The sequence below is a fragment of the Nicotiana sylvestris genome, chromosome 10 (assembly GCF_000393655.2).
Source record: "Nicotiana sylvestris chromosome 10, ASM39365v2, whole genome shotgun sequence".
In the NCBI taxonomy this organism is placed as follows: Eukaryota; Viridiplantae; Streptophyta; class Magnoliopsida; order Solanales; family Solanaceae; genus Nicotiana; species Nicotiana sylvestris.
Genome location: NC_091066.1, coordinates 11,447,013 through 11,591,191, shown reverse-complemented (window position 1 = coordinate 11,591,191; position 144,179 = coordinate 11,447,013). Strand labels below are relative to the sequence as shown.

General features: G+C 37.4%; 7 protein-coding genes across 24 annotated transcripts; 4 read left to right on the top strand and 3 right to left on the bottom strand.

The window, feature by feature from the left end:
* Nucleotides 1-68,152: 68,152 nt before the first annotated feature.
* LOC104241028 (protein arginine methyltransferase NDUFAF7 homolog, mitochondrial-like) lies at nucleotides 68,153-75,464 on the bottom strand. The gene is made up of 14 exons (XM_009795930.2): nucleotides 75,348-75,464; nucleotides 75,177-75,253; nucleotides 74,633-74,744; nucleotides 74,257-74,339; nucleotides 73,757-73,822; nucleotides 73,493-73,593; nucleotides 71,724-71,842; nucleotides 71,611-71,651; nucleotides 71,200-71,285; nucleotides 70,560-70,737; nucleotides 70,327-70,443; nucleotides 69,214-69,258; nucleotides 68,682-68,813; nucleotides 68,153-68,591 (listed from the first exon to the last, which is right to left on the bottom strand). Exons 1-14 carry the CDS (start codon nucleotides 75,403-75,405, stop codon nucleotides 68,457-68,459), a joined length of 1,350 nt encoding a protein of 449 aa, XP_009794232.1. The 5' UTR covers nucleotides 75,406-75,464; the 3' UTR covers nucleotides 68,153-68,456.
* A 2,940-nt stretch (nucleotides 75,465-78,404) lies between these two features.
* On the top strand, nucleotides 78,405-79,157 carry LOC138879004 (uncharacterized). Its single transcript, XM_070158576.1, has one exon. It carries the CDS (start codon nucleotides 78,405-78,407, stop codon nucleotides 79,155-79,157), a length of 753 nt encoding a protein of 250 aa, XP_070014677.1.
* A 4,656-nt stretch (nucleotides 79,158-83,813) lies between these two features.
* LOC104241029 (protein PHR1-LIKE 3-like) lies at nucleotides 83,814-89,886 on the top strand. 4 transcript variants are annotated; one of them, XM_009795932.2, is made up of 6 exons: nucleotides 83,814-84,346; nucleotides 86,154-86,230; nucleotides 86,913-86,964; nucleotides 88,077-88,164; nucleotides 88,251-88,320; nucleotides 89,264-89,886. In XM_009795932.2, the coding sequence occupies exons 1-6, from the start codon at nucleotides 84,148-84,150 to the stop codon at nucleotides 89,672-89,674; spliced, it is 897 nt and encodes a 298-aa protein (XP_009794234.1). In that variant the 5' UTR covers nucleotides 83,814-84,147; the 3' UTR covers nucleotides 89,675-89,886. The 4 variants fall into 4 exon arrangements, with proteins under 4 accessions (XP_009794234.1, XP_009794236.1, XP_009794235.1 ...); XM_009795934.2 differs by having other exon boundaries at nucleotides 83,815-84,346; nucleotides 88,092-88,164; XM_009795933.2 differs by having other exon boundaries at nucleotides 83,815-84,346; nucleotides 88,092-88,164; nucleotides 88,248-88,320.
* Nucleotides 89,887-93,839: 3,953 nt separating this feature from the next.
* On the top strand, nucleotides 93,840-114,253 carry LOC104241030 (uncharacterized). Of its 7 annotated transcripts, XR_011402885.1 has the most exons (8): nucleotides 93,840-95,124; nucleotides 96,017-97,503; nucleotides 98,108-98,168; nucleotides 98,261-98,549; nucleotides 99,811-99,890; nucleotides 100,127-101,642; nucleotides 101,852-102,008; nucleotides 102,152-103,312. XR_011402885.1 is itself a non-coding variant. In XM_009795935.2 (4 exons), the coding sequence occupies exons 1-3, from the start codon at nucleotides 94,476-94,478 to the stop codon at nucleotides 98,165-98,167; spliced, it is 2,196 nt and encodes a 731-aa protein (XP_009794237.1). In that variant the 5' UTR covers nucleotides 93,840-94,475; the 3' UTR covers nucleotide 98,168; nucleotides 98,261-98,742. The 7 variants fall into 7 exon arrangements, 1 of the variants encoding a protein (XP_009794237.1); XR_011402883.1 differs by having other exon boundaries at nucleotides 100,127-100,348; nucleotides 101,643-103,312; XR_714610.2 differs by having other exon boundaries at nucleotides 101,852-103,312.
* Nucleotides 103,759-111,109, bottom strand: LOC104241032 (uncharacterized). 9 transcript variants are annotated; one of them, XM_070160116.1, is made up of 15 exons: nucleotides 110,431-111,109; nucleotides 110,164-110,313; nucleotides 109,911-110,066; nucleotides 109,603-109,650; nucleotides 109,379-109,423; nucleotides 109,192-109,227; nucleotides 108,671-108,715; nucleotides 108,492-108,527; nucleotides 108,156-108,200; nucleotides 107,108-107,143; nucleotides 106,769-106,813; nucleotides 106,222-106,323; nucleotides 105,418-105,717; nucleotides 104,882-105,219; nucleotides 103,759-104,794 (listed from the first exon to the last, which is right to left on the bottom strand). In XM_070160116.1, exons 1-15 carry the CDS (start codon nucleotides 111,068-111,070, stop codon nucleotides 104,129-104,131), a joined length of 2,688 nt encoding a protein of 895 aa, XP_070016217.1. In that variant the 5' UTR covers nucleotides 111,071-111,109; the 3' UTR covers nucleotides 103,759-104,128. The 9 variants fall into 9 exon arrangements, with proteins under 9 accessions (XP_070016217.1, XP_009794240.1, XP_070016219.1 ...); XM_009795938.2 differs by having other exon boundaries at nucleotides 104,882-105,207; XM_070160118.1 differs by lacking the exon at nucleotides 107,108-107,143.
* A 1,306-nt stretch (nucleotides 114,254-115,559) lies between the features above and the next one.
* LOC138879003 (uncharacterized) lies at nucleotides 115,560-116,640 on the top strand. Its single transcript, XM_070158575.1, has 2 exons — nucleotides 115,560-115,639; nucleotides 116,232-116,640. Exons 1-2 carry the CDS (start codon nucleotides 115,560-115,562, stop codon nucleotides 116,638-116,640), a joined length of 489 nt encoding a protein of 162 aa, XP_070014676.1.
* A 25,614-nt stretch (nucleotides 116,641-142,254) lies between these two features.
* LOC138879002 (uncharacterized) lies at nucleotides 142,255-142,899 on the bottom strand. The gene has a single exon (XM_070158574.1). The coding sequence runs from the start codon at nucleotides 142,897-142,899 to the stop codon at nucleotides 142,255-142,257; it is 645 nt and encodes a 214-aa protein (XP_070014675.1).
* Between the last annotated feature and the right edge of the window lie 1,280 nt (nucleotides 142,900-144,179).

Genomic DNA, 144,179 nt, shown 5'->3' with positions numbered 1-144,179 from the left:
CACAACTGGTAGTTGACATATTATATTCATGCCCTTTTTCCCGAGTGGGTTACTCTAGTGGTGATCACCCTCCACTACCAACCAAGAGGTTGTGAGTTCGAGTTACCCCAAGAGCAAGGTGTGGATTTCTTGGAGGGAGGGAGCCGAAGATCTATTAGAAATAGCCTCTCTACCCCAGGGTAGGTGTAAGGTCTGCGTACAAAATACCCTCCCCATACCTCACTAGTGGGATTATACTGGGTTGTTGTTGTTGTTTCCCGATCAATCCCAATCATATACTAGGCCACTAGGGTCATGTCCTCTCAAGATGCGATTATTCTTTTTGCTAGCACAAACTTCCTGCAATTCATGATATATCACGACAACAGTCAACGAGATTCCCGTCTTATCTTCTTTCAAGCAGTCATTAGCTCTTGGCAAAAAATATGATTCGTTATTGTATCATTCGATTTGAATCCATTTTATTTCATTTCTTATCTTTGCCCACATATTCATATGCAGAGGCAGCGACTCTTTCTTGGAAGCTCATCTAGTAGCTAGTGTTGTTACATACTCAAGCATTATGCTCAACACTCTCCTTCGTAAACCCCGCCTGGATGTCAATACATACAAACAATTTTCTCCTTACTTCAAGCTTTCACGCACGATCTAAAGTGAGAAGAAAGAAATGAAACAATCCTACAATGTCCATGCAGCCTTCCCGTTATGGGTGTGGTGCACAACACACCAATAAGGAGAACTCTACTAGACATGATTCTCCACACTTCCTAGGACTCGAATTAAATCTAGTGCTCTGATACCAATTTTTTCATGACCCAAAATCACGTGACTAGCATTCGGCACACTATCCAACCCGAGCAAACCAAACCGTACAAGAATGCTATATATATAAAAGTAAATACATGCGGCTTTTTTTTAAAACACAATCATTTTAAATGATTAAAACCATACATGAAACAAGATGTTTAAATCCATTATTTTTCAATAATTCAAAAATACAAAAGAATAACAATATTTTTTTCATGTATGACTTACGAATAACTCTCAATTACAACTCCAAAAGAATAACAATTATCTATGGAATCTCTAAGTGTGACGACCCGGCCGGTCGTCTTAAGAATTAATATGCCAATCCCTTATTAACTGCTTTCCTCGAGTTTATTTCTGCTATTTTGATTTACCGGGACGTTTGGTTTTGAGTTTCGGAGAGTTTTGGGACACTTAGTCCCTAAATGAGAGCTTAAGTGTTGGAAAGTTGACCGTAGTCAGAACAATATGAAAACGGACTCGGAATGGAAATCTGATGGTTCCGTTAGCTCCGTTGGGTGATTTCGGGCTTAGGGGCGTGTTTGGATTGTGTTTTGGAGGTCCGTAGCTATTTTAGGCTTGAAATGCCGAAAGTTAAAATTTTGAAGTTTCTGGTTCGATAGTAAGATTTTAATCCGAGGGTCGGAATACAATTCCGGAAGTTGGAGTAGCTTCATAGTGTTGAATGTGACGTGTGTGCAAAATTTTAGGTCATTCAGACGAGGTTTGATAAACTTTTTGATCAAAAGCGTATTTTTAGAGTTTTTGGGGTTCTTAGGCTTGAATCCGATGAAGAATAAGTGTTTTGATGTTGTTTTGAACATTTCAAAGGTTGGAAAAAGTTTGAATGAAGTTATGGGATATGTTGGCAGGTTTGGTTGAGGTCCCGAGGGCCTCGGGATGATTTTGGATGGTTGGCGGAAGGATTTTTGGAGTTTGGGAGTTGCAACTTCAGCTGGTTTCTATCATAACCATACCTGCGGTTTGGGTTCTGCAGGTGCGGTGTCACGACCCCAACCCCGGTCGTGATGGCACCCAACTCACTACTAGGCAAGCCCGACCATATAATAACCTTAACCCGTTTCTCACACAGTTCATGATTAATTAACATAGATAATTTACCAAGTCATAATACTTGAAGTCTGAAATAAGAGCTAAAACATGCGGAATCTCAATAATAATCCTACAACATAGCCCAAAAAGATCCGGTGTCACAAGTCTGAGCCTCTAATACAGGTTTATCAACCTAATACATGTCCATCTAGGAAAAACTAATTAATAACAAGGATAGAAGGGAGAGATCAGGGCTGCGGACACCATGCAGCTACCTTGATGCTCCCAGATATGAGTTGCTCAACTGAAATAATCCTCACTCAGCCTCAGATGCACCTGGATCTGCACGCAAGGTGCAGGGAGTAATGTGAGTACTCTGACCCAGTGAGTAATAAGCATAAATAATGACTGAGAATAAGAAATCATGGAAAACACAGAGTAATCTATACTGCGGCAGTGAAAACAGGTAATATGAAAACAATGAACTGATGGAAGCAAAATGTAGAAATACTATAGCAAATAAACAGTTAAGTGACAGACATATAAAGGAAAACAACACATAAAACGATACCCTATAGTACCCGCTGCGGCGTGCAGCCCAATCCATTTATTTATCGTCGACGGCACTCACTGGGGGTGTGCAGACTCCGGGAGGGGCCCCTTGCGGCCCAAATGCAATATCAAGCCATCTCGTGGCATCAAATCTAGGCCCTCGGCCTCATATCAATATCAGTATAACACTGCTGCAGCGCGCAGCCCGATCCCATAGTATCCTCACATCTGGCCCTTGGCCGTACTCACTCCAGAAATCATATAAGCCCCTCGGGCAATAGTAAAATAGTAGTTCTCAGCCTAAAACATCATCTAATATATCTTTTAGTTTCAAAGATTGAGTAAAAGTGGTTGAATTGTACAACAGTAGAAAACAGTACAACTGAGTTCAAGTAGTAAGTCAAACAGTGAGGAAATAGTAAATAAACTCTCCGGAGGGTTCAAATAATTGGCAAGAAGCACAAATATGACCATCAGTCCAAATAATGATGATAACAAATAAGCTTTAATCAAATACGCAGTACAAGCATCACTCGGGACGGACCAAGTCACCATCCCAAATAGTAAACGACCCTGCGCTCATCATCAATCGCGTATCTCACCTCAATATAGCACTACGATGTGCAAATTTGGGGCTTCAAACCCTCAGGACATCATTTACATTCATTACTCACCTCGAACCGGCGAAATCTCTAGCTCGTGATGCCTCTACCCCTCAAATCGGCCTCCACGCGCGTCGAATCTAACCAAAACCACAACGAATACGTCACAATAGGCGAAGGGAACATAACCCAATCGAAAAGACTCGAAAATATCAAAATTCATGAAAATTGCAAAACCCGAGCCCCGGGCCCACTTCTCAAAAGTTAGAAAATTTAGCATCAATGGATTCCTCATCTTCTCACGAGTTTATACATACCAAGAACTCTCAAATCCAAATTTGAAATATTAAAACTCAAGCCCTAGTTCTTCCTTTTTTTGCTAAATTTCCATGGATTCCAAGATCAATTTCACAATAAAAACGTGTTTTTAGTTCATAGGACTTACCTCCAATCGATCCCAGTTGAAACTCTCTTCGATCCCCGTCCAAAAGCTCTCAACAATGTCCAAAAATGGTGGAAAAAATGGGTTGAGTTCGCGGATGAAATGTTTTACATTCTGCCCAGATCACTGTAGCTCCTTCTATGCGATCGCATTAGAGCCCATGCGATCGCATAGCACAAATATTCTGCCCCCCAGATTTAACCCTATGCGATCGCATAGGCCTCCCTACGATCGCATAGCACAAGGTCTTTACCTTGTACGATCGCATCCTTCCACCGCGATCGCATAGCACAACCAAACAGCCCCTGAATTCCTTTTATGCGATCGCATGACACCCTCTGCGATCGCATTGAACAAAAGTACTCTGCAATTTTTCTGCTGCATTTTACAACTCCAAACTTCCCGTTAACCATACGGAATCACCCCGAGGCCCCCGAGACCTCAACCAAAAACACCAACACCTCCTAAAACATCATACAAACTTGTTCCAACCATCAAGACGCCTCAAACAATTCCAAAACCATCAAACTACATCGAATTCAAGCCCGAGTCCTTCTAAAACTTCCAAAACACGCATTCGATCAAAACCCCAACCAAAACACGTCCGAATGACCTGAAATTTTGCACACACATCAAAAATGAAATAACGAAGCTACAGAAACTCTCGGAATTCCATTCCGACCCTCAGATCAAAATCTCACCTATCAACCGGAATTCACCAAAATACTAACTTCGCCAGTTCAAGCCTAATTCTCCTCCGGACCTCCAAAATCAATTCCGATCACACTCCTAAGCCACATATCATCCCCCGAAGCTAACCGAAACACCGGAAATCACATTCAAGCCCTCTAACTCAATAGTCAACATCCGATTGACTTTTCCAAAACAAGCCTTCCTTAAAGAGACTAAGTGTCTCATTTCCTATCAAAATCAATCTGATTTAACTCTAACACATCGAATGCCGATAACGAAACATGAAGAAGCATAACATGGGGGAAACGGGGCGGTAACTCACGTGACGACGGGCCGGGTCGTCACATGCGGAGCCGCAGAAGCGGCGGAGTAACCGCAGAAGTGAAAAAGGAGGAAAGACAGCAAGGACCGCAAAAGCGGGGTCTTCACCGCAGAAGTGGCCCCGCATCTGCAAAAGGTTAGCCGCAGATGCGAAAATCGAGCCTTAAGTGAGAAGTTGCAGATGCGACCATGGTTCCGCAAAAGCGAGACCACAGAAGCGGTCCCAGGACCGCAGATGCGGTAACAGCTGGGAAGAAATATGAAATTTTGAGGGTTTAGTTTCAAAAGTTGGAAATTCGATTTGGAGCTCGGGAGAGGGTGATTTTGAGAGGAAATTGAAGAGGAGATCATTGGGTAACAATTCTTTAACCCTTTCTAGTTATATTCCATCAATTTATAGTTAGTTTCATCATTTAATTTCGGATTGGAGATGAAAATTGGGAAAAAGTTGGAAGAAAGTTCTTAGACCTAAAATTTGACGTTTGAGTGGGAATTTGACCTTAGATTTGGATAATTTTGATATGCATAAACTCGTGAGAGTGTGAGGATTCTAAAAATATAAATTTTACTCGATTCCGAGACGTGGGCCCGAGGAGCGTTTTGGTCATTTTACCTAATTTCACGTATTAGCTTAGAATTTCTTTGTAGAATCAGTTACTTGAAGTGTTATTTACAATATAAAAATTGAATTGAATAGATTTAGGCCATTTGGAATCGAGTATTCGTGGCAAGAGCATGGTTTCAGATTAATTATTGAGCCGGTTCGAGGTAAGTGGCTTGTCTAACCTTGTGGGGGGGGGGACCTTCCCCTTAGGATTTGGTATTATTGTTAATTGAAATGTCTTGTACGTTAGGTGATGAGTGCGTACTTGTGCTAATTGTTGAAAATCTGGTTTTCATGATGTAATTACTAGTATGTTTCATTTCCTGTTTATATTACTTGCACTTTGAGCCTGTTGTTAGCTTAGGAAAGCATGTCTAAGTGATTTAATTGCTTTATTTGCTCAAACTGTTTTACCTGAATTCTGTGCAGCATGCTAGACTAGAGTTACATGTTTGCCTTAATATGAAACTGACATTTGCTGAATATATTTCCATGTTGCTGCTGTTTATTTACATTTGGGACTACGGATGTGGGATTCCGGTAGATCCCCTTACCTGTTTATTTGGGACTACGGATGTGGGATTCTGGTAGATCCCCCTTATCTGTTTATTTGGGACTACAGATGTGGAATTCAGGTAGATCCCCCTGCATAGTTATATGGAACTACGGGACTGCACCCGGTAGATTCCCCTAGTACTGGGTATTTACATTGGGGACTGCGAAACGGGATTCCGGTAGATCTCCGGCGCATTATGAGTTGGGATACGGGACGACACCCGGGAGATCCACTGGTCATTTACATTTGGGGGCTACAGGACGGTATCCTGGTAGATCCCCGGTTGCTATCTCTGTGTTGAGCTGTATTCCCTCGGTGATTATTTTGCCTCTGTTCTAGTTGTTGTTGCTCTTTCTATTCTATGTTATTTCTTACTGTTGCACTTAATTATATTGTCTTGTTCTACACTGTTATACTTTGTAATTTATTTAACCTCAGTAAGGCCCTGACCTTCCTCGTCACTACCCGACCGAGATTAGGCTTGGCACTTACTGAGTACCGCTGTGGTATACTCATGCCCTTTCTGCGTGTGTTTTTCATGTGCAGATCTAGGTACTTTCACTCAGTCTTATCATCCTTGAGGCGAGGTGCTTCTATAGATACTTCGAGGTATGTCTGCCGCGTCCGCAGACCGAGGAGTCCTTTTCTATCTTTGTGTAATAGTATAGCCCTTCAGTATTTCCCTTTTGTTAGACAAACTCTAGACTTAGAGCTTTTTATGTATCTCTTAGCTTGTGATTCATGGGGTTTCGGGTTTTGGGAAAGATATATATTAGATTTGAGAGTTATATTTTGTATTGCCGAGTAGCACTTTTAAACGTTGTTTTATTATATTATTTCTGTTTTAAATTGTATTCTTCCGCAAATTGGTTTATCTTCCGTGTTTTAAATTGTGCCGTCACGATGGTTCACGGAGGGCGAACCGGGGTCGTGACATTAAGGCACAATGATGAAGTGAATACTTGGGACAAACCCAACCAAATGTAAGTAAAATCAACATGAAGACTACCACAGAATAGAAGTGGTGCCTTGCTATATGCTTCGGAAAGAGAGACATCTTATTGCCCCATCAGCTCATCATGTATCACATCTCATCCTGAAAACATGTAAAGTAAGTGAGACCCTGGAGAGGGGCCCTTGAGGGCTGAGTACACCACGACGGTACTCAATAAGTGTCATAGACTCTCTCTAACTCAGATTCCTGGGACAAGGCTTTACAAAAATAATGCAACCAACATTGATATAAAATGATAACAATTATATCAATTCATGTTCTTTATCATTTCAAATGAAAAGACTAGAAAAATGTAAATCATGATACAAACTTTTAAAACATTTATACCAACCCATGATTCTAATAAAAATTATGTAAAATCATTTCAACTAAGTCATTGAAATCACTTTCGGCTCTTTAGGCCTAAACATAACAAAATTAGCTTTTACCTTTTCATTGGGATTACTATACCGACACCGACATAAACAACTACTAGATGATCAACCTAGCAACAAGTATTTCACCCTACTTATCTGGGCGGCTTCTCGTAGTGCTGTACGAGTCGACTTAACCTCATTATTTTAAGTAATGATCATTTACCCTCTCAATGGGGGACTTTATCCCACAAACCTCGGCTTAGACAACTCTTCCAACTTAAAGCTTCCAAATTTAGAATTTTCTATCTGAATCAACTCTGAACTTCCCGAAATTCGATTATGACTACGCGTACAAGTCATAAACACATGTAGTGAAATTACTCAAGGCCTCAAAACGCCGACCGACGCGCTAAGGACCGGTCAGATCATTATATAGGAAGAGGGGAATAGAGATAGTACGAGAAAATATACTTTAAATTATCTTCATAGACAGAAAAAGATTGCAGTTAATTTGATAATGATCGAGTGACATTGCTTATTCGGCCCGAACCGAGGAATCCCTTAGTTATGATGCAAAACGGTTCTTGTTCTATCCTTGATTAGATATTTCTCTATGAAAAATATGAATCGGAGTTTGAAGGGGGGAGGGGGGAAGGAGCCCTTGACCCGCAGGAGAATTTACTCAATCACATAGTTTGGGCTCCTAGAATATGACGCGCTATATATGTTGCTCAATTGGCGTTTTATGTTGAGAATCAAAATGTGTAATGTATGTAGTTTGGATTCGAACAATTTCAAGCGATTCTCAAAAAGACAAAGTTCACGGGGCATGCAGTTTGATTCTATCAATTTTAGTGCAGCTCTAGTAATGTTATAAGGGAGTTAAATCAATCATCAATGTACAAAAAAGAGGAGGAACTAATGTCAAGATATACAACAATAAATTTTGTGGGGATAATATTTTTAAGTATGAAGCTACTTAAACATCAACTGAATAAAATGATACCGTACATGAAACTAATTATCCAACATTTTATTGCTTATCTTATATCTAGTTGTTTGAAAGCAATACGTCAAGTTTTAATTTTTTTTATTAATACTAAAAATGTCTATTATTAGATAGAAATGGGGAGCATGAATTTTTCTCTAAAAGCTCAGGTATGAACTATGACTTTTTAGTTTGTTGTTGATATTTATATTCTCACAAACTCTTTAAACTAATTGATTGAGCAGTTGTTGCAGTCGATATATACGTGCATGTAAACTAGAATAAAATAGATTTGAACATGTCACGACCCTAAACTCAGACCTGGTCGTGATGGAATCTCTCGTGAAGACAAGGTCAGCCGACACAACACCCAAATTAACCATTGATCAATAAGAATCATTTTAAGCCATTAATTAAACAAATGTTTCATAATGTAAGTCTACATGAATAGTGCGGAAATAATATACAAGCCCGATATCGGGGTGCACTAGTCATGAGCATCTACTACAACTGTCTAACCACATCATGATCAATATGGTTGGGAAAATCAGAAGAAATATATAAGGAAGAAGAAAGAGGGAGAAAGCAAAGCCGCGATCGCCGGGCAGCTACCTTGCTAACTCCGATGAAACTGCCACCAAGCTCAGAATTACCTGAATCTGCACACAAGGTGCAGAGAGTAATGTAAGTACTCCAACCCAATAAGTAATAAAGGTAAATAAAGACTGAGCAATAAGAAATCACGTAGACCACGTCATAGCACCACAGTGATTATAGCGTATTCCCAAAACAGGATACCATTTAAATCATTTCGTTAAACTTCCAACTTCGGCAAAAATCCTTTGGAAAATATCTTTCTAACCTTTTCAATAGAGGTTTAAGGAAATATATATATATATATAATTAAAGTGATGAAAATTATAATCGGCCCCTCGAGCAAAGCATAACTCGTATACAGCCCTTCGGCATAACAGAAATTCATAGCATTTCATAACTTAAAAAAACTTCAGTTTAAATGAAAGTTGTGTAAAGCACTTGTTCAACATTTTTAATAGAGGCTCGGTCTAAAGATGAGTGAAAAGCAGAAATTAAATCAACATATTCAATAGAACTCACTTTAAGGGGGAGTGAAAAACAGTAAGTCCATAAAGAGGCCCCTCAGGCAAAGCATCACTCATGTACATGTATATATATATAGCCCTTCGGGCAAGCCTCTCAGTCACTCATGACTCAACTCTTACCAATCAGCGCTCGCACTCAGCACTCACACTCAATAGGTACCATATAGTAACCGTTGCGGCGTGCAACCCGATCCATATATTGCTGCGACGTGCAGCTCGATCCATATATATAGTCGACTGTGCACACTGGGGGTGTGCAGACTCCGGAGGGGCTCCTACAGCCCAAGCACTATATTGTTGCGGCGTGCAGCCCGGTCCATATATATATATATATATATGTTGCGACGTGCAGCCTGATCCATAAATATATAATTCTCACAACCAGGCCCTCGGCCTCTCTCAGTCATTAGCCTTATAATCAGACCCTCGGTCTATCTCAGTTATCAACCTCACAATCACTCGGGCCATCAGCAAATCAGGGAACTCAACCCAAACAGTTTTCACATTTTTAAGAAGTAAAGTGATAAAACTAGATTTAAACAATAATCAGGTAAAACATGACTGAGGATATGCTATCAAAACAAAGGATATGATGCCGAAACAAATAGAGTGAGGAAAAACAGTGAAAATGCCCCTAAGGGTCTCAACAGGTCGGCACAAGGCCCCAAACATGGCATACAACCCAAAATATAATATCAATCTCTAAAATATGGAATATCATAAGATTTCAAATCAAATACGCGACTTAACAGTCGTACGGGACGGACCAAGTCACAATCTCCAACGGTGCACGACTTCACGCTCGTCATCTAGCGTGTGCCTTATCTCAAAGTAGCACAACGATGTAAAATTTGGGGTTTCAAACTCTCAGAACAGTATTTACAATCATTACTTACCTCGATCCGGTCCAAACTCTAGCCTGCGACGCCTTTGCATTCACGAATCGACCTCCGGATGCTCCAAATCTAGCCAAAATCAGTATATTATCATCAATATACGCTAAAGGAATGAATTCCCTATGAAAATTATCAAATTAGACCAAAAATTCCGAATTTGGCTCAAACCCGGCCCTCGGGCCCACGTTTCGGAATCCGGTGAAACTCACAAAATCCGACAACTCATTCAACCACGAGTCCAACCATACCAAAATTACTAAATTCCGATAACAATTTGGCCTCCAAATCTTCAAATCTTATTTTCAAATCCCTAGATCCAAATTCCCAATTTACACCTCAAAAACATGTAATCTAGTCGGATTATTCGATGATAATTCAATATTATGGAGTAGAAATGATCAAATGTGACTTACCTCAAGATTTCCCATGATTCTTGATCAAAAATCACCCCAATCCGTGTTTTTTCACCAAAAAATGTCAAAATGAGCAAAAAAATAGAACAACACTAATACACCCGATTCTGGCCGCGAAAAGCCATTTCTGGTCGCTAAAAGTGTCAAATCTGGTCGCTAAAGGTGCACACCAGATCCTGCTGCACCAGCAATATTTATTTTTACTAAAAAGGCTCTAACTCCACCATATGAACTCGGAATTCGATGATTCTTATTCCCATGAGTCATAAATAATAATACGAACATAGACCTTCAATCAAAACTCAATTTCGAGCTAATTTGCTCAGTGCGATACCAATTTTGCTCGTTAAACAATTAACTCATGTTTCGCGTCAAAAACTCAATCGCGACTTGATGAAATTAGACCAAACTTTTCAGATCACTCCTATAATTCATTATCAAAATTTTGGAAGTCTCGAAATCAAATTTTGATCTTTAGAACTAAAAATGGACCTTTGGATCATTACATGCTTATGCTCAAAACGACAAAAATCTTCCAAACACTCTTCCGAAACTTATCCGAGACTCATGGGACCCCGACCAAACATTCCAACACACCCCATAAAATCATTCAAACTTGTTCCAACCTTCGGAATTCTCAAAACAATATCAAACACCGAATCACCCTCGGATTCAAGCCTAAGAATTCCAAAACTTTCAAATTTCGAATCCGGGCAAAAATCCTATCAAACCTCTTCCGAATGACCTAAAATTTTGCACACACATCACAAATGACACAGCGGACCTACTCCAATTTCTGGAATTCCATTCCGACTCCTATATCAAAATCTCACCTATCAACCGGAAAACGCCAAAATCTCAATTTCGCCAATTCGAGCCTAAACCTTCCACGAATCTCCAAAATGCATTACGATCAAGCTCCTAAGTCCCAAATCACCTAACGGAGCTAACCAAATCATAAAAATTCTGATCCGAGATCATATACAAACAAGTCAAATCTTGGTCAAACATTTCAAATTCCAAGCTTCAAACTGAGAAATGTTCTTCCAAATTCATTCCAATTACCCTGAAAACCAAAACCAACGATTTACATAGATCATAATATATTATACGGGGCTAGTCAGGCGAGCAAAATGCAAAAGCTCAAAACGACCGATCAGGTCGTTACAGAACAAAGTGAAAATATAAAGAAATGTAATTACAGTATTTTGATTTGCGATTATCAAAGTGAAAGGTAAGTTAATTTAATTAAAAATTACCAGTCAAGCTGTAAGAACTCATAGTCTTTTAGGACATATGCATGGTAAAATAGAAATATTGAAAGTAGGATAAAAGTTTATTTAATGAAAAAATGTCAATGGTTACAAAATAAATAATACTCCCTCCGTTCCAAATTTCAATTTATGTGAACCTGTTTGATTGAGCACGGAGTTTAAGAAAAAGTGAAGACTTTTGAAATTTGTGGTCCTAAACAAGTCAAAAAGGGGCCCAGAGTATTTGTGTGGTTATAAAAGATTCTCATTAAGGTTAGAATTATAAGTTTAAGCTAAATTGTTTCCAAATTTAAAAAGGATTTATTCTTTTTGGAACGGACCAAAAAGGAAATAGGTTCACGTAAACTGGAACAGAGGGATTATTAAAATCATAACATTGAAGAGTTTTATTGAATATTCTTACATATAAATCGTGATCTCAATAGACCACTACGTCCCAATGATGTCATTTAAATTTTTAAAAGAAAACTGACTTTAATTGTGTGGTTAAAGTTGAGGTGGCATCAAAATTATTGAGCAAATTAGTCTATATGTTGATAACTCCAAAAAGTGAGGATAGGTTCGTTGTCAGTAAATCATCAAGTACGTATATATTAGTTTGTCTTTCAACATATAAATAGTGAATGTAATAAATTGTGTAACTTTAGGTTGATATAAGTTGAAGTTGTAAAAGGTACTTCTGTTGAAATAATAATAGAATACATTTTTTTTTTGTAATTTAAAATAAGATATTACTAAATATATTTTTATTAATTATTATTTCATATAGTATCATTTATTTTTAAATCATATTATATTTTTATTTGTATGTATCACCGACTATATGTGGAGGTATACTGTTTGAGTTTGTATAGTTATTCATATGATTTTTTAAATTTATAAAGTTTAACATAGTCACAAAATTATCCGCACATCGTGCAGATATAAATACTAGTTTACCATTACAACTGAAACTTACATATCAAGTAATAAAAGATTTCGTGAATGAAATATTTGCAACGTTAATTACCGTGAGTAAAAAGGACTAAAATCACTAACGGTGTTTAATTAAAGGTTAAAAGTAGGACATAGAATATCACAGGGACCAATACAGGAGCTAAAAGAAAAATCCTAAAAACCAACAATTCCTAAACCTTTCAGCTGACTTTCCTATATTCTCTCCTTTTTTTTCCGATGGCGAAGAAGTGGGCAGAGTTGTTCCCGCTGGAAGTCGACCGATAAACAGACCTTTCTATTAATTCTCCTTTTTCTTCACATGATCTCTGTATTTTTTCCGAACTAGAGTTGATTTTTCCTTCCACCGCTTGATTTCTAGGTTTTATCGGGTTTTAAATAGTTGTTTTCGTGATACACTAAATAAATTTAACTAAAAATTAATTAAAACTTCTCTCCGCTCTACTTTGTTTATTCCTATCACTTAGTATTGGCATGAAATCGGGACAGAATATAGGGAAATAATTACAGATGATTCATATAGACGATCTCAACTATTGTAGAATTATGTGTAATTGATTGATGATTATTTGTTAGTTGCATTTTTGGATGCAAGAGTTATTGTAACTGAGTTTTTAGGCAAAGACAGTTTTTTAGTAATTCTTTGATTAGTGTTTACTAGCTTTGCTGCTCGCTTTAGATTTTAAAAATATTATTTGAGGTCTTCATAATGCTTACTTTTACCATTACTTATCAAAAATGGTTTGTTGGTTACATATTTAAGATACAATGTTACATAGCGTTGAAACCTGCTATTGGAATTTACATAGGATTTTTCATAATCTTTAGAGAATCATAATGCACATAAAAATTGCTCATACCTAGTTTCGTCGTTACTTTTGAATGTGCGCACACTAATTTTTTTCTTTGTTGGAATGTCACGGTGAAGTTTGACAAAAAATGTGTAAGGACAAAACTAGTGCTATAAAGTATGATAGCTTTGCAACGACTGTTACCATGTATGATACATTGCATACTATTGTGAGGCAAGGGGCAAATATGTTGTGCAGCCTCTTGGTTATACCCAGCTTGGGATGATGGTTTTTTGTTTGTAGAGAGATTGTACACAAACTTAAAAGTTTTTACCCAGAAGGATCGTCTTTGGAATGAGCGGAAAGGCGTACGTATATGCTTTGAAGACAACTACATGAAAAAATTTAGGTAAGTACATTATGCTTCTCCTTTATCAAAACAGCTCACAAGTTCGTTTCTCTTAAATAGTTATGTAGTGCTTAATTGTTGTTTTGAATTATTTAGGCAAATACTTCTGGGACTTGAGCATATACATAAGTGTTGCACATACCATGGAAAGTTTCGGACGGGTGGTTGTATGGAAATGGCAGGAATATACTTCTTTTATAATTTACAAAAACAGGAGTTGCATACAAAAGAAGGTGATTTTAAAGTCAATAGATTCAGTAAATTATAGATACATACTCAACTCCTGCTTTTGTAAATTATAAAAAATATATTCCCGTCATTTCATACAATCACCCGTCTGAAAGCTTTCCATGATATGTGCCACACTTATGCAAGGGTGACTCTAGGGTAAGGCAAGTGAAGCTCTTGCTTTAGGCCCCCAAATACTTAAGGCCCCAAAAATATAAAGTACTACTATATCATTATATAATACATGTAATTTATATTTATACAATTATTAATTAAATATTTTAAATTCTGATATTTATTTAAATTTGGTAGATGTAAGATTGAATGAGTTAATAGGATAAAACCTTTCTCTCACAAAATTAAATAATATAGTTATCTTCTCATCAGTTCTATTTTTCTTTCTTTCTTTTTTCTTATTTTTTACTATTTTACTTTCTAATTTAAAATCTAATTCTCTAAATTAGCTATTCTTTTTTGTCACATTTGATAGATCCTCATATCAGTAATCAAGTTCTTTTGTGTCTCTTTTTTTTTAACTAAGAAATCCCAGAGACAATTATCGTAAGGTTCAAAACACGATCGATAGTAGGCTCAATCCTTTTATCATTTTCATTTAATGCTATATTCTTTTATAGGGAGTTCAATAGCATATGACTTACGCCTAACCCACATATTATACGTTGTTCTCTCATCACTTTTTTCTCTCAATATTGTATGGATATTATGAAAGAAATTTCGGGGTCTTTTAATATATTTTAGTTTTAAGCCACCAGTTCCGTTGAGCCGCCCTCATTAATGATCAACAATTATTTATAGACCACTGCCCATGAACGTGTTTTTCAACAGCTTCATCCACATTTGGTAACTAAATAACACATTTACTGATTGTTGTCTTATCTTAATTGAGACTGTATAAAATTTGATTGAGAATAGCATGGGGATGAACATGTGGCTCGATTAGGAGACTAGTAAAGCTTTAATTTAGGTCCCCAAAATTTTTTAATAATGAATTTTATGATTTTATTTCAAGTTAAACTATATTAAAGTTTGCAAAAGAAAAATACAATAAACCTTGGACAAAAGAAAGAAAGACGGACTATCTACTCTTTAACACTAAAAATATTTTAGAACTTTGCATTAAATTACTTAGATCTTCATATTAGTAAATATATTTTTTACAACAAAATCAAAGGTAACATATTGAAAATACATGTCTTACGTCCAATTTATTTAATAAATGATAATACTACTATGTGAAGTTAAAGGTTTCATCATTTAAGCATGTTATACTATAAATAATAAGTATAAAAAAATAGCAACACTATTTTTTTTTTTTTGTATAAGTGTGTGTATATATACTAATAAAAAAGTATAAGGCCTCTTATTAAATTTTGCTTTAGGCCACAAACTTTATGGAGCCGCCATTGCACTTATGTATATGCTCGAGTCCCAGAAATATTTGCCTAAATAATTCAAAACAACAATTAAGCATTACATAACTATTTAAGAGAAACAAACTGGTCAGCTGTTTTGATAAAGGAGAAGCATAATGTACTTACCTAAATTTTTTCATGTAGTTGTCTTCAAAGCATATATGCATACCTTTCCGCTCATTCCAAAGATAATCCTTATGGATAAAAACTTTTGAGTTTGTGTACAATCTCTCTACAAACAAAAAACCATCGTCCCCGAGTTGGGTATAACCAAGAGGCTGCGCAACATATTTACCCCCTCCCTCACAATAGTATGCAATGTATCATACATGTCAACAGCCGTTGCAAAGCTATCATACTTTATAGCACTATCTTTTGTCCCTACACTTGATTTTATGTCAAACTTCACTGTGGCATCCCAACGGTTTTCGGCAATCTCGTCCATGGAGATTTTGAACTCATTACTTCCAAAACCTAGATCCGAATTCTTGAGAATCGGTTCAGAACTACAAACAGAGATTAAAAAAATTAGTATGCCCACATTCAAAAGTAACGATGAAACTAGGTATGGAAAATTTTTATGTGCATTATGATTCTCTAAAGATTATGAAAAATCTTATGTAAACTTCAATAGCAGGTTTCAACGCTATGTAAAATTGTATCTTAAATATGTAACCAGCAAACCATTTTTGATAAGTAATGGTAAAAGTAAGTATTATGAAAACCTAAAATAGTATTTTTAAAATCTAAAGCGAGCAGCAAAGTTAGTAAACACCAATCAGAGGATTACTAAAAAATAAATACTCCCTCCGTTCCAATTTATGTGGACCTGTGTCACGACCCTAAATATTGATTGTGATGGAGCCTATCACATTACTAGGAAAGCCAACTCAAACATTAATCACAACCCCTTTTTCCTTATATAAGTCATTTTCTAACACGGGTTAATTATCAATTTTTCATAAGTAATATATAAAACAAATAAAAATGTGCGAAAATCAATAAAACATAAGACAACACAGCCTAAATATTTGGTGTCACGAGTCTAGAACCTCTAAATATATAACTGACTGTCTAATACATCGTAAATCTAAAAATGCAAAAAAGAACAAGATAGGAAGGAAGAAAGCAGGGCTGCGGATGTCATGCAACTACCTTGCAACCTCCGGCAAGCTCTGGATAAGTTGAGGACCCTCACTCTGCTGCTCGGGCACTTGGATCTGCACACAAGGTGCAGGGAGTAACGTGAGTACGCCAACTCAATAAGTAACTAAAGTAAATAAGGTCCGAAAGCAGTGACGAGCAGTTAAAATCATATATGTGACGACTCGGCCAGTCGTCTCATGAGTTACCGCTCTGTTTCCCCCATTTTTGATTCATATTGCTTTATCTATCGGTTCTATGTGTGATCGGGTTGGTTGGCTCGGGTTCGAAAAGGATTTGGTAAGGTTTGAGACACTTAGTCTCTTTTGAGAAAGCTTAAGTTGGAAAAGTCAACCGGATATTGACTTATGTGTTAGAGGGCTCGGATGTGAGTTCCGATGGTTCGGATAGCTTTGGGAGGCGATTTGGGACTTAGGAGCATGATCGGAATGAGTTTTGGAGGTTCGGAGTAGATTTAGGCTTGAATTGACGAAGTGGATATTTTGGTGATTTCCGGTTGGTAGGAGAGATTTTGATATAGGGGTCGGAATGGAACTCTGAGAGTTGAAGTAGTTCCATTATGTCAATTGGGATGTGTGTGCAAAATTTCAGCTCATTCGGACATGGTTGGGTTGGGTTTTTTATCAAAAGCGTAATTTGGAAGATTTTGGAAACTAAGGCTTGAATCAGATGTATTTTGGTTGATTTGATGTTGTTTGAGGTGTTTTGAAGATTGGTACAAGTTTGAATAAGGTTTTAGGATATGTTGGTGTTTTCGGTTGAGGTCCCGGGGGCCTCGGGGTGATTTCGGATGGTTGTTAGAGAGTTTGGAATTTTTGAAGAATGTTGTAGATTTTCTGCTTCTGGTATTTCCGCACCTGCGGATTGGGGACCGCAGGTACGATTCCACAGATGCGAGAAGGGAGGTCGCAGAAGCGGAAAATTCCTGGGAAGGCAGGAACCGCAGATGCGGTTGTGGGACCGCACATGCGAAGGCGTAAGTGCGGAATGTTCATCGCAGATGCGATTTTGGCCGGTTAAGTGAAGAACTGCAGAAGAGGTTCATTGGCCGTAAATGCGGTAACGTAGAAGCGGAAATTGGGCCGCAGATGCGAAATCCCTGGGCCAGAAGGTATAAATTGGTTCCTTCGTGATTTTGAGCTATTTCACCATTTTTGAGTCGGCTTTGGAGCTTTTTGGATGATTTTGAAGAGGGATTTCAAGGGAACTCCATTGAGGTAAGGATTTTGGACCTAAAACTCGTTCCTATGATATTATTTCACGGATTAGAGCTATAATTAATGGAATTTAAGGGTTAAAATTGGGAAACTAGAGCTTGGTATTGGAGACCTAGACTTGAGGATTTGAAGAACCTATTGTAGTCGGATTTTTGTACTTTTGATATGTATGAACTCGTGGGGAGATAAGGAATCCATTTATGTGAATTTTATCAAATTCTGAGATGTGGGCCCGGGGTTCGGGTTTTGTTAATTTCAGGATTTGTGTCGTATATTGATTATTTTTGCTTGGGCTTCGTTCCCTTAGCATATTTTGACGTCGTGATTCTGATTTTGGATAGATTCGACGCGAGTGGAGCCGATTCGAGGGGAAAAGGCGTCGCGGGCTAGAGATTTGACCAGATTGAGGTGAGTAATGATTGTAAATGATGTTCTGAGGGTATGAAACCCCAGATTGCACATCATTATGCTATATTGAGGTGACGCACACGCTTAATGACGAGCGTGGGGTCGTGCACTATTGGAGATTATAACTTAGTCCATCCCAAATGATTATTTTACCGTGTATTTGACTGAAATCTATTTGCTATCATCATTATTTGGGCTGAATGCCATATTTGGGCCTCGTGCCAACTATTTGAACCCTTCCGGGATTTTTATTGATATTTTCTCACTGTGTTGACTTTATACTTGAACTCAGTCATATTATATTTCACTATTTTCATACTCAGCCATGTTTACTATGTTTTAACACCTAAATGATCTTTTAAATGATAATTGGGCTGAGAATCATGTTTTACTACTGCCGAGTGGTTTGTGAGGATTTTTGACTGAGTAAAGCCGAGGGCCTATGTTGTGAGGAAACACTGATCATGATTTGAGGCCAAGGGCCTGAGATATGTACGCCACGAGGTTGCTTGTTGATATGAGGTCGAGAGCCTAGTGATGACGCCACAAGATGTCTTGATATTGCGCTTGGGCCGTAAGGGGCCCCTCCAGGAGTCTGCACAACCCTAGTGAGCACGGGTACCCATTGTGATGTGAGATATAGCCCGAGGGGCTGGTATTGTTGTGAGATATTGCCCGAGGGGCAGATTTGTTGATATTGTGCCCGAGGGGCGAACCTTTATGTGTTTATCTTTCTTAATTGCCTGTCATTATCTCTTTAATTGTTGAAAAGGTATTTCCCGAAGTTTAAACTGAACTTAAATGATTATTCGTATCTTTACTGATTCACTATTTTTAATGGTTTTACTGTTTCATTATAGCATGTATTGTGCCTTACGTGATTTCCTGCTTTCAGTCTTTATTTATGATTATTACTCACTGAGTTGGAGTACTCACTTTACTCCCTGCATCCCGTGTGTAGATTCAGGCGTTGTTGATCCTGCCAGTGCGAGTTGAGAGCTCCCGACAGACTTCGGAGTCCACGAGGTAGCTGCTTGGCGTCTGCAGTCCCGTGTTTCTCCCCCTTTATCATTTCTATCTCTTTATTAGACATTTTGTAATAGCTTATAGACTTTTCAGAGTTGTATTAGGATTGATAGGTGCTCATGACTAGTGATACCCCGGTATCGGGCTATGTTGAGTTGTATTCCACAAATTATGCTATTATCTGCTACTTTGAGATTCTATTTATCATGCTTTTAGACTTATTTCTTATGGTTTAGCTGTTAAAAATTGAAATGGAAAGTGTCGGTTGGCCTTGTCTTCATGAGAGGTGCCATCAAGACCGGGTCCAGGTTTAGGATCATGACAATATAAAGGAATAAACAACAGAATAACAGATCAAACTCCATAGTTTAAACCCAGTTTTATCATAAAATCTTCTGTTTTAGTTGGAATACTTGAAATCGTATACTTAGAAATTTTTCAACAAAGGCTTATTTTAAAAGAAGAGTGAAATTAGTGAAAATATCATAATTGGGCCCCTCGGGCAAGGTATCACTCAGAATATGGCCTCTCGGGCAGCCTCTTAGTCACTCATGACTCAACTCTCATCACTCAGTACTCACACTCAGCACTCAGGCTCAATAATACCTCATAATAGTAATAATCATAATAACCACTGTGGCGTGCAGCCCGATCCATAGTTTATAGTTGACTACGCTCACTGGGGGTGTACAGACTCCGGAGGGGCTCATACAGCCCAAGCGTCATATCGCTACGGTGCGCAGCCCGATCCAATATATATATTGCTGCGGCGTGCAGCCCGATCCATATAAGTATCGCTGCGGCGTGCAGCCCGATCCATAATTCATACATATATAAATATCCTTACCATTAGGTTCTCAACCTCTCTCAATCATTAACCTCACAGCCTCTCGGGAACAACAGTAGAAATTAGGAAATTCAGTCCAAACAGTCCTCACATTTTAAGAAGTAGAGTGGTAAAACCAGTTTTAAACAATAAACAGGTGAAACATGACTGAGGATATGCTTTCAAACAAGTAGAGTGAGGAAAAACAGTAAAAATACCCCTAAGGGTCTCAACAGGTCGGCACAAGGCCCTAAACATGGTATACAACCTACAATATAGTATAATGACTAAAGTACGGAATATCATAAGGTTTCAGATCAAATACGCGGCTTAATAGTCGCTATGGGACTGACCAAGTCACAATCCCTACCGGTGCACGCCCACACGCTCATCACCTAGCATGTGCATCACTGCATTTATCAAAATAATCCAAATACCGGGGTTTTGTACCCTCAGTTCCAGATTTACAATGGTTACTTACCTCAAACCGAATGAAAACACTACTCTGCGATGCCTTTGCCTCTCGCCTCGGCCTCAACTCGTGCCGAATCTACCAAAAATCAGAATCATAACATTAGAATAGGCTAAAGGGACGAAGCCCATGCGAAATAAATCAAATTATACCAAAAATCCCGAAATTAGCCAAACCCGACCCCCAAGCCCACGTCTTGAAACTCGATAAAAAATCACATCAACGGAATCCTTATCCCTCCACGAGTTCATACATATCCAAAGTACCAAAATCCGACCACAAATGGTCCCTCAAATCCTCAAGTCTAGGTCTCCAATACCAAGCCTTAGTTTCCCCAATTTTAACCCTTAAATTTCATTAATTATAGCTCTAATCCGTGAAATAATACCATAGGAACGAGTTTTAGGTCTAAAATCCTTACCTCAATGAAATTCCCTTGAAATCTTTCTTAAAAATCGTCCAAAAAGCTCCAAAGCCAACTTAAAAATGGTGGAATAGCTCAAAAATCGCGAAGGAAACAATTTATGCTTTCTGGCCCAGGGATTTCGCATCTGCGGTACAGCATTTCCGGTCAGCGAACCGCTTCTATGGTTTTCACTTAAGTTACCAATATCACATCTGTGATGCACCAGCCGCACCTGCGCCATCGCAGGTGCGGTTCAACAACTGCTTCTGCGGTTTCTGCCTCCCTAGCTCCTTTCCGCTTTTGCGGCCCCTTTCATCGCATCTGTGGCATTATACCTGCAGTCCCAAATCAGCAGGTGCGGAAATACCAGAAGCTGAAAAATCTGTAGCTTTATCAAAATTCCAATCTCTCTGTCAACCATCCGAAATCACCCCAAGGCCCCCGGGACCTCAACCAAAAGCACAAACATATCCCAAAACCTTATTCAAACTTATACCAATCTTCACAACACCTCAAACAACCCGAATCAACCAAAACACATCGGATTCAAGCCTAAGTTTCCAAAATCTTCTAAATTACACTTTTGATCAAAACCCAACCAAACCACGTCTGAATGACCTGAAGTTTTGCACACACATCCCAAATGACACCACGAAAATACTGCAACTCTCGGAATTCTATTCCGACCCCTATATCAAAATCTCACCTATCAACCGGAAATCTAAAAATGCAATTTTGCTAATTCAAGCCTAAATCTACTCCAGACCTCCAAAACTCATTTCGATCACACTCCTAAGTCTCAAATCATCTCCCGAAGATATCCGAAACATCGTAACTCACATCTGAGCCCTCTAATACATAAGTCAATAACCAGTTGACTTTTCCAACTTAAGCTTCCTCAAAAGAGACTAAGTGTCTCAAACCTTATCAAATCCTTTCCGAACCCGAGCCAACCAACCCGATCACATGTAGAACCGATAGACAAAGCAATAAGAAGCAGAAATGGGGGAACGATAAATTATGCCACCTTTCATTGCGTTACTGAGAGTTATTGTCATCCCTCCTATAATCGCCTAGTCTTAAGTGCAGCTAAGATCACCTTCCCTTAACTGAAATTACCGAATGTTCTTGTAACTTTCCAACCTTAAACGGAGTTTAGATGACCTATATCTTTGTCGACTTTCCTTTATTTGGGACTACTAGACTCGTGTTGTCTTCCTTGTACTGATTTTGTTTATTTTGGATTGTCACTACATGTTAATTTCCCCTTTCGTTGAACTGTCCCCTTTATGCCTTTTATTTTTCTTACTGTGGCTATTCTTGTGAACTGATTATACCAATTCCTTGTGATTTGAAGTTTTGGAGTGGATTCACTTACTATATTTTGTATTAATGTCACTGTTATTGTTGTGCGGGTTGTGTTGGTGCACGCGGTCTCTACCGTGCAGTTGTGGTTGTGTTGATGCACGAGGTCTCTGCCGTGTGGTTGTGGTTGTTGGTGCACGAGGTCTCTGCCATGCGGTTATGGTTGTGTTGTGCACGAGGTCTCTGCCGTGCGGTTGTTGTTGAGGGGTTGCACGAGGTCTTTGCCGTGCTATTGTTACTATTGATATATTGCACATGTGGCGTGACAAGGCGGGATATGTTTATATGCTTATATGTCAGTTGCGCATGTGGCGAGATAAGGTGGGAACATTATGATGCACGTGTGGTGAAACAAGGCGGGCACTTATTATGTTATTATTTGCACACGTGGCGAGACAAGGTGGGCTATGTCAGGGATTGATTGTGAGGATTTGTGATGGCCTGGGGGCATTCCTGTTTGTTTAATATTGTGATTGTGGTACGCTTACCTGTATGAGCTTTATCTCGTGGAAGTTGTGAGTGTAGACATGTGATTTTTTATCGTTCCCAAGATTTTTTCATATTTAGCACGTAAATATTTAATTTAGGCCTAATATAGCTACTTCAACTCATTTTTACTCTTTTACTTTTATTTTATTACAAGAAAACGAAAATTACAAAAAAATAGGTTCAGTATAAGTTTTGTAGTCATTTTTAATCTTGAAAAAATACCAAGAAATAGTTTTGTTTTAATGGTCAGTCTTATTTTAATAATTATTTTTACTTAAGTAGAGCTGATTAATATTTTTGATAATACTTTTAGTTGATTAAGCTAATTTTAAACATAGCTAGTCATAAAGGCCCAAGTTCCTAGCCCTTTCCTTAAGCTCAATATCCAATACCCGTTAAGCTAATCCTAGGGACCCTTCTAGACTCTTCTTTGGAACAAAAAGTAAATAAAAAGACCCTAAGGACCTAATGACCTAGGGACTAATGGGTAAAATACACCTAAACCTAGACTCTACCTATAAAGTAATGCTTAAAAATCTAAAAAAAAAGGAGAACATATATGCGCTGCAAAAGCTGAGCGCCGTGGTAATTCTGAGAACCCCTCCCGTCGGTTTTCTCCATTTTCAACAATAACAGACCTTAGGAAATCTATACACATAGAGATCCCCGCTTCCATGGCCTCTTCTTTAACAAAAATCAAACGACCTCCTGAAGGTTTTCTTCTTCAACCTTAGCATACGAAAAGCCTAACACCAAGAGGAGTGACCCCAACTCCTTCCTCTCAGATTCAAACGACCCCTTCCCTTCGCCAAACAACCAGCGACCACTGGTTACTATCGTCAGTCCAAAACGAGAGCCACATCAGTGATGAAAAGTTTCTACGTTCCCTTATCGTTCTTTGTTTATCGTTGAAGAAAAACAGAGGTAAAAAATGAACAGAGTGAGAGATTGATGGAGGAACGGACGCTCAGACCTGAGTGACGGGGTAGCGAGTCAGTTCGGTCAGAGCTCATGAGATTTTCGGCGAGATTTTCCGGCTTAGATTTTGTTCCCGGTCCTGTTCGTTTCGTCGATTAGCATTTCCAAATTGTAAGTCATTGAAATTTCAGGTTAATAGAGGTTTATCCCTCTTCTCCCTTTGTTTCATGTGTATTTCTTATGTGATTGGTTCCATGAAGAATTGGATTTTGTGGTCGTCTTCTTTGGGTTCGTCACTGCACCACACCTCAGTTTTCATTTGTGATTTCTTTTATTTGTTCATTGATCTGGTTTCTTAGTGCTCGTTTGGTTATAACGCTAAATCTGGTCCTGACTTTAAATCATTGGCTTAAAGTAATGTTAGTAGAGGATTTGAAAGTTAGGCGTGGTTGGTTTAAAGTTAGATCTGAAACTTGATTAATAATGGTAAGAATTCGAGTTTAAGAAAGTTTATATTATTTTTGTTTTCGTTCTCTTTTCTAATTACCCCCTAGTGAGCGCGGGTACCCATGGATCTGGAGAGTATGGAGGATCATCTGGCACTATGACCGGAGTTAGGGTAAGGGTAGCATCTAAGAAGCTAGGTGGTGGCGGGGGTGGTGCCTTCCCAGTCATCCAAGCCTGATACATGTCCGTCATGTGTTGTCTTAACATCTTTACCTCTTCAACCAACCCATTGTCCTGTTCAAACAACTGCTACCGGGCATCGGTATCAACCAACTCAGTTTTGTTGTTGTCTGCCATTGCCTTTTGACTTTATGTTGTGGAGAGGAGTTACTACTTCGAGAACCACAAACCAACCACCTTTCTGCTATGAAGATATCAAAAGGAACAAAATGGGGTCATCCCGTTAGCGGTAGGGCATTTAACAGCAAAAATATCACATTACGTGCAATGCACCTAGAAACAATTAATGGTTCTAGAATGACTTCGAGGGTCATAAGGTCACTTGGCATTATCCCAATTTGTCCATTTGAATCTTCTCTTTTCTTTTCTTTCCTCGCACTTCTTAGCTCGCTCATTTTCTTTCCCTTTTTTCTTTCTGATTATCGCTCTCTTTTTTTCTTCTCATTTCTCACATCCCATAATTTCACCATCTTTTTTCTTATTTTTTTTTCCTTTTTCCTTTTTTTCTTTTTCTTTTAATAATAAAAAAATAATTCGATCGAACCTTATGTAGGTTGCCTACGTATCATGATGCCCCATGAATCAGATCTTTGCGTAGTTCGGGAAGATCGAAAATAAAGTAAACAAACTAACGTTCTCATCTCTTTTTTTTTACCTTAATGACCACTCTGATGATAAAAGAAGCAAACCCTTTTTTTTTGAATTTTCTAGACTTAATGTTCTATAACCTATTCTAAACTCAATCTTAAACAATCATATATTTTTCTTTCTTTTTTTTTTCTTTTTGAAACAAATACTCTATGGGAAATTATCAAGGAAAAAAAACCTAGAATAAAAAAATATTTTTTGATTCTTTTTTTTGAAGGAAATCTAAAGAATAAACCAAAGAAAAATATTTTGAATTTTTATTTGATATCCTGATGCAGGATTTTGAAACAAGTAATGAAAAAGATAAAACAACATTTTTGGATTTCAATTTGATTGCCTGAAGGAAGAAACTTTAAACAAAAGATAAAGTATGTTCATTTTTCCTCTATGTACAATATCCTAAAGTTCTTGAAAGAATATTTTTTTTCCATTTTTCATTAATTTCCCAAAGAAGAACCTCAAAAGAAAATCTTTTTGGATTTTTGAGATTAATGCCTTAAAGAAAACTTTTAGAAAGGTACTAAAAGGAAGTTTTTTTTTTTGAATTTTGGTCCTAATATAGTAAAGAAAATATAAAAATAATTTGTATTTAAGTCCTAGATATTAATTGCCTAAAGGAAAAACCGTCTCCAAAATACTTTTTTTTTATTCCTACAATTAGTATTCTAAAGAAAATTCCTAACGGAAATATAAAACGTAATTTTTTTTTTTGGATTTTTGATTCATTACACACCCTTCCAAATGCAAAATAGAAAGTACAATAATAATAATAAAACTCGACATTGTTATACAAAACTAAAAGGTAAAAGACGACATAAAATATAAAAAAACAGACTCAAAACATAAAAAGAAAAGAAAATCTTCTTTTAATCCACTCCTGAATGAGCGATCCTGGCTAGATATCCTGGGGCTCTATCATACTCAAACTCCGATAAGTAAATCCACGCCTGTATGAGAAAATGAAAACCAAATAGGTTAAAGACCTAGAGTGCTATGTGAGACAATAATCTTTCATGTTGGAAACATGCAAGACATGATTTAGGCTATTTTTGAAAAATGACTTCTTTGGCTAAAAGATGGCTAGAAGTGCAAAATTTGGCTAAGACCCCGCAAAGCCAAGAACCTAAGATTTACTAGAAAGACCGGACCCTATGTGGGTTGCCAACGTGTCACGCCCCAAAAGACGAGAATCAGGTATGCGTAGTTCAGGCAGATTGGAACGGGCGAGAATAAAAAAAACACTAATTTATAGAAATCACTTTTTTTTTTGCTTTTTCTTGAAAAATGACGAAACATGCAAAATCTTTTTGGATTTTCTTTTTCTCTTTTTGTTTTGATTTTCTGATTTTCGACAAATGATGAAAAAGTGCAAAATCTTTTTTTGAATTTTCAAGCCTTTTTTTTAACAAAAATGTGACAAAAAGCATAATTGGGCCCCATTCGCTTTATACACAGTCCTCTTGGTTTTCAGGGGTAAATCAAAAATTCCATGCAAGTGGGTTGATACAATTCCCAAACAACCAATTGCATCCAGGGTTTCTATAACACTTCCAGCAATACATGTCCCTTTGGCCGTTTCTGTTCCTGGACATATTTCATCTATAAGTACAAGACTTCTTAAAGTGGCACCAGTAACCAGAGAACGAATTTCAGACATTTCAATCTGAAATGAACTTTTTCCATCAGCAGTACCATCATATGATTTCATATGCAGCATAATTGAATCAAAATGAGGAATGACAACTGATTCAGCTGGAACCATGAATCCACACATTCATAACAATGCAGCTGCACACAACGATCGCAGCAAGCTTGATTTGCCCCCACCATTTGGACCTGTCACAAGAAACATTGACTGCATCTCTACTGTATTCTGTACACCAGCACCTCACGTTGCATCAAACCAATAAGGGGATAGACCAATTATCTTCATTCCTATAGTTCCATCATCAAGTGCCTTTGTGTCCCAAAATTGCTGCAGCCACCGCAAGTTGAATTGCTCATTGCATAAAATTCACCAAAACTAGCTGTCTAAGAATACACATCTGATATACAATTTTTATACACCAACTTCAACTTTTCCACATCCTTGTATGCACTTCCCATTCGCTGCATTAATTTTGTGCTAAAATGACCCCATTTTGTTCCTTTTGATATCTTCATAGCAGAAAGGTGGTTGGTTTGTGGGTCTTGAAGTAGTAATCCTCTCCACAACATAAAGTCAAAAGGAAATGGCAGACAATAACAAAACTGAGTTGGTTGATACCGATGCCCGGAAGCACTTGTTTGAACAGGACAATGGGTTGGTTGAAGAGGTAAAGATGTTAAGACAACACATGGCGGACATGTATCAGGCTTGGATGACTGGGAAGGCACCACCCCCGCCACCACCTAGCTTCTTAGATGCTACCCTTACCCTAACTCCGGTAATAGTGCCAGATGATCCTCCATACTCTCCAGATCCATGGGTACCCGTGCTCACTGGGGGTAATTAGAAAAGAGAACGAAAACAAAAATAACATAAACTTTCTTAAACTCGAATTCTTACCATTATTAATCAAGTTTCAGATCTAACTTTAAACCGACCACGCCTAACTTCCAAATCCTCTACTAGCATTACTTTAAGCCAATGATTTAAAGTCAGGACCAGATTCAGCATTATAACCAAATGAGCACTAACAAACCAGATCAACGAACAAATAAAAGAAATCACAAATGAAAACTGAGGTGTGGTGCAGTGACGAACCCAAAGAAGACGACCACGAAATCCAATTCTTCATGGAACCAATCACATAAGAAATACACATGAAACAGAGGGAGAAGAAGGATAAACCTCTATTAATCTGAAATTTAAATGACTTACAATTTGAAAATGCTAATCGACGGAACGAACAGGACCAGGAACAAAATCTAAGCCGGAAAATCTCGCCTGAAATCTCATGAGCTCTGACCGGACTGACTCGCTACCCCGTCACTCAGGTCTGAGCGTCTGTTCCTCCATCAATCTCTGACTCTGTTCATTTTTTCCCTCTGTTTTTCTTCAACAATAAACAAAGAACGATAAGGGAACGCAAAAACTTTTCATCACTGATACGGCTCTCGTTTTGGACTGACGATAGTAACCAGTGGTCGCTGGTTGTTTGGCAAAGGGATGGGGTCGTTTGAATCTGAGAGGAATGAGTTGGGGTCGCTGCTCTTGGTGTTAGGCTTTTCGTATGCTAAGGTTGAAGAAGAAAACCTTCAGGAGGTCGTTTGATTTTTGTTCAAGAAGAGGCCATGGAAGCGGGGATCTCTATGTGTATAGATTTCCTAAGGTCTGTTATTGTTGAAAATGGAGAAAACCGACGGGAGGGGTTCTCAGAATTACCACGGCGCTCAGCTTTTGCAGCGTATATATGTTCTCCTTTTTTTTAGATTTTTTAAGCATTACTTTATAGGTAGAGTCTAGGTTTAGGTGTATTTTACCCATTAGTCCCTAGGTCATTAGGTCCTTAGGGTCTTTTTATTTACTTTTTGTTCCAAAGAAGAGTCTAGAAGGGTCCCTAGGATTAGCTTAACGGGTATTGGATATTGAGCTTAAGGAAAGGGCTAGGAACTTGGGCCTTTATGACTAGCTATGTTTAAAATTAGCTTAATCAACTAAAAGTATTATCAAAAATATTAATTAGCTCTACTTAAGTAAAAATAATTATTAAAATAAGACTGACCATTAAAACAAAACTATTTTTTGGTATTTTTTCAAGATTAAAAATCAGTACAAGGAATACAACACGAGTCTAGTAATCCCAAATAAAGTAAAGTCGACAAAGATATAGGTCATCTAAACTCCGTTTAAGGTTGGGAAGTTCCAAGAACATTCGGTAATTTCAGTTAAGCGAAGGTGATCTTAGCTGCACTTAAGACTAGGCGATTATAGGAGGGATGACAATAACTCTCAGTAACGCAATGAAAGGTAGCATGATTTATCGTCTCCATGGTGGCATGAGTTCGGCATCGGTTGTGGAAATTAGAAGTTTCAAGTTCTTTAGGTTTAAACTGGAGGGTGATTCGTGCTTTTAGCATTGTTTGATGCAATTTGAGGACTCGACTAAGCTCGTATGATATTTTAGGACTTGTTGGTATGTTTGGTTGAGGTCCCGGAGGCCTCGGGTTGATTTCGGGTGGTTAACGGACCTTTTGGACTTACAACTAAATTTTGCCGGAGAAGAAGTGCCGAGAAAAAGGGGCAAATAGCATCAAATTTGCAGGAGAAGAGGAACAAAATTAGAAACTTCGAGAAACTTGAAGTCCTTATTTGCAAAAACGGACTCTTTGTTCAATATAATTTCCGGCGCCGGTGAGAAACATAGAGTATGTACTTTCACTATTTTCAATCTCACACACACTAAATGTAATGACCCGGCCTGTCGTTTTGAGAGTTATAGTCCCGATCCCCTATTTACTGCTTCCCCGTATTTTTTTCTGGTTATGTGACTTGCCGGGAGGTTTCGTTTTAATTTTTTGGAGTATTTTGGGACACTTAGTCCCTAAACGGAGGCGTAAGTCTTAGGATTTGGATTGTAGTCGGAACTGTGTGAAGACGACTTCGGAATGAAGTTTTGTCGATTCTGTTAGCTCTGATAGGTGTTTTTGAACTTAGGAGCGTGTCCGGATTGTATTTTGGAGGTATGTAGCTGATTTAGACTTAAAATGGCAAAAGTCGAATTATTGGAGATTTTAATCGGTAGTGGACTTTTTTATATCGAGGTCGAAATCCGATTCTGCAAGTTGGATTAGGTCTGTAATGTTGAATATGACTTGTGTGCAAAATTTGAGTTGGGAATAGCTCAAATTTTGGAAGTTAGCATTTTTGGAAGAATTTCATAAGTTTGGGTTGAAGTGCATTTCAGTGTTATTAATGTCTGTTTGGGATTCTGAGTTTGGGAATAGCTCTGTATGGTGATTCTGGTATTGGGAGCGCGATCGGAAGTGAATTCGGAGGTCCGTGGGTCATTTTGGAATCATTTGGCTAAAGATAGAAATTTGAAGGTTTTTGAGGAGTTTGACCGGAAGTGGATTTTTTGATATCGGGGTCGGAATCTGATTCTGGAAGTTGGAGTAGGTCCGTAATGTCAAATATAACTTGTATGCAAAATTTGAGGTCAATCGAACATGATTTGATAGGTTTCGGCATCGAAAGTAGAAGTTTTAAATTCTAAAGTTCATTAAGCTTGAATTGGAGTGCGATTCATGGTTTTAGCATTGTTTGATGTGATTTGAGGCTTCAAGCAGGTCTGCGTTATGTTATGGTACTGATTTGTGCGATTGGATGGGGTCCCGGGGGCCTCGGGTGTGTTTCGGGGTGGTTTCGGATCGAATATGGATGAAAAGCTGATGTTGATTACTGGTGTCTGGTTTCCTTCTTCGCGAATGCGAAGGAAGTACCGCGTTCGTGAAGGGGAAATATTTGGGGTTGCTGGTTAAGCTTACGTGAACGCGATGCAGTGCTCTCGAACATGAAGAAGGAAGGGATGGGCCCGGAAGTGCTAAGCCTTCGCGAACGCGGCTGTGGGACCGTGAACGCGAAGGGGAAATTCTGAGGTGTGCAAGTTTGGCCTTCGCGAACGCGAGGGTATTTCTGTGTTCGCGAAGGAGGATTTCTGGGCGTAAGATTTTTGAGCTTCGCGAACGCGATCCCTGTTCGCGAAGAAGGGCAGTGTTGGGCAGTGTGATTTTTAAAGACGGGTCTTGGCCATTTTCTTTCATTTTTCTCTTAGCTTGGACGATTCTTGGAGGGTTTCAAGAGTGGGTTTTCATCATCAATGGCAAGGTAAGTTGTTCTCACTCATTATAAGTCAAATACATGGATTATATATGGATTTGAGCATGAAAATTAGTAAAAATTGTGGGTTTTTGGTGGGAGACCTAGAAATTAATATTTTGGATTTTTACTACGATTTTGGGCATGAAATTGAGAGAAAATTTTATATTTGAGTTTGTGAGGTTATGAGTAAACTTTTTCTTCGAAAATTTTTGGAATCCGGGCACGTGGGCCCGAGGGCGATTTTGTCAACTTTTCAAGTGGAGTTATGGTTTTATATAAATTGAATTGTTATGAGTATTAGGGTATATTTTCATTGGGTTGCCCATTATTTGGCTAGTTTTGGAGCGTCAGGGCATTTATTTGAGTTGATTGAAGGGCTTTGAAGCCGGTTATGTAACTCCGGAGCAAGGTAAGTCTCCTTTCTAACCTTGTAAGAGGGAATTGTCCCCATAGGTAAAATAATTAGTTATGTGCTTCTATTTGCGGGGGCTACGTACGCACGAGGTGATGAGAGTCCATGTGTAGCTACTATTGTGCTTATGTCCGGGTAGTCTAGGACCCAAAAGCATGCTACACTTGAAATATTTGTAACCTTGTTGTCAATTTAAATTTCTTAAATTATATCGAATTAGTAAATGAATTTCTAAAAAGTTAAACTTCGTTTTCTTAAACGTTAAAAGAGAAATGACTTTTCCTTGGATAAATGTTACCTGATGAATTCTTAATTGACTATTTGAATGTGTGTATCTCTGAGTATCTGCGTCGCACGTATGATTCGCGAGCAAGGTAACTCTATTATTTATATTTGACCGCGTCGCACGTATGATTCGCGAGCGGGGTAATAGATGCAGCTATGGTTCATGCCATTCGACCCTCTGGCAGTGCACATTTTATTATTATGTTGGATTGGGTCGTACGACCTCGGCATGATTTGCGCATGCTTGTATTGCTTGCCTTGAGATTTATGGATGTTGATATTTGCCTTCCTTAGCCTGAGATAAATTGATAAAAATGATGAAATATAAATCTTTAGAAATTTATTATGATTATAAAGGAATTGTCTACCTACTTTAGGATTTATTAGTTTACATTTGCCCTATAAAACCCATGATTATTCATATTATTAAAATATTATTATTGGACCACTAGTAAGTGTTGAAGTCAACCTCTCGTCACTACTTCTTCGAGGTTAGACGGGATACTTACTAGGTACACGTTATTTTTTGTACTCATACTACACTTGCTGTGCATTTTTGTTGCACAGGAATATGTATGTCTAGTGGCCTCGTTGGGCGCAACAGTATGGTTGATGCGGAGACTTAGGTGAGTTGCATCTCTCGAGACGACCCGCAACCAGCAGAGTCTCCTTCAGAGTATTGTACTGCATTTTCTCTTCTGTCCAAATTGTATTCCGGACAGTTGTTGTATTACCTTATTCTCTAAAAACTGCTCATGCACTTGTGACACCGGGTTCTGGGATGATTATGGGGTATTCTGTATTTACTTCTAAATACTCTTTTATTTATTTTGTAAAGATTATCTTTTACTAGTTGAATTGAAGGAAATCATAGTTTTCAAAATGATTAAAACAAGAATTAAATTAAGTATTTATGGTTGGCTTGCCTGACAGGGGTGTCCGGCGCCATCACGACTCTTGGTGGATTTTGGGTCGTGACAACATGGTATCATAGCACTAGGTTCCCTTAGGTCTCACGAGTCATGAGCGAGTCTAGTAGAGTCTTGTGGATCGGTACGGAGACGTCTATACTTATCTTCGAAAGGCTACAGTGCTGTTAGGAGCACTTCCCTTATTGATTCCTCATCGTGCGGTTTGATTCCTTTGAGGCTTATGCCGTTGTTTCCCTCCTACTCAATCTTATGCGACGCAAAGCACTTATTATAAATTGAGAATTGAGGAATTGTAGTGGTACTATAGATGTGGTGCGGGATGTTTCTCCTAGCATAGTTGGTTGGGCGATTATCGTCGCCTTGCGGAAGGATATCCTATCATTTCAGCTCGGTAGTTGCACTTCTGAGAGCTTTAGGTTATGCGTGGATTGCTATAATTGCTCATGATTGGTTATCGCACGGTATTGACGTGACGATAGGGTACTTGCCTATGTGTCGGGGTAGTGAATGACTTGAAAGGAGGTCTACTCAGTGTATGATGCAGAATTTCGGTATTTCATTGTCGGCGGAGAAAAGCAATTGGCTTATGAATGTCCAGATTTGGATCGATGGAGGGACGAGACTTGGTGATTCCAAGTGTGGTGGGATTTTCATCTGCGACGTGGTATCGTTGTCCTCGATTGGATGTGTTAAGTTTGCCGGTGTTATGATCTTCTATGATTCGCCTATGGGGCATGATGTTGTGAAATAGTATTGGAGAAGTGACTGTTAGAGATCGCGGGGTGCGGTGGTTTAGGATTGAATCAGTGTTTCTAATGTTGATGGCTCGAGAAAGATGATCTTCGGAAAGGTTTAGAGTTAGTAGGTATTTATCGACTCAAGTGCTACAGAGATGGATTTTGATTTAAGGCAACGACTGGGTAGCGAAGGATGAGGAATAACATGCGGGAAGTGACATGCGGTGGTTAAATTTTTAAGGAAGCCAGGTGTAAGAAGCAAATGTCAAATAATTGCTTGAAGAGAAGGGTTTGACCAAAGTGGAAGAGTGGAAGAGTAGCACGTGGATTCAGTGGCAGGATACTACACCCCTGGAGGAAAGTTTGGAGTGATTTGGGAATTTTAGTGGACGGTGATTGGGTCTACAAGCTTAATTTGAAATATTGGCTAGCATACGGCGGGAGATTGGATATGACGAAAATGAGTTGTTTGATATGAAGAAGGATACAACATAAATTCAGATAGGGAGATATTGTCTCACATTTAGTTGATGTCCACGAGGAGTGAATAGACTTGTGCAGCTAGCGGATGAGCACGTGCTCAAGTGGGTTATCTCGTGTGAGTAGGTCAGTGATCGCGTGATTGGTGTAGCTCCTACAAAGGATTTTACTGGCCATCCAGTGAGAGGTTGAATATGTGAATGTTGATAGAGAGAGTGTTCATGAAATGCTAATGGGGGGATTTTGAGGAATCTGGCGGTTTGATTGCGCAAGGTCATGTCAATAAGAGATAACGAATCTTGGTGGATTCCAGAGATGTGTAATAGTGGCTTCAAGCTAAGTGGGAGAGTCCCACCGCCTACGGTTGGATTGCATGGTCGTCTATTTGTGAGATTTCTGGTTATTAGCATATTGATGGGTTATTTCAGCTAAGGGAAAAGAACACAAGAGGTAATTTGAGCAAAGGAATTGTTAAAGGTGTGTTATGGTTGGCCTTATTGACTTATGTTCAGACTTGGGGAAGGATTCAGGATTTATGTCTTGTATAGATGCGGGTTTCAAGGAAAGTGATTCGGTCGGGTGCTTCGTCGAGAGGGCGTTCATGTGCTAGAAGATTCATGGAGTTGATTATATTCGGGACCAAGTAAGAGTAGGTGGATCTCAACAACGATCCTAGTGGATTCAAAAGTTAAAGTGTTGTGCCAAATGATTTCAAGCCCATAAGTATAGTTAAGAATCGAGCTTTTGCAACAGATTATGAAAAGAGACTTGGAATGTTCTATGATATCTTCGTCTTGTAGTGTAACATTTGGGGGAATGAGAGAAAACAACTTCGGATTCATAGAGGAATTATCAGAATGGATGTACCAGTTGAGATGCGAATATCCGCACAAAGAAGGTATGGGTGGTTCGTGGGATTCGAGACAGCATGGTCTTGTGTTACAAGGCCACTCGGGATGAGTGTGGGTTGAGTGCGTTATATGTTGAATGAAGTTATTATTATTCTAAGGCAATTAGGGATAAATTAGAAGAGGTTGGGATTGGTTAGCCATGGTTGAATTGGCATACTAATGGCAGTGATCAGTTCCTTCAGTGTGATTAAGTTATGCAAGTGATTTGTGATGGTATGTGTGAGGCTTGTCGGCTTCCGTAATTGATTTTATTCAGAAGTATTCTAGTATTATAGCCTGTTATGTGTAGACGGATCCCGGAAGGGCTATGGTGGCTTAGACCACTACTTGAAGATTTGCATATTCTACGGTTATGATAATTCACTTGTTTGTTGATATGGTTCTCCTGAAATGAGTTAAGTGAAAAGTTTCTATATGATGAAATATTAATCTATTAGAGGTTCCAGAGTTATGACGAAAATCTTGTACTATCACATATTGGCATGTTAGGTGCAGTAAGTGGTATGAAATTTGAAAGTGAGGATCAAGGTTTCGGTTCGGTGATTGACAAGGATGTCATAAGCTCGGATGAGCAAGAAGGGGATTTGAATGTTCAGAGTAAGCTGGCACTGTCTTCCACGTCACCTGAAATCGGTGTTTTATGAAAAAGGCTTTGCTCCTGGTTATGGATTCTTGATCCCTTTTCAGCGTTAGTGCGGCCGGTGGTATGGATGTGCAGACTTGTTATCTATTACGGAAGGTCATGGGAACTTGCCCCACGGGAAGATTGTATAAGTGTGGCATGTAGTCACTTGATTGATAAAAGAATTAAACCAAGCATGAGGATTGTGGTGATATCGTTAATTTGTGAATTTATGCCTAGAGGGCACTCGGTTTATTGGGTTGTGGACTGTGGAGGATTGTTCCGGTTATGATAGTTGTTCTTGTGTGTTATGGGAAAAGGGGATTATTATGGACCCAGGAAAGATTATTGGCCTAGTTCGGTATGATCAGAAGCGGCTTGAGGTCTGTGAATGGATTTAAATATGAATATGGGCTCTATATCAGGTCAGATGTGTTCATTTCAGCATAACGCTCCTTATGGAGGAGTATTCGGATGTTCGATGTTATTTCGTTGTCGGCTATTTTATGTAATGCTATATTGTGATGTGTGAGTTGCAAAATGGCTTGATAAATTTCTTATGTGTTGAGGTTCCGCGTAGTGATGGTGTTATGTGAGCAGGATGGCTCTTGAGATTCAGATCATATATCGCACTTCAGTTGTGCTTGAGTTTTGTAGCTTATGGTGTTATTTGTCTCTCCAGGGATGGTATTATGCACTTAGCGTGCTTGTGGCTGATATTCGGTATTATGTAGTAGTGAGAAATTCAGCTCGGTGTGTATCTTCTTATGTAAATTTTATGTGTGGATCGGGCGGCACGCCGCCATGGGTATGTTGTTTGGATCGGGTTGCACGCCGCAACAGTGTGATGTAGAGTACAGTTTCTGTATTCTATTTCTGTGTGTTTTGTTTCCCATTTTCTGAGAAAAGTTCATATTAGTTGCGTGAGTTGAGTAGTTCCTTCCAGAGTTCATTTTCCTTTTGTATCACGTTCGAGTTGGTTGCCTATTGGCACGTTGTGGCATCATATGAGACTTTTAGTCATGTTTGGGTGGCTTATTGCCTGAGCAGTTCGTACTGGGTGAGACAAGATTTTTGGATCTAGGATCAGTGCGATCGGATTTTATGAAGTATATCAAAGAGCAAAGATCATTATTTGGTTCAAAATGAGGTAATGGTTCTTGTCAGAAGTATAGACTCAAAAGAGTTGTTGACTCGGCAGTTGGTTATAAATTTCTACACATCTCTTCCATTGTTGTTGTATTGCGAGAGTTAGAACAAGACTTATATATATATATATCATGAGGTGCATTGTGAGCATCAGATTCGGGGAATGTTGGTTATTATGATTAGAGAATGTTATTGTGGTCCTGTGAATGATGTGGGGTATGGTTAAAATTCAACAAAAATATGCAGTCATGTTCTGGTATCTTGTATATTGATTGATACGATGTTCATATATTGGAAGCAGGCCTGGCAGATGATTTCGGATGTTGGAATTAGGCTCTAAGCTTATTTTCTTGAAAAAAAAGGGGGATATCTTAAGAGTTGATCGAGTTAATGTGCTCAACTGGGTTGTAGTAGCACGGGTAGGTGAACGTATGTTTACGTGGGAGAGAATGTAACGACCCGACCGGTCGTTTTGAGCTCTAATGTGTTGTTCAGCAGTTTGAGGTTTCACTTCAGGTATTATGACTTGTACGCATAGTCGGAATTGAATTCCTGGAAGTTCGGAATTCGTTTGGAAAGAGAATTCTCATTTCGGAAGCTTTAAGTTGGAAGAATTGACTACAATTGGATTTTTCAGTAAACGATCTCGAAATCGAGATTCGAAGGTTCCAGGAGGTTTGTATGATGATTTAGGACTTGGGCGTATGTCCGAATCGGGTTTTAGAAGACCCGGAAATGTTTCGGCACCTATTGTGAAAGTTAGCATTTTTGGAAGAATTTCATAAGTTTGGGTTGAAGTGCATTTCAGTGTTATTATTGTTGTTTGGGATTCCGAGTTTGGGAATAGCTCTGTATGGTGAATTTGGTGTTGGGAGCGTGATCGGAAGTGAATTCGGAGGTCCGTGGGTCATTTTGGAATCATTTGGCTAAAGATAGAAATTTGAAGGTTTTTGAGGAGTTTGACCAGAAGTGGATTTTTTGATATCGGGGTCGAAATTCGATTCTGGAAGTTGAAGTAGGTCCGTAATGTCAAATATGACTTGTGTGCAAAATTTGAGGTCAATCGAACATGATTTGATAGGTTTCGGCATCGAAAGTAGAAGTTTGAAATTCTAAAGTTCATTAAGCTTGAATTGGAGTGTGATTCATGGTTTTAGCATTGTTTGATGTGATTTAAGGCTTCGAGCAGGTCCGCATTATGTTATGGGACTGAGTTGTGTGATTGGACGGGGTCCCGAGGGCCTCAGGTGTGTTTCGGGGTGGTTTCGGATCGAATTTGGATGAAAAGCTGCTACTGATTGTGGGTGTCTAGTTTCCTTCTTCGCGAACGTGATTGTGGCACACCCTACACCACTACAAAGTGGCGAGAGCGGTCGAAGCAGCTTTTACCCGAGATGGTCGGGATCGAATCCACAGGGGTCTAGAAATGGGAATTGGATTCATATCTAAGCTAGAGATGTGTAGTGCTCTTAATTACTCTTCCATTCATCTTTTGGTTAGTGTTTACTTCTAATATTTATGCTTATAGTATGCTAAATTAAACTAAGAATGATTGCTTGTAGGGTATTCTAAATAGTTAAAGAGGCACTAGGGAAGTGACTTTCTCTTAGGTGAATACTTGACGGGATCAAAAGCCTAAGGCAAAGACGTTATGTTGGGGATTGTGATATAGACAATGCACGGTTTACTCACTCCATACCTCTCGGTAGCTTGAGTGACTTTGCCTTAATTGACTTTCTCAAGATCAATTGGGTATCAAAATTGTGCAAGCAATTTAAGCTCAAGTTGGGTATTACTATCTCTAGGTTTAACCCTTTAATTAGGGCTATCAATCTCTTAATTACACTCCAATTTCTTGTTGGACTGATTTTTCTAGACTTAAGTTCTCTTTCTTAAGAAGAACCCAAGTCAAATAGGCACAAATTAGTGTTTGCAACCACTAATTCATCATGAAAAATATAAATCAGTCCAAATATCAACTACCCATAAACATCTAAGCCTTAAATCAAAGGACCCATCAAATACCCACACTAGAGTTGAGCGACAACCCTAGCTAATGGATCTAGCTACTCATAATAATGAAAGAAAACAGAGAAATAGATGAAGAATAACCCATAAGATTTAATTACAAGCTAATAATTGAATATTCAATGATAAACCCACTATAAAATTACTCAAAATAGTCAAGTACAGCCGTTCATGAACTCTGCTGAAAAGTAGATTACAAAAGATGACCTAAAATGGGAAAAGAAAGTATTTATACTAGGCTGAATTTTATGGACAAAAATACCCCTGACGAGGTAGTGCGGTCCGCACAAAATGCATTGCGGACCACAAAGAGGCTTCTTGTCTTAATTGACTCTTCTCTGAATTTGGCCATCGCGGGCCGCATAAAATGCACCTGGCCGCGGTGGCATCAGTTACGGTCCGCACAAAAAGGACTGCGGACCGCATTGGCCTTCATCTTCAATCTCCTAACTCTCTGAACTCCCCTCTTTACGGACCGCACAAAATGGGTTGAGGCCGCAAAGAGGCCACTGCGATCGCACTAAATCCTCCGCGGTCCGTATTGCCTTAGGCTCCAAAAGTGCACCTCTCTGATTCCCCTCACTGCGGACCACACTAAATGGATTGCAGCCGCAGTGGATCTGTTTTAACTGTGCTTGGACTTGTTCTTGGTACTTGTGCATGTTTCACTCCTTTTTGAGCTGGTTTTGACTAATTGTTACCTTTTTGACCAAACCCTGTAACAAAGTATAACATGTAAGTCTTTGGGACTATTTTGTGTACATTTTTAATCAAAATTCAAGTAAAAAGGAGTGTAAACTGGGCTAGAATCCCTAGTTATCAACTCCTCCAAACTTAAGCTTTTGCTTGTCCTCAAGCAAACAAAATAAAACCCACCTCTTAAGAGTAAATCCAAGAAAATTCAGCTGCCCTAAAGTGACCTCATCTAGCATCAATTGGGACTAATAATAGCCCTCAATTCAAAACAATCATTAACAACATTCTACCTTCTAAACACCATGGATTTAGTGCGATACAAGAGCATCAAGAGTTGACTCAACCCATCAAAGAAACTCTTTCTACTACTTTGGTCATTATGGAACCCAAACTCATACCCCTCAACTCTCCCTAAGCAAACCTCACTTTTAGATTGTAGCACTCATAACGAGGTTAGTGGGAACACACTCATCTATCCCAAAGAAAGGTCACAAGTCCGACTCTAAGTACCATAAGCTTGCCCCTTATGTGAGTCACCACTAATGTAAGCTTCATTCAACTCAAGATCATATAGGGCTTTTGTGGAGATATAGTGAAGGCTTTTGGTTTAGGGTAGGAAATATTTGGTCTAGGTAGGTTCCATCTTCCCTTAAGCACTTTATTTGCTTCATTTTGGCATACATTCTCTTGACTTTTTGAGTCATTAAGTTCTTTCTGAGGGGTTAGAGAGACACATTATCACTCTTTCTTGCTCATTTCAAACCTTTTTCTCCTTTCTTAACTTTCCACACCTTTCATCTCTTTACTTTTTATTGGATCCCTTCATTTTTTTCTACATTGATCAATCTTTTTGTCTTTTTGATTTTATATCTTTTTCATTGCCTCTCCTCTTCTTCATTTTGTACTTTTTACCACTTTATTGCATTCATCGTCTCTCCCCCCAAACTTATGCTTTTGCCTTATGCTAAGGAAAGATAGGGTGCCAAGAGAGGGTCTTTTTAGAACGGGTAAAGGCTTGTATCATGGTTTTTGAAAGAAAAAGGTCTATGGCTCAAAAGGGTTGACTAGGGATATTATCATTGGTAGGCTAATGGAAGTTTTCAAGATATCAATCGGATCAAGGAGAGCCTATAATCACATCTCAAGTCAAACTACACTTAGGATTTCTCCTAGACAAACATTCAGGGAAAGTTCTAAACTAATGGTTCGGGACTTGGACTTGCAATTCAAACTCTCACCACACAAGCTATAGGATTGCTAAAGAGACGAAGTCAGGGGCCCACAACAACCTTAGTTAAGATTTGAGCAACACAATGGTCCCGAAAAACCACTTGATGATTATTGGCTAACACAAGAGTCTCAAGGTCACAACTTTCACCATCCTATACACAACGATTTGTTTTTGTCCATAGGATCAAAGGCAAATGTGTTAGGTCCAAGTAAAGCTTTGCTTGAGGCACTATTACTCACTAGCTGCTATTTACACAAAAAGCAAAAAGAAAACAGACTCAAACCCTTAAGAAGGTTGTCATGCCATCCATCATCGGAAAAAGCCACCCGGCTCACACAAATTCCACATTTGGAAAGAACCGTGGCATTAAGAAAATCAAAGGCTTATTGCGTGCAAAAACTCAAAATAAGAAGCTATAAAAATAAAATAAGAAGCTATGAAAGGAAAAATACGGAAAGTAAAATGAATATATACAAGAGGGGATTTAGTCGAATATACATAAGGGAGAATGAATATATACATTAGAATATAACTTTATATACAGACCAAAAGTAAAAGTACGAAAAGTGCAATAAAATGATAAAATTATGTATATACCAAAAGTAAAAAAAAGCATAAAAAAGAAAGTAATGTCATATATACAACCCAAATCATCCAAATAGGGATACCCCCTCAAATAAAAGCTAGCGTTGTCCGCAATGCTAACTAACCAAAATAAGCACAATAAAAGATAGAGAGTAAAAAGAAACTCCCTATTGGCTCTCCGTCTACATAGGATCATGAGTCTGGGTCCCTGGGTCCTCGGACTGCTCAGGAAACTGTGACTGGCTCCCTGTAACCTATGTCTCCACTGGGACCTGGGCCTGTGCTAGATCCTGGGCCTGTACTAGAATCTAGGGCTGGCTAGAGGAACCTCCCTACGGGTCCTCCAACTCTATAACAGCATCATCAGCATGGGGAATCACCCTCTTCCTCTTTGTTGGCCTCTCTGTCTCCTGCTCCAGCTCATGTTGGGTTGCTGGAGCCGGGTCATGCAATAAAGGATCCAAAGGCAAGTGATCAGTCTTCAATCTCTCCACCTCCACCCTCAACACCTTCATGGACTCCTTCGATGCCCGAGTCTTCCTCAATTTCTTCGTTTCTTTGGTCAACTCCTTCAATGTTTTTCCGTGTGAACCTACAGCGTCCAATATTAATTGCTGGTTCTCCAGGAGCTTCTTCTGGTTCTCCAGAAGCTCTTTGAGAGTGTCCTCCACTGACTGTGGGACCTATGGCTGAGGAGGTGCAGACTGGGCTACCACTGAAGTAGAAAGTACAGACAACTTAGAAGTGTTTGTCTGCATCCAGTTGTTGATACTGGTAAGGGTCTGGCTCAAGCGGTGGGCAGTCAAAGGATATGTTGCAGATGAGGGGATATCTAGAACTGTAGAAGTGGAGGGACTTGAGGCCATGTCTAGGGTGGCTGAAGGAGGCTGACTAAGGGCCACTACTACTATTGGCTCTTCAGACTGGCCAGTAGAAGCAGTAGTTTTGCCTTTAGGGTCCTTGGGGTTGTCAGGACCCTTGGTGCTATAGTAGGAGAAAGGTGCCTTGGGTTTCTCTTTCACATCAAATATTCTCTTCTCCACATCTTGATCCTCAAAATACATGGTCAGGAAATTTAGGAAGGGGTAGGATCTATCCTTCATTCACCACCCGCGTAATCACCCTAGACATCACATTCCCGATGTTGATCGGGTACCCCACCATGATATATTCCACCAATATAGCCCGGGAGATATGAAGAGAGTTGTCGTGAGTGGTGGGGTCTATCCTGCTACAAACAAACGTCTCCCACCCTTTTGCTTCGAAGTTCAGGGTTCTCCTCAGAATTTTTACTCCCGCGGTCAACCAAGCTGGGGTGGTACCTAGGATTTCCAAGTACTCTACTAACCAAGGACGAGTAGTCTCACCCAATGCCACATTTTCTAAGTACAATGCCTCACCTCCTCCGGGAAGCCCAAGTAGTCATTGATCGGTTTTCCATCAAACTTTACTTTCAAATTTCGCACCTTGGTCATTGTAGTACCCTTTTTGATGTAGGCAGCATTCGTGTAAAACTCCTTCACCAAGTGCTCATTTGCATCCTCAACATGGCCTATGAAATAGTCTCAGCCTGCTCTCTCTCTGAACTGCCTCAGCACATTGGGGTTGTAAGGCAAAAGATCCTTTGTAATGAATTGCTGCTCAGGTATCAACTTCCTCTCGGGCCACTATTCTCTGAACTTGTCGTAGGCCACTTCACTCACAAACCTGTCTTGCCATGCTTCCGGGTTCCTAGTTCTCTCTACTCCTCCTACTTGGGGCTCACCCCCTCCTTCTTCTTCTATGGGATTCTCACTGGATAGTGAAGCTGTAGGTGAGGTAGAATAGGCATTGTCACTGCCTACAGCTGAGCCCTCAGATGACTCGAAAGAAATTTGTACTGACACTTGGGCAGTAGGGGTGCCCGGAGGTGTATCTCTCAATCTAGGCCTCTCCAACCAGTTAGGAACATATTCTGGCACGGAGTCGGATGCCTTCCAGGAGGGCATATACTCACTTCCCAACTGGGAAGCAGCTCTATCAGCAACCCTTATAATTCTTCTGGTGTCCTTGATAGCTTGCCGGGCTTGTGGGGTCAATCTAATCATGCCTCGTCCCCTACCCCAGGAGGACTCTCCTTTCCCTGTCTGTGTATCTCCTCTGCCTTGTGATTTCACCATTATCTGCAAGGAGAATGCATTCTGTTCTTGTTAGTATCCCAGTATCAGATGAAGCAGTGCAGAATAAAATTGCAGACAGTTGAAAATAAAAAGCAGAATTGCAGACCGCGGACCGCACAAAATGAAGTGCGGCCCCAAAGAACCTACCGCGGACCGCACAAAATGCACTGCGGTCCGCACTAAGGTGGGTGTCAGACTACCCACTTTCTGATAAAGGCCACTACGGCACAAAATGGTATTGCGGTCCGCATTAAGGCACCACGGACCGCATAAAATCCACCGCGGTCGCGGTCCTTAACTTTCAACCTTTCTGAAGTCATACCATCGCGGTCCACATAAAATGGTATTGTAGACCGCGGAGAAGCACCACAGACCGTACAAAATACCATCACGGACCGTGGTAAGCCAAGAACAGTAATACTAACCTATGGTTTCAAATATTCGTCTCAATTTTAGCCTAAAATCATATATTATTAATCCCCTAGGTATTTAATCGACTTTCTTCACTAACTAATCCTAATTTAAACATTATTAATCAAAACCTACGCAAAAATTTAAAGAACGGGGAAGAAAAAGAAGAAAAACTAGCTAATTACAAGAAATTAACAAAGTTTAAAAACTAAGAAAAACAAAATTAAAATTACCAGTAGTGAGATGCAACACAGATGATTGAAAATAGATTGTAATTTGTGCAATTAGGGCTTGGATGAACAATGTTTTTTTTACAATTGAGAGCAAAGGATCGAAAGTTTGAAATGAGGGCCTCAGGTCCTATTTATAGAAAAAGGACCAGGGGCCCACTTCACCTACCCACCGCGGACCGCACAAAATGGTACCGTGGTCCGCGGTACTCAAAATCAGGAGGCACTGGGGAGACGTCCACTGCGGACCGCAAGAAATGCAATGGGGCCGCAGTGGTCCACCACGGACTGCACAAATTGCATTGTGGTCGCGGTGGCAAACTTCAGAGAACCCTCCTTTTTTGATCAATCACTCTGCGGGCCGCATTGAAATGTTGCCCCCACATTGAAATATTACTATCTCTAGGTTTAACCCTTTAATTGGGGCTATCAATCTCTTGATCACACCCCAATTCCTTGTTGGACTGATTTTCCTATACTTAAGTTCTCCTTCTCAAGAAGAACCCAAGTCAAATAGGCACAAATTAGTGTTTGCAACTACTAATTCAACATGGAAAACACAAATCAGTCCAAATATCAACTACCCATAAATATCTAAGCCTTAAATCAAAGGACCCATCAAATACTCACACTAGGATTGAGCCACAACCCTAGCTAATGGGTCTAGCTACTCATAATAATGAAAGAAAATAGAGAAATAGATGAAGAATAACCCATAAGATTTAATTAAAAGCTAATAATTGAAGATTCAATGATAAACCCACTATAAAATTACTCAAAATAGTCAAGTACAACCGTTCATGAGCTCTGCTGAAAAGTAGATTACAAAAGATGACCTAAAAATGGGAAAAGAAAGTATTTATACTAGGATGAATTTTCTGGAAAAAAATACCCCTGACGAGGTAGTGCGGTCAGCACAAAATGCATTGTGGACCGCAAAGAGGCTTCTTGGCTTAATTGACTCTTCTCTGAATCTGGCCACTACGGACCGCATAAAATGCATCGTGGCCGCGGTGGCATCAGTTGCGATCCGCACAAAAGGACCGCGGACCGCATTGGCCTTCATCTTCAATCTCCTAACTCTCTGAACTCCCCTCTTTGCAGACCGCACAAAATGGGTTGCGGCCGCAAAGAGGCCACTGAGACTGCACTAAATCCTCCGAGTCCGCATTGCCTTAGGCTCCAAAAGTGCACCTCTTTGATTCCCCTCACTGCGGACCGCACTAAATGGATTGCAGCCGCAGTGGATCTGTTTTAACTGTGCTTGGACTTGTTCTTGGTACTTGTGCATATTTTACACCTTTTTGAGATGGTTTTGACTAATTGTCATATTTTTGACCAAACCCTGCAACAAAGTACAACATGTAAGCCTTTGGGACTATTTTATGTATATTTTTAATTAAAACTCAAGTAAAAAGGAGTGTAAAATGGGCTAGAATCCCTAGTTATCAGAACGCGAAGGAAGTCCCACATTCACGAAGAGGAAATATTTAGGGTTGTTGGTTAAGCTTACGCGAACGCGACGCAGTGCTCGCGAACGCGAAGAAGGAAGGGATGGGCCTGGAAGTGCTAAGCCTTTGCGAACGCGGCTGTGGGACCGCGAACGTGAAGGGGGAATTTTGAGGTGTGCAAGTTTGGCCTTCGTGAACGCGAGGGTATTTCCGCGTTCGCGAAGGAGGATTTCTGGGCGTAAGATTTTTGAGCTACGCGAATGCGAGGGAAGTTCCCTGTTCGCGAAGAAGGGCAGTGCTGGGCAGTGTGATTTGTAAAGACGGGTCTTGGCCATTTTCTTTCATTTTTCTCTTGGCTTGGACGATTCTTGGAGGGTTTTAAGAGGGGTTTTCATCATCAATGGCAAGGTAAGTTGTTCCCACTCATTATAAGTCAAATACATGGATTATATATGGATTTGAGCATGAAAATTATTAGAAATTGTGGGTTTTTGGTGGGAGACCTAGAAATTGATATTTTGGATTTTTACCACGATTTTGAGCATGAAAATGAGAGAAAATTTTATATTTGAGTTTGTGAGGTTACGAGTAAACTTTATCTTCAAAAAATTTCAGAATCCGGGCACGTGGGTCCGAGGGCGATTTTGTCAACTTTTCAAGCGGAGTTAGGGTTTTATATAAATTGAATTGTTATGAGTATTAGGGTATATTTTCATTGGGTTGCCCGTTATTTGGCTAGTTTTGGAGCGTCAGGGCATTTATTTGAGTTGATTGAAGGGCTTGGAAGCCGGTTATGGAACTCCAGAGCGAGGTAAGTCTCCTTTCTAACCTTGTAAGAGGGAATTGTCCCCATATGTGAAATAATTGGTTATGTGCTTCTATTTGCGGGGGCTACGTACACACGAGGTGATGAGAGTCCGTGCGTAGCTACTATTGTGCTTATGTCTGGGTAGTCTAGGACTCAAAAGCATGCTATACTTGAAATATTTATAACCTTGTTGACAATTTAAATTGCTTAAATCATATCCAATTAGTAAATGAATTTCTAAAAAGTTAAACTTCGTTTCTTAAACGTTAAAAGAGAAATGACGTTTCCTTGGATAAATGTTACCTGATGAATTCTTAATTGACTATTTGAATGTGTGTATCTATGAGTACCTGTGTCGCACGTATGATTCGCGAGCGGGGTAACTCTATTATTTATATTTGACCGCGTCGCACGTATGATTTGCGAGCGGGGTAATAAATGCATCTATGGTTCGCGCCATTCGACCCTCTGGCAGTGCACATTTTATTATTATGTTGGATCGGGTCGTACGACCTCGGCATGATTTGTGCATGCTTGTATTGCTTGCCTTGAGTGTCACGACCCAAAATCCTCTAAGGGTCGTGATGGCGCCGGACACCATTGTCAGGCAAGCCAACAACAAATAACTAGTAACTTCTCGTTTTTAATTAATTCTGAAATCACTTCTTTTATACGTTTAAACAATAAGGAATAAATTTCCACTGAATAAATAATGATATATTTAACAATTTCAAAATACCGACTACTTCCATAGACATCCCAGAACCCGATGTCACAAGTGCATGAGCATTTACAAGGGAATGAAATCAAATATAGTAACTGTCCAGAATACAAATGGACAGAATTAAAAATACAGTACAATACTCTGAAGGGGACTCTGCTAGTTGTGGGTCGTCTCGATAAATGCAGCTCACCTAAGTCTCCGTATCAACCATGTCGCTATGCCACTAAGCCATAAGCCACATATGAACCTGTGAAATAAAAATGCACTGCAAGTGTAGTATGAGTACGAAAACAACGTGTACCCAATGAATATCCCGTCTAATCTCGAAGAAGTAGAGACGAGAGGTTAACTTCGACACTTACTAGTGGTCTAATGATAATATAGCAAAAATGTGAGAAGATCAGGGAATTTTATAAAACAAAAATTATAATTCATAAAGCCAGATAGCAGGTAAACAACTTCCCAAACAATATTAGATTTCCAACGATTTACTTTTCATTATCTTTATCAATCTATCTCCGGCCAGGAAAGGCAAATGTGAACATTTATAAATCTCAAGGAACAATACAAGTATGTGCATATCGCCGAGGTCGTACGGCCCGATCCAACATAAATGTAAAATGTGCATTGCTGAGGGTTGAACGGCGCGAACCATAGATGCATCTATTACCCCGCTTGCGAATCATACTTGCGACGCGGTCAAATTTAAATAAAGAATCACCCTGCTCGCAAATCATTCATGTGACGCAGGTACACATAGAAATACATGCTCAAACAGCCAATTAAGAATTTATCGTGGAACGTTTATCCAAATAAAATCCAATTCTCTTTTAATGATTCAAGAAAAATGAAGTTTAATCCTTCGGGAAATTCATTAACAATTCGATAGGATTTAAGCAATTCAACTGTCAATAAGATTACAATTATTCCAAGTATAGCATGCTTTTGGATCCTAAACTACCCGGACTTAAATATAATAGTAGCTATGCACGGACTCTCATCACCTCGTGCGTACGTAGCCCCCACAAATAGAAGCACATAACCAATTATTTCATCTATGGGGACAATTCCCTCTTACAAGGTTAGAAAGGAGACTCACCTCGCTCCGAAGATCCATAACCGGCATTCCACGCTCTTCCGAAGACTCGAATTGATGCACAATGCTCCCAAAACTAGCCAATAATTATGCAAATCCATTAATATATGTTCAATAACTCATTACAATCCAATTTATAACAATTCCTAACCCCGATCGAAAAGTTGACAAAATTGCCCTCGGGCCCACATGCCCGGATTCCTAAATTTTTCGAAGATAAAGTTTACCCATGAACTCACGAACTCAACTATATGATTTTCTTTTAATTTCATACCCAAAATCGTGGTCAAAATCCAAGAATATCAATTTTCTAGGTTTTCCCTCAAACCCCAAATTTCTACAAATTTTCATGCTCAAATCCGTAACAAAACCATGTATTTAACGTCTAATGAGTGGGAACAACTTACCTTGACATAGATGAAGAAAACCTCTCTTCCGAAAGCTCCAAAATCGTCCAACCCGAAGTGAAAATGGGTGGAAATGAACCAAAACTAGATTTTTAAAGAGAGCTCACTGCCTCCAGTCCTTTCGCACATGCGGTCTCTTGACCGCTTCTGCGGTCCCGCAGGTGCGGACCAGTTGCCACTTCTGCGATCCGGGGCTCCCAGCCCATTTCCGCTTCTACGCTCCTTCTTCCGCAGGTGCGGTCCCGCTTCTGTGGTGACTTGACCGCATCTGCGGTCCCAGCCTTCACCCTTCACCACCGCATCTAGGCCCCTTTGGCCGCTTCTGTGGCTCCGCATCTGCGACCAAAACTTCACAGGTGTGGTTATACTAGATATCAGCTGCTTTAGCTATTCTTTCCAACCCCAATTCAATCCGTTAACCACCCGGAATTCACCCGAGGCCCCCAGGACCCCAACCAATCATACCAACCAGTCCCAAAACACATTACGGACTTGCTCGAGGCCTCGAATCATATCAAACAACGCTAAAATCATGAATCGACCCCCAATCCAAGCTAAAGGAACTTTAGAATTTCAAACTTCTACATTTGATGACGAAACCTATCAAATCACGTCCGATCGACCTCAAATTTTGCACACAAGTCATATCTGACATTACGGACCTACTCCAACTTCCGGAATTGGATTCCGACCCCAATATCAAAAAGTCCACTTCCGGTCAAACTTCTCAAAAACCTTCAAATTTCTCTCTTTAGCCAAATGACTCCAAAATGACCTACGGACCTCCGAATTCACTTTCGATCGCGCTCCCAATACCAGAATCACCATACGGAGCTATTCCCAGACTCGGAATCTCAAACAGACATCGATAGCACTGAAATGCACTTTAACCCAAATGTATGGAATTCTTCCAAAAATGCTAACTTTTGTAATAGGTGCCAAAACGTTCTCGGGCCTTCCAAAACCCAGCCCGGACATACGCCCAAGTCCAAAATCATCATACGAACCTGCTGGAAACTTTGAATCCCGTTTTCGAGGTCGTTTACTCAAAAATTCAATCTTAGTCAATTCTTTTAACGTAAAGCTTCCGAAATGAGAATTCTCTTTCCAAATCAACTCCAAATTCCCCGGAATTCAATTCTGACCATGCGTACAAGTCATAATATCTGACGACACGCTAGAGCTATAAACAACCGGTCGGGTCGTTACATTCTCTCCCACTTAAACATACGTTCGTCCTTGAACAAGCTATGAACTGCGATGGAGTTGCCTAAAATCACTATTTAACACCTCGAGCACCTACCCGCTCTACCACAACTCAGATGGGCACCCTAGCTCGATCAATCTGAAGATACCCTTTTTCACTTAGGCAATTAAGCCTTAGAGCCCAATTCCAACATCCGAAATTCTCTGTCAGGACTGTTTCCATCATACGATCACCATATAAACCACTACACGCTGTACCCAAACATGACTGCACATTTTTTTTGCTGGATTCACACCTTGCACCATTTTACTCACAGGATCACAATAACATTTTCTGATCAAATTAGTCGAAATTCCACGAATCTGATGCTCCCATTACACCTCATGACATACATAGGTCTTGCTCTAACTCTTACAACACCGCCACGACGGAAGAGATGTGTAGAAATTCATAACTAACTGCCGAACCAACAAATCATTGGGTCTATACTCCTGACAAGAACCATCACCTCATTCTTAACCAAATAATGGTCTTAGCTCCTTAATATACTTCATATAATCAAATTGCACTAATCCTAACTCCAATGATCTCGTCTCACCCAATACGAACCGCTCCGGCAATAATCCATCCCGGACATGATCAAAAGTCTCATAAGATGCCACAATGTGCCAATAGGCCACCAATTCGTACGCGATACAAAGCAAAATGAAGTCTGAAAAGGAAATACAATTGCCTCTCTCGCGAATCATACATGCGACGCGGTCAACATAATTAAACAAACACCCCGCTCGCGAATCATACATGCGACGCGAGCACACAGCTAATATGAGTTTTCCTCAGAAAGATAGGAAACAAAACACATAAAAACAGATATAGGAATCTGTACTCCACATCACACTATTGCGGCACGCTACCCAATCCAAACAACATACCCATGGCGGCGTGCCACCCGATCCACACATAAAATTAACAAAGGAGTTACACACCGAGCTAGATTGCTCATTACATCAAAATACCGAATGTCAGTCACCAGCACGTCAAGTGCATAATACCATCCCTGGGGAGACATATAGCGCTATAAGATACAAACTCAAACACAACTGAGGTGCGATGTACGATCTGAATCTCAAGAGCCATTCTACTCATATAACATCATCTCTACGCAGAACCTCAACACATAAGAAATTCACCAAGCCACCTCGCGACTCACACGGTGAAATACATCATTACATGAAATAGCTGACGATGAAATAACACCCCGACTACTCTTCCATAAGGAGCGCATTGCTGAAATGAACACATCTGGCCTGATATAGAGCCCATATTCACATTTAAATCCATCCACAGACCTCAAGATGATTCTGATCATACTGAACTGGTCTAATAACCTTTCAAAGGTCCATAATAACTCCCCTTTTTCTTATAACACCTGAGAACTACCATCATAACCGGAGTAATCCTCCACAGTCCACAACCTAATAAATCGAGTGCACTCTAGGCATCAATTCTCAATTTAACGACATCACTACCATATTCATACTTGGTTTAACTCTTCAATCAATCAAGTGACTACATGCCACACTTATACAACCTTCCCGTAGGGCACGCTCCCAAAACCTTCCGTAACAGATAACATGTCTGTACATCCAAACCATCGGCCATACTAACGCTAAAAAGTGATCAAGAATCCTTAACCAGGATGCAAAGCTTTTTTCACAAAACACCGATCTCAGGTGACGCTGAAGACAATACCAACTTACCTTAAACATCGAAACTCCTTTCCTACTCATCCGAGCTCGTGACATCCTTGTCAACACCGAACTGCAACCTTGATCCTCACTTCAAATTCCATACCACTCACTGCACCCAACATGCCAATATACGATAGAACACGTTTTTCATCATAACTTCGGAACCACTAATAGATTAACACTTCATCATATAAAAACTTTTCACTTAACTCACTTCAGGAGAACCATAGCATCACACAGGTGAATTCTCATAATCGTGGAATATGCAAATCTCTAAGTAGTGGTCTAAGCCACCATAGCCCTTCCGGGATCCGCCTACACATAACAAGCCATAACAGTAGAATACTTCTGAATAACATCAATTACAGCGGCCGACCGGCCTCATACGTACCGTCACAAATCACTTGCATAACTCGGTCACGCTGAAGGAACTGATCACTACCACTAATATGCCAAGTCAACTATGGCTAACCAATCTATCTTCTTCCAATTTATCCTTGATTGCCTTAGAAATAATAATAACTCCATTCAACACCTAACACACTCCATCCGCACTCATCCCGAGTGACCTTGAATCACGAGACCATGTTGTCTCAAATCCCATGAACCATTTTATATTTCCCAAATGCTACACTGCAAGTCAAAACATCGTAGAACATTCTGGGCCTCTTCTCATAAGCTGCTACAAAGCTTGATTCTTAACCGTACCTATAGGCTCGAAATCATTAGGCACCACGCTTTAACTTTTGAATTCACTAGGACCGCTGATGAGAGCCACCCGCTCTGACTTGGACCCGAATACAATCAACTCCACAAATCTCCTAGCACATGAATACCCTCATGACGAAGCACCCGACAGAACCACTTCCCTTGAAACCCGCATATATACAAGGCATAAATCCTGAATCCTTCCCCAAGTCTGAACATGAGCCAATAAGGCCAACCATAGCGCACCTTTAACTATCCCTTTGCTCAAATTACTACTTATGTTCTTTTCCCGCAGCTGAAATAGCCTATCAATATGCTACCAACCAGAAACCTCGCAAGTAGTTAACCATGCAACCCAATCATAGGCGGTGGGACTCTTCCACTTAGCTTGAAGCCACTATTACACAACTCTAGAATTCTCTAGGATTATTTATCTCTTATTGACACAACCTTGCGCAATCAACCGCCAAAATTCTCGGAATCTTTCTGTAAAACCTCTTTTATACTCTGAATCATCAACCACATCCACACGACCGATCTTTTTGCTGTATAAACAATAGAATTCTTCGCAGAAGCCTTGCCAACCACGAGACCACTAACCTGCTCACCGGAGACAACCACCTGTGGAAATCACCTTCCGACATCTTCCAACACTACCGCACGGGGTAGAATCACTACGACATCAATAACCCGTCCTGAGTTCGAGCTCACTCTCTAGCTATACAAGTCCATTCACCCCTCGTGGACATCAATTAAATGTGTAGCAACATCCTTCCAATTCAAAGTTATGTTGTATCCTTCTTCATTTCAAGCAGCTCCTTCCCGTTATATCAAATCTCCTGCCGCATAATAGCCCCTACTTCAAATTAAATCCATAGACCCCAATCACCAATCACTAAAATTCCCAAATCATTCCAAACTCTCCTTAAGGTGCATAGTCATCCTACCACAAAGACCATATGCAACTCCGCCACTCTCCGACTTTGGCGGAACTCACCCCTTTAATCGACTACTCGACCTTTGCCTCTTATAACTGCCTTCTAGAAATTTTAACTACCGCCTAACACTCCTCACATGTCCTTCCTCATCCTTTGCCACTCAGTTGTTGCCTTAAATAAAAATCTATCTTCGTTACACTTGAATCCATAAATTGCTACTAACTTTAAATCTCCTCGAGGTTATCTTTCTTGGGCCATTGACACTAGATATACCGATTCAATCCTAAACCACCGCATATCGCAATATCTGATAGTCGCCTTTTCATTATTATTTCACAATATCCTGCCCCAAAGGTGAATTGAAGAAAACTATAACACCGACGAACTCAACATATTCAATCGAGGACGACGATACCACGTCACAGATGAAAATTCCACCTCGCTCGAAAATACCAAGTCTCATTACTCCATCAAACCAAACTTGAACATTTATAGCCTGATTGCCTCTCTTCCGCCGGGAAATAAAATTCTGAATCTCTGAATCTTCCATTAAGTAAACATCCTTCCAAGTCATTCACAGCTTCAACGCATAGACAAACACTCTACCATTACACCAATATTGTTCGATAACAATGCACGAATTGTCATAACAATTAATGCCAAATCTCAAAACCTTAGGTAATACTGAAACTAAGCTAAAACGACATAACGGCCTTCCGCAAGGCGATGACAATAGCCTGATCAAATACGTAAGGAGGAACATCCCACACCACATCTGTATTACCATTACATTTTCACAATTCTCGATTTATAATAAGCGCGCATAATATTGAGTAGGAAAGAAACAAAGGCATAAGCCTCAAAGGAATCAAACCGCACGATGAGGAATCAAGAAGGGAGGTGCTCCTAACAGTCCTGTAGCCTCTAGAAGATAAGTACAGACATCTCTGTACCAATCCGGGAGAATCTACTAGACTTGCTCATGACTCGTGAGACCTAAGGGAACCTAGTGCTTATACCATGTTGTCACGAGCCAAAATCCTCTAAGGGTCGTGATGGCGCCGGACACCATTGTCAGTCAAGCCAACAACAAACAACTAGTAACTTCTCGTTTTAAATATTTCTGAAATCACTTCTTTTATACGTTTAAACAATAAGGAATAAATTTCCACTGAATAAATAATGATATCTTTAACAATTTCAAAATACTGACTACTTCCATGGACATCCAAGAACCCAGTGTCACAAGTGCATGAGCATTTACTAGGGAATGAAATCAAATATAGTAAATGTCCAGAATACAAGTGGACAAAAATGAAAATATAGTACAATACTCTGAAGGGACTCTGCTGGCTGCAGGTCGTCTCGATAAATGCAGCTCACCTAAGTCTCTGTATCAACCATGCCGCTATGCCACTAAGCTACTAGCCGCATATGAACCTGTGCAACAAAAATGCACAGAAAGTGTAGTATGAGTACGAAAACAACATGTACCCAATGAGTATCCCGTCTAATCTCGAAGAAGTAGAGACGAGAGGTCAACTTCGACACTTACTAGTGGGCCAATGATAATATAGTAAAAATGCGAGGAGATCAGGGAATTTTATAAAACAACAATTATAATTCATAAAGCCAGATAGCAGGTAAACAACTTCCCAAACAATAATGGATTTCCAACGATTTACTTTTCATTATCTTTATCAATTTATATCCGGCCAAGAAAGGCAAATGTGAACATTTATAAATCTCAAGAAACAATACAAGCATGCGCATATCATGCCGAGGTCGTACGGCTCAATCCAACATAAATGTAAAATGTGCACTGCCGAGGGTCGAACGGCACAAACCATAGATGCATCTATTATCCCGCTCGCAAATCATACTTGCGACGCGGTCAAATTTAAATAAACAATCACCTTGCTCGCAAATCATTCATGCGACACAGGTACACATAGAAATACATGCTCAAACAGCCAATTAAGAATTTATCGGGGAACGCTTATCCAAATAAAAGCCAATTCTCTTTTAATGATTCAAGAAAAATGAAGTTTAATCCTTTGAGAAATTCATTTAACAATTCGATAGGATTTAAGCAATTCAACTGTCAATAAGATTACAATTATTCCAAGTATAGCATGTTTTTGGGTCCTAAACTACCCGAACGTAAACATAATAGTAGCTACGCACGGACTCTCGTCACCTCGTGCGTACGTAGCCCCCACAAATAGAAGCACATAACCAATTATTTTACCTATGGGGACAATTCCCTCTTACAAGGTTAGAAAGGAAACTCACCTCGCTTCGAAGATCCATAACCGGCATTTCACGCTCTTCTGAAACTCGAATCGATGCACAATGCTCCTAAAACTAGCCAATAATTATGTAAATCCATTAATATATGTTAAATTACTCATTACAATCCAATTTATAACAATTCCTAACCCCAATCGAAAAGTTGATAAAATTGCCCTCAGGCCCACGTGCCTGGATTCCTAAATTTTTCGAAGATAAAATTTACCCATGAACTTACGAACTAAACTATATGATTTTCTCTTAATTTCATACCCAAAATCATGGTCAAAATTCAAGAATATCAATTTTCTAGGTTTTCCCTCAAACCTCAAGTTTCTACAAATTCTCATGCTCAAATCCGTAACAAAATCATGTATTTAACGTCTAATGAGTGGGAACAACTTACCTTGACATAGATGAATAAAACCTCTCTTCCGAATGCTCCAAAATCGTCCAACCCGAAGTGAAAATGGGTGGAAATAAACCAAAACTTGATTTTTAAAGAGAGCTCACTACCTCTAGTCCTTTCGCACCTGCGGTCTCTTGACCGCTTTTACGGTCCTACAGGTGCGGACCAATTGCCGCTTCTGCGATCCGCGGCTGCCAGCCCATTTCCGCTTCTGTGCTCCTTCTTCCACAGGTGCGGTTCTGCTTCTGCGGTGACCTGACCGCATCTGCGGTCCCAGCCTTCACCCTTCACCACCGCATCTGTGCCCCTTGGCTGCTTCTGCGGCACTGCACATGCGGCCAAAACTTTGCAGGTGCGGTTATACCAGCTATCAGCTGCTTCAGCTATTATTTCCAACCCCAATTTAATCTGTTAACCACCCGGAATTCACCCGAGGCCCCCAGGACCCTAACCAATCATACCAACCAGTCCCAAAATACATTACGGACTTGCTCGAGGCCTCAAATCATATGAAACAACCCTAAAATCATCAATCGACCCCCAATCCAGGCTTAAGGAACTTTAGAAATTCAAACTTCTACATTCGATGACGAAACCTATCAAATCACGTTCGATCGACCACAAATTTTTCACACAAGTCATATTTAACATTATGGACCTACTCTAACTTTTGAAATTGGATTCCGACCCCGATATCAAAAAGTCCACTTCCGATCAAACTTCTCAAAAACCTTTAAATTTCTCTTTTTAGCCAAATGATTCCAAAATGACCTACGGACCTCCGAATTCATTTCCGATCGCGCTCCCAATACCAGAATCACCATACGGAGCTATTCCCAGACTTGGAATCTCAAAGGGACATCGATAACACTGAAATGCACTTCAACCCAAACTTATGGAATTCTTCCAAAAATGCTAACTTCTGCAATAGGTGCCGAAACGTTCCTGGGTCTTCCAAAACCCAGCCCGGACATACGCCCAAGTCCGAAATCGTCATATGAACCTGCTGGAAGCTTCGAATCCCGATTCCGAGGTCGTTTACTTAAAAATCCAATCTTAGTCAATTCTTTCAACTTAAAGCTTCCGAAATGAGAATTCTCTTTCCAAATCAACATTGAATTCCCCGGAATTCAATTCTGACCATGCGTACAAGTCATAATATCTTAAGTGAAGCTGCTTATGGCCTCAAACTGCTGAACGACGCGCTAGAGCTATAAACGACCGGCCGGGTCGGTACATTGAGATTTATGAATGTTGATATTTGCCTTCCTTGGCCTGAGATAAAGTGATAAAAATGATGAAATATAAATCTTTGGAAATCTATTATGATTATAAAGTAATTGTCTACTTGCTTCAGGATTTATTAGTTTACATTTGCCCTATAAAACCCATGATTATTCACTTATTAAAATATTATTATTGGACCACTAGTAAGTGTCGAAGTCGGCCTCTCGCCACTACTTCTTCGAGGTTGGATGGGATACTTACTAGGTACATGCTGTTTTTTGTACTCATACTACACTTGTTGTGCATTTTTGTTGCACAGGAATATGTATGTCTAGTGGCCTCGTTGGGCGCAGCGGTATGGTTGATGCGGAGACTTAGGTGAGTTGCATCTCTCAAGACGACCCGCAGCCAGCAGAGTCTCCTTCAAAGTATTGTACTGCATTTTCTTTTCTGTCCAAATTGTATTCCGGACAGTTGTTGTATTATCTTATTCTCTAGAAACTGCTCATGCACTTGTGACACCGGGTTCTGGGATAATTATGGGGTATTTTATATTTACTTCTAAACACTCTTTTATTTATTTTGTAAAGATTATCTTTTACTAGGTTAATTGAAGGAAAATCATAGTTTTTAAAATGATTAAAACAAGAATTAAATTAAGTATTTATGGTTGGCTTGCCTGACAGTGGTGTCCGGCGCCATCACGACTCTTAGTAGATTTTGGATCGTGACATCAATGGATTTCATAAGACAAATATATATTTTGAATAAAAGCTAGTGGGTTCGGCCGAATCTGCGTCCCCCACTCTGCCTCCGCCCCAGATGCATGGATAACCATTACTAAAAAATAGAGTGTTGAGCTAAAACGCCTTGAAGAGTTACCTCAGTATTAGAAAACCAACTTTGTAGGCTTGGTAGGCTACGTTCAACATGTCCTAAACAAATTTGATCCAAACTCAACTTTCTAAGCTTGACGTATGTATAGTTTAAATCGAAAAGAGTTCTAGCCTCAGGTGATTTACAATTATATCCTTAAATAATATAAATATTTAAGGGTATAAAAGTCGATCAATATTTGAAAGATATTTTAGTCGTTCAATATTTAACATAAATTATTCGTGCTTTTATAATAACTAGTCTCTACGTTCGTGCGATGCACGAATATCATTTATCAAATATTATAACGCCGTACCAAAAATTTAAAAAAAAAACTTTTAATTGCATATATACTATAAAATTAATCATGGATATGAACGAATTTTCATAACCAGTTCCTTAAAACAAATTTTTTTTACAGAATATAACATATAGTCTAATAAACTCATTAACATTATAAAAAAAGTTTATTAAACTCATCAACAAAGTTTTGACGCAATCACAGAACAAAAAGAAACTATTTAGAATCACATAGTTAGAGATTAAAGTTGTAAAATCACGTTAAGAATACAACAATATCTTCTTCCTTTTTTATGCAAAAATTACTTTAGTTCAACCTTAATGATTCACTAGTATTAGTACCCGCGCATCCGAGCGGACACTAATCATATCAAATATTTAAGTTATTTGAATTGTATATAAATAATCTTAAAATTTACACTTTCTCAGTAAATATAGATAACCATTGGATATTAACTACATGAAAAAAATTAACCATGTCTTCTATTTTTCTTTTTTGATACCATTCTTGCCGGTGTCATTGGATCCTAAAAATAGTTAGGAAGCAAAACAATAACTCATATTTATGGCAAAACAATTAAATATTGAGACAATGAATGACTCTTTGGACAAGACTTAACTCTTTTACTACTACTTGAACTCTTATTTGGTGTATTGATATCTCTTAAAAAAATATTTCTTTCATAAAATTTTAGTTTCTAAAACATTATTTTTTTAATAATATAATTGAAAATATTATTCTTAATTAAAAACTCATTTTAGTTGGTTATCTAAAAATATAAAAAAAATTCTTTAGCTAGTGAATTTTTTTACTCCATTTTGATATTTGACATTAACCATGTTAAATATCTGAGTTACTTCAATTATATGTAACTAACCTTAACATTTAAACCTTCTAAATAATTATAGATAATCGTCAGATATTAATTAAGAAACACCACATGAAAAAAGACTAACATTTTCTCAATTCTCGTAGTGATAATTTTATTTTTGCACTATTCTCATAGGTGTCATTGGAACCTAAAAAAAGCTACAAAGTGAAACAATAACTCATATTTATGGCAAAGCACAAAGGTTGACACGATATAAACGATTCTTTGATTATGACGTGACTTTTATACTACGACTTGAACTCTTATTTGGTATGATTTTATCTTTCAAAAAATATTTCTATTTTGAAATTTCAATTTCTAAAACTTTATATATATTATAATAATGATTATCTTTATAATGATGCAAGTGAAGATATTATCCTTAATTTAAAATTCACTTTAATCAGCTATCTAAAAATTTAAATAATTCTTTGGCTGGATTTATTTCAGTATGACTCCACTTTAAGTTTATCGATATCTCTAGCCCTAGAATTTAATTTTTTATACACTATATATACAAAAATTTTGTTCTTTGAATCATTAAATGTTAAATTAGTTAACTATTATTATAAAATATCGCATATATTGTCTTAAAATTGTCAAATAGTTTATTTTTCGACACCATACTTGGATTAACCTTAATGCAAACTACTCAAGTTGCATTCCAATTCAAATTCGAATATCATATCAGTTTGTTAGTAATAGTGATTTTTTAAAAACAACACATAATGTTAATTAAAAAAATATATTCGAAGATATCCTTATCTTATAATCTATGTATTTGAGTTGGAAAAAATATATTTGAAATCGATGAGATTAACTTTCAAATTTTTTATACTCGACAAAGATGAAACATAAGAAGAAATTTGTTGTCATCTTTTATTTCTCGTTTTTAGATCTTTCTAACATTTTTTTCAATATTTGTTTTCTTTTATCTTATTTTTTATGTCATTATTTCTTTTGTTACAAAAAATTAATTTATTTCACTATAAAAGAATGATTTTTAATAAAAATTGTCTACATATGAACTTTAATTATATTTATAGTCTTTGGTTGAAATTATTTCATATTTTTCTTTTGGCTTTATCTAATCAGCTTAAATAGGTGATCACCCGACCATTTAAATTAAAAAATTGAATGATGTGTAATTTATATATAATCCAAATATAATATGTGTATAATCGTGTGTTGTCGGTATATCATCTATTTATATTAGCTATAAAAAGTAAACAATAAATATGGTCGGATATTATGTAAATATTCCATAAGATTTCGATTTTTTGAGTTTATCCATGATATAACTTCTATTATAATAATTTTAAAACTCTCTACTAGTGTTCAAAAATATCTTATCTTTTTATTATCTTTGAATTAAAAAAAAAAGTAAAGAATTTTTTCGAAACAATTTGTTTACATTTAAAAAAAAAATCACGTCATACCAATTTTTTCTTTATATATACTCTTTGTGATACTTAAAAGTCACTATAGAAACTATCAATTAGAAACAAATTTATCTCTTGTTGAGTTTGAAAAAAAAAAACCTTTCACATAATCTAATAATTCAAAACTAATATTCTTCAACGAAAAAAATATTATACCCTTGCAATATTGGCTTGACTATAGCTAAATGAAGGGGTTTCAGCTTATACCATTCAATTCCTTGAATGTGCTAAATTGAAATTAATGATAGCAATTGTATAGCCAAAGTTTTGTTATTTGTTTGATGTTCATTTATGCAAATTGACTCTTCAAACAAATATTCTTCAAGAAGAAAAAAGAAACAACTTTTTTTTTAATATTCACTGATTTTGTGATGTTTCTTTCTCCAGCATATATGTTTACTTTATTATATATATAAGTAAACTTATATTTGGTTTTGTAAACTCTTTTTTGTTATTTAGATAAACATAGACGTGTACCCTATATATTACATTTATTTTAAAAGAATTTTGTTTTATTCAAATCTAGCTACAGTGTTTCAAAGAACTATACTTATAAGATTTTAAATGTGAAAGAGTTTTATAGTTATATGGAGTAGTTTTTTTTTTGTTTTTGCTAGAAGCGAAGTAGTATTTAAATAATTATAAAAAATAACAAAAGTTCCTAACACGATTACTTATGATCATTAACCGAATTAAGTATGATAATAAAAAAAGATAAATTTTATTTTTAATTTAAATTCAAATTTTAGAACTTTATCTATATATATATATATATATATATATATATATATATATATATATATATAATTGTATTTAACTAAAATAGTCAAATGTAGAATAAAGTTACCATATACTATTGACATTTATTAGCTTGCCACTTGGCTTAACCATAATGTCAATTATATATGGTAAATTTCTTGTTTTAATATATATATATAGATGTTATGGAAGTTATTCTTCTTATTTTAAGATTCATTAATGACAGTGTCTCGATTGATTAATTGTAATACGTCTCCAATACTAAAATTGATTTACTATTTAGAAACAAATCTCATTAACAACTACCTTAAAAGAAGTAGTTTAATGCAATCAAACTTATTTATTGTACCACATCAGTTTCCGAAAGCCGTTCTTATTTGGACTTTTTTTCTTCGTTTGTTTGATACTATAAGATATGGGAATTGATTAAGACTTAAGAGCCTATTTGGAATTTCCTTCAGTAAAAGAACTTTAAACCGGAAAAGAATTGAAATTCTTAGTCAATTCGTTCAAAGTTATGTGTTTTCCATCTTTGAAAGGTTAGAAAGATGAGAATACATATTTTTTTTCTGGTTCGAGAGAATATATATGTTCCAATATAATAAGGAAAGGACAAAGTTTATTAAGGGTAAAATATATGGCAAAACTTAGAAAATTCCGGATTCTAAATATTAGGCAATGGTATTCAATATAACAATTTTATTTAGTATAAAACTCCTTAGATATTAGACAATCAATTTTGTAGGCTTAGTAGGCTGCGTTCAAGATATACCAAAAGTATTTGACCCAACGTATATGTAGTTTAATTTAAATCGAAAAAGAGTTCCAGTCTTAGGTGATTTACGATTATATCCTTAAATTATACAAATATTTAAGGATATAAAAGCCGATCAATATTTTAGGGATATTTTAGCCGTTCAACATAAATTATTCGTGCTTTTATAATAATAATAATAATCTATACTATATTAAAAGCACGAAGGCCCTTAACAAAATATCATTCGCCTTTTTTGCCCTTTAAAAATAAACTTTACATTGGACAAAATTGTAATTGTAGTTTAATTATTTACCTAATATGTAGGACTTTAAGATAAGCTACATTTATTTATTAAATATTTTCCTTTAAGGTATCTAAAAACTCCTAATATTTAGGAATCTAAATTGAGTAAAATTTTACTTATAAATATTTTTTCCTTATTTAAATCGTGTAACAATCTTCCTCAAATTTGACTCTTTCATGTTTACAAGTTTTAACACTTTTGGAATTATAACAAAAGACTTTTGCAAGTTTCTGCCTTCGTTTTAATTTTTGTAGGAATCGTTAGCATTTTTCAATGTTAATCCAAATTTTTACATGTGCACAACGAGTTTAACTTGACTTATAAATTTGCTATTTTTAATATAAATCTTTTAATCATTAATGATGGATAACATGTAAGTTATATTTTATGTCAGATATTATATCATTCAAATTATATTTATAACATTAAAACTTTAAAATTAACTATATTTTGCTATTAATCTTTATTTATTTGGATTATTCGGAGGGAGTTCTAATATTTAGAAATTCAACATCGAATAAAATTTTAACTTATATAACTTATTTTCTTATCTGAATTGCGTAAAATAATCTTTAGTCAAATTCATATCCTAAGAAAAAAAGAAAAAATTTAAATTCAATTCCTTATTTATCAAGATCTAATAACAATCGTGAACATTGAATATCACCAAACTAAATTGCACACACTTTAATAATTTTTCTTTGGATCAAAGAATAATCGAGAATATCAAGATATATTATCTTCGCTTTTAGCTGAAAATTCGATCAAAATTATTATATCATCAGTTCAAATTAGAAAAATGAGTTTGGATATAATAACGATCAAGGAAACCAAAAATAACAAAGTCAACAAAGAATAAGTAAGAAATTATTGTTTGGATATAATATCGGTCGCTTTTTTACCTTTTATTTGTTGATTTCATACTGGACTAAATTGTTATTTAGGTTATTTTTCTAATATTTAGGAATTTGAACTCCTAATATTAAGGAGTTTGAAATTTTAAAAATAGGTTGATCATTAATGCTTTCTATATTTTATCTAAGTAAAAATTACTAATATGTAGCAACTCAAAATATATATAAATTCCTAGCCTAATATTTTGAACTTTATAAATATTTCTAAAATATACTACTTACCGAGGTGCCCCATTTATACTAACCACTCGATTTTCTCTTCCTCTTCTAATTCTATAATGCTTATGAATGCTCTTTATAATGTTTGGTGATGAAAAGTTAGTATATTCCCTAACTTTAGTGATGTAAAAGTTAAACCTCAAGGTCTTTAAAAGTATATCCTTCCCAAATTCATGAAAGAAAATAGTGAATAAGAAGATTTGTTGAAAAAGAGAATTAACTAATATAACTCTTAAGAGTTTAAATGAGAGATAAAGAGACGTGATCGACAAGAGTTAATGACACTAATAATTCTGCAAATATAATGATCCAAAGTAAAATATTAGATAGATATTTTACCCTTTAAAAATAATTTTTTTATTGGATAAAATTATAACTATAGTTGAAAATGTAAAATTCTAGACGATTTCATACTAAAATATGAATAAAAATAAACGATTTTTTAAATAAATACTTGAGTTTTTAGAACTAATAGTAAAATAAATTCATTTTACTTCTTTTAAAACTATTCATATACGAAAAATTATTTTTCAAGTTGATAAAACCCATATGGTACATAAATTTATTTTTATAAGAAAAATATTGGTGAAAAGAGAAATTAGAGATAGAGCAAACTTGAAGCGAAAAGGATAAAATATTAGAAGACAAAACGTATTCTAAATGAGTTGTAATTTTTCATCATTCATTATAAAGAATGGTAACTCCCTATATTTTTTATACATTACTTCTTGTAAAATATTAACTCAACATTGGCGGAGGCAAACGAGAAAAAAATATAATAAGGCATTTGAGAACTTATGTGATGGCAGATTACTTTTTCTAATTTGTATTTTACAACTCAAATATATTATGTGGTATATATAAGAAAGATAGAGAGAGATTTTCTCAAAATCTTATATTCACGAATATAGTATACACGTGCAAAGCACGTACCCTAAGACTAGTATATATTAAAAGCACGAAGGTCCTTAACAAAATGTCGTTCGCCTTTTTCACCCTTTCAAAATTAATTTCACATTAGATAAAATAGTAATTTAAGTTACTTTCCTAATATTTAGGACTATGAAATCAATTTAAATTTTATTCTTATATTTATCCTTATTTAAATTATGTTGGAAGTTCTAATAATTAGGACTGTAAAATAAATTGTTTACTTATTTAGACTATGTTACACAACTATAATATCTTACATAAATTTTCCTAATATTTAACTTTCATCAACCGTTCATATTCATATTGGGACATTTCGATCTGAATGTCCATGAAGATAAAATTGGGAAGTGTGAATTAGAGTTGAAGAAGGTTATCTCTCTCTTTCTTTTTTTTTTTATTTTTTTTTTTAAAGGGCACTCTGTATATTTGAACTATAATACATTTTTACCTACTAAAATAACATATTTTTTTCTTCACTCATTTTTTGTATAATGATTAAAAATTACATTCAATACTTAGAACAAATAACAAAGAAAATATTCAACAATATAAAAGAGAAAAAGAGAAAAAGGTGGTTGGCAAAATTAATAACACTAATAGTCCTGCGGACACAAAGATTCAAAATTGAGTTTATTCTTTGAAAATAGAACTCTTATTAAATAAAATTGTAATTGCAGTTAAACATTTATAATTCGAAATGGACTAATATATATTAAGAATTTGAATTACGAAAATGAATATTTTTTTAATATTGAGAAATAAATAATTAACTAATTGACAAAAGAAATCCATTTTTTTTTAAAAAAAAATTCATTATATAAGTAAAAAATTATTTTTATGTTTACACATCTCTCATGATATATAAATTTATTTCTAAAAGGATAGAATTGGCGGTGAAAGGAGTCATAAAATAGGATAAAGTCACTTATACTATGATATTAAGAGCCAAAATAATTAAGACGCAAACTCCATAATAATCAATTGGATAGTCATTTAACTATTTCTTAAGTCATCTAATTAATATTTTGGCGGTAAATTAAAGTCATTTAATTAATGTTTTTTAATATTTAGAGATAGTCATTTAGTTAATTCTCTAATATTAAAAAATTGTTATTTAATATTTAATTATATTGGTAATATTTAAATTCCTAATTTATAACTCCTAAATTTAAGGCAAAATTCTCAATATTCAAAATTTTATGTTACGCATAGTTGGGATTTAGTATTTGATATTTAGGCAAAATTCTTTAAAAATAAATCCTCGCCGTCAAACAAATGGCTTTAAATATACATAATAACAAATATTATATGGAAAGGAGTTCAATGCAATAAGGAAAGGATAAAGTATATCCAAGATGGAATAATATGGACACAAAATCTTAATTGATTTATAATTCCTAAATTTAAGACAAAATTTTCGCCCTTCCATATATGTTACGTAATGTTAGGATTTGAAAGGTATTTTTAAGGAAGTCTTCATATAAGGTGAAATATTTATCGATTTTAAAATTTTTAATACTAAGACTTCCTACATAGTTTAAAATAAGAAAATATTTAATAATTAAAATTTTCGTTGATTTCACACATGAAGTTATCATTTTATTATTTTATAATATTCAATATTTTAAAATCAACTAAAATTTATGGTTCAAATGTAGTTACTGGATTCTACTCTTGCAATAGTAATTTATTCTTTTTTAATTTATCGGAGCACTTTATATAGTATTTTCTTTTGATTAAGGAAATAGAATAATTTATATTTTTCTCCCGAGAAAGAAAAAGTTATCGTTAATTAGTTAACAGACCATGTTTGTGTTAATTAGAGAACTTGAAAATGACTGGAAAAATAGAATAATCTTCAAAATACCTCTTTTATAAAAAAAATTAAAAACTTTTAAATCTTTAAAGGCTATATATTCTTGCTGAAACTAAAAAGGAGGTATGATAAGTCGTAAAATTCAAGAGCATATAATTTTAGTTTGTAATCTTACATAATTGTTAATATAATATTTATGAGAAACTTCTTAAATAATCACTCACGAGATAGGTACACGCGTTACGCGCGTATCCTAAGACTAGTATATATATACACACACACACACCTAGTAGGGTCCTGACCTGACCTCGTCATTACTCGACCGAGGTTAGGCTTGGGACTTACTAGGTACCGTTGTGGTGTACTCATGCCCTTTTCTGCATATGTTTTCGTGTGCAGATTCAGGTTCCTCTTACTAGCCTCAAGTTTAGTTAGCAGTTATTGCTATTCCGGAGACTTCAAGGTACATCTGCCCGCATTCGCAGACCTCGGAGTCCCCTTCTATCCTTTCTAATGTTGCTTCCCTTTTATTCGTTCCTAGTACAGATGTATAGAACAGTTAGACAAAGATTTTAGAAAGCTTGTGACTTACGGTGTTTCGGGTCTTGGGAGAGTTGTGTATATTTCTAGAGTGATTATTATATATGTCGAGCGGCATCTCAAATGCTTATTTAAATTATCTGTTACTGTTAATTGTTAATTTTCATATTCTTCATTTCATTTTCGCAAATGTTAGGTTTACCTAGTCGTAAAGATTAGATGACGTCACGACAATTCACGAAGGAAGAATTTGGATCATAACACTAAATTAGTAGCGCGTCTTTATACTTTAGATAAGAGAGGGAAGGACTAGAACCCAATGGGTCATTTCCAGAAGAGGATTCTCTTTTATCCCTTCAAAAGAAAAAAGAAAGGAAAAAAAATTATCTTTTTATATGTTCTCTTTCTTTAAAATTAAAAAAATGGTTGTCATCTAAACTCATTTTAAAATTAAAAGTGACATGAGTTGACTCACTAGCTATGAAATTTTCATAATGACCCAAAAAAAGGGTCGAAATTTATACTACTCCGTTTTAATTTAATCTCAAGGAGAAAATTGTGAATTTATCATAATTTGATTATTGTTACGCTAACTATTAAAAATAAAGTATATTGTAGTTTTTTTACGACTTATTATTTTTTGTGAACGAAGCACGTCTCCTGTGACCGAGTATTCCTGATTCAGCTCCGATAATGCATTTTCGAGAGGAGCCAATAGTTGGGAACTAGATCCCATTGGCCCTAGGTCGGGATTTAATGAATCAAGTCGCTCCACAATTTTGATTATTTGGAGTTTTTTTTTTTTTTTTTGAAGTTTGATCAAATCAATTGAGAATCTCATCATCAATTAGGCGTCCACGTCACATAAATTCATATTTTATAATATTTTGATATTCCTCATAAGAATTTATTGGGCAACAACTTGGAAAATATTGCGAGCATGGATTCATCGAAGAATTAATAGTACCTTATGTTTGCATTCCTCTGTTGATAGTTAAAATACTTTAAAGATTAAAATGTTAAAACTATAATGCCTAGTTAGGACAATCTTTCCACAATTCTTACATGATGCAAACTTGTTAAAAAGAGAGAAAAAAGGTCAACTCGGTGCACTAAGCTCTCACTATGCGCGGGATCCGATGAAGGATCGGACCACAAGGGTCTATTACACACAGTCTTACCCTGCATTTCTGCAAGAGGTTGTTTCCACGGCTCGAACTCGAAACCTCCTTATCACATGGCAGCAACTTTACCGGTTCTCACTAGACCAGAAACATAAAAACAAAATTTATAGGACCGGCTTGAAAGTTGAAAGAGTCCTACAAAACCAAAATTGGGAAGAAAATACAAGGAAGAAGAGGAAGAGAACATAACATAGAAACCAATAGATTCTCACTGTTTCCTGTAGAATTTGGGGAATTGCACAGGATGAATGAAATCAGAAAAACCTTGACAGTGTTAAAACTATAGTTGTTACAAAGAACTCTCTGATGTGTAGTCATGTTTTAAATTTACCATACTCTCATCAAATTTATTTTGACTAAAAAACTTACCCCAACTCTTAATAATGTAGCATTAACTATAGGAGTCTGAAATATGAAGAATGTCAATCTGTTGTAAAACTCTCAACTGTTGACACAATCGTTACACGTTTGAAATCAAGAACCAAAAACATTCTTAATCTGATCAAAGTGAGTCCCAGATATTTTGACTATTGGTACCATTGCTATAAAAGAACATCAAGAACTCTAACTCCAGCATCTCGAAAATTGTCACAGATGCTGAACTGAAGCTTGCACTATATGTTCTATCAATTTAAGCCACACTGAGAAGTGTCTTCTTTACACCGTTGTAACATGCCTCCTCGACACCCTTGTTATAGAAGAGGGGAAGGGAATAGTCTATTTGATGTTGTGCGTAGGAACGCTCAAATAAAATTTGGTGTTCTTGAAGTCATCGAGGAGAGGGTTATATCCATCTTTAGTTCTCGTCTTTGTTGGGAGACCAAATTCTTCCATGAACGCTGCTGTATCGAGCTACAACAAATATTTACATGAATGAATATAAACCAACGAAAAGTAGAGAAGGGGAACTTTGGTTTCTCACAGCTGATGAGTAGGAATTACCGAAATAGTACGTCTTTTCTTTCCCCGCTTCACTGACGTGTCATCTTTTTGCTGCTTCTTCCACCCAGAGCAGTAATGATCCATCTGTTCCAAGAGCAAAAAATCTGTTGGAAAGAATATGTCGGCGTCCCCCTGCAAATTAAAAAAAATAAAACATTGCGGCCAAGTACAGATGCTATTACACAATAGATATTCAAAGTTTCACATGTTCAAGAGCATAATGATTGAAACATCGAATACGTAAAAATTTATTTAGATAACAAGTACGTGCAGTGGTGGCTCAGGGCGTGTTTGGTATGAAGGAAATTATTTTCCATGGAAAATGTGTTTTCCTGGAAAATAAGTGGTTTCTTACTTATTTTCCGATGTTTGATAAGTATGTAGCGAGCATTCATATATAATCTAGGCTGAAATAAAAAATTAAAAAAAGTACTCTCTCTGCTGGAGTGGAAGTCCAACATACGAATACCTCTTATAAACAACATTTCATGATAAAATCCAGGGAGGAATACAGAAATAAGGATCGGATCACCTTTGCATCCAAATAACTGTTGTAATCAGAGCTGCTGCCATCTTTCTGCATTTATTTGATATGAAAAAGGTAAATGAATTTACAGGAATTAAGTTAACTTGTTATCATAAAAATGACTAAAAGCAGAAAATACCAAAAGCAAGCCTTTGCCTCTTAAGATGCAGAGGATTACGTTATCCCATGTGACATTTTGCAAGAAACAGGTAAGTGCCAGAAAATAAATCAAGCGGAGATGCACGTAAATGAAAAACATTGCAATCAACACTCACACTGGTTCTTCTGATACCAATCTTTTCTTTATCAATCCCAATAGTTAACAGGTAAATTTGTAACCTACATGCTGTCAGAAGGTCTGAAGAATAGTAAAACAGTTCTAACACAACAACCACCACCCAACCAAACTTGCCTTGCGACTCACTAATTTAACCATTAGACACTCAAAAATGTAAGAGCGTGACTTTTTGTCAGTTTTAAGGTTTTAAAAGAATATCCAGGTTCTGCACAAGGACATCTAAAGACCGGACCAGCTAGTTGATTTAAATTTATTGATAAAACCAAGTTGTTCCAAGGCTTTGGTCTAATTGTAAGAGCGTAGCATGTGATGCGTAGGTTAGGCACATGTCACAGGTTTGAACCCCACCACAGGCAAAAGCCTGGTATTTAGGTGGAGAAAGGTAGAAGGGCGGGGCCTATTATTCACCGAGTCCCAAACGGTGCGCAACTATCCCTCAAAGATTTCTGAGTTTTCAAGCCTGTAGAATAGGAGAAATGGTGGATCTACAGGCTCCTACCATGGCTTCCAATTTATTCTTGCATCACTTCTGCTGTCACATATTCTTGGCGTCTTATTTGCTCATAATTTTCTCCACCTTCCAAAGTAAAGCTATGCTACGTATTCATATATGAGGGTATGTATAGTTTCTCACTTTCTTAGTAATTTTTCTTCTTTTTTAATTGTTAGAGGGTTTAGGAGTCCAAAAAATGCACCCTTGTCTTGTTTGATAAACTAATTTGACTAAGACGTTTTAGTAGTGCAAGTATTAATCAAAGATCGAGAGAGGCTACAACGAAGCGCAGAAAATCAATGGCATAAGGAGAAAAAGTGAAATGTACCTTGGTTGAAACCAGAGGAGCTCTTTCACCAGGAATTTTAACATCAGGTAGATAACTGAAATCGGAAGCAATTAAAGACATCTTCGGTAAAGCTCCATGTAAAACTTCTAGAAGTTTCTGAATTTTAGGAAGTAGCACTGCATGAGTATATGATATTTTTTTCCCAAGCATGAGCATTTAATATGTTAACCTAAACTGAGGAAAGAGCTCAATCAACATTGCAGAATTATTACCAAGCAACCAGTGGGAAGCCAACACCATCTTGGCTTAGGAAACACTTTTGCCCAAATACTTTTCATCGCCGAAGAAACCCTGCTCCCACCCGTTGTAGCATCAGGCATATCTACGATCTCCATGCAAGACTTGATTAAGGAGTCTTGAATTGGCCTATACAACTCTGAGAGTTCTTCCCTGTTAAAAGAAGACAAAGACGTGTTTTAGCATTATATGCAGATTTGACAATCTTGCTTGGCCATCGTACCTACTACTAATGGACAAAATCACCAATCCGAAATGATTCAATATCAGGCTAAATCCCTCTATAAAGCAAAAATATCTCTCTTATCTTCTCTTACTTCTTTGGGTAGTTTCCTTTTTTCCATATTTTTATGGAGTGGAGTGGCATAAGATATCCTTATGGGAGAAAAACAATACTTACTGCTACTTCTGTTACTAGTTCTCAGGATTTATCAACCAAAAGGCAAAGATTAACTATGCTTGTGCAAATGCTACATTGTTAGCAACATTCATTAGGCTATCCACCTATATACTGTCGAAGAAACATCTCAGTCAAAAATGTAAAATTTGCTTAGCAGAAAAACACTCCAGAATACAAACATCATTATGTCATTGCAACAGTATAAAGTGAATTACCCTTGTTTGCTTTCAACCCACACTTCCATCCACGGAGACATTTGATTCTCAGAATAAATGAGATCATGTGGAAGATTGTCAAGCACCTAAAAGATTACTCAATTGTTAATAAGCTCAATGAATAAAGTTTATGACAACCTCTCAGGCTCACAGTTTAATGGTATAGCAGAAACCAAGATACAAGAATAGACATTGCGTTCGCGTGGAATTTGTAAAGTGCTCATTAGGAGCATGCCATATTTTTGTAATGCATTGTAAGAGGGGGCTCAATTTTTCACCAACCACCCAATTTTACTCATCATGATTGAGCTTCATAAATTAAGTAAGGAAGCCAGTCGTCAATTTCAATGCACACCATATCTTTCTAGAGAAGAACATTACAGACAAAAGAAATAGAGAAAGTAGCCATACCTCTAACATGATAACCCAGCAAGGTTGTTCATCCACATCTCCTGCTTCAACAAGAAAACTTTACGCATTAATGCAAGATAAAGAACAGGGCCATATAAAGAACAGCATCATACCCCATCCACTCCTGTCCGCAGCATCACGACACTCTACTCTAAACTTGGATGAGTGGCTATCAACTTCGCCAACAGTTTGAATCTGTTTCGCTGCAAGTGAGGAACTGATTTCAACCGAACTGTACTCAAGAGAAACGAAGCTTTAGTAATTCTTTATGAAATGATTGAATGAAGAGCCTGCACAGAAAACAATGATAAAAGAAGAGGAACGACATATTCTATGCCGTACTGCTATCTGACACTTCTGAAGCAAAACAATTTGCTCAAGATGTGTTTGAAACTCATGGACACCCTTTTGAAACTTTAGATCAACGTGTAAGGTTAATATCGATTAGAAGTATAACTTTCTACAAATCATTTCTTGTCGTAACAATAAGAAGACATAATCATTTAATGTTTACACTTTTGATATATATTCAGCATTACTAATTCAATGTACTGGGGTTTTTGAAATTTAAATTTATAAAAATATATATAACATGTATTTTACTTTGGTGTCTCATGTTTATATCAGGAAAATAGAAAGAACTTTAACCTTTCAGTTTAATATGATATCCAGGTCGTTGAGATGCATCAGTTCTTGCTTAACTCTTTTTTTTTTAAAAATAATGGTAGTGTCCAGGTCAGTTTGCGCACGCCTCGACTAATTCCACTAGGTACCGGCTACCTATCACCAACACAAGTACTAGATAACTCTATCCACCAAGGCTTAGACAAATGGGACGAAATAACCTAGCGTTTTTGTCTCCAGTGTAATTTGAACCTGAGGCCTCACGGTTCTCCACCCACTTCATTGACCAGTACCACTAGGCTACACCCTTGGGTGCCATTTCTTGCTTAATTCTAAAGTTGATTGTAATATGTTTTACGAAAGGCATGAACTGATATCACCCAAGCTCGGACCTGCTATCATCTTCTCAAAATCTAAGGAGTTACACTTCTAAGTTATATTTTTTATACCCTCCAAGCAGTTAGAACACAGCATTGCATACTTTTAATAACAAAATATGACATAGAGATAAGATTTAAAAAGCACGATAGCATTTAATTAAAAGAAGTGTCTTTGAAGAAAGAGGGCGTAAAATTATACTCTCATGAAAAGAATAGAAAAAATGATCACTAATAATATTTTGTTACTTTGTCAAAAAAAAAATTAGAAAAGAACTAAATGCCTCGGAAAATAATGCATGTATCTAGTCTAAAAAAAATCTTGCATTAGACAATTAAAGCAAAGATCAATGAGCTCCTTTTTCCCTAAGTTCCCCTTAGTCTAGACAACTTTGAGAATATATGGCATCTACCCCACCTTAAGGCCAACAGGTGGAGTGGTACAAAGACCATTATACCCCTTCAATTTCCCTTTTAAACGATGTGGGACATCCTATAATCAACACCTTCCCACATGTGTAATTCGATTCTAAAATTCATCTGCGGACTTCAATGCGGATTTTTTTAATAGAAATAAATACTTCAGAAAACCTAGTAAATCTAATAAGTAATGTTGAACTTTAGAATTACGTGTGAAAGAATCTGAGCATTCGACCAAAACCTTAAAACCGTGAATGGAGTAGTGCAAGACTTTTATAAGCACTTTTACCTCCTATGTGAAACATTATTAATTAGCTAAGGTACCTCAACAAAATTATTGTTCCTCTTTTTCATATCTAATTTGCACAAATGCTTTACTCTGTAACTCTATGGCCATGTAAACAAGTTCATCATGTGTGGCATTCTCAATTAGGTAAAGCACTATGAGCATTATCACATACATGTAACTAATATTATCATAAACTCTTGTCGGTGCATTTAACTTTATGTAATCCAGGATGCCTTTTGCACAGGTTCCTGATCCACCACCTATTTCATATATCTACACCCAAAAGACAGTCAAAATGTAAAGCAAGTGAATGATTGATCAATTAAGTGAAATTTAAGAAGAAAAATAGAGAAAATGAATATTAATAAGTTCCAATGGACAATAAAAGATTGTATGCAGCTAAGAAGCTACATTCTCTAGATATTAACGAACTTACTTTCAGTGGAACAGATAGGTTTGTAGTACGCAAAATGGCTTCAGCAATCCCATGAGCATACCAAGGCTGCAGAGAATTCCATATCACATGATTCGTCTAACAGATAAGTTGGAATACAGGATAGTAAATAATAAAAAGGCTGTGAAGACAAAAGACGCATATAGATCAATGTTCTGACTTCTGGTTATTTGAACTAAAGCGCCTACAAATTAAAAATAAAGTACTCTGAGGAACATAACACATGAATGCATGACAAGATAGCTAAAGTCCATAACTTGGTTAAAAACAAGAAGAAAGACAGAAAAAACTTTCGGTTGTTGGCAATATACAAGAGGAGCTCCTCATATAGGAGTCTAAGCCTATGTAATAAGGTAAGTAACTACTCTGTGCTTACATTATAATAAATAATTATTCCAAATATATCCTAAGAAATAGTCTACATAATTTTCTCACATATAATGAGCAATTACATTTAGAAGCACAAAAGATAGTAATATTACCTTAAAAAGCTCCACTGGAGTAAACCATGAAACATCACTCTGCTTGTAAATCTTATCCAAATGCTTCATGTATGCTTTCCTACCTAAAAAAATCAAAAATCATATTTTCCATCTAAGGACAACTTTTTCTTTAATTATTCTAAAATCAAACTATGACGAAACCTCGTAATTGCACTTGAATAGAGCAAGATGGATGCAGATAATTACATAACTGACTCCAACTAATTTAGGATTAAGGTGTAGTTATTGATTGATTGCACTTCATATTAAGCAGTCAATTTGCTTTACTAAGAACTTAATCCGATTACTACTCAAGAAATGCCAATTAATTCACAAATAGATGAAACAACAGTAAAGTAAAGGAAACGCCAATTACCTTGGAGCTGATTGAACTTAATGCTTCTATCAAGCACTCCAACTGATGCTGATTTCTGGGAGAAATACCCGACATTTGGATCATACAATGCCTTGTGAATAAAATCCCTAACCTTCAAATCAACACGAAACAAACCTTAGCCAATAAATCAAAAAAAAAAAAAAAAAACTAAAGGGTGTGTTTGGTATGCCAGAAAAAAGTTTCTTTAAATAATTCCTCTACGAAATCAGAAAGAAATGAGGATTCTTATACCCGACCCAATTTGTTTGGGATTGAGGCATAGTTGTTGTTTTTGTTGTTTAATTCCTCGACGAAATAATTTTCCACTGTTTGTTAACTTGAACACTGAAAATGTGTTTTTCTCCAAAATAAAGTCATTTCGTTTACAAATATGAACATTTTCACTTAATTAGCAAAGTTATTTTGTTTTACAAATATCGTAAGAGTAATGAAATCATTTTTCAAAATACAAACATTTTCCAGCATAACAATGCACATATACAATATAAACAACAAAAGCAATAAAGGGAATTAGAGAAATTACAAGAATTGGTCTGTCCCCAACAATGTGAGTGGAGTACAAAGCTGAAGAATGCTGACCCAAAAATTCAAAAGGAATCACTGAAGATAAAATTAGGTAAAATTTCAGAAAAATATTAAAGAAAAGTTTAAGTATAAAGAAAACTACTGTAGAAATGAAGGAAATTTTGTTTACCTCTGGGTTTGTGGAAGAGGGAGAAGAGATTTCGTGAAGAGAACGATAGAGGGGCCATAATAATGGAAGATTAAGAGAGGGTTTTGTTATTTCTTTTCTTGAGGGTTTAAGAATTTGTTTATATTTTTTTGTTTCTTCTTTCGGCTAAAATATAATAGTCTCGTTATTGGATTTTCACATTGGACTCTCTTGCTCGGATTACAATTGGTAATTAAAAAGTCCCAGTTTTAAAAATAATTAAATTTAGCCACATAAAATTTGAATAAAAATACTGTTAAAAATATTCCATCATAATATGGTGGAGTTCGAATATTTTACATATGAGCTTCCATCATAATATGTTGTAATTTTATAATGTGCTAAAGTTCAGAATATGCTGGAAGTTTATATGCAGGAGCTCTCGTATATTATGTTGGAATTTTTTGTGTCCTGGAGTTCCAACAAAATATGCTGGAAGTTTATACACATAAGCTCTAGAAATCTCGCATATTATGCTCGAACTTTTTGTATTTCAGCAAAATAATAGTTATTTTTAATGATTTTACAAATACTGTTATTTTTTAATTACTAATCCAAAAAATGACCAGCTTGTGCTATTTTGATTCTTACTCCAGGAGATATCAACCAGCCATCTAAACTTGTTCCAAGTGTCAAAGGCATGACGGCGTGACAGACCACTAAATATATATTCTTAATTTTCAAAATTAAAACTCGAGACTTCTTTATGAAATACTAAAAACTTTTACTATGTTACCACATCCTCCGAGGTTGAATTTCTTAAGTTTGTTTGGAGGTTAATAAAATCTATAATTTCGTACCATTTCAAAGCTGAAACATATGACTTACAAACCTCTTGAATGTTGTAACTAATTAATTCTTAATTTTCTTACAAGATCTTGGTGCAATTCTTTTGAAAAAAAAATATTTAGTTGTTTATTAAAAGGAGCATGAGGCCATATTAGAAAGAAAAAAAAAGAGTTAAATTAATCATACAATCCTACAAATGCATTTGAGGATGGCTTAGCCATTAATGAAATGGGTGGAAAAAAAGAATATTAGGTAATCTTTTTATTTAAGTCTTAACATGTATAAGATAAGTATGCTAAAAATAGCAGGTATCAAATAGAATAATTGATATATGCGCGAGCTAATTTGAATTAAAAATATAAAAAAATATAAAAAAAAAAAAAGGAAAAACTTCACAACCCCACAACTGGAAACTATGGAGATCTATTATTGGAAAAAGTAGCTTGAGTTTTCTCCAATTTTGAGCCCAAAATCAACTAATCGATGATGAGGTCCATTTCAACCGACCCATGTGTAGATAAACCCGTCTACATCCTGTCCTGTCTATTTCATTGGCCCTAATCATTAATCAAAGCCACATTTTTTATAATTCAACTTAGATTATTTTTAACTTAAGCATAAGTTTAAGGGTTTTTTTTTTGGGTAAGCAATGATGGTTCAATTAACTACTACTATGAGATTATAATTAATAGAAACTAGTTGTGTCCCAATAAGTATTTGAAGTGTTAAAGAAAATTTTGTTTACTGTAAATTTTAATATTTTACACCAGAAATGTTGTCATATGCATTAACTCTCTTATTTAAAAAGTTAAAACTTTGTTTCCTTTTAGAAATGGATGAAATACTTTATAAGATTAACCAGCTCCAACAGAGAATTGAATTTCAGATTTTGAGGCTTTGACGCCTCGCCCTTTTCAATTAGGTCAACCTCATTAGCCATAATTAACAATCCATTTTCTTCTTCTTAAAAAGATAAGCAATTAAAGCTTCCTAGCAAAAGCAACAAAATAATTCTCGCGTTCACTTTTACTTATCTACTATACTAAAAATATATTTTCATTTTTACTTGTTCATTATACTAAATCAAGAGAAAGATAATATTTTTTTCCTTGTTTTACCATTATTATTAACTACTCATTCCCCAAATCACTTTCCAAGACTTTTGAAAATGCTATCATTATTATGGATAAAATTATAAAATACATACTTCATTTATTTTTTCTTAAATGAGTACAAAGTCAAAAATGGACAACCAAAAGTGAATAGAGGGAGTGCTCTATTATTTAGTCTAATGTGATGATCCGCCATGTCATCATGCCACATAGGCGCCATTTGACATATGTTAATGCCATGTGGAAGCTTACATAAGAAGAAGACTAGCATTTGTGAGAAGATTCTAGAAAGATATGGACATTTCCTTAGGAAGAACCTAGATCCTTATGGATTTGCTAAGAAAGTCCTTGGAATCTTCTAGACTTGTAGAGAATTCTAGAGAAAGCCCTTATCTTGTAAATATCAAAGATTTGTATATATAATTAATATTTACACACTAGCCCCTAGGAGACTAGTATATAAAGGGGCCACTCATTTGTAATTTACCAAGCAAACAATTCAAGTTCTCTCTAATACAAAGCTTCATTTAACAATTCTCTTGTGTTCATTCTTCCATTCTCTTAGCGATCTTGAGTGTAGTAAGGCTGACTTGACATAGCAAGAACGTGAGCAAGTTGTGCAAGATTGTGAGAGAGTTGTCAAGTACCGCACGTGTACTTAGTTAACAGCTAAGTACATGACAACGTGGTATCAGAGCGAAGGTTTCATCTAAGGGAATGGCGAACGACGGAGAAATTAACGCTGCCAACACCTAAGCAAACGTCATCCAAGATGTTGCTGGCCGGAGCGGCCATAGCAAAAAGAGGAATGCCACCAACAAGAGTCAGGAGGTGCCACCTCGGGTTGTGTCAAATGAAGGGCTTGCATCCCAAGAACCATCTGTCACTGAGGCGAGCGAGGATGAAGTAGAGGTCCTTCTAGAGGACATCTCGCTCGATAAAGATTGGGTGATGAAGATGAACGCGGGGATGGACGTTGTGGAGATCTTTGGCCAACGCTTGGGGAAGGTGGAAGGCACCCTTAACGTTCTTGAGGGGCACTCTTGAAGAGATTGAGAGTATCCGAAATGACTTGGAGGGACGTACACAAACTAGGATGGAACTAAGGCAAACCATCACTTCCTTAGAGTGCAGACTCATGGAGGCTTTGAGTACTATCGATGCAATAAAGGCAAAGATAGAGTCACTCGAGGAGCATGTCAATGCTGACGTGACCGAGGTAGCCAGCAATGTTGTGGTGACGAGGGAGGCCAAGATCGAGGCTCCCAAACCCTCGGTGTTCAAAGGTGTTTGTGATGCACAAGAAGTGGAAAACTTCCTTTGGCACTTGGAGAACTACCTCAGGCACGGAAAAGTGAGGGATGACGAGGCCAAGATCAATATTGCGGTGTTGTACCTCTCAGAGACTGTCATGCTATGGTGGAGAAGGAAGATAGATGACGTGGATAAAGGTCTATGTACTATTAGCACATGGGATCAGTTCAAAGCGGAGTTCAAGCGACATTTCTTTCCAAACAATGTCTTGTACGAGGCAAGGCGCAAGCTTAGGGAATTGAAGCAAACATGGAGCATGCGTAACTATGTCAAAAAGTTCACTACCCTTGTGCTTCAAATCCCCAACCTTACCAATGATGACTTATTGTTCCACTTCATGGACGGGTTGCAAAATTGGGCTAAGCAGGAGTTGCAATGCCGACAAGTCACTGATATAGACTATGCCATATTGGAGGCTGAATCATTGATGGATTTCAGGCATGACAAGCACGACAAAGGCAATGGCAAGAAATCAAAGGTTAACAATGTCAAATGTGGGGGAGACCGTGGCAAAGGCAAGGAGATACAACAACAATACTCCAAGACTCAAGATTTCAAAAAGTCGAGTGGCCGTTAGGGCTACGCTGAGAAGAAGGCACATGTCGAGAAGAAGGGATGTTATATATGCGAAGGACCATATGGCTTCAAGAATTGTCCTAACCTCAAGAGCCTTAGTGCCATGGTACGTGAGCGGAAGGAGCAGCCACAAGGAGAGAGTTTGGGAACCACACAGTTGGGTATGATTAGATTATGTGGTATTGTCATGAATCAAGCTATCCAACCTACCAATAATAGCAATCAGTACGTGGATCTCACTATCAACAACAAGCCCGTTCGTGCAATGGTGGATACTGGAGCAACTCATAATTTCGTGACTGAGGCTGCCGCAGAGAGACTAGAATTGAAGCTTGCTCCAACCAACTCTCGCGTCAAGATCGTGAATGCCGAGATACAGAATGCTCGTGGGGTAGCTAATGAAGTTGGTGTCAAATTGGGAACTTGGAAAGGTATGACAAATTTTACTGTAACCGCTATGGATATCTTTGATATCATACTGGGGCAAGAGTTCTTTAGACATTGTCATACTTTAATCGACCCTACCTCCAACGTCTCTTGCTTATGGAATGGGAAGGAGCTCGCATGGTACCTACAGTGACTATGCCACATGGACAAATCCAAGCACAACTCTCAGCTATGCAGGTTGTCAAGGGGATCAAGAAGGGGGGGGCAACGTTCGTGGCAACCATTGCAAGTCTAGAGGAAGACAAGAATTTTCAAGAGACAGTGCCGCCTTGCATAGAGAAGTTGCTCGAGAAGAACAAATATGTCATGCCATAGGAGTTACCTAAGCACTTGCCGCCTAGGCGAGAGGTGGATCACAAGATTGAGTTGGAGCCAGGGGCTAAGCCACCCGCATTTTCCCTATATCGTATGGCACCGCCAAGCTGGAGGAGCTCAAGAAACAATTGAAAGAGTTGCTGGATGTTGGTCATATTTGCCTATCAAAGGCACCTTTCGGCGTACCGATATTGTTCCAGAAGAAGAAGGATGGATCGATGCGCCTGTGCATAGACTACCGAGCACTTAATAAGATTACAGGGAAGAATAAGTACCCGATCCCACTCATTGCTGATTTGTTTGATAGACTTGGGCAAGCCAAGTACTTTACCAAGGTGGATCTTCGAAAGGGCTACTACCAGGTTCGCATTACGGAAGGGGATGAGCCAAAGACAGCATGTGTGATGAGATATGGAGCCTTTGAGTGGTTGGTGATGCCCTTCGGCTTAACCAATGCACCGGCCACATTTTGCACCCTTATGAACAAGATTTTTCATCCTTATCTTGATCAGTTCGTGGTAGTCTACCTAGCAACTCCTTGGAGGAACACATGGAGCACTTAAGGAAGGTTTTCCAAGTCTTGCGGGAGAACGAGCTATACATCAAGAGAGAGAAGTGCGAGTTTTCACAATCAAAGGTGCACTTCTTGGGCCATGTCATTAGCAATGGCAAGCTACGCATGAATGAGGATAAGGTACATGCTATCCAGGAGTGGGAGACACTCATAAAGGTAACTGCATTGAGATCCTTCCTTGTCCTTGTTAACTACTATCGTCGGTTCATCAGTGGATACTCAGCAAAGGCCGCACTGTTGACTAAGTTGCTAAAGAAGAACAAGCCATGGGTTTGGATGGAGCATTATCAAAAGGCGTTTGAATGCCTCAAGGCATCTGTAACAGAGGAGCCAGTCTTGGCATTACCTGACTTTGCCAAGACATTTGAGGTGCACATAGATGCCTCAGACTTCGCCATTGAGGGTGTTTTGATGCAGGATAAGCATCTCATAACATTTGAGAGCCGCAAGTTAAATGAGATGGAGCGGCGTTACACAATGCAAGAGAAGGAAATGACTGCCATTGTACATTGCCTTCGTACATGGAGACATTATCTGCTCGGGTCGAGGTTTGTGGTCAAGATTGATAATGTGGCTACTAGCTACTCTTAGACATTGAAGAAGATCACACCAAAACAGGCTAGGTGGCAAGATTTCTTAGCCGAGTTTGATTATGCACTGGAGTATAAGCCGGGAAAAGGTAATATTGTAGCCGATGCCTTGAGCCGGAAAGCCGATCTTGCTGCAATCACTTCAGCGAGATGGGACATTTGGGAGACTATAAAAGAAGGCATGCAACATGATCCAGCAGCCAAACATCTTATCGAGTTTATGCAGCAGCATTGCGCCGCGATTATCGTAATATTGGGTGGGGGAGAGTGTGATGACCCGCCATGTCATCATGCCACATAGGCGTCATTTGACATATATTAATGCCATATGGAAGCTTACATAAGAAGAAGGCTAGCATTTGTGAGAAGATTCTAGAAATGTATGGATGGACATTTCCTTAGGAAGAACCTAAATCCTTATAGATTTGCTAAGAAAGTCCTTGGAATCTTTAGACTTGTAGAGAATTCTAGAGAAAGCCCTTATCTTGTAAATATCAAGGACTTGTATAATAATTAATATTTATACACTAGTCCCTAGGAGACTAGTATATAAAGGGGGCCACTCATTTGTAATTTACCAAGCAAACAATTCAAGTTCTCTCTAATACAAAGCTTCTTTTAACAATTCTATTGTGTTCTTTCTTCCATTCTCTTAGCGATCTTGAGTGTAGTAAGGCTGACTTGACATAGCAAGAACGTGAGCAAGTTGTGCAAGATCGTGAGCGAGTTGTCAAGTACCGCATGTGTACTTAGTTAACAGCTAAGGACGTGACACTAATCTGCACAAGCTTTGTTTTACAAAGTTCTGTTGGTGGAAAAAATACGGTGCCCGATAAAATAATTAAGGTGCATACAAGTTGACCCGAACATCACTATCATATAGGAAGAATTAAAATAATTAACAGTAGCATTACAATATTATCATATTTTCTTCTTTGTCTCGTGTCAAATTGTAGGCAAATAGAAGGGATTGAAGCCTCAAACTCTATACTACAACAACAATAATATACCTAGTATGATAGAGTCTGGGAGGATGGGGTGTACACAGACCTTATCTCAACCCTGTGTGGTATAGTGAGGTTGTTTTCGATAGACTTCAAGAAAAGCGTTCGCAAAATACTAGAGTAAAAAGCTATGATAAAAATACTGAAGAAACGAAAAAGATTGACAACAAAAATAGTAAATATAACCAAAAAAAAGATAGTAGTAATAAAATTTAATAATAAGATAATAATAAAATTCTATACGTTAATCAAATTCGGTAATCTTAATTAAGACAAAGATGACAAGGAAGACTTGCTTTGTTGGTAAAGCACCTCGAGTCACTGGAGGGGAAGTATGAAAATAATATAAATCCTCCTAAATTGGGAGGGAATTTAAAAAAAATAAAAATTAAGACAAAGATGTGACACTTTAACTAATGCTTATTTAGTAAACTAAAAAAGAATGCTTTTAACTATTTCTAATGGAAAGCTCCCCATTCTCTTTCTCTTGAACACGGGCGGATTAGGGTGTTCAGGTGAACCTTTCGTCAAAAAATTATACTGTATATATAATGTATAATCTATTTTTTATTTATATATATTATGTTTTGAATTCCCTTGACATAGCTAAAAGCATAGCTTAGTGGTCAAGGGGTTCAAAACTTTTGTAAAATCATTGGTCCTATTCCTACTAGATATATAATCTTTTTAACTTTTTTTGAACCCCTTAGGATTAATCCCGCCTCCGCCACTGCTCCTAAAAGTGGTTAAGTCAACTCGCTGCGGCGAGAACTGTATGCAGCAATCATGGAGTTCAATTACTCGACTGTATTTTGTCTATTTTAATGACATTAGGCTCCTTAATTACGTTAAGTTATTCATTGATTTGTGGAGCATTTTTAATTTGGTTTGGCTTTGCATTGAGTTTTTTCAAAACTTAAAACAATTTAATATGATTTCAAAGAAGGACACTGCTCGAGAAACATAGTGATTTCAAAGAGTAATAGCATGTTTGGACAAGTGTTTTTTTTAAAAGTTAAAAGTGTTTGACCAAGTTTTTGAAAGAAAAAAAAAGTATTTTTAAATAGAAGCAAAAGTAATTTTGAAAGTAGATTTTCTCTAAAATATATTTTTTTTTAAAAAATACTTTTGAATAAAATACACTTAGAATCATTTTTTAAAAGTTTAGTCACTAGTTGCTCTCAGAAGTATTTTCAAATAAATTAGTCAAATATAAACTAATTCTCGCTAAAACTACTTTTGGAAAAATCAATTATCAAATTAGATAATGAAGTTAAAAAACAAGTGATTAGAAGAAAGTGAACAACAACAATAACACACATCTAGCAAGTGGAGTTTGAGGAGGATGTGATGCAACCAGTGGCGGATCCACATGCTGAAGCACAAATTATCTTTGACAAGATTTAGTAAATTTGTATAGCTAATTATAAAAATATTTAGATAAATATTGGATGAGCACCCGTAACTAAACTTTATTTTTCTTTTCTTTCCGAATTTTTATTAGTGAGTACCCACGATTTTAAAATCCTGGATCCGCCACTGGATGGAACCTTAAGCTTATCTTGTGAAAGGCAGAAAGGATGAGGTCTATCATGTATGCATGAATCACAGTTAATTCATGCATATTTTAACTTTAATATATGATTAAATAATTTAATTAATATAATTGTAAACGTAGTGTTTATACGGTTTACTCCCTTTCTGCTATCTTACCTGTCACCCCCCTTCACTGTGTTGTGATTGGATGCGTACCAGAGATAGAGACAGCATAAAGAGACAAGAAAACGACAGTACAGAGCAAGACATCGCTGTCTTGTCCGTTCTCTACCTCCTACCCCTCCCTCAACCCCACCCCCAACAGTCACCTAGGAAACACCATTTTCAACCTTCTTAGTTACACCCATTACCCACCCAAGGTCATTAACCGGTTCCTTGTTTCGTGTCACCACAACACCAATTAAGCTCTTAAAATCAGCTGTAACTATTTGTTCTTCAAATAGTTACTGTGCAAAACTCACATTTAGTGAAATTAGAGATTTTTTGGTTAGTTTAGTTTTTGGAATGAAAATGTACTCGGCTTTGCCATTTGGTATGGAAGGAAACGCCATAGGCGGTGGCAGCGGCGGAGTTGGTGAATATCAAAATATGTTGGGGGATGCTTGCTTGGTTTTGACGGCGGATCATAAGCCCCGTCTCCGGTGGACGGCGGAGCTCCATGAACGCTTCGTTGACGCCGTCACCCAACTCGGTGGCCCTGATAGTAAGTTTACTAATATTATTTCCTCTTTTTTTTTTCTACTTTTGGTAGGATCATTTTTCATACTGGAAAGTATTTTCTAGGAATATAATGATGTTTGGTTGGCTAGTGAAAATTACTATTTCTCAAGAAAATGTTTGTCAGAAATTACAATGTTAGCAATATGGATAGTGTGTTACTATTTCGCTTGCCGTAGTCTCAAGGCCGGCTAGACCCTAAAAAGCAAGTGAAGCGCTTGCTTTAGGCCCAAGAATTTAAGGGCCCCAAAATTACTATTTTTTTATATGTAGTATATAATTTATATAATTATCGCTTATTATTGATAAATTTATTTCTTTGTTTTCATATTAATGTTGACTTCTTCCTAAGATTAGTACAACCAAATTAGTTTTCTGCCAATCTTATTTTACGTTTTTACTGAATTATTTTACTCTATTGTCATGTAACTATATCTAATAATCTAACTTATTAGTTATTTTACTCACATAAATTATACTCTTGCCGCCCCAATATATATGAAGTGTTTGACTGGGCATGAAGTTTAAAAAAAAGGACTTTTGAAACTTGTGATCTAAAACAAATCATAAAAACTTGTGTAGCTAGAAATCATCTCATTGAGGGAAAAGAGAAAAATTTACAGTTGAATTATTACCAAATATAGAGAGGTATTCTTTTTAGGCAAACTGAAAAAGAGAGTGTCACACAAATTAGGACGGAGGGAGTGTGTTTTCTAGGTTCTCTCATTTTAGTTGTGATGCAATCAACGTTAAATTCATTCAATATTTTGTACTTTATAAAACCAAGTTCTCATTTTTTTCATTCCACGCTTGTCTATATGTATTTATTTAAGGTCTCTTATTAAGGCTTTGCTTTAGGCCTCGGATGCTATTGTCGCGCCTGCGTAGTCTCTATCGTAATTGCTGTGATTTGGTTTTATTGAGCCGAGGGTCTTTCGGAAACCAACTCTCTACCTTCACAAGGTAGGGGTAAGGGCTGCTTCCATACTACCCTTCCCATACCCCACTTGTGAAAATATACTGGGTATGTTGTTGTTGATGTTTAGCAATTTGGATGGTGTTTCGATGAAATTTTCTAGAATTATAGATTGATAATAGTAACATCTAACAGACAGTTGGTTGGAGCAAATGATATGAAATTAAAAGCTAAGATAGTTATAAGTACTAATGACTTCTAGTAACCCAAACACTAAAGACTTTCTAGGAAAAAGATTTTCCTGGAAAATTGACACGCACTTTTTCCTGTGCTTTTTGTTTTCCTCCTTACTTTTGTATCTTTTCTGAGCCGAGGGTTTACCGGAAACAGTGTCTCTAGGTAGGGGTAAGGACAACATACACACTACTCTCACCAGACCCCACATGTGGGATTTTACTGGTTTTGTTGTTGCTGTACACACTTTATAGCTCTCATTTTTTTCCTTGCACGTGTAGTATACACAAAAAATGGTGGATCATGGGATGAGTAAACTACTGAATTGATATGCTAATATACGACATATTAGTATATTACACTAAACATTGCTTTAGAATAACATAACATTTTTAGGCTGCTTAGGATGCAAGTTAATATGAACTAATGGCATATGATTACATAACTGTTTGGGTTGGGTTGGGTTGGGTTGGGTTTGGTTTGGTTTAGTTTTGCGTCTTGGAACAACAATTAGTAGTCTTGCTATATGTAAATCTTCAGAATTTTCATAGATTCTTCTTGAATTGTACCTTCTCTTTACTTGTCCTATTAAGGTAAGGCAGTGACACAATGTTAACTGTGGAATTTTTGCTTCACTTTGCAGAGGCAACGCCAAAAACAATTATGAAGGCAATGGGGGTGAAAGGACTCACCCTATATCATTTGAAGTCACATCTCCAGGTTCTTTTATCGTCTCATATTTTCTGAACAGAATATTAGTGTTATAGTTGCCAAGACGCTCTTCCCTGTATTCAATCAAGAATCCACCACAAAATCCATCTCTGCACTAAGTGTGACGAGTTTAGCTTAAGTACTACCATAATCTAGTATCTCCCAAATTGAATTAGGAGCAACTTTGACCCAATTTCAGAATTTTAGCCAAATTCCTAATTTTAATTTACTTAGATAAGAAGCTAGGCCTTAATTGTTTAAGTTCAATGCGAGTCATGAGGATTGAAATGGTTATAGGTTTCGCTGATTTCATCACTTTGACGAAATGGTTATAGTTGATGAATTCATGATGTCACTAAATTTAAATCGAGAAACATGGCCAATGAGGACTCATATAGCAGATCGCAACTTGTTTGGGATTGAAGCATAGTTGTTGATACAAGGACTATGTACAGTTCAGTTTAACTTTCAGTTTTGGATGAAGAGGAAAAGAAAAAGTGCAAGACCGGAGTACAAACAGATGAAGAATAAATACTTCACACAGCTCAGTTTAATTCTCAGTTTTAGCCAAACAAGAAAGCATAAGGATTCGGGTCGAAATGGAAGGAGATCTGCAATAAGTAGTTCAAAGTTTTTCAATTATAGTTTGCAAGCATATCCTGAGCTCTTTATATTTTCCATCTCCTTGCAGAAATACCGCCTAGGGAAGCAATCTAAGGAGGGAGCTGAGAACTATAAAGATGGTATTAGAGAATTTTTTCTTTGAACACTCTGACCTATGCCCGCAAATTATCCTAATTATTGTGGCTTGCTTGCAACTTCTCCATTTCCTTAAATGGCGCGTTAATGACTATGTACCTACAATCAAAAAAGATGATTATGTATCTACAAATTTAATGGACTACTTGAAATCATTCTTGTGGACGCTATTTTGTTGAAGGTTTTTAATTTTTTTTTAAAGAAGAGTATTTGAGGTTGAAGTTGTAAAAGGATATTTGGAAACTGAAGTTGTTTTTGGGCATAATATCTCTTAGAGTTGAAGATTTATGAGTAAACCCCACTATTCACTTGAAATGCTACTCAAGCAAGTTTTCAACGTTTCACCATTTTTCAAATATTGAAGCTCACTTTTCGCAAATACTGACGGCCAAACCAGTATTGCAAATACTAAAGTATTACTTATGGCCAAACGGGGAAATAACATGCAAAATTTTGATTTTTAAGAATGCTGCATATGTGATATATGATATATCTCTGCGATAATGTTGAAAGATTTCTGAGCAGCGTCCGATCAATGCTAATTCTATGTAAATTCCAGCGTTTGATTGCCATTCTTCTTTTGTTGCTCTCTTTCAATTCGCTATGCTGTCTGCATAGGAGACTTTTTGTCAACTCTAAATAGTATATCTTTTAGGCCATTTCTTTAAATATAATTAGTGTCGTTGATATGTTTACTATTGACACCTCCGAGAGGAGTATATAAGGGCATGAGAGTATATGTGAATTACGTGAGGATATATATAGACAAGAACGGTTTATACACTATTGTTTTCTTTTCAAAAAGCGATATGACTATGCTTCCTCTAAGCCGAGGGTCTATCGGAAAATGCCTCTCTACCTTTACAAGGTAAAGGATAAGGCTGCATACACACATTACACTCCCCAAACTTCACTTGTGGGATTACACTGGGTTTGTTGTTGTTGTATATATAAACAAGAACGGAGTATATGATGGACATGTGAGTATGGGGATTACTATCTCCATAAGGAAGAAAATATGGTGGTTGCTATATCTTACCTTTCTGAGCGATTAAATCCTAATTCTTACATTGTTACTAGCAATGTGTGTTAACAGCATCATGTGTGGCAGAGAGTCAAGAATCTCAAGATACAGGTTCCTCTGCATCGGGTTCATCAAAAGTAGTCACCCAGGATATAAATGAGTATGTAGTGTCTTCAGAAGTTCTTCTTTGGAAAAGGTTTTGTGTGGTTTGCATCAATTTTATATGTTTTTAAATCTTTTCAGCAGTGGGTACCAAGTTACCGAGGCTTTTCGGGTACAGATGGAAGTCCAGCGAAGACTACATGAGCAGCTAGAGGTTGGTCCCTTCCCCTCTTCTTGCACATATTTTTGTGTTTGTGTAATTATGTATCTAACACTCTAACTTCCTGTTGGGCTAACGCAACCCAATTATACTCTTATTATGGTATGATATTGTCCCCTTTCGATCAAGCCTGCACAGTTTTTTCTAGAGGCTTCTCACAATTAATTATTAAGTGTATCTCTAACTTATATGTGGGACTTCGTTTGCACCCAACACTTCTGATTTTAGTGCCTAGTGATCAAGATGCTTCTGTGGCTTCAGGCAGTTATTGACTAATAGCTTAGCCTTCGACCAAAGTTTTCCAGACTTAGACTGGAGGACTTTTGGGAACCAAAGGAAACAGAACACAAAACACAAACACATTCACTACCTGTGCTGAATTCCCTATCTTCAATCAGTTGGGACATATGAGCTGTCCTTTCACATACCAAATGTATGACAATATGTTCCGGCCAACTGTCAGAATTTTTATTTTCTTCTTCTCTTTTTCTTTTTATCCTTTATTAACCTTTGAGATTAGGGAGGAGACTATAAACTACAAAAGGATGTATTCTTCAAAGTTTTGTGTATTTATGAATATCAGAGTAGGTTGCTTTGTTGAGTAATACAGAATAAATAGTGTTATATTTCGTTAAGTTACTGATGACAGGTCAATTTAGTGACCAAACATGGCTGAGTTCTATGCCTTTCGATCATTTCCATCTTTAAATTGATGAAGTGCGACATGCTTTCTTAACTTGGACCAAATGTAACATCTCTTTATTAAGTTCTTATATGAAGGTTAGTTGATGGTATGTTATTATAATCAAACTTTTGAGGTAAGGTCTGCGTACACTGTACCCTCCCCAGACCCCATTTGTGGCACTACACTGGGTGTGTTGTTGTTGTTGTTGTTATATTATAATCAAACATAAGTTTTTTTGATTTATCAAAGTAGGTACAACGCCATGTCCAGCTTCGTATTGAAGCACAGGGCAAGTATTTGCAAACAATTCTTGAGAAAGCATGTAAAGCTCTTAACTACAAGGCCGTGGCATCTCCTGATCTTGACGCGGCTAGGGAACAGCTTTCTGAATTGGCTATTAAAGTTGAGAGTGACTGTGATGGGATTGTTACAGTTCCTTCATTACCCGAAGTTGTTACAAGCTTTGAAAACAAAAATGCTCCTAACATGCCTGCTAGAATTGGAGATTGCTTGATCGACGTCTGCTTTCCACCAAATAGAAGTCCGGTTTCTCCCACAAGCATAGGTGCTCTAAAGAAGAGACCACGAGCTTTTGCTAATGCGGATGCCTTGCCCGTGGAAAACAATATGAGGCAAGTGCAATGGATGATGACTAATTCATGATTGAAGTTGGCTATATGAATCCTCGTTTTGCTTATCGCTCCATTTTAGCTCATCTCAGTCCAATATTATATTAGTCCCCCTTTATCTGTTTGATCCAGAAAGATCCAATATGTTAAATTCCACATGAAACTTTTACATTTTTCAAGATTACTTTGTACATTCTGTAAGGTTTATACCAACTACCTTTTCTAAGGAAGTTCATTCTTCTGTACTTGACTAAAAAAAAGGACGGCCTGGTGCACTAAACCCCCGCTATGCGGGGGGTGTCCGGGAAAGATCCGGACCTCCAGGGTCTATTATACGCAGCTTATCCTGCATTTCTGCTAGATGCTGTTTCCACCACTCAAACCCGTGACCTCTTGATCTCTTTTTTTCCCGGTAAGATTGTGCTTTGCTCTGCTAGTTCCGCCCAAATCCGTTCTCTTATCTAACATATGCATTCCGGGGGCCAAAACTGTCGGCCCTTTTCTATAAACATAGGGGGGTAAGTGCATATATAGCCGTTTTTAGGACCCCTATATAGGATATAGCCAAAGTTTACATGATTTTGTAAGTTTAGCCGCTTCAAACTGAATTTCAGTTCCTAATGATAGTGCAAATTTTTGTGCTAAACAGAACATTTTAACTTTAGCAGTTAAATATTAAAGTTAAAATATATGTCTTGCATTTATTGATTTGATATAAATAATGATAAACTTTAATCCATTTAATTCTTGAAAATATAAACACTTAACCGAGTCAGTTATTGGCTTTCCTTATGTTCTCTAACCAAAAGAATTTCAATGAATGTAAATCACTATCCTCAATTTTTTCGAAAAACAACATATCGTACATGAAATCAGCTAAAATAATTGTTCTATAAAGAATCATGTCGGATTGCTTAGATCTTTATGTTAGGGAGAGGAAAACGGCGTGAACGAAACAAAAGATATTCAATTACATGTAACATGTCATCACTTTTGGCAGTTGAATATCTTATCCACTTGACTACATTAATATCGACTCATATTATATACTTAAATAAAATAATAAATTCTTAGAAAAAAAAGAAGGGTTTGGTTATTTCTTCTTTCTTCTCATATGGAAAGTCTCAGGATAAGATAAAAGAGTGGAACAATCTAAGATACCTTATATACGAAGTTAGCTAAAATAATTGGTTTACTTCGACTTCATATTTTCTTAAAGATATTACTTGCATGATTTTATGTGAATATATTTGATCGGATATAAAGTGCTACTAAATGATATTATCAAAAATAAAATAAAAATTTTAAAAAATAAATTATTTTTAAATATACAACAACAATAGTAACAAGCCCAATATAATTTTATACGTGAGGTTTGGAGAGGATAGTGTGAAAGCAAACCTTATCCTTATCTTAAGAAGGTAGATTTATTGTTTCCGTTAAATTCTCGGTTCAAACAATTATTTTTAAATATAAAATAATTATTCTCTTAAAAATGGATTAAAATGAAAATAGTGTCATGTAAATAGTTGGTATCTGTTCCAATTTTTTTGCTAAAATTAGTTATTTGAGTAGAAGCTGTAGTAGCAATTCTGTCCAAAATTTTTAGCTTTCCTAATCATCATAATAATTAACAGCAACTTCTATCCGGTTGGGCGGCTGGACCTTTCCCTTAATTTTCTACTTCTGTTTTAAGTTTATTTCTTTTAGTTCCTTTTTGAATAATAAATGTTTAACGTCGAGAAAACATTCTAGAGATCTCCGAATTGCCACTATTCTATGCTAAAATAATTTTCCTCTTCTTTTTTTCTTAGAGATATAATATATACATATATCATATGGCTAATATGGTCTCGAATGTTGCTTTCACTTTTACTTAAAGGTTGTTTTTTCATATATATTCATTCTCAAGCGTCTAAAATAAATTGTAGCCATGCTCCTTGCCACATTAGTCGTCTATGTAGGGGTGTGCATTCGAATCGGTTTATCGATAAATCGAATCGATTATTTGTTATCGGTTTATCGATTTCGATTTTTCGGTCTATCGATTTCGATTTCGATTTCAAAATTTTCCTTATCGATTTATCGATTTCGATTTCGATTTTGTCCTCTTCGATTATCGGTTTATCGATAAACCGATAAGCTACAGTAAATTGTTTTTAATTTTTTAAAATTTTTTTTTTAATTTTTTTAATTTTTTTTTACCCTTATTCTATAATACCCTTTCCTTTACCCTAAGTCTCTAACCCTATTATTTCCTCTACCACATTTAAGGAATGATCATATTTAAAGCTCAAGGGAATGAAGTTCAAATTAATGGAAAACAGAATTAGCCGTGATAATGTATTTTGATTTTTTATTTGTTTATACCGTTGGAGTGTTGGTGACATACATTTGATCCCTTACTTTAGTTTCGTTGCATGTGCTTGTTGACACAATTTTTATGTTATAAACGGTGCTCTTCTTATTTTAGCTTCTTTTTGTCCATATTAGTTAGGTGTGTTTGCAGCAATATACTTTCCGTGGAATCCCGTAAATTTTCTTATTGGTGTAATCGATAACCGAATCGATAAGCCCCAAAAATCGATAAATCGAAATCGAAAAAATCGAAACCTTATTGAAACGATAACGATATGCATATGTACAAATCGATAATCGATAAGTAATTATCGATAAGGGTCAAAATCGAATGCACGCCCCTACGTCTATGAGGTCAAATATGTCAAATTGCTATGTTCAAGGGTAATTAAGACAAGTCATAGTATACACATAATATAGTCAGATTTAGAATTTAGAATTTATATGTTTCTACGCGATCTCAAATTAATATATAAATAATAATCAAATTTATCATTTAATTGATTTCTTAAATCTTAGCAAAAATTATTAAGTTTACTTGAATTTATATTTATTGCAGATACGTCCATGTGTGTATACCAAATGAAATGAGTCAAACTTAGAAGGTATTTAAAAGGTGATTAATTTTTTTTTTTAAAGAAAATTCCTAGGGAAATCCGTAGCCGCTACTCTTTGGGTACGCATTGAGTAACCTGCTCAGAAGATGTAAATCGCATTAGGCACGTTGGTGCTAGGGCTGTGCACGGATCGGATTGGATCGGATTTAGCCTATTTCGGATTCAGATTTCGGATTTCGGATTCTGAAAAGGGCAATCCGAATCCGATCCGAATTAACATTGGATTGGATCGGATTTTAAACTTTGGATCGGATAATTTTTCGGATTGTCGAATCGGATTGTCACAAAAATTTTCAACAATTTAAAGTTCATTCAGTGTCTCTATCTCATCTTCCATCTACCAAAACAAACAAAAAAATCAAAATAAAATCAAAAGTTGAAGAATAGAACATGAAATAGACATAAAAGACAAAAGAGAAGAGAAGAGAGGCGGAAGAAAGAGACATAAAATCAAAGTAAAATCGGAAGTTTGAGTCATTGAGACTCTTTTAGTCTTCACTGAAGAGAAGAGAGGTGCAAGAGAGGCGGAAAAATCTAAGTGAGTGAGGGGGTGTGTGAAAAATGAATAAGCATAACCCTAAAATTTTAGTGTGTATTTATATAGGTACATATAATTTCGGATATCGGATCGGATCGGATTAAAATCATACCAATCCGAATCCAATCCGAAAATCCGAAATTTCATAAAACACAATCCATATCCAATCCGAAAATCCGAAATTTGAAATCCGAAAATCCGAAATAGAGTGGATCGGATCGGATTTCGGATATCCGATCCAAATGCACAGCCCTAGTTGGTGCGACAAACTCTGACTGAGAAGACTGTTGGTGAAGAAAATCAATTTTAGATCTCCTATACAGATAATCACTCACCCAACTAACTCAGCCAATTTTTACTGGCCTATTGATTAAATATTTAAGATAAAGAGAAACAAGTAAATTCAGACATCTAGAATTTTGAATTTTGATGTCAAACATTATTTTTTCAAAAAGGAAGCTAACAAAACTTTTAAAAGGTTTAAACGGATAGAAGTTAGCTGTATAGTACTACTACTCCTCAATGATGACAACAATAATGTAACGTTGAAAAATGCACGTGGTGTCTCCTGAAGCTACAATCAGTTTTCTATTGTGACTAATGAAACACTCAAAGCCACCATACGACATCGTAAAAGCCTACAGAAAAACAATAAAAATCTGTACACAAATGGGATTATACTGTGTTGTTGTTGTACACAACACTTTCAAGTCCTATGTCTACTTCAAAACATTTATTATTAGGGGTACCTAAATCAAGAAACAACAGTTTCCACTATATTACAAGGTCTAAAATTTTATGGGATATTTTTTTCTGATTGGTTTGCTAATGGGTTTTCGTGAAGGAATCAATTGGTGATCTTTAAGGGGAGAATGTTCAATTTTTGTGCAAGTTTATCAGAAAAAACTGGACCCTTTACTTTGTTTAGTAGTAAAGTTGGAATTTTTACTAGAATTTTGGGGTAACAAAATTGATGGGATATTTTTTCTGGTTGGTTTGCTATTGAATTTTCATGAAGGAATCAATTGGTGATCTCTAAGGGGAGAAAGTTCAATGTTTTTGTAAGTTAATCAGTAAAAAGGTGGACCCTTTACTTTGTTTAGTAGTAAAGTTTGAATTTTTACTTGTACTTTTGTGGTAAAAAATTTGATGAGATATTTTTTCCGGTTGGTTTGGCTTAGGTTTTCTTGAAGGAGTCAATTGATGATCTCTAAGTGGAGAAAGTTCCAATTTTTTTGTTAGTTTATCATAAAAAATAATGGACCCTTTTCTTTGTTAGGTAGTAAAGTTTGCATTTTTTCTAGTATTTTGGGGGTGAAAAAATGGCTTGTGAGGGTAGCTATATGTGGAGTTTGAGTGGTATTGTAGCAGCTTTTGTTGATCTAGCTATAGCATATTTCTTGCTTTGTGCAGCAACAGTAGCTTATTTAGCATCAAAGTTTCTTGGTTTTTTTGGTTTAAGATTGCCATGTCCTTGTGATGGTCTTTTTGGTAATGGGAATTTATGTTTTCATAGACTTTTGATTGATTTCCCAGCTGAGAAAGTGTCTAATGTTCAACTTTCTGTAAAAGCAAATTTCCCTTTTAAGGATACCATGTGGGGAAAGGACCAAACTTTGAATTGGAGATTAATTGGTGAAAGGGAGAATAGTCCTAATAGGTTTCTTGAAGTGGGTGATGAGGCTTCATGTAGTTCAGTATCAGATGCAAGAAAGTCACAAAATAATATTGCTAGGATTGAGTTAAGTCCAAGGAATGAATTTGGGGCAGTGAATTCATCAGGTGTGAGTGGAGGAAGGCTTGGGATAAAGGGGAAAGGAGTGATGAATCTGAAACAAAGAGGAGGGATTCGTCGAAGAAGGCGTAAAGCAGCTGTTGATTATGGGAGATCTTCATCAGTTTCATCATATGATCCTCCATGTGACGAGTTTCTGCTTGATCCTCCATCTCCTCGTAGTATTAATAAAGAAGGTAAATGATTGATTGAAGATGACACATTGCCTTTTTGATATTAGAGAAGCTAATGCTCTCTTTTCTATGTTTGATGTTTAGTTGTCCTTGAAGTTGTTTATTTTGTGAAGTACTTTTTTCAGCTTATTATTGCATCCTTAGCTGCCCTCGGCTAGCTTGAGATTGAGGTTTAGTAGTCAGAGGCAGCGCTAGAAGCCCAAATCCGGAATCGGCCGAGCCAAGTAACTTTTGCTTAATCAGAAATATTCTGTTAAAAAAAATATTAAATATGTACAGATTAAATTTAAAAGTCAGTTATTAGCACTTGAAATCATCGTTTCAATCCTCGCGATGCCTCTGGTACTAGTAGTTGTTGTTATGGCTGCATTCTAATGTTCCTGACTATTGCTAGGAGTCCTTTGTTCCGCTGATAAAGGGAAGAAGTCTAGAGACATATTGGTTTTGACTTAGAACATGTCTCTCCCTTTTTATTTCCAAAACAAAATGTTGAAAGATGCTGTATAGTTACGTAACTTAAACAAGCCCTTTTCGGGTGTAAATGGTGTCAAGAAATAGTTATTTTACTATCAATCAAATGCTTTCAAGCGAGTTTTTTGGTATAATTCGTTTATGGATAAAACAAAAGGAAGAAATTTTTGATAACATTCAATACGTTTGAGCAGAATCAGCTACTACTTTTCAGTCAACTAACCATGGAAAAAAGAGGATACAACAAGCAGCAGCAACCTAAGCTTCAATCCAGACTAGTTGGGGCATAAAAGAAGATACCTCAAATTAAATATTTTCAAAATTTTAATTTCCACAGTTTGTAGCCTCCCTTATTTTACTAACATTAAAGCCTGGGTTTTCTAATATGTATGAATCTAAATGCTTCTCTTTATGGTGAATACAGATGGTTGCCACCCTCCACTTGTTATGAGATTGGGCGAGAGAGACGGCTTTGAATTGAATGGATTTCCTGATGAAGTTGAGCACATTGGAAAGAACTTTGCATCCGTTGATGAGCCGAGACATAATGGCGAACTGGATTCTAGCTTCGATGAGAAAAAGAGACTAAGACTTTTGGAACGAGCCTTAGAACACGAACAAGAAGCTCGAGCTGCTCTCTGCCTTGAGCTTGAGAAGGAAAGAAATGCTGCGGCATCTGCCGCAGATGAGGCTATGGCTATGATCTTACGTCTACAAGAGGAGAAGGCGTCTATTGAAATGGATGCTCGGCAATACCAGAGATTAATTGAAGAGAAATCTGCTTATGAAGCAGAGGAGATGAACATTCTAACGGAGATCCTGGTGCGGACAGAGAGGGAGAAACACTTTTTAGAGAAGGAACTTGAAGTGTATAGGCAGATGTCTGATCTTGGAAATGAAGAATCAACAGTTGATAGTGGAATTATAGCGGATGCTCTAAGACGTCCTGATGCTTCATCTTCTCCTAATGAGGATCCAATTCTTATGCTTCATCAGATTAGTGCATCTTTTGAGGCAGAAAACAGGAATTCCGAGGAGGTAATTTCTCTTGATAATAAAAACTATACTGCTTTGGGGGGAAAGGCACCAATACAAAAACAGAATAAAGATGCCAGCTCCCAAAAGCAAGTTGGCCTAAGAGAGCATTCTTATAGCAGCCAAGAATTTCAGGAGAAAGAGATGGTGTTTATGGTTAACAACTCTGATGTAAACGAGAAGCTTCCTGATCATGCCATTTCGCTTGGAGGGGAAGTGATAAAAGAAAATCCAGATACAGAAACCTGTGAAAGAGCTTGTATTAATGTTTCTGGAAAAGACAAGTGTTTGAAGTATCATGAGACGGATGGATATCAGGGATTAAAATGTCCATGTAATTTGACCTTGGATAAAGAACCTCATGTTTATGATGTTCATGTCATTGTTGATGGATCTAACTTTTGCAACGAAGTCAATAGTGGTGAATCTACGAATAGTGCATTAGAATTTTCTGGAAAAGCTAGTGTCCCTACTGAAGCTTCTCCTGTACAGAGGATTAATGTAATTAGAGATCGTCCAAGTACTAGCACATTGTATACTCAAGTGGATCTTAAAAGCAGTGCAGACACGTCTTGTGGGCTTCCACCAGTGGGGCCACGTGGTAAACCTTTACTATGTGATTTGCGGCGAAATCCCATGTCCTCAGTAGACAATGAAAGACTGAAAATTGAAACTGAAGTGGGATGGCTTCGTGAGAGGTTAAAGATTGTGCAAGAGGGAAGAGAGAAACTTGACTTGACTGCAGAGCATAGAGAAAGAGAAAAGATGCAGTTAAAGCTTCTGGAGGATATAGTATGCCAACTTCAAGAGATTCGGCAGCTTAATGAACCTGAGAAAGCTGTACGACAGGCTTCCTTGCCCGTGCCGTCCTCTAAGGTATGGGACTAGAATGTTCAAATCTATTGTTGTTGTGATTATTAATAAGTTTATACATATTTCTTTTAATTAATATTGTCTTGTATTGTCGCGGAATTGTTATGTCTAAATTAATTATGTGATTATTAATAAGTTTATACATCTTGTGATTGTTTATCTGTGGCCTCTGCTTGACACCTTCTTGGGCCTGGCTTTGTGGTTATTTTGTGTTGACCTCTTGATTGTCCACCTATGGTCACTCCAAATTGCTTTTCTGCGTCCATTTCTTCCATATATTCTAAAAATTGACCTTGTTTGTTGTTGGTGTCTTGATGACGCGAGATAAGTACTCATTTAGTGCTGTCATCCTACAATTTAGCGCCTACAAAAGAAAAAAAGAAAGAAAGTTGATATGTTCGTCTTTGTGGAATTTGAATGGTACTTCCAAAAGTTTGGTGCTCAGGACAAATTGCTTGTTTTTTCTTTAGTTTACGTAGTACCTTGAGAGTTGTTTTTTGACCTTATCTATGCTGTTCTTTTTCAAATTTTAAGCGTAATCACCATGTTGTTCTTGCATCATCTGTTCCTTGAGCAAAGAAGTAATGGTATGAAAGTTGTGTTTCAGGGCATGTCAAAGAAAAGGCGTTCTCGAAGTGTTTCTGTAGGAATGCAACAAAGCTCTTGAGGTATGGTAAATATACATGACGATTACTATAATTTTTCCCCTTGTGACATCACAAAACTTTGAACTGTGAATTTACCGATAAACAAAATACAGGGGTTCAAATAGTTCTGAGCTTGGAGTTCCTAATACTGAGCCTCGAATCTTCCATCACAGTTGCTCCTATCCGAGGAAGACAATCCAATTAATACCCCATATTGTTTTCTGAAGAGATGTTGTGCAGTTATTTGAGAACAAGTTTTGCTGGGCAAACGGCCTCTCTAAAGCATTGCAGCTGACGGTATTAATGTGCAACCGCTGAGGACAAACTGGGATTGATCCTCTATTGGATAATATGAAAGATTATGAGTAAGAAGGCACAGCAATTGTTATCTTTTCACGGCTGGTAACAACTTATCACTTTGCTATTTAGTGACCTCTATCCAGTGTTCAGATTTAAGGTCCCTGTTAAACCTCTGCTGTTTCCCATCTTTTGTGGATCATTAGATAGTAAAGCACTGGATATTAGCTACTTGTACAAAAAGTTTTATGTTTTCTTTCTAATAATATATTAGTGGTCATGTTGAATAAGTAGTTTACTTCATCCTTCTCAAAAAAACTTTACCTCATTCGTCTCCAAAACACAGCCATATCACAAATGGCCCAAGTTACTGCTTGAGTAGGAAAAATGAATCCTCTATATATTTATATATACATATATGTTAGATATGTACATAATGTAGTCTTGTCCCACGTTGGAATAGGAGTAGTATGTCCTTGTATAGTATAACTATAAATAAGGACCTCTTGTATTGTATTGAACACACACAATATCAATATATCATATTTTCTCCCGTGCCTTCTCACATGCTATCAGAGCTATCGTGAGAGATTTATCGCTGTGAATAAATTCCAGCAATTCCGGGAAGTGAAATCAGTCACCAGAACCCTTTTTTCCGGCGACTTTTAAAAGTTATTTTGCGTCTGCTTTGTCTCGGTTAGTGTTGTGCAAAATCCAATACTACCACAAGAGTAGTCATTGTCCGGTGATCAAACCCCAGTGAAAATTAAAGGCGGTAGTGTAGCGGTCGGAAGAAAATTTTCTGGCGAAGTTCTGACGTCGCGTGGGCCACCTTGCGGCCATTTTTTGGCGACGATTCTTCAGGACAGATTGTTCCCCTTACAATTCCGAGCCTACCCATCCAGGTTACACCAAATTCCGACCACTTTTATATTTTTCCGGCGTAACCAGTGTTTCAGAAGTGGACTTCCGGACATTTTTTGAAAAGGTTTCTTCAGAACAGTTGGGTCGTCTGGTAATTCCGATCCTACCCCTACTGTTTTTATTTCATTCCGACCACTTTGAATTTTTTCCTGCTGCTACAGTAATATTCCGAGAGCTACAGTATTTCTGGAGTGAACAGTGTTTTCCGTTGCAGAACAGTGTTCTGTTTTCCTGCTGTAAACAGTGTTTTCTCAGCGATTTCTTCAGTTTTCCCAAAAGAGTTACTAATTTTCAGTATTTAACCCTACTACTATTAATTGTAGCGACATGGGAACCGATACTTTGAATAGTCGGATGGTTTCTTTAGTGGATTATTTTGAGTTTCTTCAGTACAAAGCAGGTAAGCAAACATCTTTTGAGATAGCTTCCGTTGTTCAAACAGGTAATATCGTGACTGTGTCTCTCAATCTTCATCCTCTGAGTCTTGGATCATTGATTCAGGTGCATCGGATCATATTTCTGGTAACAAATCTCTTTTCACTACTATTTCGTATTCTCAATCTCTTCCAAGAGTCACAATGGCCAATGGGTCTCAAACCATGGCAACTGCAATAGGTCAAGCAAGCCCAATTCCTTCCTTACCTTTAGATTAAGTTCTTTATGTCCCTAATAGTCCTTTTAATCTCATAGCTATTAGTCGCGTAGCCAAATCACTTAAATGTGCCGTTTTATTTCTTGATGACTATGTTTTTGTACAGGAACGCAATACAGTGCAGATCATTGGTACCGGGCATGAATCAAATGGACTTTATTACCTTGTCCTTGCTAAATCACATGGACTCACATCTTGTCTTCCTTCAGCAACTTGTCCTATTATTTATTACATAAACGATTGGGACATCCTAGTTTGTCAAAGCTTCAGAAAATGGTACCTGGTTTATCTCATTTGTCAGCTCTAGAGTGTGAGTCTTGCCAACTCGGTAAGCATACTCGCTCTCATTTTCCTTGACGTATTGATAATCGAGCAGAGTCACTTTTTACTTTAGTCCATTCAGATGTTTGGGGTCCTAGTCGGGTCAGTTCTACCTTAGGATTCCGCTACTTTGTTAGTTTCATTGATGACTATTCTAGGTGCACCTGAATATTTTTGATAAAAAATCGATCTGAGTTGTTTTCTATTTTCCAGACCTTTCACGCTGAAATTCAAAATCAATTTGGGGTTTCTATTCGCACATTTCGTAGTGATAATGCCCGAGATTATTTGTCTTTCCCATTTCAGCAGTTTATGAAATCTCATTGGATTATTCATCAAACATCTTTTCCGTACACATCTCAACAAAATGGGGTAGCTGAAAGAAAGAATAGACATCTTATTGAAACTGCTCGTACCCTACTCATACAATCTCATGCTCCGTTGCGTTTTTTGGGGGAATGCAGTTCTTACATCTTGCTTTCTTATTAAGCGTATGCATCTTCATCTATCCAGACCAAGTTCCATTCTTTGTTATGTTTCCCCACTTACCTTTGTTCTCTCTTCCACCCCGTGTCTTTGGAAGCACTTGTTTTGTCCATAACCTTACTCCAGGAACAGATAAGTTAGCTCCCCGTGCTCTTAAGTGCGTATTTCTTGGTTTCTTGAGAACGCAAAATGGGTATCGATGTTATTCTCCTGACCTCCAGCGGTACCTTATGTCCGCTGCTGTTACCTTCTTTGAAACCCAATCATACTTCACAGGTCCAGGTAATCACTTAGATATTTCTGAGGTACTACTAGTCTCTTCTTTTGGAGATTCAGTCACTATCTCCCATCCATCTTCCTCTACATCTCCAGCTCCACCACCTATAGCTCCCGTTCCACCATCTATAGCTCCAGTTCCACCACCTATAGGTCCAATTCCTCCACATAATCCAGTTCAACCTTCTGTAGCTCCGCCACTCTTGACTTATCATCGCCGTCCACATCCAGCATCATGCCCAGGTGATTCACATCCTGTATCAGATTCTGCACCTACTGCGGACTTGTCTCCTCTTAGTCAACCAATTGCACTTCGTAAAGGTGTACGGTTTACACTTAATCCTAATCTCCACTATGTTGGTCTAAGTTATCATGTCTGTCGTCACCTCATTATGCTTTTATATCTTCTTTGTCCATTGTTTCTATTCCTAAGTCTACAGGTGAGGCACTATCTCATCCTGGATGGCGACAGACTATGATTGACGAGATGTCTGCTTTACATGCGAGTGACACTTGGGAGCTTGTTCCTCTTCCTGCAGGTATGTCTACTGTTGGTTGTCGTTGGGTTTATGCAGTCAAAGTCGGCCCGGATGGCCAGGTTGATCGGCTTTAGGCTCGTCTTGTTGCAAAAGGATATACTTAGATTTCTGGGCTTGATTATAGTGATACTTTCTCTCCCGTGGCTAAAGTAGCATCTGTTTGTCTTTTTTTGTCCATGGCTGCTGTACGTCATTGGCCTCTTTATCAGTTAGACATTAAGAATGCTTTTCTCCACGGTGATCTTGACGAGGAAGTTTATATGGAGCAACCACCTGGTTTTGTTGCTCAAGGGGAGTTTAGTGGTTGTGTATGCAGATTGCGCAGGTCATTATATGGTTTGAAACAGTCCCCTCGAGCTTGGTTTGGTAAGTTCAACATAATTATTTAGGAGTTCGGCATGACTCGTAGTGAGGCTGTTCACTCTGTGTTTTATCAGCATTCTGCTCTGAATCTGTGTATTTATCTGGTGGTTTATGTTGATGATATTGTTATTGCTGGCAACGATCAGGATGATATTACTAATCTGAAGCAACATCTCTTTCAGCACTTCCAAACTAAGGATCTGGGCAGACTGAATTTTTTTTTAGGTATTGAGGTCGCTCAGTCTAGCTCAGGTATTGTTATTTCACAGCGGAAGTATGCCTTAGACATTCTTGAGGAGACTGGAATGATGGGTTGCTGACCTATTGACTCCCCTATGGATCCGTATGCTAAGCTTCTGCCCGGACAGGGGGAGCCTTTTAGAGACTCTGCGATATAGGAGGTTGGTTGGAAAATTGAATTACCTCACAGTGACTAGACCTGACATTTCTTTTCCGGTGAGTGTTGTAAGTCAGTTTATGGATTCTCCCTGTGATAGTCATTGGGATGCAGTTGTTCGTATTCTTCGGTATATAAAGTCAGTTCGAGGCAAAGGATTACTATTCGAGAATCGAGGCCACGAGCAGATTGTTGGGCGCACAAATGGTGATTGGGCATGATCACTTTCTGATAGACGATCTACATCTGGATATTGTGTTCTAGTAGGAGGTAATTTGATCTCGTAGAAGAGCAAGAAACAAAATGTAGTTGCTCGATCTAGCACCGAAGCGGAATATCGGGCCATGGCTATGGCAATGTGTGAGTTAGTTTGGGTCAAGCAGTTTCTCAAGGAGTTAAAGTTCGGAGAAATCAGCAGGATGGAACTAGTGTGTGATAACCAAGCTGCTCTTCATATTGCGTCAAATCCTGTGTTCCATGAGAGGACTAAACACATTGAGATTGACTGTCACTTTGTCAGAGAAAAAATACTTTCAGGAGATATTGTTATAAAGCTTGTAAAGTCGAATGATCAACTAGCAGATATTTTCACTAAGTCTCTTACTGGTTCTCGTATTAGTTACATGTGTAACAAGCTCGATACATATGATGTGTATGCACCGGCTTGAGGGGGAGTGTTAGATATGTACATAATGTAGTCTTGCCCACATTGGAATATGAGTGGTATGTCCTTGTATAGTATAGCTATAAATAAGAACCTCTTGTATTGTATGAGAATGTTAGATATGTACATAATGTAGTCTTGCCCACATTGGAATATGAGTAGTATGTCCTTGTATAGTATAGCTATAAATAAGAACCTCTTGTATTGTATTGAACACACACAATATCAATATATCATATTTTCTCCCGTGCCTTCTCACAATATATATGATGTGTGTGTTCTATTGTTCCATATGCCTTATTCATCGTCTATACCACAGGTTCAACTATCTGTTAGCAGTGGTTAACATTATGAGACAGAGTCCACAATTTAAAAGAATCTGCTTAAAGAGTAATATACTTTTGAGGAACCACACCAGCTTGGCAGATTAGTCACTGTTAGCATGTTCCGCTTCTATTTTTGCATAGGCTAGTTGTTGCAAAATTCCTTTTGCTATTTTAAACTCCTGTGTCTTTATTAGGGTCTGCTGAATATCTTGTCCTCTCCTTTTTCTTAGTGACTCTAGAATTTGCTTGGGTTCTAAAGTTTACTGAAGAAGAACATTGATTTCTTATCCATATTTGGTTAAAAGTTTGAGCGAGGTAGCCTAAGAGCAATCTTTTAATTTGGATTTACTCATAAGTGAATGAAAATTGAACCTTGAAAAGCTGAGCTTTTTCTTCTTCCGAATAAGGATTACAAACAGGAACATACATTTTTTGTGCTCTCTAGACATGGTGAGTTTCCAAAGATTCCCTCAAGTTCATATGAATCAAGGGATCAAAAAACATTTTTAACTAGCTTTAGTACAGAAACAACGTATATGAAACCATGCATCTCTTAAGAGAGTACAAGTTTATTCAGGAAATACAGAAAAATGATATCTCCACCTCGCCTCCTCTCAGCGAAGGGAGACCTTTCCTGGAGTTCCACATTTTTTGAAACACAACAACCCAGTCTTATTTGGAAAACTAAAGTAGGAAACCATGCAACGCACACCTCTTGTCATAATCTCTACCTGTTTCAATCATCCTTCTCTTTACCTTCTTTCTTCTGATCTGAACTACTTGCGCCTGAGGACTCGGTATAAAACACCTTGTAGCTACGAAGTGGTAGCTGTTGGACGTATGACCTTATGAGATCAACATAGAGAGGGAATTGATTAAATGCAAAAAACACCACAGGTATGCATGTCACCCCGTATATTGGAAATGCTGCTTTCCTTAATTTATCCTGGAGGACAAAGAAATGCGCAGCGCAGAATGAGACCAAGATAGCAGTTATTGATGCAAAAAGCGAAGTTAATCCTAGGAGCAACTTTCTTGGCAAGTCTTTCTCGAAATCACTGTGTTGGCATCGAGATGTGAGGATAGCTAGAAAAAACACCAGGGCCGTGACAGAGAAGCAAAGAGAAACAAGTGATGAGATAGAAAATACTGAAAAAGCAGGTTGACTTTCAAGGTATGGACGGCCATAATCATCGGCTCCGCCTGGGACTGCAGAAGCTGTAGCAAATGCAACTGTAGCAATCAGTGCCGCAACGACAGAGAACGAATTTGAGGTTGTGACAAGCCACTCAGTGCCTTCTTTGAGTAACATTGCATGCGTCTCTCTGAAGATCTCTCTTGGTGTCTGACCTTTTTTATTATAACGGACATATGATTGCTTTGGCAAAGTGTGCTTCACATACTGCATTATGATGGGTAAAATTCTTTTAAGTTATCTAAGTTTAATCCTTACTGATATAAAGAAGGATGGTTGTTAGAGATCTCTTACCTTGTACCACTTCCTTTCGCCTTGCAACTGTAACGCAGTACCAGGGATGCGCCACAAGTCGTGCTTCTGAAACGATGCAGCTAAGTGTACTGCATTGTTTTCTTGTTTGTCCACATGATAAAACACACACTCTGGATACTTTTGTCCTATTAACCAGTTATAGACGGCTGTTTGCCTATGCTCTACAGCCAAAAGCAAGATATTCTTCTCATCAGAATCCGTATCTTGAATGGCTATTGGGAACTTTTTAAGGATCTCCGTCACCATCTCTACGATACCCATCTTTGATGCCACTAATAGGGGTGTCGCCTTGGTCTTCGACACCTCTGTATTTAGAACTATAGTTACTCTAGTTACTTTTAGGGAACATATAGCTTCAAAGAAAATTGATCGTAACTTGGAATATTAGAACAAAATTTACAGCATTTTGACGTGATAGATTTTGAGTTTTTTAAAATTGCAGAATCTTGATGAGACAGAACAAAAGTTTTCAGTGCCACACAGGTATGACCAGACAGAGACAAGAGATTCTTTACCAGATTTGATATCATCTTTCTTTTTGTTATCTGTGCTTGAGGTTGCTGGTTGCTTGATCTGTGCAATGTTACTAGGTTCTTTTGCTTTTTCTAAATTAATATCTGTTGGAGGGGGTGCTGGAGGAGGTTTTCCAATTTGTTTATAGAGGCCTTGATCATAGAGGTCCTTATCTTCAGGCTTCTCCCCGGTATTTTCATAGAATTTGTAACTTTTTTCTTTCCCAATCATCAACTTCATAATTTTAACTGCCCATTGGTGGTGCTTCTTCTTTTCCTCTAATTTCTTTGTCCTTTGGAGTCCTGTGCAACAAGATTTGAGACCTTATGACATGATGTGGAAAGAAAAGAACATAAAAGAAAAGGCAAACTTGTTAAAGTTTCATAAAAAAAATAATTAAAATGTGATAAAGAATGGGATTGCTGAAGAATCATTTTCAAGGGTCTAGGTCTTGCACCCAAGTTTAGTGGTCAATGAAGTGGTTTAAGAATCATGAGGTCTCAGGTGCAAAAAATAATAAGTGATTTCTTTCCATCTGTCCAAGTCTTGGTAGATAGAATTACCTGGTATTTGTTGCTGGTGGGGGTAGCAGGTATCCCGTGGAATTAGTCGAGGTGCGCGTAAGTTGGCCCGGACACCACGGTTATTAGAGAGGGGGGGTGGGGTTCTAGGGCTTTGAATTTGTCAAACCAGTTTCTTTCTTACTTTCTCATAGAAGTTTATGTTCTAATCTGCAACTGTAATCTGCACTCAATAGTTAAGAAATGTATGCATGATTGAAGAGAAATGTTTTAAGAAAATCTTACCAATACCCATTATAATTAGCAAAATCTTCATTAGTAATTTGACGAAATTGATAAAGGTGGTGTAGTTGGCTGGAAATAAGTTGCCATTCCTCTTCCCTTGAGCTGAAATTCCAGAGATTAGTTATTAGCACAAATATGTCGGAGAATTTCTTGATTTTTTTTTTATCATTGCTCTTCACCTAGAAAATGTTCACATAAATTGGAAATAAGTTAGCTCAATGCTTTGATTTCAATAAAGAATACTCTAAAACAGAATAAGCAACGAAAAGCCTTTCCCAAAAGAAAAGTTGAAGGGAATATGTTTTGAAAAATGGCATGTAAAGAATTATTGGTGTAACCATATGAAGAGGCTCAAGAAGTAACACACACATACATACACTCTTCCTGTTTTAATTAGTGTGCTACTAATCTACTAATCCATTTAATAATAGATTTTTTATTCGTCCAGTAGATGTTCATTTTAATTCTTGGTGGATTTACTCCGGCTCCTCAATTTGTTTGACAAACACCTGCTTAAGTCAACATAACCTGAAAGGTTATCACATACCTCGAGACTTCTTGTCTTGATTCACATTGGTTACTCCAGTAGTTGCTGGAATAGAAAAGAGAATCAGTCTTTGAATGTGTAAAATTCTTAGTTACAAAGTGTCAACAACGCACTCCTAATGAGATGCTCAAATCATTTGGTTAGTTCATTTTCCAAAAGAGATTGGTCTACTTCTTAATTTTGATATAATGAGTTGATAAACTGGTAGGTTCCTGCATAATCACATGCTCCTTTTCTTCTTGGTTATTTGTGTGCATATTTTGATGGATTATATTTAATCATCATAGTTGGAGGTAACATTTAGTTTCAACTGCAGTATATACATGTGTATGCATTCACCTGGGGTTGGGGGATTCTCGGGATCATCTTGATTGCCTTGGTGTGAAAAAAAAGAAAAGAAAAATAAGTTGGTGTAACCAGAATAAGCAACGTAAAACCTTTCCATAAAGAAAAGTTGAAGGCAATTTGTTTTGAAAAATGGCATGTAAAGAATTATTGGTGTAACCATATGAAGAGGCTCAGGAAGTAACACACACATACATACATACACTCTTCTTGTTTTAATTAGTGTGCTACTTACACACGCTCTTTTTGTTTTAATTAGTGTGCTACTTACACGTTCTTCTTGTTTTAATTAGTGTGCTACAAATCCATTTAATAATAGACTTTTCTAATTTGTCCAATAGATGTTCATTCTAATTCTTGATGGATTTACTCCGGCTCCTCAATTTGTTTGACAAACACGGCCCAAGGCTTCCAAAATAGGGAAGACACAGAGAAATGAACATAACCTCTATTAGGACTTGCTTTAAAGTTGAATATGTCTGATCTCTTGAGTTACTTTAGAAAATAAATAAAAATTATTTTCATAAATATATTTATATCTGTCTGCCAAATGTCTAGTCTCAATTTCAAAACTTGTCAAATGTGGTCTGATGGAACTTTAAGTGATGGCTTAAGTGTGATTATGATCAAACCTTTAAGGGTGTGTACCTCACTAGTTACGGCACACATCGGTGCTCGTAAAGAGCAGCTATTAATAAAGCTTTAAGTTTTCTCATGACATAGTATAATTTACCATATCATGCTTTTGAAAATGCCACATTATATCTTTTGGATACTTGGTGTGTATATGTTTAGAGGAATTACATCTAATCATTGTAGTTGGAGGTAACATTTATTTTCGACCGTGCTACATGTACAAGTGTTTGTATTTACCTTGAATTGGAGGATTCTTGGGATCATTTTGATGGCCTTGGTGTGGAAAAATACGTTAATATTAATAAGAGTTATCCTCGTGATAAAAATCATATACCATAGATCTCTTGCCTCTTAAGTAACCAGTTTAAGTCGACATAACCTGAAAGGTTTATACGTAATCACATACCTGGAGACTTCTTGTCTTGATTCACATTGGTTACTCCAGTAGTTGCTAGAATAGAAAAGAGAATCAGTCTTTGAATGTGTAAATCTTAGTACAAAGTGTCAGCAACGCACTCCTGATGAGATGCTCAAATCATTTGGTTAGTTTATTTTCCAAAAGAGATTGGTCTACTTCTTAATTTTGATATAATGAGTTAATAAACTGGGAGATTCCTGCGTAATCCGATGCACCTTTTCTTCTTGATTAGTTGTGTACATATTTTGATGATTTATATTTAGTTATCATAGTTGGAGGTAACATTTAGTTTCAACTGCAGTGTATACATGCGTATGCATTCACCTGGGATTGGGGGATTCTTGGAATCATCTTGATTGCCTTAGCGTGAAGAAAAAAGAAAAATAAGTTAGTACTAGCAAGAGTTCTCCTCATGAAAAAATATTATATATCATAGTTTCTGGCCGCTTAAGTAACCTGGTTAAGTCCATATAACCCGAAAAGTTTATTGCATATTCACATACCTGGAGACTTCTTGTCTCGATTCACATTAGTTACTCCAGTAGATCCTGGGATAGAAAAGAGAATCAGTGTTTGTGAATGTGTAAAATTCTTAGGTACAAAGTGTCAACAACGTACTCCTGATGAGATGCTCAAAAGAGATTGATCTACTTCTTAATTTTGATATAATGAGTTAATAAACTGGAAGGTTCCTGCTTAATCAGATGCACCTTTTCTTCTTTATTATTTGTGTACATATTTTGATGATTTATATTTAGTTATCATAGAAGGGGAGCCTTGGCGTAACTAGTAAAGTTGCTGCCATGTGACCAGGAGGTCACGGGTTCGAGCCGTGGAAACAACCTCTTGCAGAAATGTAGGGTAAGGCTGTGTACAATAGACCCTTGTGGTCCGGCCCTTCCCTAGACCCAATGCATAGCGGTAGCTTAGTGCATCGGGCTGCCCTTTATATTTTGTTATCATAGTTGGAGGTACCATTTAGTTTCAAGTTTCGACTGCAGTGTATACATGCGTATGCATTCACCTGGAATTGGGGGATTCTCAGGATCATCTTGATTGCCTTGGTGCGAAGAAAAAAGAAAAATAAGTTTAGTACTAGTAAGAGTTTTCCTCATGAAAAAATATTATATATCGTAGTTTCGGCCTTATGGCCGCTTAAGTAACCTGGTTTAGTCCATACAACCTGAAAAGTTTATGACATAGTCACATACCTGGAGACTTCTTATCTCGCTTCACATTAGTTTCTTCAGTAAGAGCTGGATAGAAATGAGAATTAGTCTCTGACCATGTAAAATTCTTAGGTACAGAATGCCAGCAGGACTCTCCTGAGGCGCTCGAACCATTTGGTTAGTTCATTTTCAAAAAGAGATTGGTCAATTATTTAGCTCAACATGAATGAGTTAAGAAACTGGAATGTTTCTATGTAATCACATACCTTTAGACTTGTTTGCTTGCTTCCCGCTACATATTTCCTTAATGTAATCTAGATAGAGAAGAGAATCAGTCTTGGTAATGTAAAATTATTAGGTAGAGTAGAAAGTGCCAACAACAGTCTCTCAAGCACTTCTTTAGTGCATTTTCAAAAGGAGGTTGGTTTAGTGCTTTCCGTAAACCCCAAAAGCAAGTGAACCATTCTCGTTTTGATTTGAGTGTTTGGCATTTCCTCCCTAACAATTTTTGTACAAGTATAATGTACGATAGAGATTAAATAAGACATCGATCATGTGCGGTAAATCTACCCACCAAGAAAATTTGCGGTCCCATTCCAAAGTAGTTCCAAGAACTCCACCAGTGTTTGGTAGTTATCTGGGAGCTTCCAGTTATCTGGGAGTCTACGATATGTGTCTTCTATGCCTTCAGTTTTATATTTCTCTATCTTTAGCTCTTCGACAGTTATGCCTGGACAAAAAGAACCCCGATATGTATCGGTGTATTTAAATCCTTGTAAAGGGCTTATCTATGCCACTTATTGACCAAAAAGACTATAGAGACTTACAGTAGTAGATAATGCTATCTATGTACCGAAAATGGCTTCCACTTTTGAATACTTGAGGCATCCTAGATAGGAAGTGTAGGGGAGACATGCCCTCTGAGTTTAAACGGTTGACAAGTAGCCCATAGTGATTTATTATCTGAAAAGCCAACTCTGTTACAAGAAAATTAAGTTGTTAATATCACTATCCCACAAGAAAGAAGACATTGTATACTAACTTATGTAACAAAATGTTTGATAATTAATAAGAAAAGGGGATTTGGCTCTTACTAAAGTACTCGCCAGAGATGGCTGCGTGTAGAATGTTATCCCCATCACCCCTCCTGCAAAGTACAATTGGATCTTTTCTGCTCTTTTCATTTTGGCAACACTCATGTAGGTAGAGAAAAGCATCTAGCCTGCCGCGATAAGCAGCTACGAATAGAGGGGTTTCCCCTTTTGAATTGGTCTCCCAGATGAGTTCAGGTTCTTGTGGGTTTACCAAACACGCAATAATGGGGACACTTCCGAGTTCTGCTGCAAGGTGAAGAGGTGTGTTCCCTTTTTCATTCTTCTGTTTTAAGATACACAATCGATTTTCCTGTGGTATTTTAGCCACCATATCCTTAATACAATCAAGATGAGTTTGCTGTAAAGAGTCATCTCGATGTGGATGGTAAGAAGAGATAGCTAAGTGAAGAACAGTATCCTCAGATTTAGTGAGCTTGGATTCTTGGGCAAACTTGTCGTTGATGTACAGTCGATTAACCTCTGTCCACCTATTCTCCATGCAGGCTTGAAATAGGTGATCTTTAGTTCTTTTTTTCTCCTCTTCTCCCAACTCATCGGAAGGTTGTCCGATTCCTAGTACTGAAGTCTGTGGTTGAATTTCTTGTTTTCCTCTATTGCTCAACCCACCTGAAGGATCCATTCTCACTACTTGTTATAACTGCAGATTATGTTTGATGCCACTTACCAGTCACCAATGGCTTTAATTTATACTGCTAGGAGGGGCATATTCTTGAGAAATATTTGTTCACAAGCCTCTATACTGGTGCATGTGTAATGGCTTTCTAATACCCAAAATATTAAAGAATCTAATGTTTCTACACTCATGGTGGTGTAAAATAACTTTTATTCTATCGTATCACCTAAAGAATAGTTACTAATAGCCTGAGGCGGACTCAGGATTTGAAGGTCGTGGGTGTACTTTTTGATTCAATCAAAATCCGCTTTGTATTTAGGGTGCCCACTATTAATATATCATTATTTTCTAAAAACATATACTACATATAATATTTGCCGAACTTTACGGGTGTTGGTGACTTCTCTACCTATATGAGAAGTTGTCTCCGACAATCGTGATTGTATACTTTCTATTTACTTAATTTTATCTTCAACATTGTTAAGTATTCTATGTTGGTTGAAGATACGAGTTGTTGTCTCCGACAATCTTCGCATCATGATCTACTTGTTGGGGATGAGTTAGGTCCGATGTTCATTTTCTTTACACTTTTGTCATGCAAAACACAAGGGTAGTCTCCTATCTCTTTGAAGCAAGACCTCTAGTCATTTGTTCCCTTCTTGCTGCTATCACCAAGCGTCTCTCTTTCGCTTTTGACTTTATAGTACACTAGAATTGCTACTCCAGTAGAAATTCTTTGTCCTGCTTGAATCATAAGCCTTTCTTGCTTTTTCATCTTATTACAGATCCGGCTATTTTTTTGGAATAATAGCTTGTTACTATATACTGGTTTAACCTCACAATGATCTAATTACTATACTCGTTTGATAAATATTCTCCTTTATGATTATAGTAGTATGAGTCGAGGGTCTACCAGAAACAACTTCTATACCTCACACAAGGTAAGGGTAAGGACTGTGTACAACCCACCCTCTCCAGACCCCACTTGTGGGATCACACTGGCCTATGTTGTTGTTGTTGTTGTTGTTGTCTGTGTGATTACAGTGGTGTAATCTTGCACTGCTGGTGTTCGAGAAGTCACTTCTTCTTCTTCTTCTTGTTTGTAAATCCATAATGTGGCAGGGCCAAAACTGGATGTTGGACATAAAGATATGCATTTTATTTGGTATATTCTTTGCTCAAATATTATGTTATTCTCCTTTTAGTTTCTTTCTCTACATTTTCCTGTACTTTGAAGTATCGTAAATGTCGAGTTTCAACACTTTGGCTGCACTTTTTTTTAACCCTTTTTCTGCGTAAAGGGTTAAGGAGCATCCATTTTATCTGCACTTTAGCTTTTTTTAACCAAGGAGCAAAGGATCCAAATGTGTTTGAATAGAACATTTCCCGGTATTTGGGGAATGGGAAATATTTCTGGAGGAAAAACATGTATTAGAGATTGTTAATAATGTTTAGCAAATTGGATAATGTTTTTATGACACTTATGAGCAGTTTGATAATAATTATTTAAGGTTGATTAATCAGTGATAATCCGGGGTCTATTTGGAAACAACCTCTCTACCCCAGGGTAGGGGTAAGGTCTGCGTACACACTACCCTTCCCAGACCCCATTAAGTGGGATTATACTGGGTTGTAATCGGTGATAATCTGAAGTTAAGAGTTGAGATAATTGCGGAAAAAAATATTTTCCTTCCAAAAAGTCATTTACCATCTTGTGAGAAAAATTTCTTCTGGCAATTAAACAGCAAAATATTAATTTAAAGGCAGCCCGATCCATAAGGCATTCCGCGTTCACGCAGGGCCCGGAGAAAGATCGCATAGTGGCAGCTTTTACGGTTCGAACCCATGTTCTATAAGTCATACGGGAGACAATTTTATTGTTGGTTCAAGGTTTCCTTCAAACAACAAAAAATTACTGTACTTAATTTTTGGAGAAACATTTTAATACATAGTAAAAAAGAGAGATATGGAGCTCAGAACTCTCAATATTCACTTGTTTTTTTTTTTTTTCCTTTAGAATGTCCATGGTTAACATCATTCTAGTATCCTCTTCTTCTTTTTTACAATTCTTGATATGAAGGGAAAGAATAAATGAAGTTGTTGAAAGCAAATGATTAGTAATATTGAAGGACCCGTAGTTAGTGGCGGATGTAGCTCTTCGGTAGTATTTTTTATGCGAGACATAAATATAAAAAGGACAGTCTGGTGCAAAAAACATCTCGGTATTCACGTAGGGTCTGAGAAAGGGCCACACCCCAAGGAATGTGATGTAGGGAACGTACCCTAATGTAAGCATTAGTGATTGTTTGTAATTCTAACCCACCACTTGCGTATGTACAAGAAGCTGTAATTCTAATGCAAAAACAATACTTCTGAATGGTCATGCAAAGACAATACATTGAAAGTTTTTGGTTATTAAAACCAAAAGTTATCGATACGGTTATTTTGCACAAAAAAAAAAGAAGAAGAAGCAGAATACGACACTTTTTAGGATGGTTTTTTAACGTTTGCTCTCAGCTTGTCCCATGGACAGAACTTTAAGGTCAAGATTTAAAGGTATTGATCATGAGCCAAGCGAGGGGTGATGTTTAGCTTAAAGTATATATATTTATATGTATATCGCCTCATGTTTTACTTTTGTTTCGTGGATTTAGGATGTAAAATATGTTGATTTATATTAATTTGAGGTGTTTTTATGTGTAGGAATGATTCGAGAGCAATTGGGGGCGAAATGTGCGAAATAAGAGCCAAAACGGACGAAAACAGGAAAATGGGACATTGTAGCGCCACAGGCAACGCCTAGCCCTACCTGTGGCGCCAAAACCAGTAGCAAAAATTTCACAGCGCCATGGAGGGCGCTTGGCAGGACTCCAGTAGCATCAAACTTGTCCAAATCGCCCGGGACACGGTTATTTCGGCCCTAGACCTATCCAACAAGTATAAAAGCAAGACTAAACTTATTTGTGAAGGGGGAAACGCCACTTTTGAGGGAGAATACACACGAGAAACATTCGGAAGCAAAGAGATCTCAGTTTTCTTCATCGTTTCTTAGTATTTTCAATTATTCAACACTTATGAAATTGTTTGCTATTATCATGAGTGACTAAAAACCCATTGTTCTGGGGTTGTGATTTAGCCATGAATATTGTAGTTTAACATTGACTTAAACTTGATTACGATTCACTAGTATATGGTTATTTCTTCAATTCTGTGATTAATTGCTTAATTGACTGGCTAGCAGTTAAGTTCTATTTACTATCTATGCTATGCTTGGGAAAGCCATGTTTAGACTAAAGAAGAATTGAAGAGAGCATGATCTTAACTCTTGGGGGGGGGGATTTGTGGTTAGGATAGGAATATACCTAATCACCGTGCTTAATCAAATATCGTAATCTTAATGCATTCTTAATAGATTGATTTTATATGACTATAGGCGTTAATCTATTTTGAATAGGCGAGTAGTACTTCGAGAGAAGGCTATGAGAGAAATGATCGATTAATTAGCAACCATGAGTGAATTATATGAGAGGGAGAGTTAACTAGAACACAATAGGATTGGTGAATCGATCACAACCCTGGAATATTTGTCTCTATTGAATACATAACAATCATTTTACTGCTCGATAATTTAGTTATTACTTAGAATTATAGTTTAGTATAATCACATTCTTGAACTCGAATTTAGTTTGACTGAATAACAATATTGGTGAATTAGTGGGTAGTTGATACAAGTCTCTGTGGGTTCGACACTCGACTTATCATTTTATTGCTTGTACGTATACTTGCGTGTGCGTTTGGGAGCAACAAGTTTTTGTCGCCATTACCGTGGACTTAAAAATTAGCTACTTGACTGACTTAAGTTTTTATTAGTTATTTGTTCAAGTTTTAATTTTTAGTTTACCTTGTTTGTGTTAACACGGGCTCTTCTCTTGAATGCGGAGGAGTAGAAGCGCAAACAATCTCCTTCCGCTTTATCCTGAAATTGAACGAACACTTCAAAGAGTGAGGAGTGAAGTCGAAGCTAGAACTAGAATAGAAAGAGAGTTGGACATCGTAGCTCAACCACATCCAATCAAGATGGCATGTAATGAAGAACGTGCGGTGATAGAAGCCGCAAGGCCCAATCTTGCTAATATGACTCAGGCTATTATGAAGCCTGAGATCATATGGCATTTTGAACTCAAACAATACATGGTACATCTGATTCAGTCCACGGGGCAATATGTGGGTATATCTCATGAAAATCCATAGAGGCACATTCAGAATTTCTTAGAAATTACAGACACTTACAATTATCCGAACGTTTTCAAGGACTATGTTAGGCTGACACTTTTCCCCTTTTTACTGTTGGGGGAAGCTAAGGAATGGTTGCAAAAGGAGCCTGCGAACTCAATCCACACTTGGGATGATCTAGTAAGGAAATTCTTAATCAAGTTTTTCCCCACTAAGAAGACAAAGTAGCTGAGGAGTCAGATTCTTGAGTTCCAGTAGCGGGATGGCGGGACACTTCGTCAAGCTTGGGAAAGATAGAAGAAGCTACTCAGAGACTGCCCGCATCATTGTCAGACTGATGAGGTATTGGGTAACACTTTTGTTGATGGGCTAGATGAGGCATCAAAAATGAATCTTGATTTAGCTTGTGGAGGTAGTTGCATGGCGAGGCCGTACAGTGAAATCCAACTCTTGCTAAATAACTTCACTGCTAATGACCATAATTGGCAAAGAGATGGGGACTCACAAAGAGCAATTAAACAGAAAGCAGCTGGGTTGATTGAGCTTGATGACTTCTCAGCCATGAGATTTGATATAGCAAAATTGGCAAATTAGATGAATAAAATGACAATGCAACAAACACAATAGATGCAACATGTACAACAGATGTCTATTTGTTGCGAACTATGTGGTGACAGTCATATGACTGACATGTGCCCCACGAATCCTGAATTTATATACTATGTGGGGAAACAGAGCAGAGGTCCAATGAATCATCATGCACAATATGGGAACACTTACAACCTAAATTGGAAGAATCATCCCAACTTCTCATGGGGTGGAAATCAGCCGAATCAGAATCATTATAGACCCCAAGGAAATTTCAATCAACCTTAGAAGCCACCTCAACAGGTAGAAGAGAGTACAAATGATTTGTTGAAGAAGTTGTTGCTAGGACCGATTTCAGAAATCTTGAGAGGCAAGTGAGACAACTTGCCCGTGCCCAAAATACCAGACCAGTCGGGGCTCTTCCTAGTGATACTGAGCCTAATCCTAAAGCTCAAGTCAATGCGGTTACCTTGAGAAATGGAAGAGTATTAGAAGAAGTTCCAAAGAAAAAGAAGTATACAACTCATCTTGAAGGAGAATTAGTTCCCAATCCAGTTGAGGAGAATGAGAAAGAGAACAAAGGATCAGAGCCAGTAATTGTGAAAAGGCCACCACCTCTGTTTCCGCAAAGACTGCGGAAGCAAAAAGATGATGCTAAGTACAAGAAATTCTTAGATATTTTGAGCGAAGTGCGTGTGAATTTGCCTTTGGTGGAGGTTTCATTCTCACTAGTTATAACTGCAGATTATGTTTGATGCCACTCACTAGTCACCAATGGCTTTAATTTATACTGCTAGGAGGGACATATTTTTGAGAAATTTTTGTTCACAAACCTCTATACTGGTGCAGGTGCAATGGCTTTCTAATACCCAAAGTATTAAAGAATCTAATGTTTCTACACTCATGGTGGTGTAAAATAACTTTTATTCTATCATTTCACCTAAAAAAAAAGTTACTAATAATCAGAGGCGGACACAGGATTTGAAGGTCGTGGATATACTTTTTGATTCAACCAAAATTTGCTTTGTATATAGGGTAAACCACTATTAATATATCACTATTTTCCAAAAATATATACATATATACATGGAATTTTATCCGAACTTTACGGGTGTCGGTGACCCCTCTACCTATTGCATAGGTTCGCCTCTGCTAATAACTGTTCATAATAAGAGAGCTAAATTTAGCTCATATACCAGAAATTTAACACTATCACTATCAGTGTAATTTAATCCCTTACTACAAGTGATTACTTTATTTTTGAGTTGATAAATGCTGTAAGTGTTATTATAGTCCGTTACATGTTGTATGTGACTTTGACCTTGATGGTGTAGGAAAAACATCTTCTGCCGTCAATGTATATAAGTTGAAACTTTAAGTTAAATTGGTGATATAAAAATAAAACAGGTGATCTCTTACCACGGGTTTGAAAACATAATTATGTAAAGTTGTCATATATTGTCAAGTACCTCTTACAATAGATTTTAGGTGAAATGATAAGTGTAACTTTATGCATATTGTCATTGCATATAAGTCAAATCCGATAATAGGTGTTTGGACAAGATCATGAAAATACTTGTCGCCTAATTAACTTTTGACAAAAAAAGAGTATGTTGAATACAATAGAAATTACTAGAATGCCTTATAGCTTTTTTCAGAAAGATTCCTCGCACGGAGGAAAAGCTCGCATGACTTCTTTTTTGTGGCACTGTATGGCTATTTATCTAAAAGTTTAAGTTGTTAAAGAGAGTGCGCATTTTAGTTTACTTATGTCTTAAACGCATACTTTCATGTGCGAGATTAACTTTTTTTATGGGCCAAGCACGTAAAAATTCTTTGTGATAATGGGTGGCGGTGATACTTGAACCTAGGTTTTGCCTGCTATTATATAATGTTGAATTGTGTGATAATCTCATCTAAAAGTTTAAGTTGTTAAAGATGGTATACTTTCTATCTACTTAATTTTATCTTCAACATTGTTAAGTGTTCTATATTGGTTGAAGATACGAGGAGTTGTCTCCGACAATCGTGATGGTATACTTTCTATTTACTTAATTTTATATTCAGCATTGTCAAGTGTTCTATATTGGTTGAAGCTATGAGTTGTTGTATCCGACAATCCTCGCATCATGAGCAGGTGGTTGGGGATGAGTTAGGTCCGATGTTCATTTTCTTTACACTTTTGTCATGCAAAACACAAGGATAATTTCCTATCTCTTTGAAGCAAGACCTCTAGACTTAAATTATTTGCTCCCTTCTTGCTGCTATCACCAAGCATCTCTCTTTAGCCTTTTGACTTTATAGTAAACGAGAATTGCTACTCCAATAAAAATTCTTTTATTTTTTGTCCTGCTTGAATCATAAGCCTTTCTTCCATTTTCATCTTATTACAGATCCTGCTATTGTCTTAGAATAATAACTTGTTACTGATTTTGCTTCGATGTTCTTTATAGCTTGATAGCTGGTGTTACTGCTTCTTTTTTCATCTTTTTTTGAGGCGAGGATCTACTGGAAGTAGCCTCTCTACTTTCTCAAGATAAGGGTAAGATTTGTGTACACACTACCCTCTAGACAATACTGGTTTAACCTAACATTGATCTTATTACTATACTTGTGTGATAAAATATTCTCCTTTATGATTGCAACTTACAAGATTACATTAGTATAAATCTTGCACTGCTGGAATTCGAGAAGTCGCTTCTTGTAAGAGTTGAAAAATAGAGAGATTTTTTATATTATAACTATTGACAAGAGCCATATAAAAATGAAAATTTATTGGTTGAAAAGTATCAATGTGCAAATTGTGTGACTCGTGAATCTCATGGGATTACCTTTTTTTTTTTCTGAAAATTATTATTATTTTTTTATCTTTTAGTTTGTAAATCCATAATGTGGCAGGGCCGAAACTGGATTTTGGAGATAAAGATATGCATTTTATTTGGTATATTCTTTGCTCAAATGTAATGCTATTCTCCTTTTAGTTTCTTTCTCCACATTTTCCTTTACTTTAAGTATCGTAAATGTCGAGTTTGAACACTTTGGCTGCACTTTTTTCCTGTGACGTTGGTAATTATTTTCTTGTATTACTAGAGTTTACCTTTTTTGTCTGCGTAAAGGGTTAAGGAACATCTATTTTATCTGCAATTTAGGTTTTTTTAACCAAGGAAGCAAAGGATCCAAATGTGTTTGAATAGAACATTTCCTGGTATTTGGGGAATGGGAAATATTTCTGGAGAAAAACGAGTAGTAGAGATTGATAATAAATATTCAGGGTTGATTCATCGGAAAAGGGCCTAAAATGTCCCTCAACTATCAAATTTGGTCTAAAATTAGACCCCGTCCACCTTTTGAGCTAAAAAAACCCTTCCCGCTAATGATTGGGCTCACAAATGTCTTTCTTACTAACGGCCCAGATCAGATTTTTAATTTAAGTGTCGTGACATTAAATTATTGGCTAATTTAAAACCCACCCATATTATGTCCAACTCACCCATACCCGATCCATCACCCAAAATCAGTCCATATTTTCTAAACCCAAAAACCCCCTCCTCATCAAAACCCCATTGATGTCGGAATCTTCTTTTTGAATTGAAATTATGTAAAAGTTTTGAGCTTTGATTGGCTAAAAGTTTGAGTTGTAATTATGGATTTTTTTTTAGAGAAAATGATCCAATGAAGGAGAAAGTAAAAGTCAACAATTTAGCGAATTCAACAGAGAGATGGGTTTTGATTGGCTAATGAAGAAGATTGAAACTTTTGAATTATTTTTACAAGGAACAGTTTTTCTTGAAATGGGGTTTTGATTAATTGAATCATCTGCTTCAATTTTTTTTGCTTTTATTACACTTAAAATTCTGCATAGTGGAACTGTGGGTAGCCATGGCGTCCTGTAATTTTCTTAGTAGTTACCAGCTTTACACTTGTAGTAATGTCAAACCCCACATTGGTTCCTTTTAAAAAAACTCCTTTTCTAAATCTTGGTCAAAAAGGCCAAATGAGTCATCTTATTTTCACAAGACTTCTCAATTTGGAAGAAGCAATTTTGGTATAGTGAAGGCTTCAGATTCAAGAACTACCAGAAAACAAGTAGAGGTAACATGTAGTGTTCCCGCAATAACATGTACGGTTGTCACCTTGGTCACGAGAAGCAGCAGCAGAAGAAGAAGATTCCGACATCAATGGAGTTTTGATGAGGAGTGTTTTTTGGGTTTAGAAAATATGGACTGATTTTGGGTGATGGGTGAGTTGGACATAATATGTGTGGGTTTTAAATTAACCAATAATTTAATGCCACATCACTTAAATTAAAAATCTGATCTGGGCCGTTAGTAAGAAGGACATTTCTGAGCCCAAACATTACAGGAAGAGTTTTTTTAGCTCAAAAGGTGGATGAGAGCAATCTTAGACCAAATTTAATAGTTGAGGGGCATTTTAGGCCCTTTTCCGTTGATTAATTAGTGATAATCTGAAGTTAAGAGTTGAGAATACTTGAGATAACTGCGAAAAAAATGGTTTTCCTTCTAAAAAGTCATTTACCATCTTGTAAACTTTTTTTCTTAATTTTTTTTTGTTTCATTCTTGGTATTGAAATAACACAAATCACATCTAGACGTGCATGTCAGTTAGGGATGGCATTGGCAATGGGACAGGGCAAAAGTAGGGCAGGTGGGGCAGGAGGGGCAGGACAATACAGCTTGCCCTACCCTACCCAATTGCCATCCCCAGAACTCATGCAAAGACAATACATTCAAAGTTATTTTTGTTCACCTGGCATGCTAAAATCAAAAGGCCTCTTAAAATGACCGACCGAAAAAATGGATTTAAATCACATTCAAAGATAACGCAAAGATAAAAAGATAAAAGTTAACCTATATAGATGTTATAAGCAAAGTTCTAACTTTTAACGCCTTAATTATCTATACGTGAGTGCACTTTCTTGCTCATCAAAACCTCCAAAAAGTCTAATTATTGTATTAGATAATGCCAATTTTTTTAGTCTTAGTCTTATGTTTTCAATACAAGCTAGTACTTTCACTAACAAAAGATGCAAAGCTATACCCTTGTTCTGTTTCTTGGTAATCCTATTTCTGCCACTAATTGTCCCCAATGCCTTTGCCTTACTCCTCTGTAAAGTTTCCCAGTGGCAATTATGATGTTGTTAGAAGAAAAATAATAGAAGAAAGACATAATTCTGAAATGCTTTGAGGTATGACAATAATCAAGATATTGCCCGTATACTATCTTAAGAAAAATTTATAGAAAAAAAAATAAACAAAAAATAAATCTAGGAATTTTTATCTCCTATAGCAAAGGTTAACACCTTATTTATTTTAAATAAATACCATTTAAAAAAATTATATTCTATAGATACCTTTTAAGGTTTATAACAAAATATTTAATTTTGGTTACCTCCTAGCCCTAAGCCACTAAATACGCTAATGAGTTACACTATTTTCTTTCTCTCTCTACTTTGATACATCTCATTCTCTTCCCCCATCCCATTAAAAGTCATATCCTAGTGCCGATGAAACAATATCACGGATCAGTGATCGACGAGGTCATCTGTTTCATTTTGAATTCCATCTCTTGCTTGGTTTCTGGTACCGCTTTCAGTTCCTTTGTTCAAATCAATATCTACTATGTCAGGCTTCCCTTCCCGGTTATCCTGTTCAATCCGTTGTTCTTCTGTCTGAGGCAAAGCAATCACGGCAGAATCACTCCTTTATGACTAACGAACCACGCGAAGGATTCACACATCGAAACTGAAACTATTTAGCGGCGAATCGTGTCGCCGCTGCCGACAGCTTGGATGAGCAGTAGCGTTGATGATGACGACTATTCTATTTCTAGTGAGAAAAATCAAAGTTGTGTAGTGGTTTATTTGACTTCGCCGGTACTATAGATGCCATAAGTAAAATACCTCAGCTTATGGAATCATGGTCGGAATCCGATGGGTCATCGGAAAATTATTGACTAAAATAGGTCGTCTGAAGTTTGGAGTTGAACAATTTGAAGATTCTGTTACCTTTTTTTTAAAGAGAATTTCAATGTATCTCGCTGTATTTCTATGTATTTAATTGTATTCACTATCTTTTTTTTCATTGTAATTTAATGTATCTCGTTGTATTCCATGTATTTCATTGTATTCAGTGTCTTTTTTTCTCATTGTATTTTAATGTAACCCTCTGTATTCTATCTATTTCATTGTATATTGCGGTTGAGAATCTTTTTTATAACTGAAAAATACAAAATTTGTGTTTTAAAATTGAGTTTGTTGAGTTATATTAGGAGTCTATTATGTTAATTGATTCACTTTCCGTTTTAAAAACAGTGCAATCCCCTATTTCACGCCGTGAATACAGTCGAATACAATAATCTGTCCAGCTGTAATCTCATATTTTACTCCATGAATACAGTCGAATACACTCGAATACAACAACTGATTAGCTGAACTTCCCTGATTCACGCCTATTTTTGCTACTGTATTCATGAATACAATAGCTTAAATACATCAAATACATCTTATAACCACAGAAAAGATATTTATATTCTGTAATATAGCAAATGACATCTATAGATGGCTAATTACTACTAAAAGATAGTGCTTTATGAAAATTTCTCATCAATCTGTTCAGAATACAACGTTGTTACTCTACTAGTAAAAGATGGCCCGTCGCTGGCCCAGGCATTGAGTTGTATATTGTGGACCTATAATTTTCTTTGTCAACCAACCGATGATATGTTAATATTAAATTTCGTCTTACTGTATGTTAACCTTAATATTTTGTTAAGACCTCATAAAAAGATGGATGTTATTTGACCAACATTAATCAATAAATTATTATGTTATCAATTTAATAGTTATCCTTAAAATTTTAGTAACTCTGTTATATGTTATCGGCAACTTATCCAATCTTAATAGTTAGAAAATTTTAAATTGTTGAATGTGGCAAATTTACTCTAATGTCAAAAAAAAAAGTTCTTATTCTTTTGCTCTACATAAAGTTGCTATTTGATTTTTGCATTTTTGTTCAGGTAAGGTTGTTGGATTTACAGTATTTTTACATTAGTTTTTTCTTTTGTTACGCTATGTTTTACAATTAAACTTTCATGGATCCTCCCATTCTTGAAAGAAAATAGTTTTATGTTATCTTGACATATTCTTTGTTAATCCTGTATATTTTTAGATCTCTCAGTAAAATCGACGCTATCTTTTCAGGAAATCTTAGATTTAATTGAAATTTTATGGAAGTAAATACTTTCTCATATGTCCAACTGAAGTTAAAAGTCTGAATTTCTAAGTTTTGATTGGGATTTAGACATCAGATTTGGATAATTTTGGTACGAATGAACTCGTGAGTGAATGGGTGTTCATATTTTGTGACTTTTATCCGATTCCGAGACGTGGGCCTGAGAGACTTTTTAAGGCGATAAACCAATTTCTTGCTTTAGCTTTGATTTCAGTAACTAGATTAGTTCCTCTTAGTTGTATTTATGTCATGTAATTGATTTTGGCTAGATTTGGACCTTTCAGAGTCGGATTTTCGTGGAAAGAGCATTGTTACGGATTGATTGAGCTTGGTTCGAGGTAAGTGACTTGCCTAACCTTGTGTGAGGGAACTCCCCTTAAGATTTAGACTGTTTTTGATATGCAAGCGCCGTGCACGTGAGGTGACGAATACGTACACCGGCAAATTATTGTGAAAACCCGATTTCTACTAAGTAATAACCTGTTTTTCCTTCTTATTTGAGTCTTATCATCATGTGTAGTATCCTGTTAGACTAAAATAGCATGCATACTTGCCTTAATATTTATCTGAACTCCGTGTAGCATGTTTAGTGGATTTTCCTATTTTTCCTTGACTTGTACTTATTCTAAATCGTAAGATTTCGTGTTGTAGTTGTCGAGTTCTATTGTTTGAGCAGCATATTTACTTTGGGACTACAGAACGGTATTACAGGAGACCCCCTATCTTGCATATTTACTTTGGGACTACGGAACGGTATTGCGGGAGATCCGCTCTTTCATATTTACTTTGGGACTACAGAACCGTATTCCGGAAGATTCCCTTGTCTTGCATATTTACTTTGGGACTACGGAATGGCATTCCGGGAGATCCCCCTACACATTTACATTTGGGACTGTGAGACGGTATCTCGAGAGATCCCTTGTTGTATTTCTGTGTACTGAGCTGTTACCTTTCTATGTTTTCATTCTTGCTAAATTTCGGTCTTTATTTTACTGCGTTATTTCATTTGTCTTGTTTATATATATATATACACCAGTAGGGCCCTGACCTGACATTGTCACTACTCGACCGAGGTTAGGCTTGACACTTACTGGGTACCATTGTGGTGTACTCATGCTACTCTTCTATACATGTTTTTGGTGTGCTGATCCAGGTGCTCGTTATCAGCCGCACTATCAGTGAGCCGGGGACAACTTTGGATACTTCAAGGTATATCTGCCGCGTCCGCAGACCTCAGAGTCCTCTTCTATTCTTCTCCATGTCCATCATCTTCTGTATTTTTCTTTTGTTAGACTCCGATGTATAGAGACACTAGATTTTCCTTCTGTAGTTTGTGATTCACGATGTTTCGGGTTTTGGGAATGCTGTGTAGCATATTGAGGAGCTGGTTATTGCACATGACAAGTGGCATGGTATTCTTTTTTTTGAGCAAACAGGAAATATATATATTAAAAGTTAAGGAACATGCAATACATGAGATTCATAGTTAGTGTCACACATGACACTTTGATTACCTAGGCTTGCTAAAGTTTTACAAGCATCATAAGATAGAAATTTTCCAAAAATATATTTTTCTAGTAAATCACGTTCTACTAGAATTTTTACATCTTCTGGTGGTTCCACAAAAACTTTCTTCTTTTTCCTGAGATCAGTAGTTTCCATTTGTGCCAGTTGGTGAGCTACCTTATTCCCTTACCTGAACTCGTGCTGGATGATTACCTGCTTCTGTTGGTGCATTAACAACCTGCATTTGTTGACAATGTTAGCATAAAGAGTATTACCTTGTTGGATTGATAAGATTACCTTCGTCGAATCTGTTTCAATTTGGAGAGGGAACATCCCCTAATTAAGAGCTGTTTTAAGTCCTACTAGTAGTGCTTTGATCTCAGCATGCAGTGATCCACGTGCATGAGCTGATTTTGCATATCCAACTATCCAGTGACCATTAGCATTTCTGATTACTCCACCCAGGCCACAATTTTGCAAATTTTTGTTAAAACTTGCGTCAATATTTAATTTGAACCATCCCTTTGGGGGTCTATGCCATTTAACATTAATATGGATTTTTGGAGAAGGTAGAATGCTCTTTTCAGTTAAGAGTCAAAATTCAGTAGCCCTAGCAATGATGTGGTTGATATTGATAGGGTATTTTGTATTGTTTTGGTTATTGCTATTCATGTTTATCAAAATATGCGAGATGGCAAAAGGGAAGAGATTTTAATTTAAAAAATTATTGTTTAACGGATAGTCAAATTTTTTTAATTGGATTAACCAATGATCACCATGCTCCTTATAGAAGTTTTGTCATCCAAGGCTGTCCCAAAGTTGTTTACTGGCTTGGCAGGTGAAGAAGATATGTATTATGGATTCTTCTATATTATCTCTACATATAGGGCAATAGGGGTCAATATTTAGGCCATTTTTTGCTAGATATTGCCTACAAGGTATTCTGTTATGAAAGCATTGCCATAGGAAGAATTTGATTTTATGTGGGCATGCTAGATCCCAAATCCATTTAAAATCAATTTCCCTGCCCTCATTAGAGTCCATGATAGTATAGCAAGTTTTGCTTGTAAAGAAGTCTTTTGTGTTTAGAGACCAAATAGGGATGTCACAATTTGTTTTTTTTTAAGAAGGATTTTAACCTTTGATATATTGTCCATGATTTCTTTGGGAAGGTTAAGGGATATATTGCCAAAGTGCGAATTTTTTCATCAAAGATGTCTTTTATTCTTATTGAGTAATCCTTTCTTAATAAGGGGCCTTCTATTATTTTTCTTAGACTCCCTAAATTCGGAATCCAATAGGTTTTCCAAATGTTCATGTTGGATTGGTGGTGGGGGTGCCAAATGATCCCTTTGGAACATAACTCCCACCCCTTTTGAATGCTTTTCCATATAAAAGAATTTTTACTAGTGTTGAAGTTATTAGTATAGTTAATAATAATTAGGTTTGCCCAAGGGGTGGTAGGGTTCGTAAGGACTCTCCATGCTAGGCTAGCAAGTTTGCAAAGGTTTTTATCTTTTGCTCTATGGAGTCCAAGGCCTCCCTTACTTTTAGGTTGACAAATGGTGGACCATTTGATGAGGTGAATTCTTTTCTTCTCACTGGTAGTTCCCCATATGAAGCCCCTTTGTACTTTGTCAATTTTATTAAAAATATTTGTAGGAAGTAGAGTATATTGCATATAGTGGTTAGGGATTGAGTTTAGACAATAAAGTGAGAGTGTTGTCCGGTCAGCTATATTGATAAAATTCATTTCTCAGGCCGTTAGTTTGGCTCTCATTTTGTCAATTATGAATTGATAATATTTTGGTCCAGGGTGTTTGTTTAATATAGGAAACCCTAGATATGTGCCAAAGGAATCGCTTCTTTTAATACTCAAACTATTGGTAATCTCTTTTATGAGAGTTTGGGGACAATTGTTAGAAAAGATAATTTTGGACTTTGTAGTGTTGATACATTACCCTGATAGATTACAAAAAAGGTCTAAGCCTTGTTGGATTGCATGATACGATTTCATATTGACTTTAGCCATTAGGGTGAGATCATCCGCAAAGAAAATGTGTGAAAACTTGGGACTTCTTTTCCTTATGGTAATTGGATCTCAATTTCTAATATCAACTTGATGGTTTATGTATCTTGACAGTATTTTCACATAAAGGATAAAGATATATGGGGATATAGGATCCCCTTTCCTAATTCCCCGACTTGGACTAAAAAATGTACTAGTAGAGCCATTAACTAGTACAACAATGGAACTAGTGGAGATGCAGTTTAAGAAGAGTTTTTTAAAATTTTGAGGGAAGTTGAAATAGGTTAAAGTGTGGTTCCCAAATGACCAATCCAACCGGTCAAAAGCCTTTTCTAGCTCAATTTTAAGGAGCATGTGACCTTGTTTTCCTTTTAATTTATGGATTTTTGAAACTAGTTCCTGAATGATAATAGCATTATCAGACGCCCTTCTATTTTTTTTATAAAACTCGCTTTACAGGGACTAATAAGCTAATCAAGGAAAGGTTTGAGACGATTTGCCAGGATTTTAGTGATTAATTTGTAAATGGTGTTACATAGCAATAGGTCTAAAATTTTTGATGCTGTTGGCATTGGGTATTTTTGGAATTAGGCAGAGGTAAGTTTTGTTAAGTTCTTGGGGGATTACCTGATTCCTAAAAATGTCATGACACAAGTTTGTCATAGAGGGTCCTATAATATCCCAGTATTTTTGGAAAAAGAATGGGTGGATGCCATCCGGACCAGGTGCTTCGAAAGGTTTAAAGGAGAAGAGAGCCTTTTGATTTCAATATCAAGTAAGGGGTTATCTAGACAATTAAGGTTTAAAGAGTTTTGAGAGATGTTTTTTAGAGGACTAACTCGACTTGCTTTGTTGTGAGAAGTGGTAAAAATATTAGTGAAATAATTATGAACATGAGAGGTGACTAGATGAGGATCATTGATCCAATTTCCTTCCTCATCTTTAAAGAAGTTAATCTTATTCCTTCTTTTTCTATTGGAGGCAGAGATGTGGAAAAACTTAGTGTTTGCATCTCCCTCATTTAGCCACATAACCCTCGATCTTAGTTTCCAATAGTCTTCTTCTATTTTTAGTAAGTAATTGTAGTCTCTTTTTAGATTGATTTCTAGGGTTTGGAGGAAAGTACTATAAGGATAATGTTCGGAATTTTCAATACCTTGAAGGCGGGCTAGAAATATTTTTTCCCATTATATCACCAAAGGTTTGTTGTTTCCAAATTTTAACCTTTTTTATGAAATTATGGCTGGCCCTATTATAGTCAGTATTTGTCCAATTATTTTGAACTAAGGGCTTGAATTCTGAATGCTTGCACCAGTAGGTCTTAAGTCTAAAGGGTTGCTTGTGGAGATAATTATTTTTAGGGATTAATTCTACTAGGATAGGGTTATGGTCCGAATGGGTCTTAGGAAGGTAGATAATTGAACTTTTTGGGAAGAGATTAATCCATTCCTCATTTCCTAATACCTTATCAAGCCTTGCCATATTGAGACCTTTATTTTTATGTCTATGGTTGGAACAAGTATATTTACACCCTTTATAACCTAAGTCAATAAAGTTACAATTGTTAATTTTTGACCAAAGATAATTTGCCCTACTGTCATTTATACACTTGCCACCAAATTTCTCATTTGAGCCTAAAATATTATTAAAATCTCCCCCAATAACCAAGGACCAATATAATTTTTGCTAATATTTTCAAGATTATCCCACATCATATTCCTACTAAGCATATTTGTACTAGCATAAATAGAACTAAAAATCCAATATTTACGTGTAGGAGTTACCTCAATCGTAGCATGAATTTCTTGATCCCTTCAAACAAAGTTTTGGATAGTCACAATTTCATGGTTGTACAGTACCACTATTCCTCCTGCCTGGCCTTCAGCTGGTACCTCTATGAATTCTGTAAACCAAAAATCATCCAGCAACTCCATATGATTTCTCATTCTAGTTTCTAACAGAGCCACCATGCAAGGTCTATGAGTATCTACCATTTCCCTGAAGTTCCTCCTGAAGTTATCATTGTTCCTTCCTCTTATGTTCCAAAAAATAATATTTGTAGGTCGATTCATAGAGATATTAAGATTCGAGTTTGCCGGATCCCCATTTTCCCTAACTGCCGCTAGGACTGGGTTCCTTCTCAATGATGGAACTAGGATCATGGCTCTGTTGCCCACTGTTGGATCCTGAGGTGGTCTTATGTCCATCTAGCATTTGTATAATGCGAGTGGGCTACTGAGCACGTGCCTCTTCTCTTGCCTCTCCATGAAGAGAAACACTTTTACTCCGTTGAGACTTGAGATTTCTAGGACTCTTTCTAAGAGTAGATTGAGGGTTTCCTCCTCCTCCTCCATTTTTGCCTCTACTGGTTCTGGTACACGTACTTAGTTGTGGAGTAGAGATGGAGGTTGTTGCTGAGGTGGTGGTATTGGTGGTGTAACGACCTGACCAGTCGTTTTGAGCAGAGCACGTCGTTCAGCAGTTTGAGGCCATGAGCAGCTTCACTTCAGGTATTATGACTTGTGCGCATAGTCGGAATTGAATTCCGGGAAGTTCGGAGTTGATTTGGAAAGAGAATTCTCGTTTCAGAAGCTTTAAGTTGAAAGAATTGACTAAGTTTGGATTTTTGAGTAAACAACCTCGGAATCGGGATTCGAAGGTTCTAGCAGGTTCCTATGATGATTTCGGACTTGAGCGTATGTCCGGACTGGGTTTTGGAAAACCCAGGAATGTTTCGGCACCTGTTGTGGAAGTTAGCATTTTGGAAGAATTTCATAAGTTTGGGTTGAAGTGCATTTCTGTGTTATCAATGTCCGTTCGGGATTTCGAGTTTGGGAGTAGCTCCGTATGGTGATTCTGGTATTGGGAGCACGATCGAAAGTGAATTCGGAGGTCCGTAGGTCATTTTGAAGTCATTTGGCTAAAGATAGAAATTTGAAGGTTTTTGAGAAGTTTGACCAAGGGTTTGACTTTTTGATATCGGGGTCGGATTCCAATTCTGAAAGTTGGAGCAGGTCCATAATATCAAATATTACTTGTGTACAAAATTTGAGGTCAATCGGACGTGATCTGATAAGTTTCGACATCGAATGTAGAAGTTTGAGATTCTAAAGTTCATTAAGCTTGGATTGGAGGTCGATTCATGATTTTAGTGTTGTTTGATATGATTTGAGGCCTCGAGCAAGTCCATAATGTGTTTTGGGACTGGTTGGTGTGATTGGACAGGGTCCCGAGGGCCTCGGGTGGATTCTGGATGGTTAACGGATCGAATTAGAATTTGGAAGAATAGCTGAAGCCGCTGATATCTGGTATAACCTCACCTGCGAAGATTTGGCCGTAGGTGTGGAGCCGCAGAAAGCGGGCAAAGGGGTGTAGATGCGGTGGTGAAGGGTGAAGGCTGGGACCGCAGATGCAGTCAGGTCACCGCAGATTCGGGACCGCACTTGCAGAAGAAGGAGAGCAAAAGCGGAAATGGGCTGGGAGCCTCGGACCGCAGAAGCGACAATTCGACCGCACCTGCGGGACCGCAGAAGTGGCAAGAGACCGCAGATGCGAAAGGACCGGAGGCAGTGAGCTCTCTTTAAAAATTGAGTTTTGGTTCATTTCCACCCATTTTCACTTCGGGTTGGACGATTTTGGAGCTTTCGGAAGAGAGATTTTCTTCATCTATGTGAAGGTAAGTTGTTCCCACTCATTAGACGTTAAATACATGGTTTTGTTATGGATTTGAGCATGAAAATTTGTAGAAACTTGGGGTTTGAGGGAAAACCTAGAAAATTGATATTCTTGGATTTTGACCACGATTTTGGGTATGAAATTAAGAGAAAATCATATAGTTGAGTTCGTGAGTTCATGGATAAATTTTATCTTCGAAAAATTTCGGAATCCGGGCACGTGGGCCTGAGGACAATTTTGTCAACTTTTTGATCGGGGTTAAGAATTATTATAAATTGGACTGTAATGAGTTATTAAACATATATTAATGGATTTGCATAATTATTGGCTAGTTTTGGAGCATTGTGCATCGATTCGAGTCTTCGGAAGAGAGTGGAATGCCGGATTGGATCTTCGAAGCGAGGTGAGTCTCCCTTCTAACCTTGTAAGAGGGAATTGTCCCAATAGGTGAGTTAATTGGTTATGTGCTCCTATTTGTGGGGGCTACATACGCACGAGGTGACGAGAGTCCGTGCGTAGCAACTAGTATGCTATTGTCCGGGTAGTCTAGGACCCAAAAACATGTTGTACTTGGAAATATTTGTAATCCTATTGGCGGTTTGAATTGCTTAAATCCTATCGAATTGGTAAATAAATTTTTAAAAGGATTAAACTTCATTTTTCTTAAATTGTTAAAAAAGGAGAATTTGGATTTTCCTTGGATAGTTGTTCCCTAATGAAGTCTTGATTAACTGTTTGAATATGTGATTCTATGTGTACCTGCGTCGCATGTATGATTCGCGAGCAGGGTATTGGTTTATTTTATGTTGACCGTGTCGCAGGGATGATTCACGAGCGGGGTAATAGATGCATCTATGGTTCGTGCCGTTCGACCCTCGACAATGCACATTTTACATTTATGTTAGATTAGGTCGTACGACCTCGACATGATATGGACATGCTTGTATTATTGCTTGAGATTTATAGATGTTAACATTTGTCTTTCTTGGCTGGAGAATTGATAAAGATAATGAAAGGTAAATCTTTGGAAATTCATTATTATTTGGGAAGTTGTTTACCTGCTATCTAGCTTTATGAATTATAATTGTTGTTTTATTAAATTCCCTGATCTCCTAACATTTTTACTATACTATCATTGGACCACTAGTAAGTATCGAAGTCGACCTCTCATCTCTGCTTCTTCGAGATTAGACGGGATACTCATTGGGTACACGTTGTTTTCGTACTCATACTACACTTGATGTGAATTTTTGTTGTACAGGTTCATATGTGGCTAGTGGCTTAGTGGCATAGCGGCATGGTTGGTATGGAGACTTAGGTGAGTTGCATTTATCGAGACGACCCGCAACTAGTAGAGTCCCCTTCAGAGTATTTTACGGTGTTTTTATTACTGTCCAACTTGTATTCCGGACAGTTACTGTATTTTATTTCATTCCCTAGTAAATGCTCATTCACTTGTGATACCGAGTTCTGGGATGATTATGAGGTATCTTGTATTAACTGCTTAACATTCATATTTGATTTGAAACGATTATCTTTTACTGGTAAAATTGAAGGAAAATCATAGTTTTCAAAATTATTAAAACGAGAATTTAATTAAGTATTTTGGTTGGCTTGCCTGACAGCAGTATCCAGCGCCATCACGACCCTTAGTGGATTTTGGGTCATGACAGGTGGCTCCTGGGATGGCTGAGGTAGTTCCCATGGTAGGAATATGGGATTCAGCTGAGTTATAGTCTCCGGCATGAAGAAGGGCATGTCCAAGAGAGCATTTTGTAGGTAGATCGGATTGAAGTGTGGTGTTAAGTTCCATTGGTTCCTCATTGCATGGACCAGTTGAGGATTCACTGAGGGTGCTAGGTTGAAGGATATTGTTGAGCCAAGCTTGATTGAGGTAATTGTTCATGGCCAACCTTATGCCTTCTGTCACTAGTTGGGATAGGTATTGAGTGTCGTGAAGAATGATGATCGAGCCCTAGCCATTTATTTGGACATTGAACGAGCATGCATGGCCCATCAGGCCCATCTCCATCCATGATATAGGTTGGTAATCATGTGCTTGTGGTGGTTGAACGTAAGTTATTTGTGGATTTTCTGGTTGAGGGTGTAGAGGTGGAAGGTTTTTCATGGCAATTCTGTGTTGACAAAGTATTTGGAGGAGTCTGTGTCTCCTCCTTAGAGATGATGGTATACTGGGCATTATGGATGGGGTTTTGGGTACTTAAAAGGATCTAACTTAGGCATGGGGGAGGGGCTATTGGATATATGGGAGGGATTCGTTGATAGAGTAATGATTGGAGCTTCTTTTTGTATGGTGTTTGAGTCCCCAAGATTTAATTTTATAGGCTGATCTTCCATATCCTTTGCGTGCTCTAGGTTGGCCGACATTTGTCCAAAATTTTCTTTCTCCTTTGCCATTTGGATGGCATGCTTAGGGGTGGTGAGATTATTAGATCTTGAGGAAAGATTTTGCTTGAGGGTTTGGGTAATCGTTGGTTTTTTACCAATTTGCTTGTCAGTAAGGTTATTTTTGACAATTTCATTACGTTTATTAGTAGGGGTTGTATGGTCAGTTAGATGGTAATTTTGCATGGCAACACTGTTAATGTCATTAGTAGGACTAATAAAAGAAGACACATTTTTTTCTAAAATGTTAATGCCCTTGTTAGTTAAGGACATTTGTTCAATTGCATGAAAATTATTAATATTTTTATTTTGATTTTTTTCTCCCTTGGTGGTTTCTTCCAAAACCATTGGCTATTCACTTAGAAGGGAAAAGTTGTTTTTTGTTGTCAAGTTGGTTTGATCTTCAACCATAGTGGCTGTAGATTTTGAATTGTGTGTATGTAATGAAGGAGAAAGATTCTTATGATCTTTAGATTTGTATTGCAAGAGTTGTGTATCTAAGTACTTACCAGTGTTGGCATTGAACAATTTTACTGAGATACTTGGGCCATTTGATTTTTTGATCGGATTTGCGTTGATGTGTGATCATTGCCTACTCCGCTCTACTAATTATGTAGCGAGAGAGGGTCGGAGCAGCTTTTACCCGATTTAGGGTTGGGATCGATTTTCATAGAGAGCTAGAATTTGGAATCGAGTATCTATCTAGCTTAGGATTGCGTAAGTGTTCCAAATTATACTTCTAATCATTTTTGGGGGTTTTCTTTATAATTCTACTTTTATCAAACTACAAATTATAATTGCAACTAGATTAAGCTAAGAGATGAGCTAAAAGGGTAATTCAAATGGTTTAAAGGGAACTAGGGTAGTGACATCCGCCTAGGTGGTCAATTGATGGGTACTTGAGTCTAAGGCACAATTGACATGATTGGGGAGTATGATATAACCGTTGCACTACTTTACCCACTCTACACCTCTCGGTGGTTCAAGTGATTTTGCCCAATTGACTTTCTCAAGACCAATTGGGTATGCAAATTTGCACAAACAACTAGGGTTCAAGTCGGGTATTACTCTCTCGAGGTTTAACCCTTTAATTGAGGCTATCAATCTCTTGAGTACTCCCCAATTCCTTGTTGGACCAATTTCGAAGACTTGTGCTCTCTTTCTCTAGAAGAGCCCTAGTCAACTAAACACAAACTAGTGTTTGCAACCACTATTTCAGCAATTAACCATGAAATTGGCCCAAATATTAAACACTCATAGTCAATCTAACCCTAAAATCCAAGACCCATCAATTACCCACACTAGGGTTGAGACAAAACCCTAGCTTATGGGTCTAGATACTCATATTCAAAGAAGAAAAACAAGAAATAGATGAAGATAAACTCATATTAATTAATTACTAAGATAAAAATAAAGATTCAATGTTGCAAAATAGATAAAATTGCTCAAAATGGCTACAAGAGTCATTCCCACGAGTGCAGCTGCTTCTAAAAACTATCAGATACCCTAAAAATGGAAAAAGAATCTATTTATACTAAGCTAAAAAATCTGGACAAAAATTCCCCTGCAGGTTTAGTGCGGACCGCATAGAATGGACTGCGGCCCCATAAGCTTCTAGTGTGGTTCGCACAAAATGGACTGCGGACCGCATTGGCTTGAAAGCTCCAACTTGATACTTTTCTGATTCTCAGCTCTGCGGACCGCACAAAATGGTAGTGCGGTCACATTGCCTTCAGTACGGACCACACAAAACCTAGTGCAACCGCACTACCTCTTAGCCTGGAAATCATACTCTCTAAATCTCCTAGTGCGGTCTGCACAAAGTGGTGTGCGGCCGCACTAGGCCTGTTTTGCCTGAGCTTGTCTTGTCTTTGGCACTTGTGCAAGTTTCACTCCTTTTGAGCTGATCTTTGACATTTTGTCACTTTGTTGAGCAAACCTGCAATCAAGCACAACTTGTGAGCCTTTCGGGACTATTTTTGTGTGAATTTCTAATCAAAGCATAAGCAAGAAGGAGTATAAAATGCGTCAAAATCCCTAGTTATCAACTCTCCCAAACTTAAGATTTTGCTTGTCCTCAAGCAAACAAAATAAGACCCACCCCTTAAGGGAAAATCCAAGAAGTTTTCAGCTGTCCTAAAGCAATCTTAACTAGCATCAATTGGGACTAACAATTGCCCTCAATACAAATCAATCATTAACAACATTTACTCATTGAAACACCATGGGTTAAGTGTGACACAAGAGCATCAAGAGTTGACTCAACACATCAAAGAACTCTTTCAATTACTTTGGTTATTGTGTAACCCAAACTCACACATCCTCAACTCTCCCTAAGCAAACCTCACCTTTAGAGTAGTGGCACACAAAATGAGGTTAATGTAAATTTACTCATCTCTCTCAAGAAAAAGTCACAAGGTAGGGTTAAGTGCTTTTGTGAAAACATTGTGAAGGCTTTTGGTTCAAGGTAGGGAATGTTTTGGTCTAAGTAGGTTCCATCTTCCCTTAAGCACTTCTTTTGATTCATTTGGCACGCATTCACTTGACTATTTGAGTCATTTCACTTCTTTCTATGGAGTTAGAGAGACACACTATCACTCTTTCTTATGCATTTCAAACATTGTCTCCTTTTTTAACTTTCCACACCTTTCATTCTTTGTTTTTCTTGAATCCCTTTTTATTCTTTTTCACATTGGACATTCTTTTTGTATTTTTGCTTTTTTTTCATTGCCTTTACTTTTCTTCATTTTTGTGCCTTTTTACCACTTTGTTGCAATCCTCGTCTCTCCCCCCAAACTTATACTTTTTCCATGTGCTAAAGGAAAGATCGGGTTCCAAGAGAGGGTATCTTTTAGAACGGGTATAGGCTTGTATCATGGTTCTTGAAAAAGGTCCAAGGCTCAAGAGGGTTGACTAGGGATCTTATCATTGGTAGGCTATGGAATTGTTCAAACTATCATTTGGATCAAGGAGAGCCTAAATCATGTCTCAAGTCAAAATTCACTTAGGATTTCACCTCAACAAACATTCAGGGCAAGTTCTAGACCAATGGCTCGGGACTTGGACTTGCAATTCAATTACTTACCGCACAAGTTAAGGGATTGCTAAAGACATAGATTCGGGGGCCCACAACGACCTTAGATACGATTTGAGCATACAATGGTCCCGAAAAACCACTTGATAATTATCGGTCAACATAAGAGTTTCAAGGTCATGACTTTCACCATCTTAAACACAACAATTTGTTTTTGACCATGAGATCAAAGGCAAATGTGCTAGGCCCAAGTGAAGCTTTGCTTGAGGTACCCTTAACTACCAACTACTAAAAACAAAAAGAAAAATGGCCTCAAACCCTTAAGAAGGTTGTCAAGCCATCCATCATTGGGAAAAGCTACCCGGTTCACACAATACTCCACCTTTGGAAAGAACCGTGGTATTAAGAAAACCAAAGGCCTATTGCAAACTTTAAAAACAAGAAGCTACGAATCACAAATAAGAAGCTAAGAACAAAATATTTGCGGAAAATAGAATGAATATATACAAGAGGGGATTTTAATATACAATAGATGAGATGAATATGTACAATGAAGCATAACTTTATATACAGACCCAAAGTAAAAGAAAAGTACGATAAATGTAACGAAATATCAAAATTATATATAGACCAAAGATGAAAAATGAAGAAAGCATAAAAATATATCAAATATATATACAATCATCCGAATGAATAACAGATAGGGCCTACCCCCTCAAATGAAAGCTGGTATTGTCCCTAATGCCAACTAGTCTAGATAAAGCACCAAAAAGATAAGAGGAAAAAAGATATAAGAAACTCACAATGGCATGTCTGTCTGCATAGGGTCATGTGTGGTCTCTAGGTCCTCTCTATGCTCGGGGACCTCAGACTGGTCCCCTTTGGCCTGCTACTCTGCTACTGGGACCTGAGCCTGGACTTGGACAGGCTCTGTAGGCAGTGCACCCTATGGCTGACTGGAAGGTTTCCTGTGGGTCAGCCAGCTGGATGACTGCATCATCAGCTCGAGGGATCATGCTCTTCCTCTTGGGAGGCCTCTGTGACTGCTCCGGCTCTGTATGAACTGCTGGTGCTGGGTCCTAGAGCAATAAATCTAAAGGCAGGTGATCCGCCTACAGTCTGTCTACATCTACTCTCAGCTCTTTCACGGACTCTTTGGAGGCCTGTGTCTTCCTCAGCTTCTTGTACTCCCGATCAAGCTCCTTGAGAGCCTTGCAATGTGAATCAACTGCCTTTGAGAGCACTGCCTAAGTGTCGAGGATTTTTTTTGGTTGTCTAAAATATCTCTAAGAGTATCCTCGATTGACTGGGGAACCTGTGGGGCTGGGGGTGCCGACTGAGCCTCAATGACGGTAGTGAGTGTGGACAACTTGGATGAGGCAGTCTGCATCTAGTTGTTTATACTAAGAAGCGCCTGGCTCAGTCGGTGAGCAGTAATAAGATGGGCACGAGAAGATAGAATCTCCGAGTCTGCTGAGGTGGATAGATCAGGAGGGGCAGCAGTGGAAGTAGAGGCAGGTTCAGCTAGAGTTACTACCACAACTGGCTCTTCAGACTGGCCAGTTGGAGCACTAACTGTACTCTTGAAGTTCTTGGTTTTGGAGTTGTCATCCCCCTGCATGCTGTACCAGGAGAAAGGGGCCTTCACTTTGACTTTGATGTCGAATGACCTCTTTTTCACTTTCAGATCCCGGAAGTACATAGTGAGAAAACTGGGGAACGGGTAGTTTCTGTCATGCTCAACACCCACAATTGTGATAATTCTTGACATCACACTCCCCATATTGATTGGGTACCCCGCAATGATTGAAGCCACTAACACAGCCTGGTGAAGAGGTAGGGAGTTGTCATGTGTTGTGGGGTCCAACCTGCTACATACAAATGTCTCCCTCCTCCTTGCCTCGAAATTCAGATTACGTCTCAGAATCTTGACGCCCACCGTCAACCAGTCAGGGATGGTGCCTGGGATTACCAGGTATTGTGCTAGCCAGGGACGAACCTCCTCGCCCATTTCCATCTTTGCCATGTATAGGGTCTCATCTTCCTCATTAAACCCAAGATAGTCATTGATTGTCTTCCCGTCAAACAACACCTTTAGATTTCGAACCTTGGTCACTTTGGAGCCCTTTTTGATGTGGGCTACGTTGCTATAAAATTCCTTGACCAAGTGTTCGTTGGCGTCCACACACTCATCTAGAAAATGTTCCCAGCCCACTCTTGTCCTAAACTGTCTCCTCACATTGGGGTTGTGAGGTAGCAAGTCTCTATCTACAAAACTCCTCTCCGGAATCAACTTCCTCACCGGCCACCATTCCCGGAATTTGTGATACGCTACCTCACTAACAAATCGGTCTTACCACACCTCCGATTTCCTAGTCATAGAAATACCACCAACCTGAGGTTCACCTCTTTCTCCTACTTCTTCTTCTCCCCCTACTTCCTCCTCATCACCTACTGCACCACCTCCAGATAATGAAGTTGTGGAAGAGGTGGAATATTCCCCACTACCTTCACCTGTGCCCTTAGACGACCCAGAAGAAATGTTCGCTGATGCTTGGGTAGCGGAGGAAGGGGGATGAGTGTATCTCAGTCTGTGTCTCTCCGGATAAGGGATATATTCTGGGATTGAGTCCGAAGATATATCCCGATAGAGCTCGTACTCACTCCCCGACATGTCAATGGCTCTCTCAACAGCTTTTATGACCTTCCTCATGTCTTTGGTGTTTTGCCTAGCTTGGGGAGTGAGTTTTATCATTTTATGCTTCCCTCCCCGGGAGGATTCACCTCTGCCGGGTTGTTTAGACCCTTTGCCTCGTTGTTTAACCATTATCTGCAAACACAGTCAAGTAAACTTGTTAGTATCAGTAGCCTCAGTTAAAAACATTATTGCAGAACAGAATCAAAATGTTGCAGACATGTTGCAGAAAATAGCCCAGTGCGAGCCGCACAAAATGTAGTGCGACCGCACAGGAGTCAGTGCGGACCGCACAAAATGGCCATACGGTTCGCACAGGGATAGGGATTAGACTACCCATCCTCTGTATCTAGGCAGTGCAGACCACACAAAATGGTAATGCGGCCGCACTGGGGCAATGTGGTCCACACAAAATGTAGTGCGGCTGCATTCCCTAAGGTTTAGCATTCAGGTCTTTCATCAATGCGGTCCACATAAAATGTACCGCGGATCGCATAGAATCGACTGCGGTCCGCACTAAGTACCCAGAAGCAACACAACTTAGGATTTCATAAATTTTGATTTTAAGTCTAATTGTTCACCTAAGTAGTGTCCCTACATGTTTACCCAATGTAATTAACTACCTAAATCTACATTAATCAAGAATTTAACTACCCTAGCCTAACCAATTTGAAGAAACTACGGGAAGAAGAAAATAAAAACAAGGAAAATAAAAAAATAAATGGAAATAACCAAATCAAAGTAATTAAAAGAAGAAAAGTTACGAGCTGTGAGATTTACAAATGATAAGAGAACTTTAGCAGCTATTGACGAGCAAAAATTATGATGAACAGTGCTTTTTAGATGTCTGAGAATTAGAGGGTAGAAAAGTTTGGACAAGGAGGGTCTCAGGGACTATTTATAGAAAAGCCCCGGGGCCCAGCTCACCTACCCCAATGCGGACCACACAAAATGGACCGCGGTCCGCACTGAATATTAGTTTCAAAGCTTGAGGAGGCACCACTCTACAGTCTGCACAAAATGGACTGCGACCGCAGAGGTCCACTGCGGACCACACAAAATGTAGTGCGGCCACAGTGGCAAACTTCAGAGAGGCTGCATTTTACCCACACCAGTGCGGTCCGCACAAAATGTAGTGAGGACGCACTGGCAACTTCAGAGACCTATGCATTTTTCCACTATGTCTTCCACTGAATCAACAAAACCCTGTAACATCTTACAACCAGTTAGCCCAAAAATCAATCCTATACTACAAAGAAAATCAAAGAAAACAAGAAGAAAAGCACATGGGTTGCCTCCCGAGAAGCGCCTGATTTAACGTCGCGACATGACGCAGGTTACCATTACATCATTTGAAATGAAGAAGTGCCACCACGTGGCTGTCATCAATTTTCCCAAGATAATGCTTGACCCGGTGCCCATTAACTCTGAAAACTTCACCATTTTTGTTCTTTAAATCAAGAGCACCAAACGGGGTCACACACACCACTTCAAAAGGTCCACTCCATTTTGACTTGAGCTTTCTTGTAAACAGTTGTAACCGGGAGTTGAACAAGAGAACCAAATCACCTATTTTCAACTCCTTCCCACGAGCATATTTATCATAAAGGTACTTCATCTTTTCCTTATACAAGGACGAACTGGAGTAGGCATGGAATCTGAATTCATCAAGTTCATTGAGCTGCTCCACACGAAGATTGGCTACAATATCCCACTCAAGATTTAGCTTCCTCAAAGCCCACATGGCTTTGTGCTCTAACTCAACCGGTATATGGCAAGCTTTTCCAAACACCAACCGATACGGAGACATACCAATCGGAGTCTTGTAAGCAGTCCTATAAGCCCATAGAGCATCTTCCAACTTCTTTGACCAATCGGTCCTATTTGCATTGACCGTCTTTGACAATATGCTTTTGATTTCCCTATTGGAGACTTCCACTTGACCACTTGCTTGAGGATGGTAGGGGGTAGAAACTTTGTGATTGACACTATAATTTAAAAGCAAAGTGTCAAAAGCTCTATTGCAAAAATGAGACCCCATCACTTATGATTGCACGAGGAGTACCAAACCTTGTAAAAATGCTCTTTTTGAGAAATGCAACAACACTCTGGGCCTCATTATTGGGCAAAGACACTGCTTTAACCCACTTTGAAACATAGCCTACTGCCACAAGAATGTAAGTGTTCTCACAAGATCTAACAAATGGTCCTATAAAATCAATGCCTCATACATCAAAAATATCAACCTCAAGAATTGTATTGAGAGGCATCTCATATTTCTTCGAAATTCCATCCGCTCTTTGGCATTCGTCGCATCTCTTCACAAAATCACCCGCATCTTTGAACAAAGTTGGCCAATAAAACCCACAACTAAGAACTTTAGAAGCCGTCCTCGCCCCGCCATGATGACCACCATAGGGAGAGGAATGAAAAGCCTCCAAGATACTCAATTGCTCTTCCTCCTGGACACACCTTCGGATCACTACATCCATGCAAATCTTGAACAAGTACGGCTCATCCCAATAGAAATCCAAACTATTCCGCTTGAGCTTCTTCCTTTGGTTAGAAGAGAGCTCACACGGGATTATACCAGTCACAAGGAAATTAGCAATATCGTCAAACCATGGCATATCATTCATTGACACCGAAAGGAGTTGTTCGTCAGGAAATGAATCATTGATCTCTAGGCCATCACGAGGCCTCCCTTCCTGCTCCAAGTGGGACAAGTGGTCCGCCACTTGGTTCTCACTACCCTTCCGGTCCACAATCTCTAAATCAAACTCTTGAAAAAATAAGACCCATCACATCAGTGCTTTGGAATCCTTCTTCGTCATCAAGTACCGGAGTGCAGCATAGTCGGTATAAATAATAACCTTAGCACCCATAAGATACAGCAGGAATTTTTCCATAGCAAACACAATAGCCAAAAGTTCCTTCTTGGTCACCGTATCGTTCACTTGAGCATCATTCATAGTCTTGCTCGTATAGTACACCGAATGAAATATTTTTTCACTCGTTGACCCAAAACCGCCCCAACCATAACATCGCTAGCATCACACATGAGCTCAAAAGTCAAGCTCAAAAGGCAAGCACCACACATAATGGACTGCGGCCGCGAAGGCTTCTAGTGCAGTCCGAACAAAATGGACTGCGGATCACATTGGCTTGAAAGCTCCAACTTGACACTTCTCTGATTCTCAGTTTTGCGGACCGCACAAAATGGTAGTGTGGCCGCATTGCCTTCAGTGCGGACCACACAAAATCTAGTGCGGCTGCACTGCCTCTTAGCCTAGAAATCATACTCTCTGAATCTCCTAGTATGGTCTGCACAAAGTGGTGTGCGGCCGCACTGGGCCTGTTTTGCCTGAGCTTGTCTTGTCTTTGGCACTTGTGCAAGTTTCACTCCTTTTGAGCTGATCTTTGACATTTTGTCACTTTGTTGAGCAAACCTGCAATCAAGCACAACTTGTGAGCCTTTCGAAACTATTTTTGTGTGAATTTCTCATCAAAGCATAAGCAAGAAGGAGTATAAAATATGTCAAAATTTTTAGTTATCAATGTGCTTTTGATTACCTCTTGCACCTTGTTGCTTTCCTTTGGTAAAAGAAACTGTTTTCCATTCTTCTTGTTTCTCCTATGCCTTTGTTGTTGTTGAATGCTCAATGTTTGGTTCTTCATTGTCCTTTATTGTGTGAATAATGTAAGTATATTGTTTTGCTATGTGTCCGAGTCGTCCACAATTTTTACAAAGGAAATTTTCTCCTTCATAATGGATTACTTGTTTGTGGTGGCCAACATAAAGGAAGAGTTGGACTGGGATTTCCAACGGGAGCTCACACATAGTCTTGCATAACGACCTCTCAAGGTGGTTGATGTACAAACGTCTATTTTTAGTAGCCGGCCAATTGCATTACTAATTTTTTTCAGAATTTTTCCATCGTAAAATTCAGTAGGCAATTGGGGAAGTCTAATCCATACTGCCGAATTTGTTACTTTCTCTTTGGTAGCAACAAAATTTGGCTTCCATCGTGTAATGGAAAGAAAGTGCTTGTTAATGAACCAAGGTCCTTGTTGTATACCTTTATCCATATTTTCCTTCCTCTTGAATTTAATGATGTAGTAGTTTTCTCCGAGATCAATTAATTGGAAATCTTCCGTTGGCCTCCATAGTTCTTGAATTTCTTTCTTTAGATAGTGATGTAACATTCGTTTGCCCACTAGTTTTACAATGATGAAATTTTTCCATGGCTCGTAAATTCGTTGCTTCTCCTCCTCAGTGAGTGAGATGAACTTGATACCCCGTGTGTGTGTTAAAGTTGTAAGATCAGTCATGTGTTCTTCTGAGGCAATACTTAGGAAATCCATGGTGGGTTGATTGTCAATAGGTGTGAAGAGCATTGGATTTGAAGTGTTTAACATTTCTTTGAAGGTTGGTTTGATCATGTCTTGATCAATGTCTGGGGTTGGGTGGTATCGTGTGTTGAGATGCATAAGGCTGGGGATCCATATTTTGCGGAACCTCCTCCCTCTCTCTCTCTCTCTCTCTCTCTCTCTCTCTCTCTCTCTCTCTCTCTCTCTCTTACTAAGCACCCCTTCAGTATCAAAAACCCCAAGCAGCATGGTATTCGGTTACATTGTTATTGCTACAGTTGGTTGCTAAATTTTTGTTTTCTTTTCATCATTCCGCAAATGTTAGGCTTACCTAGTCTTAGAGACTAGGTGCTGTCACAACGTCATACGGAGAAAAATTGGGTCATGACTAAAATTTACTCCGCCTCAAAAGTTATGGGTTCAGTTGAACCCATTGATACTACAATACATCCGCCACTGTATTAGATCGTATTGTTTAACCAAATTTTAATTGCTATGCTAATTTTTAATGCACTGTGCGAAATAATCTCTATGAAATAATGAATATGAGTCGTAGTCATCGAATAACTTATTTGTCCCTTATTTTTTCTTTAATTAAATTATCAATTGAAGTACTATTACTGTGATGTTTTATTAATTTTCACATTTATTATTTATTTATAATTAAAATAATGAGATAATCTTAAAGTTAAAAACTTTTTATTACCATGTTAAAAGATCTGCTGATATTTTTAGTAATGTATATATTTTGTATTATAAAAGCAATAATTATCCTTTATTTTGTAAATTCAATATTATTTTTGAATGTTATATAACTTATAAATACCCTAGCATTATCTTTGTCCCCTCTCTTCTCGTACATTCTTTACGGTGATTGTTTTTCTTCAAAGTTTATTATTTTATTTATAATTAAATCATAAAGTGAGAAGCTTTCTATTACCATATTGAAACATTTACCGATAGTTTAAATAATGTATCTATTTTTTTGGATTATCTTCAATAAATTCCTTTATTTTATTTTTTATATAAAATTATGACTTCTATTTAATAATTACATTTATATATGATAAATTATTTCATTTTAATCTCTGTAGCATAGATTTTAAAAAAAAGTTTCTTGACTTTTATTTTGCTAAGATTTCAGTTATGTGATATATTATACCAATTTTCTTGTCTTGATTCAGATTATAATACTTACATATAAAAGAAAATTCTAAAATTTTTGTTCTTTTTTTTAGTTTCCTTGCTTATTGTTATTGTTTATTCATTACTTAGTATTATTATGTTGCCATATGAAGTTTTATTAGCTTACCACTTTCTTAGTGTCC

Coding starts and splice junctions, on each gene's coding strand:
- LOC104241028 (XM_009795930.2), bottom strand. CDS start 75,405: ATGGCCCCTCTATCGTTCTCTTCACGAAATCTCTTCTCCCTCTTCCAC. Junction 74,745..75,176: donor TTGGGGACAGACCAATTCTT/GTAATTTCTCTA, acceptor GTTGATTTGAAG/GTTAGGGATTTTATTCACAA. Junction 70,444..70,559: donor GGCTTCCCACTGGTTGCTTG/GTAATAATTCTG, acceptor CCTAAAATTCAG/AAACTTCTAGAAGTTTTACA.
- LOC104241030 (XM_009795935.2), top strand. CDS start 94,476: ATGGCTTGTGAGGGTAGCTATATGTGGAGTTTGAGTGGTATTGTAGCA. Junction 95,125..96,016: donor TCGTAGTATTAATAAAGAAG/GTAAATGATTGA, acceptor TGGTGAATACAG/ATGGTTGCCACCCTCCACTT. Junction 97,504..98,107: donor TGCCCGTGCCGTCCTCTAAG/GTATGGGACTAG, acceptor GTTGTGTTTCAG/GGCATGTCAAAGAAAAGGCG.
- LOC104241029 (XM_009795931.2), top strand. CDS start 84,148: ATGAAAATGTACTCGGCTTTGCCATTTGGTATGGAAGGAAACGCCATA. Junction 84,347..86,153: donor CCAACTCGGTGGCCCTGATA/GTAAGTTTACTA, acceptor TTCACTTTGCAG/AGGCAACGCCAAAAACAATT. Junction 88,321..89,263: donor GACTACATGAGCAGCTAGAG/GTTGGTCCCTTC, acceptor TTATCAAAGTAG/GTACAACGCCATGTCCAGCT.
- LOC138879002 (XM_070158574.1), bottom strand. CDS start 142,899: ATGTTAAACACTTCAAATCCAATGCTCTTCACACCTATTGACAATCAA.
- LOC104241032 (XM_070160116.1), bottom strand. CDS start 111,070: ATGGATCCTTCAGGTGGGTTGAGCAATAGAGGAAAACAAGAAATTCAA. Junction 107,144..108,155: donor TCAAGACAAGAAGTCTCCAG/GTATGTGATTAC, acceptor TTTCACACCAAG/GCAATCAAGATGATCCCGAG. Junction 105,220..105,417: donor GAAAGATGATATCAAATCTG/GTAAAGAATCTC, acceptor GAGTAACTATAG/TTCTAAATACAGAGGTGTCG.
- LOC138879003 (XM_070158575.1), top strand. CDS start 115,560: ATGGCGGGACACTTCGTCAAGCTTGGGAAAGATAGAAGAAGCTACTCA. Junction 115,640..116,231: donor ATCATTGTCAGACTGATGAG/GTATTGGGTAAC, acceptor AGTTGTTGCTAG/GACCGATTTCAGAAATCTTG.
- LOC138879004 (XM_070158576.1), top strand. CDS start 78,405: ATGGAGGCTTTGAGTACTATCGATGCAATAAAGGCAAAGATAGAGTCA.